Source organism: Acromyrmex echinatior, chromosome 18, assembly GCF_024713525.1.
Source record: "Acromyrmex echinatior isolate Ae372 chromosome 18, ASM2471352v2, whole genome shotgun sequence".
NCBI classification, from domain to species: Eukaryota; Metazoa; Arthropoda; class Insecta; order Hymenoptera; family Formicidae; genus Acromyrmex; species Acromyrmex echinatior.
In genome coordinates, this window is record NC_141869.1 from 3,987,864 (window position 1) to 4,109,146 (window position 121,283).

General features: G+C 36.0%; 1 protein-coding gene across 2 annotated transcripts; it reads right to left on the reverse strand.

The window, feature by feature from the left end:
• Positions 1 to 6,077: 6,077 nt before the first annotated feature.
• On the reverse strand, positions 6,078 to 67,640 carry LOC105144892 (uncharacterized). 2 transcript variants are annotated; one of them, XM_011054127.2, is made up of 6 exons: positions 64,937 to 67,640; positions 38,547 to 38,802; positions 32,618 to 32,891; positions 28,596 to 28,760; positions 10,130 to 10,206; positions 6,078 to 9,736 (listed from the first exon to the last, which is right to left on the reverse strand). In XM_011054127.2, the coding sequence occupies exons 1-6, from the start codon at positions 65,451 to 65,453 to the stop codon at positions 9,157 to 9,159; spliced, it is 1,869 nt and encodes a 622-aa protein (XP_011052429.1). In that variant the 5' UTR covers positions 65,454 to 67,640; the 3' UTR covers positions 6,078 to 9,156. The 2 variants fall into 2 exon arrangements, with proteins under 2 accessions (XP_011052429.1, XP_011052430.1); XM_011054128.2 differs by having other exon boundaries at positions 6,078 to 9,724; positions 64,937 to 67,639.
• Between the last annotated feature and the right edge of the window lie 53,643 nt (positions 67,641 to 121,283).

The following is a 121,283-nucleotide window of genomic DNA, read 5'->3' on the forward strand; positions in this document are numbered from 1 at the left end:
AGTATTTACTGGACGGGAGTTATTTCGTCATCGACGACAGATATCTCAAATCCCGGGGACTCCCCGCGGAGCTTCACGGCATCCAGTTTCGGCAAATTAATTCGATCAATTAATACGTGCTTAAGCGAACGATGCGCATTGGTTAATAACCAGCCGACTGGGTGTTATCTCGCAGAGTGCAGTTCGGGAAACGACGCCCTATTCTGAGGGCTCGCACCTACATGGATTCCGAAACGGCAGTGGCGGCGGTTGTGCACACGCGTGCACGTATACGTACCACGTCCAATCGATACCATGGTGGCGACACCGAACCGCCATTTCATTCAGGACAATCCCTTTCTCTGTTACGTCCTGCATATCCCTAACTAATACTTCAAAAGGACATTATTTTTTCTTGCAAATTCCGGAAACAGAAGTCAAAGCCAAAAATGGAAATTTTATTAAATTTTAGATACTATAAATACTTTCTAGTAACTGTTTGATGATATTATAGTATTATAGTAATATTCTTTGTCTATAAAATACATATTACACGTTTTTTTAACAATAATTTATGTTTATCCTGCAATTAAAGATCTCAATAAATTATATTTGAATTGTTGAAAATATAGAAACTAAATATCGTATAAATCAAACGAACGTCAGAAAGGAATTTCACTTTCGTAGTAACATATAAATTATGCAGAACGTCGCATAATTCAGAGAGATGTGGTGACTATTAATTCTTTGACAGATTGAAAGTTAAATTTTCCATAAACAAACGGAAAGTCTCTTATAATACAAATATATATATTTAATAAGAATATGATGTTAATAATATCAATTTTTAATAAAAGACTATATCATTTCCTTACTTCAAAAGTGACATAACTAAAAAAAAATTCAATTTTTCAGAAAAGGAGAAAAATTATTTTTTCTAAGAAAATTATTGATTAATATCACCAAAAAATACTCTTACAATAAAAAAATGATTAAATGTCATTTTTGTCATTTTGGTTTTACAACCCTTAAAAAAATCAGCCTTTTCGAATTGTGATAATTTCTTACAAAATTATAACAAAAATCCGGAGTTAATTCATTAAAAATAACATAATTTGAAATATCAGCGATTAAGGTTTATATTTACTTTGATCAGCTAAATTAAAAATAAAACAATTTTTTTTCCAAGCTTCGTTCATCAAAATTGTCTTAACTCTAAATATTCTCTATAAGAAATTCTCTTTTTCGTTTACAAAAAAATACAATTCAAAATATGCAACTCTCGTAAAAGATATTATAATCTTTGAAAATCTTTGAAAATCTTAAGAACGACATAAGTGCTATTTGGCATAAAGATTGTAAAAGCAAAGTTAGTTTACTTTTAATGACAAAATAATCTTTTATCTAACTCATTCATGGTAATAAATGAAAAATCACATTTTTTAAATTATATCATTTTTGAAGTAAAAAGGAATAATGTATTCTATTCCTTATTAATTTAACACAGGTTTAATATATTTTCCATCGATGTGTGACTCGAGGAAGTCGATGAAAATCGCGAACCTCGACGAGCCCGAGATGTAGGCGAAAGGGGGGAGGGGGTTGGTTTCCAGTTCGCTTTTGAGACATCAACAGAATCGGAACGGGTAATCAGGATCGATCGAGGTTTGATAATCAGGTTGTTAGCAACCTGCGTAATTAATGCCGATGCTAGATGCTAGGCACCCTTTGCCCTTCTGCCCTTGCCACCTCCATTCCACGTTCTGCTGTCTCTCTTCAAAGCTCGTTAATTCTCGACAGGACATTAGCGAACAAATTAGGCAAATCGACTGTTTTCTCTCTTCCTCTCCCTTCTTTCTTCTCTTCACTTCTCCTCTATCGGCTTACCTTTTTGTGCAGCTTTGACACTTAAAAGGTAAAGTGGCTGAAGTGAATCAGTCAGGAAGTAGGCGTTTTCATCGCAGTACGAATTCCAAGACACATGCAGAGCGAGAGGAAAGAAGGAGAATCGAAGAAAAAAGGCATGATGAAGTAACTTCGTCCTGGTCCCTCTTTTTGCCATTGCGTTTGTTCTCTCCAAGTCCATCTCTCTTCTGTCTGATTTCTTTCCTCCCTCCAGCTGTTCTTTCTCCGACTTTACTTTCTCGCGGGGGTAATTAACGATTTAACAGACACGCTGGATGAGCAGTGCCGTGAGTCGGTTAAGCAAGTTGTTATTAAGACTGACGCAGTTTCTGAGAAGGGTGAGGAGACAGAAAGAGAGAGAGAGGGGGGGGTGAGGAAGGAAGAGAAACGAATGTAAACGTCTAAAAGAAAGAAAAAAGAGAAAAGTAAAGTTTGTTATTCTAGAATATGCAAATCTCCCTCCAGGTATTCTACATACAGAAAATTAGATTGTAAAGTATAAATTAACATAATAAGAAGTAAGGATCAGTGCGTCTCGAGGCGAAGAAGAATGCAATAAATACGAAAAATTGCGAGTAGGAACAAAGTTACGCGTTGTACATCACAGCTGAAGGGGTGTATTACTTTAACGAGTACCGTAAGTTATAAAACTTTGCAAGGTATGTAAAGTAAGATCACAATAACACTGTCTGAAAATTTAATTTTTTTTCTGGAATATTTTTGCATATTATAAACTATGGATTCAGCATCGATAATTTGAGATATCAAAACGTAATCATATAATATTCGATATTTTATATTCTGAAACTTATTATTTCGTAACATATTGAGTTTAAAATATCAATTGATTCAATATAAAGGCTGTATTCCAAAATGTACTTATATAACATAGTCGGATCATGTACTAAATTTAATATTAAATCAAAAAACAATATAAGAATTGATAAAATACAGTATAGCAAAGAGATTATGTTATATTTATTATCTTAAGATTATCGATTTTTATCATTTAAATTTTTAAATGATAAAAATCGATAATCTTAAGATAATAAATATTAAATATTAAGATAATAAATTTTTAAACTATTTCTCCTACAATTCTGTTAAAATTCTATCCTGATAGTTAAATTTGGATAACGTATTCAGCAGGCAGAAATATATCGAAAATGATTTGTACTAAAAAAAAAAAATATTATTGGACATCAAACTAGCAAGTTTAGAAAGATCGATAAAAAATCGTTTTTAAAAAATTGAATCTTTTTAAACTATGCAACGATACAGTCATGTTAATATCGCCGAAAAATCACACAAGTTATAAGATGGATATATTAAGAAATTTACCGAGAGAAATAAGCTAAGTACCTACGTCACGGAAAGATGCAAGTAGGATTGACGAGCAAAGGCAAGACGAGCAAGACGTTAATGTTTTATATATTTAAATAAAGAGTGGTGGCGATGGGCGCACATTCACACGCAAGTCGGACCTGGGACTCGCCCACCGACTAATGGCTTTATAATGCCTTCATTTCGCATTAAAACGTCACCGTTGGCTCTCCAACACCTCGACGATGGTTCTCGCGATGTATCCTGCAAGAGATCGTCCAAACCCGGTACAACAATTCTCTTGTCCGCGATAATGTACCATTCTTGCGCGAAATTATACGCGAATACAAACGCACGTAACTTGCGCTAGAAAAAAACGCGAAATGTCTGAATATTTCTCTCGAGGACGAAATCGGAGAGAATCTTCTAATTTGTGAAAGAGATAATTTTATTGAAATCTCTCCGTAATATTTTAAATTCAAACGCAGGAATACAAAATTTATATACAATATTATAATATGTTGTTAAATATCAAAGAGCAATGATAATCCAATTGATTCCTTGAATTAAATAACATTTTAATATTTTAACTTTCATATGTGTCCTACATGTGTAAATCCATTTCTGTGGTTGAATCGTTTAGTTTTCAAGTAAACAAAGTCCATATTAATGTATGCATTTAATAAATAATAACTGTTGTGTCAAGTTTAATGCATTTCTTGATTTAAATTGTTTAAATCAAGATTCCATTATTATTAGTTAAATTAATGTTATTTAAATAGCATTGACGATTTATAGAAGTGATTAAAAATAATTCAAATTGAATATAATTTGACACTATAAAAGCATTTAACAGTATAATGTGATATATAATTTAATATAACATTATATTATATTATAATATACTTTTATTATAACATTTATTAAAATATAATATATAATATAATATAATATAGCACATCAAATAATACCTAAGTCTCAAAATTGAAGAAAATTCAAAAACCGCGTGAGGGATAGCCTAATGATTAAAATGTCTTTATAGACATCTGGCGTCCGTGATAAATTTTTCGTAAATTATATTCCCATCAGGAGTCGCTTTCGTCTTGCAAAATGTGCTCCACTTTAATGAGCAGAGGCAGATTCATGTGCTTTCGTTCTCGGTCTTTTTACCGAAGGCGCGATCGCAATCGGGTGCTTTACGGCGACAGGACGAGAGAGGGGACCTAATCAAGCGACCGGACATCCTCGATGTTTACGACGACGAGACGTTACGCGCCGCTTTTTCCCTTTTTCGTCGTAACGCTCTCACCGTGTCACTCCTCTCGGCGCCGTTGCTAATACCAGATCCCGTCGCCCTTTCGTGCCGAACGCGACGCGTGATTTACGATCGAAAGATGGATCGGTCGGGACCGACCGGTCGCACGTCTATTCATGTCCTAATGCCCGTCCGATATGGCCATAACGATGGAAATGTATTCATTCTGCCCACTTTACGACATGATGATCGCTCGACGAATTAATAAAGCGAATAGCTACGCGAACGATAAATTTAATCCCAGTTTAGTATACTAATTAATTATTTCAATTGTCGACGTGGTGAAAGTTACAGCTTTCATATATATTCGCGATTTAATAAATAGAAGATGAAATAAATATATATTATGATGTTTACTTATTGAAAAGAATAAAAGTGATATAAAATTAGTTGAAATTTGCTAAGAAAATACTCGACATATAATGGCAGATAAAAGTTTCCGGCCAATATATAATTTTATGATAATTTTTGTATGTGTCAATTGGTTTTTTCCGGTTTTTATTATAAGTTAATAAAATTCCGTTATAATTAACTTCAAAACATGATAGTTTTAGTATTAAAATACTTGTATATTAGATTTATATTTGTCCACTGAAAAAAATTCCTAAATTTAAGTAATATTTTCTTGAATAGTATTAACAATAAGTAAACATTTCTTTAATGCAAATAAATATTAATTAAAAAAAAAGAAAGTAATACTTAAATTAAATAATGTATGTTTACATTTAGTAAATATTTATCTGCAATAAGGAACATGTTTACTTAGTATTACTATTCAAGAAAATATTACTTAGATTTAGGAAATTTTTTTCAGTGTAAAAATTCTTCATCTAAACAATTCGATAAAATTTCTCATTACAAAATTTAAAAATGTATGATTAAAAAGAAAGAATTAATTCTTCATTGCGATAAATGAGTGTCACATACGCTGAAAAAAATGTCCAATGCAAGAACGACAACGTGAGAGCGATCTCGTGACCGCGTTGGTAATCAGTCAGTCTCGCTGGCTTGCATTTCCAACAAATGGTGACTCCTTCATCCCCTAATCGCGCGGCCGGCTTAAGGATCGCGTGATGATGCCTTTAAACGGGGCATCCTGTAGCCAGTTAACCATACAGAACCGACAACATTTGCCTAAGCGTGTACACGCCAGCTCGGACAGGATCAACTGCGAATAATAGTTCCTTACCTCGATCACATCAGGCTTACCCACGCCAAGGATGAGAGAGTAGATACTCGAGCGATTTGTCCGTAGGATAATATCTGCGACCCGGCGATAAATAATCTACAAGAGAGAGAGAAGGAAATGTTTTTGTGTTATTTATGAGTTAATTATATGATAACGATGATGTATATACTTCAGTACCTTCCCGCACAGATCATTCAGGATTAAATTCTTACGAACAGAGATGATAAAAATACGATTAAGTCTGTTATCTTTCCAAAGTTCTTAAGTAATTTAAACAAGACAGTTTTAGGAATGAATGGAACGTAACAGAACGAACATAATGGACGATGGCTAAGGGAGAATATTCGGAACGGCGGCTCGGATATATTCGGTACAAGAAGTTTATTAGGGTTTATTTACAAGGGAGCAGCTTGCACAGCAATAGGTGTACGCGTTTCTCACAACACAAGCATTAACAATGTAACGCTCTACACTAACACTAATCGCCGCGGCGATAATAATCCTTTAGGTGCTCGCAAAGAACGCGCGAAGTGTCGCTCTGAGATCCTTAACGATTCCTCAACTTTTCGCTAGGCTCAACTTAAATGTGAATCGAAAATGTCCAAATCATCGGTTCCTTAATCTACATAACACACTTTATCCACGAGACACTCTGAAAGCGTCCTTAGGAAAATGTCCTATGGATGTCTTTAGAATGTCCTTTAGAGATCGGTGCTGTGTGGAAAAACGATTTATCGAAATACTGTAAATCCTTTCAGTCAAAACGTGTCGCGTTCAAGGCGTTCACTTCGCGCTCACTCCACGTCGAAGTATGGAATCGAAACATAAATAACGATAACAATAGCTTGTGATACGAAATATACAGCTTATATTACAAGAGATAGAGGCGTAGTTATCTTATATCGCAAGTATATATATGTATACCTATATACAAGTAGACTTTAGTCGTCGTACAGCTTAGCGTTGCCCTTAAAGATGTATACGTGTATTATGTACGGCATTGTACGGCATTATGCCGCCTTGGGAACCAGGATGGTTACATATGTACAATCCGTTCGTATTCTTGCGCGTGCGATCCGCTGAAAATCACTATGATCTTTGCAGATCGTTCGCTCGACTTCGAAATGACATGCAACTGTGTTTCTTGTATGCAAAGATACGCAGCAAAGTAACAATTTTGATGAAATATAGAAACGGGAACACACGACAAAAACGTTTTCGCTCGAGAAATCGGATTATCCGATTCGGTGTATCATCGTAGTTTTTTCTTTGACAGTGAGAGTAGTCTAGGCGATCAACCTATAAAACATGCTGCAAAATACACGTCAAGTAATGGAACTTAAACTTCAAGGTATCTTCCGACATCTCTTCTGCAAGAGATTTTTTACGCAACGATATTTTTTTTTATTTTTATTGATTTCAAAGTGTGCGTCTTTAAGTGTATCTTAACTATGGGCGTAACCAGGATACTTTTAGGAAGGCAGCGAAATTAAATTTGAGATTTTTTTTAACCCGGGGGGAGGGGACTGTCAGATTTGTTTTATTTTATACTATATTTAATGAATTACTGATAGATAAATCATAAAATACATATATATTTTATTTATTAATTTACTTTATTTTTTTTTTTAATTGTAAACTGATCCTTCAAATTGGAAAAATTTAAATTTAGAATACTAGCCGTCTTGGATTCTCAGAAAATCTTTTTAGAACTTTCTGTCTTTTTTTCTAAAATTAATTTCTTGTGAATACTCACAAAACATAGTTTGTTTAAGAACCTTAATTACTTCTGTTCTTCTTTAAGAATTGGAGGTACCATGGTCTTCCTTGTCCTTCCTGGCTACGCCCATAATCCCGATTACCAGGATCGCGGTCCTATCGCTTCCGATCGCTGATCAAGGCAAGGATATGTATAGATCGGGCTTCCCTCGGTCCCAGAGTTCAGTTAAGGAGACAACGGAATCGCCGAGTCACGTGAGACGGCTCGAGTCCCCTGTGCTTTGCCACCACGCCAAAGGTCGAGAGTTCAGCCGAGAAAGGCAGTATTCAGACTCTCGGAGAGCGTGCGCTTTACGTTTCTTTCCTCCGGTTCATCTTTGCGGCGCGGCGCGAGAAAAGGACGGAGAGCGACAACTCGCCGTGGCCAACTCGGGAACCTTTGACACTACAATTATCGTCGCTATTCACGCCGGATTCTGCACGTTTCGTCGGTACCCCGGACTCGCGGCAACCTCTTCCGTCGTGTGACACATGACACGCGCGACGAAAATCGATTCCCGTTTTACGTAAACATTCCATATCAATTTATCACGTTACGCATGCATATGAATGTGTGAATGCTTACGTTCATCTTGTATTATTCTAACGGAATGGAGACCGGCTCCTTAATAATTATAAATGACAAAAAACGTAATAATTAATTATATACGATATATTGCACTTTTAATAAGAAAATTCTGTAACTGCTAAAAATTCGGGAACTCTAAAAGAAATGAAATATAAAGATTTATTTTAAGTAAAAATAAAATACTTATTATTTTAAATTAATAATAATTAATAATAATAATAATTATTAATAATATTGTTATATCATTACAAGAGATTATATTATTAATAATAATCATTATTATTAAATCGTACATCAATTTAATTCATAATAAGGTAAGCTTGGGTACTATGATCATGAGCTGTAATTTCTCTAATAATTGCTAAATAAAGCATTTTTGTAGCCATTCTGAAAGCCAACGGCCATCTTTTCTGTATGCCCATTTTATTCGAGTTTACCTTATTACAATTCATGTTTCAATTATGATTGTGTTTTCAAGACCGACAAATAATCAGCACGCAATTTGCTGAACTGAAAAATCTATGTAAAAATTCATGTAGGAAATATTATTAGGCACCTCCGCTTTATAATCGAATAACACTTATTTCTACCAAACAGATTAACTTTAATCTTGATTTAACTTAATTCGGTGAAATGGACATAAGGCTCCTTTTACACATTTATTTTTCAAATAATGCGATGGAAATCGATCAGCGCGCGCAAAAGTTTCATCAGTTTTTCAGTGAAAGAAGACGAATATTGCAAGATGAATTGATTGTTACATTTCGGTTTTAGTCGAGAAAAGTTGACTTTCATCACATCGAGAAGAATAGATTCCTCCATAAAAAACGCAACGCAATTGTACAATCCAATTGTACGCATTTCCTTTTCTATATGAGAAAAAAACTCATGCAGTCTTAATAACATGTTTGAGACATGAAACTCCTTCTGCTTTTTATTTTTGCATGAGACTCTCTTCTTTCCTTTTCGCCAAATATCAAACATATATCTCACTTTAAGTTCCAAAAGTGTACACTAGTTCAACCACAGGAAATTGATCTATCGAGTCTCTCTAAAAGAAAATCGCGATCATTGTTTTCCTAATGAAACCACGAGGGACTACGAGGGTGAAAGGTCTTGGGCCTCCCTGCTGAGACTATCTGTAGGCGACGGCGTGGCCCTTCTGGACGGCGACGGCGACGGCGCAGCCGGCGTTGAGGACTTGGGGACAGTCGTGTGGTAGGGCGAAAATCGGTTGTGACCCAAGGCAAGAGGCGACGGATAGAGTGGTCGAGGGGCCGCGGGCCCTGTTGTATTCTGCTGGGAACTGGACGCGACCAGCTGCTGTTGATGATGTGCCGCTGCAAAGATAGTAGATCCAATCGAAGAGGCCCACCATAAATGACCTAGTTGCTGTTGCTGTTGATGTTGCTGCTGCTGATGACTGGTGCCCGCGGCTGAAGCACCCGGATAAACCAAAGTGGGATTGACCAACTGAGCGTAAGGATTGGTAGCAGCTACGGCCGCCGCTGCTCTCAGCAGCATCTGAGAACGCGCAGCCCACAACGCTTTCTCCTCAAGACTGAGATTGTTCACGGCGCCTGCCTGGAGTTGCTCCATTTCGAAGGGAAGCCGATGCGGAAACCTCAACGTTTGCTGTTCTGCCAGCATTGATTCCATCGTCTCCCTAAAAGGGAAGCTGCTCCATTATGCATACCGTCTTCTAACCGCGAAATTCTTCGAAAGGATATTGAGTCAGACTTTTGTCAGCCATGACAAGTAAAATTCATTAATGAATTGTCCATTTCGTTTCCCAATTTTCGTTTAATTTATCTTCTCTGTCATAGACTTCGACGTTATTATGATTAATGATCTCCTTTAAAGCTGATAGCTATACTTATGATTTTACACGCTAGCGAATAACTTTTACTGTATTATTAAAAAAGAAAGAAAGAAAGTGATAAATCTTTTTCCTACTCAATACAGAATTGAAGCGAAGTTTCAACATTGATTTATGTAGTTCCAAATTCTTTTATCATAGACGATTTTATCGAACTCGGCGCCGTTTAACATCAGTTAGCAAGGAGCTTACCTTTCGAAGTCCGTGAGACGAGAAGAATCCCGAAAGCCCTTGGCGAACGGATTACTGTCGATCTTGAGCTTTGTGATCTGTAACAGGCGGAAAAATGGCCGTCGGTTAGTACATGGCGGACAGGAGATTGGCGATCGGAGAGATCCGGTCGCCCCCGGACTCGCATTAGCATCGGCGATCTCTCGCAAATTCCCCGATCTTATTACCCGGCGCGCGACAGCTCGGCTTCGCTTCGGAAAATTACGTCACCGGACAGCCAACGGCGCGTGGCGGAAAACGGCCGGCTGTTTCGAAACGGTTCGTTCCATCGATCGGGAGTCAACGGCTCGTAAAATTAGAAGAAGGCGGCGAAGCGACCTATCTATACAGGGGAGGAGAGAGAGAAGGAAGCTGGGGAATCAGAGGGATCGGAGAAGAGATAGGAGAACGTCGTTGATACACGTGAATCCTCGCGGGCGTTACGGGAGTGAACCGGAAATGCACTGGTTTCCAGATTTTTCTGGCAAATAGTAGAGTTGCTAGCTGATTCATCATTCAAACTGAAAGATCAGATATTACTTTTAATCGGAATGAAATAAGCGACCGTGATATTATTCAAATGCCACACGACAGTTAACCCTTCGATGTAGTACTTTTGTAGCACAACAAAACGAACAATTCTTCATTTATTGAAAGACATTGTTTCGAGAATGACATGAGAAGAATTATGGAACGTAACGAATTTACTAAAAATAAAAATTTTGCAATTTTGTGTAAATATTATTGTAAATAGTATTGTGTAAATAGTATTGAGTACAGAAGTGTTACAGTATACTATATTAATTGACAAAACGTCGATTTCATATAAAATTTCATTTTGTTAGCATCAAAAAAAGTAAAGCCTGTAGCTAAAGACAGCAACAAAAAATAACGTAAAAGTGTTACGTATAGGAGTAAATATAAAAGCGTTAGAGTTAGTTTACAATGATATTAAACATTAAACTCAATACATATTTCTGATATGCTGGATGTTTCATTTTAATTAATGTATTTCTCGAGAATGAGACGTGAGATTGAAAAAAGTTTCAGACAAAAGTTATGTAACTTCGAGGGAGACATAAGAGTGGTACCATTGATTTGATCTTATCAAGATCAGAATCACTTTGATTTCTTTTTAAATGGAACTCTCCATTTTTCATTCCATATTCTATATGCATATTTTAACAAGATAAATTGCTTAAATTGTACACAAAAGAATTCATTATTAGAAGAAACCTGACGATGAACTGTTCATTAATTTTCTTATGTGATAGCTTTGACCTTCTTTACAGGTATATCCAAAAAATAAATAATGTTCGTTGTCGGTAAACAGTTGTAGAAAATGATCTCCTTTCATTTTAACCATTTTCTTTATAATGGATCTTTCTGTTTTCATTCTAATATTTTCTGGTACGTTACCAAGCAAAGCTACCTCTCACTGCGAAGGCAAAGAATGCTTTGTTCACACTCGGCACTTAAAAAACCGTCGACTAACACGGTGGTCGACAGGAAGAAATCTGAGAAAGTTTGTCTACGTGTTGGTCTACATATCGTCACGTTTGTAGTAGCCTCTTAAGTGGTTGGACTGCATTTCCTCTCTCGCTCGTGTGCGCCACCCCTACGAAAATCTACCCTAAGTCAGATCTACACCCTAGTTTAGCGTTTCGCATTACCTAAAGGCCCACCCACGACGGATGGGACGAATACACAGGTGGCCCCGTTTCCGAGGTCTCCCGACATCGACTATTTAAACGGTGCCTTTCGCTTAGTATCCTCCCTTTTCGGCGAAATCTTTGAGGACAGATTTCATTGCCTGATTCCCAAGGGATAATACCTGCGTTCTGACGATTGCAAAGTTTTCAAACATAAAAAGATGTGTTGAACCGACAAAATTTTCCGCGTGTTTAAGCGCGAAACGTATCAGCTTACATCGCAAGGCGCACGTGACCAGATATGTACTTCAAAGAATAACAATAAGATAATTCATTTTACAAAAGACCGTAAAATCTCTTAATATTTTATCTAATACAACATTTGCATGTATTCTCTTATTATAATACCTGTATCAGCATTAATATAATTAATAATATTAATTAATAATGATAATTAATTATCAATTAATTTAAATTTATATATAATAATTTATCATTTTTTTATAAAAATGTATTCGTTATTATTAGCTATATTCATTACTATTCGTTCTATTAAATTAATATTTATATAGCTTTGATTCTTCGAAACTTGAAGTATCGAAGATTTTAATGTCATAGCTTTTCAAAACTTCGAAATTCAAATGTCAAAGAGAAATTAATCATCAATTCTAATAAAAAGACAAATATATTTTTTTGCAATAAATTATTTGTAATTTTTTTTAAGATGCTTATTAGCATCAAATTATTTACAATTTTTAGGATACTTAATATTGGTGCTTATTAACATTAATATTATTAAATTATACTTGGCTATTTAATTTATGATATTATTACTCCAGATTAAGATTACGTTTAAATTGAAAATGAGCAGTTTTAGTTGTAGAATTGAATACACACATATATATACATATATATACATATATATATATATATATATATATATATTAGGTGTTGGAATTAATTCGTAGCGTTTTACAAATGATGGGAAGTACTTTCATTAATGTATTTTTTAATGCTCATGTGAAATAAATAACATTCTTTCATTTAAAAACGCTACGAATTAATTCCAACACCTAATATATATATATATATATATTGTATATACATTTGCACTGAAATTTATTATTTAAGCATTAAAATCCAATTCAAATTGATAAAGCTTTTTCGTTATTGTATATTCACATTGCGGTCTGACACATTCTTTATAAATGTATTTTTTAATAAATTTTTCAAAAAATCAAATTTTCCAAACATTTTTCAAAACGCCAAAAGTGTTAGTCATACTTAAAACCGAGCTTGGTAATTGGTGATTAGGTGATGTCGTTAATTAACGTCTTCCCACGCGCGCTAGTGCTTGAACGAAAGAAAATATCGGCGGCACCACATAAAAATGTCAAACAAGCGTAGTGATATCCCTCGACACGAACCCATCTAATTTCCGTCCGGCGAGCCAGCAGGCATAAATCAGTCTTGTCTTCCGGGTCGAGTGTCACGGACGAGATGCAGCACGGTACGACACGCTCCTGCTGCTTCGACTGCTTGGGGTACCAACGTCTTTCGGAAGACCCTCCCACCCGCTACCCGAGATGAGGCACAACACGCGTGTATTTATTTGGAAAAGGGAGCCGCTTGTCGCAACTCCAGTTGTCCGTAGGTGGTCCAATTAATCCACACTGTCCCAAAACTAGGAAGCAAACGACATCTTCCACAATAATAAGCCAATTTGAAAAAAAAATTGTTGATATTAACTTAATACATAAAGTATTAACAAATATTTGAGTTAGTAATGTGCCATAAAAAAACATTATATCCACAGATATTCCTTGTGAAAATATTAAGACCCTATTTTTTAAAGAAGTAATATAGAAGGTTTAAAGAACTTGTATATCTTTATAAATATAATAATGTTATAGAAATAAAATTTATAAGTTATATTTTATCATTTAATAATATTGAATAAAACGGATTTTATTCAGAGTTTTAAAACTAATCTAATATTCATAAGATAGCGCTTTTTCAGAGCTAATTCAATGTTCAATATATTCCTTCATTTAAATACATGTCACAGTTTTTAACATTTAATAAGAACTTCTCCGATAAGCGAGTCTCGTAACAATTTACATTTGTAATCTTGAATTGACATATATGAGACAGCTATCATTTTCAATCTCCCATCATACATTTATCCAGCAATCGCAATAACTTTACGAGTCGTGGTAAAGAAACGTTCTCGATAAGCTCATGGACATGTGTTAGCATCTCTTCTCGTGTAACATTATGGACGAGAGCGAACGCCTCGACGACTGTCGGGACTGAAAGTCGTCGCGCAACTTCCAGTTTATCTGCTCGTCGAAAGGTCGCCGCCGTTTTCGCGTCCTCGGCGACGGAGGACAAAAAAAGAAGGAAGAGAAAAGGAGGAAGGGAAGAAGCGAGGGAGCAGAGAGTGGCACTCTTGGTGTGTCGAGTGGGTGGTCCAATTACCCTACGGTTTCGCGCTCACGAGCAGCACGTGCAGGCCCCAGTAATAAGACTCTTTCCTTCAAAGCTGAGGCTAAGCTGGTGCTAAGTCCGGGGCCGCCTCGGTTTTAGTTACGATTCCGCTGACATCATTAGCCAAACATCTGGTCCGCCACGACCACCACCATCACCGTCGTCATCGTCGTCGTTGTCGTTGTCGTCGTCGTCGTCGTCGTCGTCGTCGTCGTCGTCGTCGTCGTCGTCGTCGTCAGTATCGTCGTTCCCTCGACAACATCTCGCCACCTCCGTCTACGTTCTCATCTACATCTCCTTCTCTCTATCTGTATTCGCTTCTCGTCATCGGTCTGCCTGATGATTCGCGTCGTCGTCGTCGTCGTCGTCGTCGTCGTCGTCGTCGTCACTTTATGAGCGGGTCGCCGACGATATTCGTCGCGTGGGTCTTTGAGATCCGCGAAACGGACTATACCGGACGCAAGTTCAGAACAACTTCTGGTCTTTGATATCGGTGCTTTACCGTGTTTTGCCAACCGACATTCTTGTCAAACTCTTTGCGGTAGGTCTGCTACTTCGCAGTGGCGTGGGGTGTAACGTTTGCGAATTTTGTTCAACCCTTTCATCCTTAAAATTGCATCCTTAAATTCTCGATTTTGAATATCTCTTCAAAATTTGAATATGTCCAAAATCGTTAAAGAATAAAATGTATCTTATGTATTAGATATAAAAAATAAAATTTTATTATTCTTTCCAATCTTGATTAGCGAGAAAAAATGTTAGATTATTTAATAATACTACTGTATAAAATTATAATCTTACGAAAGTCGTTTAGAACACGGAAAGAATGGTTTTGCTGAAAGCAAGAACATCTAAGAATTTAGCTAGATGTAGATCCGAAAATAACTTCTGTTGCATCAAAATAATTATAGGACGCTCAAGTTGATTGATTGCTAAAATATCAAAATTTTTGATTGTTCATCATGCTTGAATTTTTTACACAAATATTTTGATGGACTAACAAAATTATTGTCATGTTTACATTTAACTAAATTTTTAGATATTTCAGCAAATTCGTTCTTTCCGTGAATCTTATGTTTCTAAACAAAACTAAAAAATTAAACGGTCATGTCGAGATCAGCGTGAATCCCCGCGACAGGGGTTCTATCGCGTTGATGGATGAAATTTCCAGCAATGTGGCGTTGAAGCCTCGACGCCACTGCGGCGGGCTCTCCGACAAACGCGGTCGACCCGTCGAAGTTATACGATTTCGCTGACACGGCTCGGGCAAACGCTTGGACCACTTCCCAGACCGATTTACGATGTCGGCCGTGTAGCGCGCAGCGAGTGGTACGCCGCGTGATAAATTCGCCTTGCATGCTCGACGTTCTGCATGGCCCGGTAGCCCCCGAGCTCGGTACCCGAGCGCATCGCCCGCCGCGTGTGAATAAATCCTCGGGGGAGATGCATCCCGAGAGATGACGCTCCGCCACGCATGAGAACGTATGTCGTGCCGGGCGCGATACGCAGTTCGCGAACATCGGACGATCTTTCGCGTTAGCCGAGTCATTAGGGAAAACAAGACGATTAGCTATAAGACTATTGAATGTAACCGATGTTTGTAATAGAGAAGTTCCACGCATGGATACGTACGACAAAAAATATAATTATATCAGATGAAGAACACAAATATAATTTATTAATAATAGTTACTATTACTAGTTTTTAAATTTTAAATTAGGAAATATAGATTGCTATATAAATTAATATATCAATGATACATCAAATTTTTTTTAGCAATATTTTTATAATTAATTCCCAAATTACCTAAATCTGTAGTACTTTTAAAATTTTACGACTGTCACAAAAATAAAACACGAGCTTACAAGTTTTATAAATTTTGAGGCAATGTTGTATTTAAAAATCCTTAAAGCCTTCACCTTTTCATTTTGTTGAAGAAAAGTATGAGAATATATTTGTCTAAATCTTCACATTTAAAGCCAATATTCATAGTTGGTTCTTATATTTTAGATCGTCTTAAGTTCAGTCTTAAAATATCATGAACCAATCAGAGAACCATATCAGCATCTTAAGACATTACTTAAGGCAGTCTTAAAATAAGAACTAAGATTTGAATACCTTTATTTAAAATCAAGACACGGAATACGTCTTAGATCTCGGAAGACTGGATGAAAGTTACGGACTCACTTTGTTACTGCTTTGTTACCCACGACATTCACACCATCATCACGGACCTTTTAAATGATCCTTTTTGCACCCTGCGTCCCAAAGGAAGAAGTCATTGTAACGATGGAAAAAAATGACGACGAGACACCCAGTATACTTACAAACGCCGCGACTTTCAAAGCGCGTCACGCGACGAAAACTTCAATACGAAATTCACGCGTTTCCAAGGTCCGAGACATGGCGGAAAGTAATTTTCTGAGAATGCACGCAGGATACCGATGTCAGACCCCGTCATCGACCGGCCGATGGGCTCCCGGCATGGCGAGGACAGATCGGCACGGCCGATCGAAGGACAGGTAGCCAATTACGTCCAGCTGCAGAGCGCCAAGTCCGATGAAAATTGAGAGAGAATTTGCGAACATGGTGGGCGGAGCGGACCCAGACGGGCCCGGATATTCCAACGCCGACGTACTCGCAGTTAGCGTGCGGATCCGATTGGACTCTGGACCAGGAAGTCCTTCGCAAGGGAACAAGAGAAGACGAAAGAAGTCGGCTGGTCGAAAACATCAAAAGCCGAACCCTAAATTAACTGCTTCTCCTCTCACGCAACAAACAAATAAAATTCTAAGAACAATAAAGATCTGAGTTACATTTGGCTTAACAAAAATGAACACTCTAAAGCAGGCCTGTTCAATTTGAGCTCCGGAGTCAAAACGGAGGCAAATGCCATCGGTACAAAAAAATTCAATGTAAGCTTTCAGGGACTGTAAAGTATTGATAAGCGTCGCTCAGATGCGTATCAACACTTTACAGTCCCCGAAATCTTACCCACATTAAATTTTTGCGTCGATGGCTTTGCATTTTGACTCCGGAGCTCAAATTGGACAAGCCTGCTCTATAGTATTCATCAAGTCTGTAAATAATATATGCACTTGGAACTTCTTTTCAAGACGCAATCGAATAGCTAATAGATTTTGTCATTTCACGATATTCTTTTATCTGATACACGATTAACGTACGTATAAGCTGTCACGAAGTTATAAGCTACTTAACGTAAGCGTGAGTTATTAACGTGGACTTTGCCTTAATAAAAGATACGCAGAGAAATGCTTCCCAGGTGAGAATTGTATTTTAAACGACGTGTGCAATATATTTTTCAACACCACTTCAAGTTTATTCCATTTGAGTTACGGCATCTGATCTTCGTGCTCAACGATTAAGATCAACGTAATTGAATAATAAGCCGGCTGATTTCTCCCGGCTCCCGGGATAACTCACGGCGTCGCCGTAGATTTTTGATAGGTGAGGTCGTTAATTGCGCGCGTGTAAGATACATTATTATGAAAATTCCGAGGAGGCGTGCGTGTTCGAGGTCGATTTAAAATTAAAATGCTGGCGGAGCGTGTGCGCAAATGATTAATCTCGTCTAATAACCGCTCGATAACGCCTCGCGTATTGTTCCGGCGCGCGCTCGTAATCAAATTTGCAAGACTAATAGCGCGAGAGGCGACCGGCGACGCGGCGGATAAGCATCGTAAACTTCAGCTTAACGCGGAATAAAATCGGCATTATTTCACGCAACGATAATATTCCGTTTATCGGGGAATGCGCCTGTCGATCGCGTCAAGATGGGTGTTGTGCGAACCTGGCATTGTGCGTTACCATGCACGCGTTTAATAGCAGCGGTGGCCTTACACAACGATAAATCATAACCCATAATGGACAGCCTGGTGGATTTTTAAACGGAAATGATGGAAACGTCATGGAAACCTACTTGCATAAAGTGTAGCATTGTTATCCCATGTAATAATTTACTGATGTATTGTGTAATGATGTTTGCTCACGATGATGATATCGTTCTTTTATACAACTAAAATACATGATTTTTTATTTATCGCCATGAATGAATTAAATAACTATTATGCCATCAATCATTAAAAGTGAACAAACGTAACTTTATAAAAAAATCATTAAAACGTCACAATTAAAAAAAGATAATTCAAAATTTTTACACAATCAAAGAGAATATTTTTTAAGTGTTGCGAAAATGACATTTAATCATGTTAAAAATATATTCTTTTTGTGCTTAAATTATTTGATTAATCAGTATTAAAAAAATTACTTCTTGGAAAACATAATTTTTTTTAGTTGTGTCGCTTTTGAAGTAAGAAAATTATAATCATTTATCTTAATATTTTTAAAGTAAGTTCTCGCATTTGTAAAATATATAAAATAACATGCATAAATTATAATCTCTCTCTATGAGAATCTATTTTAAAATTCTGAATATTTGATATTTTATATACTGGATACTATCTAATGTAGTTTTTCGAATCTTCTAATACTATACTAAGGATCACTATTGTCATGCTTTTGAATTATCAAATGTTGAATCCTCGATTAAACTTTCGAGATCTAAGTCCCACGTAGATCTCCGCCGCTGCCGATTTCGAAGTGCTTGAATCCTCGAATTTTCAAGCCCTGTAATATTTACATCCTCAGATTTTAGACCCTTAACTTCTCGACTTCCTTTAATCCTTGTATCCTCAAATCCTCAGATCCTCCACTCTGAATCGCATTAGATCCCCGGATAATATTCTTGGTTCTCGCGATCCTCGAAACTCCTTCGGGGAGCTTACCCGAAGTTCACGTTCCCCTTTCACGCGGATCCTCGAGACGTACACGCTCGGTGAAGACCGCGCGTAATGAAGCCGTAGGTAATTGAAAGGGATGCTTTCGCACCCGAGGCCCGGGTGTCTAATAATAGATTTAATAGAGACACGCTCATTGAGGAAGAGGGGGCCCCGCGCTCTCTTGCCTTGGCGCGCTATTTAGTCCCGCTTGTGTGCTCGCACCGCTACGCTCGCTCGCCCATCTCACCGCCTTTTTTCGCCCTTTGCTGCCGAAACGCCGCTCTGCCGTTATGGTGACGACTAGCGATAAAATTAAATTATCATACGCCAGCTGATTTATAAATACGTCGCTGCGGACGCAACACCGCGGGCGACGTTTTAATCCAAACGCGACGCCTTCGTCAACAGGGTGGTCCCAAAGTCCGTTCACGTGCAACCCGAGTTTGGACAAATTATAAAGTTTATAAAATATTTTATTATCTTCTTGCTCCATATATCTATTTTATATATATATATATATATATATATATATACTATATACATAATAATAATAATATCATTCCCTTACTCTTAAAAAATGATATGAATTTAAAAACCATTTTTCGATTATTATATCATAAATGAGTTAAGTAAATATTATCCTATTAATCATCAAAAGTGAACTAACTTATAATTTCATTTAAAAAATCGAGAAAATTGTCACAAAAAAGTCTCAAAAAGAATTTTCAAGGGTCATGAAATAAAAATTATGAAAATGTATGATAATATTAAGAATATATTCTTTCTGCAATATTATTTGATTAGTCAATAATTTTCTGTCAAATTGAAAAATAATTTTTCCCTTTTTGGAAAATTTAATTTTTTTTAGTTGTGTAATTTTTGAAATAAGAAAAGATTATAGATTATGATTAATTTATAACAATATATATCGAGATTCTTAAATTTGTTTTTTATATTGAATACTTTCCGTACTTATAAATATCTGAATAATTATACATATTAAACACGAATTTAGAAAAATAAAATATATATGTGTATTTTGAGAATAAGTTATTTTGATTAAATATAATTCCATGAAGTCATTATGCAAAAAGATTTTCATGTTCCATTATAAATCTCTTCATACTTACACTGCAAAAAATAAAATGTTAATTTTAACTTATAATCATACAGTGGACTTTCTGAGACATGCAAAAATGTTAAAATTAACACAAACTTAATTTTAACATTTGTGCATGTCTCAGGAAGTCCACTGTATGATTATAAGTTAAAATTAACACTTTATTTTTCATAGTGTAATATTCAGAGAGAAGAACATTAATATCTATAGACATTGGTCGCAATTGGTCTCATTAAAATTACAATCACAAGGTTCCTGCATATACTAAGAAACGTTTTATCTCTGACAGGAGGTGATGTTTTTGGTATATGCTAGATATCGTGTTATAACACCGAACTCATGAAAATTCACACGGCCACTTGAGCGTTAATTCCCGGCGGCGGCGGCCGGTAACACGCAGCCGCCGCCGCCGCCGCCGGTGTCGAAGTGCCTTGAGAAAAGTGTGATATTAACACGATCATTAACGTCGCGTCGACGTCGACGAGCGAAAGCGCGCGTTTTAATCTCTTCGCTCACGCAACGCGCGTGTTGTCTTGTCTGGAACGGGAATTAATTAATCCTCACACGCGATTTATTTCGCGCTCTAATATAGTCCGTCCGTAGCTTTGAGGGACATTTGAATCGCGAGGTTGTCTTCGTCTGAGACGTCGGACGAGACACTGGACCGCGAGATAAGTCGTCTACAAGGATAAAGGCGTTTGTGAACCGATGTCGACGATGTCGGCGATCACGGCGGTGATCCTCGTGCTACCCGTGTCAGCTTCTTCTTCAGCTTTGCCGAAAGCGTGACGAGAGAAGGCGGAGTGGTATTGCGCATAGGCGGGCATCACGTTCGACGAGGTCGAGACACACAACCGATGATACCGCCGTGTGTGGCTCCGAGAGGAGGCCCAGCCCTTCCTCCTCCTCTTCTATTTCTTCTTCTTCTTCTTCTTCTTCTTCCTTCACCTCCCTGTCTCATTTGAACGCGATTATTTATGTTTTCTTTCGTTCGCGCCCGCGCCGACGCCGACGCCGACGCCGACGCCTGCAGCCACTAAAATCTCCTGCCTCTTCAGCTTCTCTTCTGCCTTCTCTTCTGCTTCCTCCTTCCTTTTCTTAAACGTCGATTTTCGCTTCCTCGACCTCGAGGGGAAACAAAGAGGATGCAAAGAGCCGAGAATTTAAGAAATTTATAACGACTATCAAGATTATTCGACAGCCAAAGGCTAGAATATTAGAGATTGGTATTTCGAATTTAAGGAACATAAATCCAACTTATAATAATCCGAAGACCTAATTACAATAGCTAACAGCTACTAAAAAAATCTGAGAATTGGAAAAGAATCTTCTTTAAATCTTAAAGATTTTTAGAAAATGTCATATACGTATATATATTATACAATAGATCTGAAAACTTTCCTTTTTAAAGTTGCAGAAAATTAAATTTTCCTGCTGTTCTTTGTTACTCTTTGTTGATTCCTCATCTTCACTTTCTTCCTTCTGCTTCCTTTCTATCTTCTACTTGTTCCTGTTTTTATTCTCCTCTCTCGTGTTCCGTTTTCTCTCTTTGGCCGACCAGCTCGGCTCATTTGGTAATGCTCGAACGCGGTGGCAAGTGTCTAAATTATTGCTCGACACATATGGTGATTGTTAAGGGGCATAGTCGCCCATATTTTTGGACATTGCCCTACATAGACTAACGGGTTTATAGCACTGTCGAATGATTATTTCTGGCATGTCGTTACATCGAGCTTTTATGAATTCGATCAAAATGTTTACGATATTTTATTCCAACAAATTCAGCGTGGCAAATATCGTATAATTATTCTTCAGTTAACTTGAAACAATTTACAACCACGTTTATGTGTAACGATATTTATTGGAATATATATCTTTTTAATAACAAGTCTGATGTTTATACATTTTTTTAAATTTGCATTAATGAGAATGCTTGTGGTCGTAAATGTGGGAAGAAAACAAAACGACGTAGAATCATTTTGATGATACTCGATGATGTCCCGCAACCTTGGCTGTAACTTCCGCATCGCGCCGATTGCAAAGCAAACCGCGCTCATTTACTATTAATGCGCACTTACGCACCTAATTTACTGCAATTTTGCAGGCGGGAGACACTCGCACATCCTGCGACGAGGACACGAGCGTGCGCAAACACGTCGTTAAACGTGTGTCGCAATTACGTCACCGGGTATATCGAGTAAGGCGTGCATTGTGCCTGCGAGCACAATTTTGCGCATCCGCAGGACACGGTGTCCTGGGACATACAGAATAATTATCCGTAATCGCGTAATTATCAGGAGTTCTTCTTTATGCCCTGCGTCTCCGTTTTCGCTTTGCGCAATTAGGTACTCGGAACTGAAACGCATGCGGCCATCATTGCATGCGGTTCTTCTTAATTCTGCCGTGAAACAAGAAACACAGTTAAAGGAAGAAGAAAAGAAACATCATTTATTAGGTACTCTCTGGTTTTCTAACATAATTTCATATGATTATGTTAATTAGTTTCATATTAAGTACAGGGTGATCGACCTAGTACTGTATTACCCGCTTTCGTTTGCTTTAGCACAACTTTAGACATGAGCTTCACATAGACACTTCTCCCCGTCAAAGAAATACAATATGTGACTTGCGAACAGTCGGAGAAATTTAAGTTTAATAAAGATAACAATAAAAAAACAAAATAGATGAAAGTAAATCGTCATATCGCATGTAGTCGAGAAATGTCGAGCTCGCTGTGCGACGAGTTGGACTTCCAACACGACGACCAGAAATACTACAAAGCGGAGTGCCACTTTGTTGACAAATAAATTTCTAAAAGTGAGAAGCTAGGCACTTCCTCAGGGCGGCAAGAGTAACGCAAGCAAGTACAAAGTGCGCGGACCGCGAATAATAGACGACCACGAAAACGTTGACTATGCCGTCGATAAATAAATATAAAGCAACAAAAAGCATTGAAATTCGTACTGTAAAGTTAGCATTGTTGTAAATAATAAATGGCAAACAGAAAAATGACTACGATTCATATTGAAAAATTAGTACGAAAAGTCGAAAATTCTCAATGAGATTCACGATGAGCACATAATTCTAATCAATATATTTTAACAATGGATAACTCTTTTCGAGAATGGTAATATGAATAAGAAAATATAAATGCAATTATAAATATTTCTACATCGAGAGAAAAGTATTTGGTATTGACTATAATTACATGATAAGATAATAATGACTACACTATTAGATATTAAAAAAGCATTAATCTTAATCCTTTAAGTTAAAAGAAATAACATTTTGTCATTTTTAACTTCCATATGAATCAAAATATAAATTAATTCATTTTTGTAGTTAATTTCAAAGTAAACAACGTCCATATTGACGTATGTACTTGGTAAATAATAAATTTAATTTGAGTCAAATTTAATACATCTATTAAACTGTTTTACTCCATATTGAATTATGGGAGTAATGCAGAAATGATTAAAAATAACTTAAATCAAATTTAATTTGACATTATAAATTCAACAGTGTAAAAACTATTTTTATAGTTATTATCACTACATAGTTATATAGTATAATAATTATACAATAATTATATTTATAATTCTACCAAAAAATATTGATACCAAAAATGTCTGTAAATTATATAATAGTTAAATTATAATAATAGCAGTCACTTTTTCTCTAAATGTAAGCAAACTAAATTGGAAAATTTAAACTTAGTAATATTCTTCTTTACAAGATTCAATTTTTAATTAACTTAGCGTATAATATAGCATTTGCAATTAAAGATACATTAAAATTAAATTTATTTAAAAAATTATCATCAGCGAGATTTCATAACTCATTTGTGTTTCAGAAAAATCGTAGAAGAAGGAGTGACAAAGTCTTCGACGGAGTCCGACCATGGAAGCGTTAGCTCGCATAATGGATGTCCACAACGACGGGAAGGAGAATGAAGAGAGGAGAGAGAGGGCAAACGACGAAGAGCACGACTACTATGAGAGAGGAGGCGACATCAGGGGGCGATAAGGAGCCGGCAGAACGGATGGAGGAACTCCCCGGCGAGCGGGTGGCCGGAGGGAAGGAAGAGAGGTGGCAGTTAGGATATGAATTATGACGTGGTGCGAGCGAGAAAGACGAATCGAGTCGGTCGCGTAGGTCGTTACGAGGCTCGAGAAGGGAAGCGCGAAGGCCTGCCGGGGAAGTAAAAGGCAAAAAAAAGTGCCGTCCGCAACGATACACGGTATTGCGGGGAGAAAAAAAGGCAGTCCCCGCTAAACGAGCGCACCCCCAACGATGACTGTGACGATGACGACGACGAGTGACGAGGAACGTGCTAACCGCGACGAATGGCTTTCGAGCCGGTATATACTGAACGGGGGGAATTCAGTACCAAAAATCAGTAGGTTGTACATATGGATGTGTACCAGCGCTGATGGGGAGTCCGTATCAAAGTGCTGAGGTCGTTTGCCATCGGCAACCAACCGCGACTTGTCGGTGTTGAGCATGGCAACTTGAGTTTTGCATGAGAACCCCTCAACCTTTTTGTACACTGAGAAAAATGTTCTGGTTAAATCAACAAAAAGACCCAACCAGAATGGTATTGTGAGGCCAAACAGAATTTCTGGTTATGGTAACCAAAATTAATTGTGCCTTTCAATCAATATATATATTAAGTAGGTTTTACAGATGCAGTGTCAGAATCTGTGTTATAGATTTTGACGTCAACCGCAGAGAGTTAATCAAATGTAAATGAAATGGGGAAAAAAAAATTGGCCATTTTGTTGGCGTTGGAATTGCTGGCACCATTCATTCTTTCCACTTGCATACCATTAATGTTATTAATATTCTTGCCTTATCTTATTGCCCACAACTATTTCAGTATATCCCTGCTCGTATATTCCTGCAAGCTCATCAACTATCTCTCCGGTGCGGTCTTTTTAATATATCGCCGATTCCGATCTTGTCAACAACTGTAGCCTCCTTTTTCACCGAATCTCGGGGGGCTTGTCTCACATTCTAAACAAGTCGTATCTACCTATCCATCTACCATGCAACATCCGCCGTCGCGCGCTCGACTGCATTTCTACGTCACTAACGCGCATTCCATGATGCACCTCTGTCCTTCTTCATCTCCTTGCTCTTGTTTGACCGCGGCGCCCACCGTCGACGTTCGCGATGATCGCCCGCTGCTTCCTTTGCTCTCCCTCTACCCCGCTTTGACATTCTACCCCGTCTATTTTCGAACTCGTTGAAAAGCCATGGCGACAGCACTTTCGCACGCGCCGCCATCGCGAACGCTCATCCTGAAAGGATGTCAGGAAAATTCAAGGACTTCTCGCTAATTTGTCCGTATTCTCCTATCTTTTCTCTACAATTTTTTTCTAATACAGATTACTAACCCTAATTGGTATTTGTGGGCCCAGTAGACCCAGAAATCTTCTTCATTACATGTTGAGAAATATTGTTTATAACAAATGTTTTTCACAAGTTTACTTAATTTTAAGTTACATAATTTTATTCTATAAAAATCATTCAATTATATTAATATTTTAAGTAAAAATATTTTAATTTAAAGTCCACATTAAAATGGACTGCGAATATGATCAGTTAAAGAAATTTCGAAGCAAATATCAATTAGTGTTAATTAGTAATCAGTGAAGAATCGAAGAGAACACCAATTGAAGTATAAGGAATTAGAGAAAGCTAACACGAAAGAAAAATTTTATATGAATGTGAAATCCTCCGGCAAATCTGCCAACAGTTATAACAAGTTGCATGAAACTTCTCTCTACAGACCGCTTAGCACGAATTGGCATGAAAGAACGTGCTGGCTATCATCTTGAAGAAACCTCGATGATCGAGATGACGATTGGTCGACGATATTCGACTCTTCAGGAAGAGTCGAAGTAAAGAGAGAAAAGAAACAGCGACACACGGACGGACGGAAGAAGTTCGGAGGCGATGAGGAAACCGTAAAGAACGATAATGACGAGACGAGAGGACACAGAAAGCGAGAGGCACAAAAGAGAGGACGTCATGGAAGAGAAACTGGCCCGAGGTAATTGCCGGGGCGTCTCTTCGCACCTCATCATCATCATCAACAGCCGCGTTGCTCTCGTCGTCGTCGTCGTCGTCGTCGTCGTGGTCGTCGTCGTCGTCGTGGTCGTCATCGTCGTCGTCGTCGTCGTCGTCGTTGTCGTCGTCGTCGTCGTCGTCGTCGTAGCCATCGAGGGTTCCTGGGACCACCCGTTAGAGTCACCGACACCGTCGGTTTTCGTCTGCATCGGCAGACGAAGCGTGCTGTCTTCGTCAAAAACTTCATCAAAAACGACAATCTAGGCGAAGCGTTTCGCAATGGTCGAACAACACGGATAATGATCGAAGGACACCCGATACTTGCACGAAACACTTAATTATATCAAGTCGCGCTAGATTTGGCGGATCGTTGCGCTGTCTCCTATAATTCTAATTAAAGATTGCCGTCATATACATTTTGTGTATGTTAAAATTATCTATCCGAAAAGCATCCAAGGTATTTTTCCTTAATAGGAAATATTTCCTTAATAGGAAAATATAATAAAAAGTATATAATATTTGAAATTCCAAATAAATGTTACACGCATGAAATAATTAATTTAAATAAAAAAACACAAAAGAAATTATTTACGTAAAATAGAAAGGCAATCTTTTTACAGCATATTTTTTTAACATTTTTGTTCTTGAAACAGAAATAAGTATCAGATCGCACCATAAGATTATTCTTCGCAATTATTTGTCACAAATTGTTCTTCAAGAATTAAAGCGAAGAATTTCGCCCGAATCGAACTCAAACTGTGCGTTCTCCCTCTGAAAAAAAGCATGTCATCCCTCAAGAGGATCCATGGACATCGTGTTGCTTCTCGCGGCAAGAAGAAGAGAGATCGATTAAACGGGACTGGGATAAGCATCGGAAACGATGCCAGATAGTTGTCCGTTGTCGCCTCTGAGGATCATAGATCTTACCTACGTCGAGGTCCGAAATTCCAGCCGCCGTTACGGCACGGAGGGGACGACGAAACTGAGCCTGCTCGACGATGCGGCGGCGATGGCGGCAGCGACGGCGGTGGAACGAGACGCGCCGCGACGCTCATGGAATGCGAACGACGCTGACCTGGACCACACATGACGCCGCGGTCGGCTTTAAACGACTATCGTGAAATACGATAATGCCCCGTCGTTCTCGTGCTGAACACGGAATCTGAACTTGGACACGGAAGACGGCTCGCCGAGAGATCGAGACTACCACTGGCGGCGTTTTCCTTACGATCGTTTCGACTGTTGCAAGTGTACTTTTTGGTAGTTGCATGCGCTCTAACAATGACGAGCCTATTTGAGGAGTATCGCGTATATTCCTAGTATACATCTGCTAACTTGTTCTGTGTTCACCTACTACTTAATAAATCTCAAAAAATATCGCTCTCTTACTTTAAAACTGATGTGATGTGTAAAAAAATTGTAAAATTCTTATAAAATTAGAAATACTGTTTTTTAATTTGATAAAAAGTTATTGATTAATCAAATATTATCATCAAAAAGAATATATTCTTAACATAATTAAATATTATTTTTGTTACTTTTTCGTATTCATAACTTTTGAAAAATCATCCTTTTTGAGTTGGAAAATACATTTTCATATAAGTTTTAAAATAGAAAATCATTATCAAAGAGTTAAATCACAACGGAAAAACATTAAATAATATACGCACAGAAAAAAATGATGTTGTATCAACAGTATTATTTTAATTGAAAATAATCTTATTTACAACAGTATTAATAAGACAAATAAAATCGTATTAAAACAAGAGCATGATGTATTTGTATCATTAATAGTGCTATTGAATTAATAAAATTTTTAATTAAAATAATGCTATTGATACAATATTATTTTTTGTTCAGAGCACAGATTATAAAAAAAAGATAACATAAAAACTACAAAATATTTCGTGTAATACTTTCAATACACAAAATAAAAAAGAGACGAATGATTCTCTCAATAAGTAAGTAGCGTATTCACGGCATTCTCGATACGCTAGAGTAGCATATCTACGGCATTCGTTAACGTTGACATATCCGCGAGGTGTTACGCCAGTGTCTTCACACGGTCGCTCGTTCTCGACAGAAACGATTATCGAGGATGAAAGAGAGCCGCGGCAGGCGAAATGGAGGAACCAGTCCCGTGCGGCCGAGACGTGGTGAGACGCGGAGGACCGGAGGCGACCGGACGATCGGACAGACGTTACGGGCCGTGCTAAGGAAAGACGAAGCGTGCAGGGCGCGAGAAAGAAAACAAACGGGCAAAAAGAAAGGCAGGAATGCACAACGGTAGCGAGAAACAAAGTGAAACTTACGAGCTGATTCTGATAGGCGGTGACAGCGGTGAATATGGCCTCCGGGAATATGAAGGTCTTGTGCGGCTCCTTCTCGAGGTCCACGATCGGTTTCGTCGTGCCCGAGTCTGGTCGCTTCACCAGGTGGATCCTCGGTTGATACTTGTGCATGGAGTTCAGCACCAGCTGCAAATTAATCCAAACTGACTGTAGACTCGACGTACAATAAATAGTGTAAAGTCACTCAAGAAAATAAAATGTTGATGTATGAATGATTTTACAATGGAGATTACATTTGCATTTAAAAAGAATATCATTATGTCTAGAGAGAGATACACTGTTAAAGTCACATTGTCAAATTATATCCAATTTAAGTTATTTTTAATCATTTCTACACTGAAAAAAAAGATTGGTTGCTGCAACAATTTAGATAGTAAAATATAGCATAGCATTTTTATATGGCTGCAGCAATCAGATTTTGGTTGTAGCAAGAAATTTTTAGTTGTGTTAGCAATGTCAGTATATGATTTCGATAGGCTAAAAAAATGCTAACTAAAAATTTGTTGCTACAACCAAAATCTGGTTGCTGCAGCCATATAAAAATGCTATGTCATATTTTACTATCTAAATCATTACAGCAACCAATCTTTTCTTTCAGTTGCAACTGCTCAATATATTGTTAATTTAACTAAAACAAAGGAGTTAAATAATTTAACTTTAAAAGGTATTAAATTTATCTCAAATTTATTATATGCATACGTTAATATGATATTATTTACTTTGGAGCAATTTTACCACGGAAATGAATTGATTTACATTTTGACACATAACGGAAATTAAAAATAACAAAATATTATTTAAATAAAGTGATTGGATTACCATATTACTCTTTTGATATCTAACAATGCAGAAAGAATTAACTGAGTCAATTCCTTACATCACTTTAAAATCAACCAAACAAAATGTTTGTAAATAAATGCTTGATTTTCCAAATAAATATTTCCTTGGATAGAACTTTAATAATAGTTACTTGTATAATTTAAAACACTCTTGCATTGTTAAATATTAAAAAATCAAATTCTTTAAGTTAAATAATAAAATTTTGTTTAACTTTCAAGTACATCAAAGTGCATTATTTTAATACGAACGTGTAATTACAAAAACAACTATATCTAATCAACTCATTTCTGTGGTTGTTTAATTTATTTTAGTTGAACTACATATTTTAGTTAAATTAACAACATTCAATAGAAGTAGTGGCGCCTACAGAAATGATTAAAAATAATTCAAATTGGATATAAATTAACATTATAAATTTAACATTGTATATCTAATCTCGTATGTTAAATTCATAATGCCATAAATAAGTCAGCCATTTATGATGTTCTTCAATTTTTGACACGCTACATTTTTTACTATTACTTATAAATTATTGTTTTTGCAACGCAAAATTTAGACGACTATTCCTTCTCGGGTTATAATTCAAAGAGACGAATGAAAATAACATTGTGTAATCGGAAGATCTCTCGACACAAAAATCGCAGGTGTCCGATTTCGTCCAATTAAAGCCGTAACGAACTAACCGAACGATTCGACTCGGACGATGTGAATATCCTCGAACAGTTTCACGCGTTTCTTTATGCTTCGCATTTTCATCCAGCCCTTATTTCGAAGGGTACCATTAGATATTCTCAAATCGCTGACGGCTCATCTTTTCCCGATGACGAAGACGACGAGATTACATCGAGTTTCACGTTGCGTTGACTTTGGTCGTTCCGGGATTTGAATCAGCGACGAAGCCGAGGGTATGCGATAGCATTAACAACAACAGCGAGGATCGGCCGTGCGGGAAGAAAAAGCGTATGAATTAGGAGCATCTCGAGCCGGGCGCGCTCCCCGTTACCGTTCAAAAGAATCACTTTGCTCGCGTCTGGCAGCGTGTAATACTCTGAATACAAAATGAGTACCGTGAAGAAGCGCTGCCCCGATCGGAGTTCCTATTTACGTCAGTCATCCGATGAATTAAGGGCCCCGATGCGCCGGCGAGAAAGAGGAGCTCGGGCTGACAATGAAACGGAGGAAAAGAGTGGGGGTCGGGGGGAACTGAAAGAAGAGCGAGGTGGGCGAAGACGCGGCTGAGATTCTCCGTGTCTTATGACAAACGAGACAACGGACTGTCAAATTATCCCGTGGAGCGACTAAATCGCGCTATGATGAAATTCGTTTTATCAGCGTCATTTTTATTTTTTTTTGTAAACGAGACGTGCGGTGGGTCACGAGGTTGCTTGAATTTGCGGTGATGACATCCTTGATGACTTTTTGATTTTAAAGCAACGTGAGGAATTGACTCAATTAATTCTCTTCCACTCTCTCTTTCTCTCTTTATATAGACACAATAATATTCCTTCTAATTCCCTCTGCGAATGTAATCTTCATATATAACGTTGAAAAATCACCCGTATGTCATCACTTCATTTTCGTATAACTTCACGCCTTTCAAAATTCTCATAAACGCTTGGCAATGTCATCACTGTTGAACTTTACCAGTTGCAAACGCCTTTATGTAAAACCAGTCGTGTCACACTGTATGTAGTTATAGAAAAAGAAAATTATCCGGGGAGAAAAATGTATTTCGAAACGGTGTAAAACGTGAAAGGTAAGATAAACGTGGTGTAAAAGCTTTAAGCGACGAGGCGAAATGCCGCCGTGTTGCGTTCCACTTTGCTGAACTTTGTTGAACCTAACAATCGATGCCGGTCGACTTATTAATGCAACAACCGGAGGACGCGGTAGGCGTGCACTCGCTGTCTTCGACGCCGACAATGTCGTACTTTTAGCCACAGCTGCGCCGAGTAACGTGTAAAAGTTTAATGCGCGAGTTGTCTCGAGACAGCTACGTCTGCCCGTCCCCATCGCGAGAAAAAAATGTGGAAAATTTCTTGTCCGTCAGAAAACGTCGACAGTTCAATAGAGTTCTCACATTATACGACAATTAAAATTAGCTAAACGAGGCAAAAGGTACTATTTTTTAAAATTAAGTTCTTTTTTGTAGAATCTTGTTCCTTGAGCTACAGAGATTTAGAGAATTTTTTAATTACATAGAAGTTGAGCTTAAAAGAAAATTTTTTTTACAACAATTATAAGTTTTAATTATAATCATAATAATTTATCACAACACTTTCATAATTACAAATATTTATATATCAAATATCGTTTCTCACAAATTGAATATAGATAGATATTTACATCGACACTATTTTAAATTTAGAAAAAATATTATAGGAAGATTATAAAAATTATTAAATAAAATATTATAAAATAATTATAATCGCCTTTCTTTTTTCATATAAAAATATAATCAAACTGTTTCTGTCATTTCAATAATAAATTTAACTTTTTAACATTTAAACTTGGAAGTAAGAAAGGAACAAGGTTTTATTTCATTTTACTTGTCACCGGTTCGCAGATCATTCAGAACGGTAATACGGCACTTTACATTCGAGAGATCAATGCACGTTACTACGTAAACGCACAATCAAGTTATTCATCTTGCAGTTGTGAGAACTTAATAATAAAGGTCGATTTTCGCGGTGGTCTGACAAGTGTCACGAGGAATTAACCGGATGCCTCTGTGCGAGAAATAGACGGTTGAACAAGGCTTATTAATTAATTAATCCAATAAGAAACTTAACACATCCGTCGCAACGCGAATTGGAATCTGCACCTCATCTTGCTTTTTATAGCGAGCTGATATAGAAACGCCGGAAGTACAAAGATAATTCATACGAAATGATCAGCGCTGAACTGCTAAGTTTTTATTCACAGCTTCATTGAGTTTGAAAATCTAATTTAATTAGCGACACGAAACTAATACGTTTTCCGTCGTTCTTCCTCTGGTCTTTACTTATTCAACATCTTTCGAAAATTGACAGAAATTATCATAGCAATTCAATTATTGTGCCAATCTGCGCAAACTCGCAGTTCAGCGATTGAGCTTAATGAGACAGGACGGGGGATGGTAAAGTTTTTCTAAAGATACTCACGTGCCCATGCCTGTCCATGTCGTTGTTAGTGAGCTTGACTTTCTCGAAGGAGACGACCTGCTTTCGGAGCTGCTCGCCCGTGAAAGGTGAATCCGGATGGACGTAAAGTCGGGCTGGCGCCGGCGGATCCGCCTTTCCGGCCACCAACCAGCAGCTCCTGTGATATGCGTACCGATACCTTTTATTGTCGACCGGTACAATATCCATCAGGACCGCGTATCGACTGTCCGCCTTCAACCCGTTGAATGAGACACGACACGTCGGAAACATCCGCCTGCGCAAACACAAACGTATATCCTCGGTTAAAGAAGAGGTCTGTAGAATTCGAATTAAATTTAAAACATTCTATTTTTAAACAATTTCCAACTACTAGCGATTGTCATTTAAATTTGATTTCCGCAGTTATAGAAATCGAAGCGATACAGTAAAAAACACATTTTTTAATTGTGTTAAAATCAGTCCTTGTTTAAATTTTTATTTGGGTGTCAATTTAACATAATATGATGGTGTTTTTGAATATTTTGTGTTAAATTGATATTCAACTTTTTAGTGTTAAAATGGCACAATTTATAAATAATTAAACAAATAACATAAAAATAATGTATTTTCAAACATAATATAATTTAAGACATATGAATAAAATATGTTAATTTTTAACATATCATAAATGTTGTAACTTAAAAATATTACAAATATTTGATATATTATAAATGTTAATTTTACTGAAGAAATACACTTCTGCAATTTGCATAGAAATTGTCAACGTTATATCGTTTATATTTTTTACATAATATTGTATTACTTCCTAACATATTCATCTTGTTAAGTTAACATAAAAATTTAGATAGACTATGAAATGTATTAAACTTAACACAAATTTTCCAATTGTGCACAAATCTTTAAATTCTTAATAATTAATTCCTCGATACAGAATCTATAAATTGTTATCCATAACTCTTCTGACAATTCCGTTATAAAGCTGCAGTTCCTAGAATAACTTTTATGACTGTTAGGTAAAATTAACTGAGATTGATTAATTAATTCTTCGTCTTCTGCCAATGACGGAACTAGAAATCTCTTTAGATATTTTTGATAAAAGAGAAGTATCGCGTTTTATCAATCAATGATCCAGGATGATTCGTGATATAATTTTAGGGTTGACCCGTTCATGATCGTCGAAGGGGCAAGAAGAGAATAAGCGAAGAAAGAGGGCCGACAGGGGCGAGAGGGAGGGATGGGCCCGGACTGGGGATTAGTGGTAAGGGGATCGTGGGGGCAGGGAACCTGGCGTGAATGTTTTGCCTCGGAGGCCAAACATTAATACCGTGTCGGGCCCCCCGCTGCTCGACCACTAAAACGCGGGGACACCCGCCGATCTTATCTACGTCTTCTCCTCGGTCCTTGTCGACTCGGTATGCATTCATCCCGCCAGCGCCACGAGTGTGAGTAATGCTTTTATTTATCAAGCCGTCTTTTGTTAATGAATTGAACGAGGGAGAAGGTGGGTCCTTACCCTCGCGCCATATCACCCTCCTGCCCCTTCTTCCTCATTTGTACCTGATTTTCAATCCTCCCCTCTCCCCCTTTCGCGCGACCATTTTTCTGCGACCGCGTGCACTAACTCTGAGGATGCCTGCGACTTTTTTTCCGTCGGATTAGCCACCAAATTCCCGTCCCGCCGCGAAGATTATGGCTTTAAGGATGTGTCTGAAAACTCAGTCTGAATACCAGGTACGCAGAAATTAGTAAAAATAAGGGATACAGACAATCCTATTAATACAGATGTCCTATTAATACATCTACATTTTTTACATTTTCGATATTTTATAGTTTCGCATTTTTGCAACAGAAATTGCATAAAGTTGCCAAGTTAAAAAATTCATGCGTGGAGCGTAAGTAAGAAAATTGAACTCTGCCCTGAAAATCTCTAAAGACAGCGAGAAGCGTAATTTATGGAAGAAAGAGAAGAGATCGCCGGGGGTAGTTCCAGGACTGCCTAGCGGAAAGTCTAAGGGGCGATAAAGGGGCGGTAAGTTGACGGCTGAAGGGAGCGTCGACCAATGTCGCTAAGACGCAGATCTAATTACCGATGCACGAGTAGGCGCGCACCCGGCTGGAGGAACAAATCCCCCGCAGAAGGGAATCTACGACGAATAAAGAGGCAGGGATGTTGCCAGTCGTGGCGGGCAATTAGGCGCGCATCGGCCGCGTCGTCCCTCCCATCTTTTCCGCCTCCTTTCTCTTCCGGAAAGTTCCCCAGTTCCTTGAGAATCTCGTCAGTGTTTTTCTGTGCGACTATCCCTCGCACCCCATCTTGTTAGATCATAGTCCAGGGCTGGCGATCTTAACCCTACTTACGAAGACCCAACATTTTGTTCTATCCACAAAAAAAATATTTGACAAAGGCACAAAAAAGAATTTTGATGATAAACTACACAGTTGGAAAATTTGTATTAAATTTAACACATGTTACGTTTTCAAACTAAATCTAGTCCATTTAAATTTTTATGTTAATTTAACACAAAATGATATAGAAAGAATTATTTAACACATATAATATTTTGACACAATTTGGAAGCATATTTTCTTAATGGAAAATTAACATTCATAATATATTAAATTCTTTTATTAATTTATTTTAAAATTTACGTTTTAAAACTACATTACGTTATTTGTTTACACACTTATAAATTGTCATTGTGTCATTTAACACTAAGGAATGTTGTATCAAATTAACAACCATCAGAGATATGTTAAAAATTAAATACAAAAATTTTATCAAAAACTTTTAATAAGTTTATATTTGTAAAAAAAATATAAATTGTCTATGATGGCATAGAAATAGATTTTAACTTGTAACACAATTTAATAATCAATTAATAAACAGGATTTTAAGTCATAATTCGCTCTACGTTATTTTTACCTTTCTCCTTAAATAATGCCTATCGTAATTATGTCAAAAATTTTCTTCATTTCTTATTCTACGATCAATTCGCCCCGTAGGACGTCACATCAGTACAAAGGACTATTCTACGTCGATAGTTAACTTCGTGTCCAATGTTAGTATTTCCGTCGTTAAGTCGAAGATATATGTTTGAGAAGGTGGTATATCGCGAAGCCTCGAGACAAACCGCGAACATAAAACTTCTCGACTGCCTTCCGCGAATAGGCAGCCCCTGAGAGATCCCTCCCTGGACTTCTCCCCTCACAGTGTGATCCCACTCGAATCCTCACGCCTCTGGTCACCACCGTTCGTCCCAAGGACCCTTATAAACTGGCATAAGCTCGCCCGGTTTCTACACCGGCCCGACTAATTGACTGACGGTCAATATAGCAATTTAACCGGCCAGCTTGCCACCAGCTCGTTCTCCGTTTTTTATTCTTCTACCTCCCCTCCTCTCGATCCCTTCCCCTTCCCGTCCATGGCCCCCTGCGTTCAGGTAGTCTTAACTCTTTCACAGTTTTATATTGCTAGAGTATATTTGTGTGCGACGTTCTTATCCTTTTATTTGTACGATGTGTTGCATTATGTTACTTTCTTGTTATTCGCAATTGAATTTGTTTACTCATAAAGAGGCGAGCAAGCGGAAATATTGCACGTGTACACGTATGTTAAGCTTACATTTCATCTAGCCGATCACTTGCTGCGTTTTTATATGACCGAACCAATTGAGAGTTTCATGTTTAAATTTTTATTATTTTCTTTCCTGCCGTTTCCGAGTTCGTGATCCATACCAGTCTATAGCTTTTTTTATATTCACGATCTCCAGCCACTTGTTAAATAACGTCGGCTTACCGCAAGATAGATAGTTGCATCGATCTCACTAATATTCTCACCAATTTTCTCTTTCTCTTACCTCTCTCTCTCAAACTAATTTTTTTTATAAATAAGAATCGATAAGATAATAGACTGCCGTGTGATAAAAAAAATTTACAATTTTAAAAATTTTATCTTTCGTAAAACAGCGATAAAATCTGTGAGTTCTTCACGTATTATTTATTTCATTTTTATTATTATACAGCAACATATTTTATATTTGTGGTAAAATAGAGATCCCTGTTAAATTTTTATGTTAAATTTTTAACATTTCTGAGTGTTAAGATAAAATAATTTACACAAATGAACAAATAAAAATAATGCATTTTAAAACGCAAATTCTATAATAAATGAATAAAATGTATATTAATTTAATATAAATTAATTTTACTGAAACTGTTAAGGTAATATATAAATTAATTGTGTGATTTATAATATCTATGTAAATTGTACTGAAAAAATATGTTTCCATAATTTGTTTACAAATTGTGTCAGCATTATATTCCTCGTGTTAACCTCGTGTTAATTTTTTACATAATGTTTGTTAATTAATTTCTAACATATTCATATTATGTTAAATTAAAATAAAAATTTAGGTAAATCATTTGGAACATGCAATATGTATTAGTACAAATTTTCCAACTCTGTACTCTTTACTCAGATTTGGGTTTCAAGACAGCATTTATTGCTGATTCGCCTATTATTAATTAATTTCTAATTTTTTTATATTTTTTGCGTCATTCTATAATTTAGAAATGCACATCAATAAAGTTGTTATTATTATTATTATTTACATTTCATTAAAAGTTATAAGTTATAATTTCTATATCACGCGTATTATTATATAAAGGATTAACAAATTTCTCAACAAATTTTTAGATTGCTGATTGTTCCAAGAATAATATCGTTCTTTCCTCCGTTTCTCCCACCTAATTTCCGTAATTAAAGGATCGCAATTTCAATGCGATTAGGACGTTTGCTTATGTTTCGATGTAACGTGTCAGGCGAGTGACAGCTTGCTCAGGGTAACGACACCTCTCGCCCTAACCCTAGTCTGTTTCTATCGCCGGGTTTCCCCTCGGGAATTTTCGTGGGTGTCGCGACGTGACCCGTGGCAGGACGTGATTGAGTTTGCAGCGACATCGCCCCGAGGGCAACGGCGGTTTCGGGACGAGGGCTGAAGGGGTGATCGGCCGCGAGTAATGAGAAAGAGTCAATCGCCTCGACGTTGTCCAGGAGAGAAATTCAGCCTGCGATGCATTAGCGGTACATCGTCCCGAGGGAATTCTTCCCTGGAGCATCTGGTTACCTCGGGAATCGCGTTTATCCCCTCTTCCTCTTGTTCCCCTCGAGAAACGAATCTAGAATTGTTTCTGACTGCGATCCATCGATTAATCGTTGCGAAATACGCACGATACTGGTCTTTTTATCTCAACATCAATGTACAATAAAATAATAATCATATTTCACTCTTTCCAAGTATTGTTATGCGCAATTTTAAATTTATCGTTTGTTATATCAATATGTTGACGCTGGCGAAGATAACTGCAGATTGCGATTTGTACGTATTACGGAATCATGTTACACAATAAAGAATTATGTAATATATACGAATGTTTATCAAACATTAAAAATGAAACAGACTTCAAAATTAAAATCACGATATAATAAAAAAAAATAAACGATTTAGTTATAACAGTTAATAATTGCGCGATGTCGTTGAACTTGATTATATCCGACACCCAGAGAAAAGGTTGCTTCGATTTAAAGAAATTTTTTTTGCTATACGGTTAAAGAAAAAATTTCATTGATTTAAATTATTTTTTAAAATCACATAAAATTTATTTGATTTAAAGAAATTACGTTTAAATCCAAGAAATGAGGTTCAAATAATGATTTCTTGAATTTAAACATAATTTTAAATCGAAGCAATCTTTTCTCTGGATGTGATAATCATCGATCGCGTGATTAAAACTTATCGATGTCCATCTGGAATGCCTGCGGCAGTTATCTTCGATACCGACAAATAAATCAGCGTTATAATCTAGATAGCGATCATCCTTTCAGGCAACGGAAATCGGACATCAATAATTTGAAGTACTTTGACCTTACCTGCCAGTCTTTGTGATGATCATCTCCGTGCCGAGCTCATTGAATTTATCCCAGAGATCCTTGGTTTCGAGGTGACACACCACGTGCCTGAGTTCCTCGCAATTCGAGCGTTCTTGAAGCAGAGGATTCGTCACCGGCGAAACGCCGTTTCCACTTGTGCTTCCGGTATCGTCCGTTTCCGGCTCGTCCTCCGGATTGATCGTCTCCAAGACTGGCGGGGCACCTCGAGCGACCCCAGAACCGCTGGCTTCTCTTTCTGTAAATCATGTTTTCACAATGTTCAGTATAAGTATTAATATCGTGCGCGACATAAAAAAAATTTAATGTATATCTATAAGCTCTGTAATGCTATATAATACCGAATTATCCTCTATAGAACATACTCGTCGCCGCGTCATTACTATGAATTATTATCCACCTCGTGCAGGTTTTTATTCGCCATCAGCACGCCGCTGTACACGGGTACACAACCGGAAACGACCGCGAGAGGGAAACCGCTTCCGGCACGATCCGATATAAAAATCGAGGATCGCTGAAGCGTAGTAAAACCTCATTGCAAGCGAAGGCAGTCGAGCTTAAGGACCGGCATTTATCACTGCCGTATCATTGACGCTCGTTTTTACCCGTTCAGAATTCACTAAAATAGCAAACGGCGAACGGGAGTTACCGTGAATGAACCGCGCTCGATGAATATTTTAAGAGCCGTTCAATTACAGTTATATTTCGCCGTTCATTCCCCGTTTCGCGACGATGTTTTTCTTGCGTACCGGCGATACTTTCGCCGCTTCGCGCGGCGAGCGAAATTAAAAACGAGACTCCATCGATTCGTAATTTACGAGAGGGCCGCCCATTACCGCAAATCGTTATTAATTTTGTCCGAAGGAGCCGACATATTGCGATAACTCGATTCTAAATTACGCATATACAAGCCTCGACACCGATTAATACCTATCTCTGTACGACGCTTTTATGCGGCTGCGCCGCATCCTACTTGCTACTCCGAACCTGCGAAGTTTTTTCGACCCTTCTCGCAAGAAAATTTCCGCATTTACATATATGTGTGGACGTTAATGAAAAATCGCTTTCGTGACACGCAATTATTTATCGTTTATTCGACAACTTTATTAACGGAATAATGAAGAAAGGGAGTGTCTTTGATTAAGATTTTAATCGAAAATTGAAGCTGAAAATGGTAAATCGAAACGAATTGAAACGATGTCCGTCCTGTTTGGATTTCGTATCGCAAGAATTGAATACATAATAACGTGAAGTTATAATATTAAAGAGTTTGAACAAAAACTGCAATAATGATGTGGTATACATAAACGTTTTATCTACTTTAATTAATCCAGTTTAAATTCTTGTTTTCACTATTAAATAAATCTCAAGATATCATCGGACAATTTTTATTGTGCAGCGCGGAAATAAGATCGTATCGCAGTTGTGTCAAAGCACTTGGAAGTATATGGCACGAGAGGCATAAAGTTCTGAGAAAATCACGTTGATTAAAACAGCTCACTTGATTAATACCGCAAATTAACTCGGAAACGCCGCGTCTCATTGAGGCGTTTTATTTCGCGTAGATCGTGCTAATCTCTCGCATTTATACGCATAAATGTTTACGTACACGCCGATTCAACGTAGCGTTGGGCACATATTATGGTTCCACGCCATTCAATCATATCGACGTAAATCTAAGCGTAATCCATTTGGCGGTGGTTATAGGTATCCAGCTATTGATGATAATATATCGTCGGTCTGGCGATAAGCAGATTCCTTCGACGGTTCGGCATTCGCGATCGATTATAAATAACGCTGCGAACGTTCCGCGCGAGAAAAGCCAGCTTTACAATTATATTACGCAGATTGTTTCCAGATTTTAATGACGCAAGGAAAAAGTAATCGGCTGATAAAGCGACGTATTGCCGTCGACGGTGATTAATCGTTGCGCCACGACGCACGAGCGACAGGAAGTCAAGCTCTCTTTTTCAAGATACTTACACGCGAATTTCTACAGGATGTGATTGTACGACGCGAAGATTGAATGCTCGACGCATGTGACTTGCCGACGCAAAGGGTTAATTTTCTTTTAACGATCTTCAACCATTGTTAAGATAAACATAATCGTTAAGGGATAAAACTTGAATTTTTTAAATTAAAATTATAATTGGCAAAATTAATTTCATTCGCACGACGAAACAGAATATAAATTTTCAACATCGTGATTCGTAGTTTACGCAACATAAATCACATCTATGCAAAAGTATGCTGAGACGATTCTTTAATAAATTCACTGGCAATTTTTTTTTTTTTTTCATAGCTTTCCGATAAGGGCCTTCTCTGCTCAAGCAGTTGAGATCAGAGTTATTTATATCTAACGGGAATGCGAGACCAGCATCTGCCATTTTAACAGGTCCCTTCTCCGCGTAATTCGCGGACACGTATTTACCACGTGCGCCTTCGCGTTTCCATGGTAAGAGCAGTCGTTGTACTCGGGGAAACTGTAATAAACTTCGTAATGGGCAGTTACGAAGTACCGACCTGGTTGGTATGTCAGGTGCCGGCTATCAATTTTGCACATTGATGCCGCGCGCGCGAGGAATTAATTGTCCATTCGGCATAAGGCGAAATCCGTCATCGGTATTATAGCCTCGCTTTTCCGGTTTTCTCTCTGCGAAAATCCGTAATTGATCGCCGTGTATAAGCCCGCAGTATATACACTGTGCACGTTTCTCTTTCTTTATCGGAAAATAAGCACGTAAAGAAAGAAGAAAATTTTAACGTCACTAAGATAATACGAATCGATTACAAGTCAAAAGCAGGATGGAGGCACCGCACGAAATAAAGATGTAAATTATTTTATTGGCTGCCAAATACAATTTTGTATTTTTTAAATATAGAAAGAACCGATTTTGCTTTGATCTGAAAGATTTAAATTTCGCAGATCTGAAAATAATTTTATTAAACTAAAATAATTATGTTAGAAACTGAAAAGTGACGAGCATGTTGCAAAAAATTTTGACATTCTAAACTTTAAACCTACAACAAAATTATTTTGATCGTCTAAATAAAATTAATTTCTAATCTATATCTAGCAAAATTTTAGATCTTTCAGTAAAATCATTTTTTCGATCATATATGATAAAAATACACGGAAAGGATGGTCTTATTAAAATATCTAAAAATTTAGCTAGATACAGATCTGAAAATAGTTTTGTTAGATCATCAAAATAATTATGTAGGATACTTATAATAATTATGTAGGACACTTAAATTTTTTTGTTACTAAAATGTCAAAACTTTTTACAGCATTGCTCATCATGTCTGAGATTCCCACATAATTATTTTGACAGTCTAATAAAGTTATTTTGAAATTCTGTATCTGGCTAAATTTTTAAATACTTCAGCAAAATCATTCTTTCGGTATATAATATAAAATATTATAGATATAAATATAATTAAATATAATATATAATAAATATATGACTGAACAAACATCTCAATATATATATATATCACAATTAATAATTAATAATTAATGTCACAACAAGTGTTCAATATTATTTCGATTTTATCAATGTGTATTATGCATGCGGTGAAGCTAAATGTAATCGAAATATTCACGTCACGACTTTTTTCACTTCAAGATAAAAGCTCATATAGAACAAAAACCACACAAATAAGGAAATAACGCGATGGCTAAATAAAATCTCTTGGTTTACCTTAAGTTACTACAGGTTATAATTTCACATACCGCCGCTCTTAGGCGGCATCACGCTAATAACGCTAAACTAAAGCAAGCTTCGTTGTAAGTGGATAATTATCCTTTTTCCAGGCGCTACCGCGCGCTCATTATATTGCTTACCTGCCGTGTATGACCGTCATGCCGTAATCGAGGACATTAGTCATATTACATTTAATAACGCCTAAACCGCGGCGAGACCAGAGGAATGATTCTCGAAAGTTCGGCGATATAATATTGATCGGCCGCAAAATTGATTGACGGTAATACGTGCCATGAATTATCCAGTTCGATATGTAAATTATCGTCACGTTCTCCGTTATTTCGTTCCGTATTTACATCACATGCATTTTGCGGTAAACGCCTTTCGATTTCTGGTTTATAATCACTTTATACATACAAGAGAGACAAAGAAACAAAATTTCGCTTCATAAAGATATAAACTCTGAAGTACTTGAATTAGTACATTTTACACTCTTGCATGCATGAAATATTCTTCTTAGTACAAATTAATATTATATAAATTACCATAGTACTTCTTGTATAAATTATAATGCATAATGATTGTAATTTCTCTATTTTATTTTACGTATTTCGATTCGCGTCGATCAACCTCCTTCTAAAATTTATTTTATATATTTTACATTTTATCAAAAGTTCGTAATTACATCAAATATCGCACACGATGCATAAATTATGTAAATTATCTTTCGATTACAACATCGCCAATTCGCTTCACGAGTGGTATCGTGCATTTATATTTCTTGCCTCTCTATGCGCATCTTTATAACACGTATGATAAATTATATAAAATACGTATACTGAACTTATATCTTCCCCAGCGTAGACATATTTACTAAACCATGCAATATGAAAAGTGTTTAGTATCCGATCCTTGGTTGTTAACCTGCTGATACGGGCATTAATTTGTAGATATGTAATTCCAAATTTTTAAGCACTATTCGCAAAAATCATTCGCGAACGATGAACTTTAATTCTTTTTAATGCATATACAGCGTATTTCAAAATATTTAATTTTTATATGTAGGTTTAGTAATCTTTAGTTTCTTTAAAAAAATTTGGAAAATTTTCAAAAAAATTATTTAGTTTATTAAGCAGTTCCGGAGTTTAATGTGCTTAAAATAATTCTATAAATAAATATTTCATTAACGAAAATAAAATTCCAAGAGCCAATAAAATCTTCTGTCATACATTAAAGGAAAAAATGATGTATTAACAGCATTATTTTAATTCAAAATCATTTTGTCAATTCCACACACTTTTTCTCTCTCTCTCCAATACACACAATATACACACACAATAACTCTATTAATGAAATACGTCAAACTCTTGTTTTAATAAAATTTTATTGCTTTCATTAATACTGTTATTGAATCAACAACATTATTTTTAATTAAGATAGTGCTGTTGATATATCATTTTTTTCAGTAGAAATTACTTGCATTTTTATTATAATTATGTATAATAAGTTATGATAAGTAACGTATGATAAAAAAAAGTTAGTTATTAATAAGTAATTTTAATTTGGCTAAAATGATAAAAGTGAAGGATATTTATTGACTCACCTACGTATATTATATCTTTATTTTACACAGTTATTACATCATCAACATATATTATTTTAATGATACGCGCTTTTTATGATATCTCATTCATTTTTATCATATTTCTCACTCATTTCCAAAGAGTGTTCGCTCATTTAGACAAATGGACCGCTTTAGAAAGGGTTAAAAGCAGTTTGATCCTCTAAACCGGACGACTTGTTTGCGCAATCGTAAACTCCTTGGCGGCCGCTACACATCGCGGAATATTAGGTACGAATTACCACTTGCAATAACAGTAATCTTCATTCGTCGGCCGGCTTTTAGCCGTAAAACGCCGCGGAGAGTCCCTTGCGGTCGCCGGACTCTGTATTTACGTTGTGCTCCAAGCTCTCGCGGCTGCGAACCTTTCAATATAGAAAGATCTTCGTCGGCGGGGATTATCCGCACGCAACTCGTTTCCACCGCAAGAGAGCCGATAACCACAAAGCAATAATTAATTACCGTCGGCACCGATACGCCGATTTATCGACGATTATTACCTTGCGAGAAGGAGCCCTGCATACACCTGCACGAGTCGAGCTACGCGCGCGTTTAACACTCCGCGAAGAAGTTATTTAACAACCGCGAGATCGAGTACATAAATTCTGAAACGACCGATCGATATCGCTTCATTAATACAACTCGATGGGCGTAGCCGGAATTATGGTTACACCTGTGGCGAAGAACGTGAAGATGTTCGCACGATTCTTCGTGCGTGCGCGCGCGCACGTTATAGGAATTGTTCTTCAAAGTTGCATAAAGCATATTGTTTAATCCTTTTTAGCATGTTAAATGTTGTGTAAGCCAACAGAATTTTTCTCTCTTTTTCCAATTTAATTCTCTACTCCTACTTCTATTATATATTTATACTCCTGTTCCTATCTTCTTTGCCAAATGTGTTCATTTACAATATTAACCCTAAAACACATCACTGGATAATTCATATAAATATAGATTTTTGTACAATTTTTAAATTTTTATTTAATGATTTCCCTTTAATAACTTCACAATAGATCATTTTTCAGCAATGATGTCTACTCAGATACATTGCTGAGACTTTGAATTTTCGTTGAAGAAAACTTGTAAAAAATATTGATTGGAACCAAAGTTATGACTTCTCAAAGTTGCATGGATCGCTCAGAATATTTTAGGCAAAGACATAAAGTACGAACTGTGCTATTCGTATATAAAATTGTTTGACAAACATGAGAAATAAGATGGTTTCGATCTCTTTCTATTTAATCAATCACAATATCTTAGAAAGAAAAATTTCTTTCGTCCTCGGGTTTCTCTCATTTTAATGACCACATTTGATACACTATTTAGATACGGATATACTGCAGTTTATACTCTATTGTCCATATTTGTGTCAGACCTTATACTTAAGGCTTCCTTAAATTTATCTTTTTAGGTGTTCAGTAGCCAATCGAATAATTCATAGAGCTTCTGAAGATAAATTTAAGGAAACCTTAAATATAAGACCTAACTATAAATATGGACATGTCTTTAATTTTAGGTTGACACCGGAAGTGATGTGTTTTAAGAATGTATAAGCGTTAATAAATTATTATTAATACCAATAAATTCTCTATTTCACTTCGTAATTCCAACGATTTTCATTTCTTTTCAACATCAACGCACTGAGATTGAAGAAGAACTTATTTGGAATATTGAGAATCGTGAGATTTTTTTCATTTTGTCGCATGCATGCGTGAACCCGACATTCGTCGATTAGAAACGATAATTATTAACGACGACGTGGCATCGCGAGACGCATTATTTCCCAGGAATATCGCGTGGCCTGAATCGAGCGTGTTTCCTCGCTTAATTGCGGAGAGGCAGACGAGAGCGACAAGGGAAAGAGAGAATCGGCGTCCTCGGATATCCGTGATTAAGTTGCCAGCGAGGGTCGCGCGTCTTGATGCGATAAGAGTCTGGCATCAGGCGATACCTGCTGCGTCACGTCGATCGCGGACGTACTGAAGGAAGAACCTGTCGGTTTTTCGAGACGTCACCAACACAAATAAGCAACCGGCAGAAACCAGTAATTTTCACCGGTCGCGCACTGACGTTACGTAAAGCGATGCAATTAGCGACACGGCGCGGCGGTTCGATAAGTCGCGTAAACATCCCCTTTACATCAAACTGGCAGCAGACATTTTAATTATAATTTCTGGCTTTGCATTAGTATGCAATAGCTGAAGGAAAATCCAAAATTATAGAGACTATCGTAAGCTTGGCTTGCAAGTGAGTGAGTAGACAATGAGCATTAAGTTGTGTCTTCAATGTATTGAATTTGATATTGTGCTTATTTTTTCGTTCTGAGTTATTAATTAGATTATTTGTGTTTATATAAAGGTCTAAGTAATAAATATTTTATTATTAAGAGTGTAAAATGTATAAAAATCTTATGCTACATAAATTAAGAATAGCCTACTTCCTTAGATGGAAAATTTACTTATCAGTAGCAATATTGTATTATTCAAACTATGTACAATTTTAACGTTGACGTGCTGTAATCTAGAGTTCTAGATAAACCAGAGTAGCGCAAAGGTCCATCATGTTTGATCCTTATGTTAAAGAATTACTAAGCACTTAATGAATGATATCTTATCAAGTCAAACATGACCAAAAATGGTCGAAATAGCCAAAAGAAAATTTGTCGGTATTCGGTTCAGAAAAAGTTCTGTTTCTAACCTTTATTCTATCTTCTCATTCATTACTTAGAAAAGGAAGCTAAAATAAGACTTATAGGCATACATAACGCCAAAACCAAACAATAGTCTCAATAGTGTCCTTAGATTAAAGAGAACAAAAAATTGCGATATTCAGTACTTTACAATCATTCGTTGCGCACAATTATTTTATCTTCTGGGTCCCTATTTTTGAAAAGAAACGTATACGAATAACTAGGGAAAAAATATTATAGTATACATACCTAACACGTATTGTAATGTTTACCAGGGCGGCGTTCATCACCCAAAGAAAGTTTTCTTCAATCAAAGAAATGTTTCTTTGTTATAAAAAAAATTTTTTGATTTGAATGTCATTTCTTTGATTTAAATTATTTTTTGAAATTAAATAAAAAAATTTATTTAAACATTTCTTTGAGTCGAAAAAACCTTTTTCTGGGTGTAATTGGGGGAAAGTAGGTACGAGCGACTCTTGCAGATCCTCGATGTGTGGTCCATCATCCGTATATTTTTATTCGACACGATCTACGGCCGTGTTAAACGACTGACGAAACGGATGACGAGCCGCCGTGGTGGCCGAGTATCTGCCTCCTGGTGGCCGTGCGTCTCGTTTCTTAGCATATCTCGCAGCTTTACGGCACGCCGAGTGAATTACGATTGCGAATGCGAGCGCGGACGAAGCGGATCAAAGCGCTCGTGGGACAGATTGAAACGGGTCGTGAGCACGAACGACGATCTACGAGTCTTGCACTACGACAACGAACAAACACCATCCTCATCCCGTTTGATCCGATTGCGCGCGAATGAACTCGTTAGAATCGCTAAACATTGCCAAATTGATTTTAAATCAACCGAATGTCTAAGAAATATCACGGAAGACACTAAGATTTAAATAGATATTTAAGTAAGTTAATTAATTAATTTTTGATAAAAAAACACCGAAAACAAACTGGACGCTTCTCAAACAATTTAATTTTTTCATATAAAAAGATAAAGAATAATACAAGTGGAAAATCTATCAATGTGTGAATAACATAAGTAGAAGAAGTGAAGACTTTATTTGACCCATCAATTGGTGCCTAATAATTCTTTCGTTTTTACAATTTCTAGTTTATGCACGTTGATTTATCAATCTTGAGAAACACAGTTCTAAACTGAAATTGTAATACATAATAATACAAATTAAATTGACAAGTAATTTAATAATACTGGTACTAATGAGTATCTTAAAAAAAAGAAAAATTTCTTAAGACAAAGTTTCTACTATTCGAGAAAATATTTATCACTCGGTGCTCTGAGAGTTAACAATGTAATTTAACAGCAGCAATGAGAGTGATATCATAAATATTTTCCAGCGGAAGTCTACGTCTGTTCGAGGAGACAAGTTTACGAGCGAGCATAGAGTGCGCGAATGAATTACGATCGTCACCGAAAATCGAAACATTCGCGACTGACGGGAATTACTTAGGTACACCAAAACAATTTTGTTGAAGTATCTAAAAATTTAGCTAGTTTATTTAAGTGAGCTAGATCTGAAAATAATTTTATTGGACCATCAAAATAATTACGTAGGAGTCTCAAACATGATGAGCGATACGGTAAGAAGTTTTAACATTAGTAAGCAGTTTAAATGTGCAAATAAAATTATTTTAAGATCTGTAGTTATTTAAAAAGGGAATAGATCAAAATTGATTCGAAATGATCCGAACTACATAAATTCACAGATTTTAAGATATTGATCAGATTACTAAGATGAGCGTCAATATTATTAAATTTTTTGTCAATTTAATTTATGATATTACTACCCTAGTCCTGTTAGAATTACGTTTTAAATTTGAAAATTAAATTCGGCGTGCAGTTTGCAGGAATGGATACGGTATATAAATTTACCGAATTATTTAAGCACTTAAAAAGTCAGCTTAATTGTTTAAGATCTTTGTTTCCAATATGTTGTGTGTATGTTATGTGTATCCACACTATGAAAGTATCTTAAAAGATATTTTGTTTAATATTTTAATGGATTTTCATGGGCTTTCATAAATAGCGTTTCATAAATATTTTCCAAATTTGTTCAAGTCAGAGAATTATATTGGTGAGGAAATTTGACCGCAAGAAAGCCAACTTGGATAAAGCTATGTCGCTCCTTTAAAAGTTTCTTTTCACTTTTCCTCGATTTCACTTTAATCTTGTTAACTTCACAGTGCGTTTCTCTCAGTCCTTCGAATGAACTCTGAATCTTTTTGAGTAGCTATATATTTTCTAAACTACTCGAAGGCTCTCATTTATGCTATTGTTCTGTAGCGGAATCTCTAAACGTTTTTTCAATGATTGTCGCTATCGTTAACTAGCGATAGTGGCAGAATTATCCTGGAAGAAAGTATCACTCATTGGCTGTCGCTAGTTAACGATTGCGACAATTGTCGATAAAATGTTTAGAGAATCCCGCAACTGGTCATCTCTACACGAAATCCTTTTACCAGTTCGTGTGATGAGTCCATCAGTAGACGGTTTTTGGTGAAAATTTCATGAAAATTTATTTAGGAAGTGTTACAAAATTTACTGTCAGTACTGAAAACCTACAATGCACGTAACGTAAACGTAAATTTTCAATACTGGCAGAAAATTTTGGAACACAGCTTTAGTTGACCAAGTTTTGGATCAACTTTGGCATACTTCAACAAAACCGTTCTTTTCATACATATTATAAGGTTGCATGATATCGCGACCATTCTTCGAATTGCATTTTAATTTAGCGCCAGCAATAACGGGTCCTTCGTGCTAATAACATGAACAGTGCCGCTCCTCCGCCCTTCTTCTTTCGAGGTCTAAATATCTAATTAAGATAGCGGAAAGCGTATTAAAAACGCTCTGTCAAGCGTCGCCAGAATTACGCCGACTCATCGATCCGTCATTAATGAAAAGTAAATTAGCGATATAAAATCGAGCGTGCGTGCGCGACCGTGTGAAGGAAAGGACTGTCGCGGAAGTCTATGTTTGCCGAGCAACGAGGTAAATTGAGTATTGACGCGCCGTATCTGATCGCGCGATAGGAGGAACATCTTCAGATCGATCAATCAATCTGTCGACAGGTAATTAAAACCGGCACCTTGTTTGTTCGCGAAACGTAAATTAATCTGAGCGTGACGCGGTGCGTTCCTTCCGTTTTCATCGAAGATGACGTACTTTCGCGGTAGCGTCCGACATGTACGCAAAAAATTGATTACGCCATTCGAGGCCATTCGACGTCTCACTTCGCGGCAATGTTCGCGAAACAATTTTTGCAAAAAGAGAACGGGGCCTCGATAAATAATTATGACAGAAGATAAAAAAATATACGAGTTTGGAATTACCGCAGTAACAATCGATATCTATCCGCTAAGAAGATATTAAGAAAAGTGCTCAATAGATAAATTTGTATATGAATAGCTACTAATTCGAAAAAAAAAAATTATACGAATATTTTGTATTGAATCAATTAATACGAGATATTATCTTTCATTTAATTTCTTTTTCTATCTTAAAAAACCTAATTTTCTTTTAATTGTAGAATCTATGTAAATAATTAATATATTGTGTACATTATTTTACATTTTCATAAATAAATTTTATAAATATATATAACGATAGAAATATAAAGCTCAGGTTTCTATGATAAATTAAATTGATTTTGATCGTTTAACTTTTAACTAAAATGATCGGCAAACTTGTAACTAAAATGTACTTGATTCATTACCAATAAAGAATAAAAAAAGTTTATATTTTATTGTGAATACAGCTTGACACGCAATGTGTTAAAAGAAACTGTGATTTAAAAAAAATACGAATATAATTGCATTTTAATATCACCTTATATACTATTGAGATCGAGGTCATTTCATTACATTAGCCGACACAGTCATTACATTAATCATCGAGAATTGTTCACGCCAACATTAATGCCATGTTAGAACTAATCTCTTTTTGCCATATACAAATCTCTGCAAATTATAAAACCAGAAAGGATTTAAAATAAATTTTTCAAAATAATTTGCTCTTTAAAAAAAAAAAAATTCGCCTTCTGAAAGATCACACTTCTGAAAATTTTTCCCGTTTTTTTTTTATCCATAATGCTTCTCGATTTAAAAATATTCGATTACAGTGATATTCCTTTGCATAAATATGAGACTTGACAATGGCTGAGAGATAACATTGTCGCCCAAGTCCGTACAAACCGCCAACACGCGAAAACGCAAAAGGAAACGCGATTGGCAAACTGAACGAGCTAGCCCACTGTGCCTCTCTCGTATTATATGCGTATCTCCTCGATATCACTGCGAAACGAGCGTCAGCGTGGCAGGAAGGCGCTAACAAATGTCGTTCGCGCCTCGTATTTCAAGCACTGTCATTTGTACGTTGCGCCGCGCTCTCGACAGAGGTAACGAAGTGACGATGACTTCGACGATTCCTTCGTTTTCTCTTCCCGCCTCTCGCTATTATGAAATTGAACCGGTCCTCTCCGCGGATTGTCCGTCGTAATCGCCGAGTCATTTAAACGAAATGCCTACGGTTTGCGCATGTCAAAATATATCATACGTCAAATACGAATAATTAAGTGGTTCTCGGTGGTTGCATTGTATGAACCGACACTTATAGTGAATTCGATCACATTACACTAGATTAGTGCATACTAAAAGTGTTATACATGAAATTAGGAAAATTAAACGTAAAAACATATAAATATTTTAAACGATTAAATAATTAGTATATTTTATAATGAAGCATTTATAATGAGTGTATATTTTAAATGATTAAAATAAATTACAATGATTAAATAAAGATATTGTCACGTTACTTATTCGAATATACATGTATTACTCATCCATTGTCAAAGTTAATTATATTATTTAAATATTTTATATAAAGCAGTTTTTAATATGTACTAATAATAATTGTAGTAGGAGTGATTGAATTCACCATTAGATCCATGAAGTCGTAGTCGGTTTAATTTCGTTGTCGGTTTGTAAATCACTCGTTATTACTATTATTGTGTTACAATCAATATTTCGAGAGTTTGCATTAAAATATAATGTATATTCACGTACAGAACATCAGGCCGCGATAATGTAGCGATGACGTTAAAGTAACTGATTGGAAAGTAACTTTCAATAATCATTTTGGAGTCATTTTAATGCCATAATGACTATTTGTTCTGCTTCGTTCAATCTCCGTTATTCTTTTCTAATTATCATCTGCATTTTACCGGCTAGGAACTGGTGATCGATAGTCTAATCGTCGGTAAGATTCCGTGGGCAGGCGGAGAGAGGCAGTCTATGATTTCAGAGCGCACAAACCAATCGGTTTTACCCGAGTAAGAACGCAGCGTGTAATCGCGGCTGAACGAAGCATATCGTCATCGTTCGATGCTCGCCATTGCTTTCCACGAACGGTTTCCATACCCTGGAAAATCGGCCGATCGCCTGTCATTACCGGCAATTTGCAAAACTATCGGAACGGAGGAATGCGAATGTAATCTCGAGCTCTATCCACGCCTCTCTAATAACCGCGCTGTTACGTTGCGTTTCGCCTTTCGAAAACAACGTCGTCGCTCGTCCATCTCCACGCGAACGTTGTTGTAATGAGTGTAATATCAGCCGCGAACTCTTATCTAACGAACTAAATAATATCTGTGTGTGTACCGATGCGAATGGGGTAATAACACGTAGCGTATATGCATTTATCACGTATTCCCAGAGTATGACGACTTGTTTCCGTAACGTAACATAACGCTATATTCCGTAAATTGAAATACAATGATAAAGCAATTGTCTGCAAAATCTTACAAAACGATTTGCAATTCTTAACAGTGATCACTGTGATCAGGTAAAATATCAGGTAATTTAGTGTCTCGCGTGGCTGTCGATAGATTATTTCACGATATTTCACCGCCATTTTCACCATTTCACATAAAAATTTAATTTCGACTATTTCGAGAGTGTTGTTCACATTTCAGGTGTAAGTGGGAAACAAAAATAAATAATCGATAATAATACCAAAATGTTAACTATGAAGTATTAATTAGAATTTCGCACTATCTAAGAATCTTTTGATCAATAGAATTTTCTCTGCTTTCTAAATTATTGGAATAAATTTCATTCCAAAAGAAATCTTACTCTCAAATGAGATTCACTCAAAACAATTTAGAGAGCAGCTTAATTTAAATAGGAAATAATATTTTAAAGGATTTGTTTTAAAATAACAAAAGGTTCTTCTGCAGAAAATGGCAGTGAAATAAAAGTCGATATTTTTAAAAGTAGTCAGTTTTGGACTATTGTAAAAGTAAAAGTTAAAATTCGCCACCGTCTTCATGAAGTCGAAAAACTTTGTTGTTCATTGTGTTCCTTTCATTTTAAAGACAAACGTGAAAAAATACTTTTACAAATTACATCAATAAACCACTTGAGTTCTGAATTCGTATTATTTCGAGTAACAAATCCAAATCCATTTAAACTCTATGGCTTCAAGAAACGGTAGATATGGTATAATATGGAGACAAATACAAATAGCTTAAATGTGGACCATATTGATGGAAAAGCAATTCTTTTTCTCATGTTTGTTTTTGAAATAAAAGAGGAACATAATTTTACATTCTGGCTTCATGGAAGCGGCAACAAACTGATGATTGACTTGAAATTGATGTCCTGAGTCCGGAAATTCCGGAAACCCTTTAAGATTAATGGCAGCTTGAAATTTGGTAGCCCTAATCTTCACGGACCGTCATGCATTTCTTTCATTCTGAGCACGTACAGCGAAATTGTTTAGAGTGATTTCCAATCGGAACTATTCAATTATCTCTTTGATTTCTATTGTATTTTTTATTGTATTTTCTAGGAAAAAAATGAAATTTGATTGAATCTATTCCGTAATACGTGCCTTCATCTTAAAAGATTTCCCGCTATGCTATCCATCCTTTTGACAATCTTACGCACTTTCAAATGGTAATTTGTGGTCCCTGACGATAGCTCGACTGGATCTGCAGTCTTTAAGACAGTCACAATGGCGATCCGAATGACTTCAAGAAATCGGTTTTTGACATTTCTTGATATAAATACTATATTAAATTAGAAATTACTAGCAATGATTAAATAAAACATATTTTTGAATATATACTTCATATTTTTACTTTATAGTCCAAATAAGAAAATAGAAGTGAAACAGTAATTCAGTACATTACTGTTTCACAATGACTATTTTTTATTGTACTATGTGATTTTCAAACAAAGATCGAACGCTGATTTACAACAAGAAGTGTCATGTTTTAGTAAAATATGTAAATTTAATTCTTGTATCATCATAGTTGGCGTTTATTAACGAAACGCGTTGATTCACGATAATGTATTTCGACAAAGAGAAGCGGGTCGTCGGGACCACCTCAGAGTGGAATCGTCGCACTGTGAACGAAAGAATCGTCTTCGAAACCATTGCATTCGAGATGCCCGCTCGTGTCAACGATCGTTTAAGTATCTGGTGTGAACGAAGTGGGTGAACCACGAAGTGGGACAACATGAATACGGGACACGGACTAGATAAATGTTGACTGCATTTTCCATTGCAGTCAACACTTCGTCTAGGTTCGTATCAATCAATTAATAAAGAGAATAAGAGATCATATATATTCGCTTAAGACTCAAATTCAGATTTTATTCCATTATATTATTTTAATTGTAAAATTATAATGTACAATAAAGTGTAAAATTAAAATCATTACAATATTTATATTTTTCTGCAGTTTTAAAAATAGAAAATTAGAAAATAATAAGATAAATCTCTCTAATTAAAACAATTGCTTATTAATAATTTTTTAAAATTATATTAAATAATATATTTTACAAAGAGTTACGCAATGTTCTTACTATTCTTAGATTTATAATTATTTATTAATATACTTATTATTAATACAACGAAATTTAAGTATCATTAATTAATGAATGATGTGTTAACTTTCGACTCAAAAGGCTGAGTTGTTTCTTTTCTTTTTTTTAGCAAACATTTCACTTCACAAAGACTCTTCACACGTCGCCCCACCACCACCTGTCTCCTACTCAAATCAACTGATCCGACCGGTCGGAATCAGCCGGTCATAACTTTGCGCTCTCAGTCGAATAGCTTCCCGCTTAACTAAGTCATTGGCTATTTATTATGGTTGACACTCCGACGAAACCTTATATGTCTTCGTGACACTCTTTTATTTCGCCAAGCTCCGCGACCGGCTCGTGAAAACGAGCTACCGTTTATTCCCGCGTATCCCAGGGATACCTGGGGACCGTTTGGGAATTAACGTGTTCCCCGGACCAGCTTTGTTCGCGTCGTCCGCGAACCCGCTGAGTTTCAATCGAGAATTCGCGAGGTCTCGCACCTGCACGTGCTTGAAGAAATAAAAGGACAGGAGCTTAAAGGCTTGCGATTACTCAAAATGCAGAGGCCTTCGAAGTCCTCGAAGTCCGTTCGAAATCGATTCGAAGAAACTCGTCGGCGAACTGCACGGTTTTAATTCTATTAAAATTCTTCACAACGTGCTCGCTAAATTTATGCCGGCCAAACAAAAAGTTTTATAACATATAATGGTTAACGCTCCAGATGAAATATAGCGTGTCACGTTGCGATTGACAATTCTACCACACAATAATGGTCCCTCGAAAAAGTCTCGTATTATTACCTTCTCACAATTCTAAGTATCACGCACACATTCAATGTAGAATATTTTTAATTCTTTGTTACAGCAGAAAGAGGTACAGAAGGAGAGAGATAAATTAGATTTATTACTAAATATATCAAAGAACTTGTTTTAATCAATTCTGTTTGTGATCGTGTGAGATAAAATCTTTCAAGAAATTTCCTGCTCTTCTGCTTCTTGAGAATTTTATGTATAATATAGATCCATTAATGCTTTGAATAAAAGGTAGAAATCACATTGTAAAAATGTATTATTATTATTATTATTAATACGAAATTTTTTTCGAGGAACCATTTTGTGACAGTATCGTCAATCATAATGTAACAAATGTAAAGATGATTCTACATTTCTAACATTACTCATTTAGTATAGAATATCTTCACTTCTTCGTTATATCAGGAAGAAGAGCAAAGTATAGAAAGAAAAAGATAAATTATATTCACAGCTAAACATACCAAAGTGGTTGTTCTAATCAATTCCGTTCGCGATCGCGCGAGATAAAATATTTGAAATAACTTCCTGCTTTTCTGCTTCTTACGACTTATCGGTTATCATGGCCACCGCATTGCGACTTCCCCAGGGGCGTGTACAACTATAAATTCACTTCTGGAGTATACCATACGGTTCTCTCAACAACGGGAAAAGTATGGCGACGGCCCAGGCCCGAATTCGACCGTGCATCTCTCGCTGTATCGTATTCATCGACCTCGGGCCAGTTCAGGCAAACTCAAACAAACTCTGGCGTTGAGATAACAATGTTAAGCGTTAAACACGGCGCCGATAGCGCGTCGAGCTTAATCCCGCAGTTATGCCCGGTGGATACCGGTTTCCCCGCGGTACGCAACACATCGGATTTAACGTAAATGTTCGACGGTCGATAGTAAAAATAAATCTCGCCTAACGGCCGTCGATTCCATCGGTCGACGACACATGGTACTTTCCTCGTTTTAACATCTCATTTAAATTTCTCGCCCGCGAGGAGAACGAGCGAGCGAGCGAAGGTGCAAGAAAACAAACGTCGGCAAACAACGGCATCAAGCAGCATGAGGACCATCGTGAACAGATTTACATAAGGACGTAGCTATGGCGCATAAGCGTCTCTGCCAAAGAAACGACCAATCTACAATAACTTGCTATATTGTTTTCCAGAACTGATATTGGAAATTTCGATTGTTAAGAATCGAGTCGTATTCTCAAGTGATTCAATAATTTATCGCAAGCGCGATCGTTTGTCCTTCCGATGTAACACAAAGATTTGAGCGTAGACCGTAATCTTAGATTTAGAATAGAAGAATAGAAAATTTATTTGAATCAGTTATAGACTACAAGCAAATTCAATAATCAATATCTCAAAGTGTTTTATTTATTAAAAAATATTCTGGTTGTACTAATAAGAAATATAAACAAAATGAATTTTGAGCGATAAGATAATCAGAATTATGTATCGTAATTGAATTATCTTAACTTAAATTTAAGTATAAATGTCCAATTTATACTTTTTTTACTGAATATACTAAAATTCTAATGCAACGAGACTTTTTTTCAGTATAGGTAAATTTTAATTTTTGCGTTAATTTTCATGATAAAAATCAATTTTAAATGTATATCCATATTGTGTCTTATTCTCTTAAAGAAAGAAAAGAATAAGCATAAAGTTCCTTTCTTTCTCTTGTTCGTTGAAAGGAAATTTTCCCTCTGATTTACACGATGAATATCGATCTCAATGGAAGAAGTTCACCGCGACCAAATTTTACGGCACGACTAAGTTCGCGGATTTACTTCGCACACCCTCTCGACGCGTCCGTACACACGCCCGTGTACGCATTTGCCTGTGTCCGCCGGAGGAGAGCCCGATTCATGCCGCCGTTTGCCGGAGTTTATTTGGGAATGGCGGCCCGTTTCCGTGGGTGAATTGCAGCGAGTCCGACCGTAAATTTCGCGCCGCGTAGGATCTTCGTGGGCGATTATTCGCCGCAGGCGTCCAAGATACGCGATGATGAAACCGAACACCATCGGGTCTCGTTCGGACGTCTGGCTGGGCCGGAGAGCGGCCACGGCCGTTTCCAGAATTCCGATGGGACACCTCACCTGGCCGAGCCAATACGTGGTGTACAACGGATTTTTCTTCGGACCTCACCTCAGTCGGGTCCCTACTCACCACTACGTGTTTCACTACGCACCATCGAAATGTCAATTACGCCCTTCCGGTAGCTGATACCGTAAAACGAGATAAGTATAAAATAATTTGTCAAATCTATCTAAAAAATTGACCACAATATTTATGGATCGATTAAATCCTGTAAAACGAATTGGTAGAAATACTTCTCTCAGAAATACTTCTGTAATGTCGATATGTAAATTTGACAGTGAGAGAAAAAAAAACAGTTGCAATTGGCATTTAAGTATAATTCATGGTCATTTAAATTTTCAGTGCCAACTATACATTTTTTTATATAATTATAAATATAATAATTATTATTAACATTATAGTAGTAGTAACTGTAAAAATAAAATTTCTACCCATAATTATTTTATCATATAATTATAATTACAAATATTAAATACTTTTTTCTTAATGCCTGTTCAAGAATAAAGTGTGACAAAATATTGCAATAAATGCAAGTGTAATTCTCAAATTTGCTGATATGATTTATAAATTGTTATAAATTATATACGAAAAAAAAACAATTATGAAATATTTAAAAATTTAGTTAAAGATTTGAAAATAATTTTGTTTGGGCCATCCAAATTATAAATTTACTAGAATTAAAACTTGTTAAAACTTGTTGCAACATTGTCATCAATGTTTAAACGTTTTTAATAATTATTTTAATGATACAATAAAATTTTACATCTGGTTCAATTTTTAAATACTTCAGCAAAATTCTTCCCGTGTGTGTATGTATAAATTTAGGGATGTCTACTCGAAGCTCAAATGTTGGTACATTCATAATAATCTTGCATTTAAGAACACGAAATATATTATCTCAATGTTTACTTTGAACAGTCACATATATAGATTTTACGGATATATTTATAAATGTGAAATATATATATATATATGTCTTCCCCTCTTCATAACCGCGGTACTTCTACTCGTCACGGAGAGTGAATAGAATCGATTTTCGAAGATCTAGTATCAATAAAGCTAAATTTGAGTATTACTAGTCACGACTCGGATTTCAATGACGTGTAACGAACGTTAAATAATTCATTAGCGCAGTAGCAACAATTTATGCGCGAGAATTGAGTAATTTCGGATCTTATTTCTCCTGCCGTTTCGCTTAATGGACCAGACAGCTCGAAGCTCGACGCCGATCGATTAATCGAAAATTTGTGATTCTAAATAAAATCCACGCTTGACATGAAAGCAACATTTTCAATTAGGCGTGACACATGTTTTTGAATAATGCAGTGTTTCTTATCTCACACGAAAGTAAATTCTGTCTAAGTTACCACAGTCAATACCCGATGAAGTCTATTTCAATAGTGAATCACGGCGGATTGGCGGAATTATCCTTCACCTATCACGATGTAAAACTAACAGACACGCGTGAATATAAATTGTTGAAATAGGAATGTATACCTCGCCCACATATCTGAATTGATTATTTCGACAAGATAACACTTGCTGAAAAGCAAATTTACAAAAAGAGAGAAATGCTTATTTGAAAAGATCTAAATATTTTTTCAAGCTTCTAGCGAAACAGATAGCGAGACAGATTTTAATGATATTTTTTTAATGCTGTATTCTGTTCTGTATTTTATTAAATTCTGTTATTCTATATAAACAAATTTTATATTTGTTAAACACATTGCATTTTCGAATAAATTTATTTATTCGTTTTCATTATCAACCCACTCATAAAATAATCTGGTCAGTTGGTCTCGTTTACTCGCCTAGCATAACTGATTTACATTGAAACAAATTACAATAGGTATTTTGGATACCATTGTCGTGCAAATGAGTTTCTAAAGCGACGAAATGTTGCAGCCACGCTGCTCATCTCACGCATAAAATATTCGCGGCTGATTATTTCGCGAGAACAAATTTCGACGATTTAGATGATCGTATTATTTACCATTCCATTCACGCCGGTGCGCGTTAAATAATTCATTAATGCCGATATAATTTACGGTCGTTATTCGAACCACTAAAACATTGGTGTCGAATTTGCTACAATCTCCATTATCAGATGCATAATCAGATATTCTATGAACGATTTTCGGAAGGAACGTTCCGAAAATATCGCTATGACGCGCCAAATTTCCATTAAGTCAATTGCAGGAAAATCTAAAGTATCAATTTATAAAATACTTTTGTTATAAACATGTATTCCTTTTTGTGCATCGGATAATTAAACATTACAAATTTGATTATTTATATCACATAAAATATTTTAATAAATTTCTAATATGTATGAAATATTTATATTGCCATTAATATTTGAAATCATTAAATATACTCAATGTTATCAATTTTATTAATTGTAAGTAATTAATCAAACAAATTATATATCATAACATTATATAATTCTCGCAATAATAAATAATCATAATAATAAATAATCACAAATTTCCCAAAGTTAAATTAGTGGGACTATATTCTTATAAATTCAATAGTAAAAATTATCATAATTAAATTAAAGAGTTCTTTTTGTTTTGTTTTGTTCAAAAAATAATAAATTTTCTTGATAACAAATTTTGATTATTTTGCTTGAATGAATAATTCAGATCTGTTTATAATGCAAGACAAAATGCAATCGTTAGTTACTTTGAAAAAATGTTCGCACATATACAATAATAATAATAATTCGTATTACTTTGATTATAACTTGAAATAATTTCTTTATCATACAGTACAGTAATTTCCGTACCTATCAAGCGACTCTCTAGTAGCTATTTAGGTCAATTTACCTTCCATTTATGAGATATAGCCATCTAAATGTGCGCGACGGATTATGGAGTGACTTTACCGCGCGAATCCCCGCTCCAGACGCCTTTTTCGGTCGTTAAAAGAAACGAAAGTGACGGGCCATTATCCCGTTTCCCCACAAAAACGATCCGCTTTCGTCCCCAGCTACGAGCCGCGGCCCTCGTCGGTCATTTATCTCGATAATGACAGTTCGGAACAATTTCTATATTAGAGGGCCTCATTAGAACGCCGCGCCAGCTTGTAATTTACCTCGTCGACATTTTTATGTTCGCAAATGCGTGAATTAAAACGCGATGGCAAGCATGTTCCTACACTCGTCGCGCCTTAGTAACACTCAAGTCTTTGCTTAATCGTGTAATATTTTTTTTAAAAAGAGAAGATTCTGAATGTTGGCAGATGTGTCTTTGAACAGATATAAAACAGCGAAACAATTGTCACAGCAGTAGCTTCTGCTATAATTAAAAAAAAAATAATTTTGATGAAGTATATATCTAAAAAATTTAGCAAAAATATAGATCTGCAAATAATTTTGTAAAACGATCAAACTGATTGCTACAATATCAAAACTTTTTGCAGCATTATTCATTATATTTGAATTTCTCACATAATTATTTTGATGGTCCATCAAAAAATCGCTATGAATTATGCGCGGAATTACAAATAAAAATTTATTAAATTTGCAATATTAAAGAAAGACTTATGATGCCAAATCTATATACAAAAATATAATTTCGCTGAGTATTTAAAAATTTAGGTAGATACATTGAGAGAAAAAAGTTTGGTATTTGTGTATAACAAGCTATAATTGCATGTTAAAATAAAATAAAATAATTGATATAGTACCTGTTATAATTTATATTAATGTAATAAAGTTAATTTATACACTGAGAAAAAAATTGTCTAAATAAATTAACTTGATTAAATGCGTTCGTAATGATTATTTAGTTCAAATATTTATATAATATATCTATAAATATTTATAGATCAAAATCTTGTAATTTAAAACGTGTTATTTGAATTAACAAATATTATAATAAATTGAATTAACAAATATTAAGTTGAATTAATAAATATTTGCTTGACAGTCCGTAACCGCTACATTTAGTTGAATCAACTAATATTTTTTTGAAACAGCAACTTTTGTTTCTCAGTGCATTAGTTTATATTAATGTAACAAAGTTTCTTCAATAATAACTAAAACAAGTAAAAATCTAATTAAATTGTACTCAAACGTATCACATCACAATTGTTACATAATTATTTTATCGTCCGTACTCGCAGTAATTATTACGCAGCAGCGCTTCAACAAGATATTATCGGCGTAATATTAGCTGTATTAAAATTTGTGATAACATCGAACGGGATAGGGGCTTTATACAATTCACGTTGACAATTGTCAGCTTACAGGTAATCATAGTCCACGTTTCGACGTGCGTCATCGGCGCTTCCGGAATTAATACTTAAACGCGAGAAGACGTCAAGCGGAAAACTTTCCGCGCAATTCACGTCGAGGAGGTTGTCGCTGTATTTTATTTCTCAGCACTAAAAAACATCTCGTACATTTCTCAAGAGCTTCGCTGACAACTATTATAAGCCTCTGAAAAATTCATTATCGTTATTGATTTCGACAGTACATAAAAAAATATTATATGCTATAATTCCAAAATATATTCTCTTTTCTCAGCTAAATGGAAAAAAGTTTAGAAAAAATCTTTCTTTATTTCAGAACAGATTATTTACATTATTATGAATAATAAATTAATCATTAACATTATAAGTTAATTATTTACATTATTTATGAATAACAAGTTATTTTATGTTACCTAATAATAATGTAAATATTCGTGAATTTTAATGATGTTAAAGTACTTAAACTTTGCACACAGTTTTTGCCGTTTCCTACGTTTCATATATATCTTGCAATTGCATCGTCGTCACTCATTCGCGTGAGGATCGTTCCAAAAGAATTGGAATATCACCAATACGCGATAAATGTTAAAATGATCGAAAATTAATTGGCAAGTTTTTAACGGAGCAATAAAAATAATGAGCCATGACGACGGACAGATAGGTCGGGGATATAACGCAAAAATCGCGCAATAGACTGGCCGCTCCATTTTCGTCGGAAATGGCCGCATTAAACGTTATGGATGGCCGTACCGAAAGGGGTGAGCGATTTTTCTTCGAGTTAATGCACCACAGTAAGAGAGGTGCGCCGCGTGAAGAGAGTTATGACTCGAACAATATCATACCGGAGCAGCGACGATGCGCGATAACAATAAACGTAATAGCGTAAGGAAGCTGGCCGTTAATGAACAACGATCTCGACAATCTTAAATATGTCACAAGAATTCAAGTATTAGTAATAAGTGTTTTAGATCGAAGAGTTCGTAAATCGTCGTGTCAATAAATGACATTCCAATTAAATATAAATTTTATTTATGTTCAATTTAAAAACATCATGTTATATCATGTTATAAAATGTTCTGTTATCATAATATTCTGTTATCATAATGCGTTAAATAAATACATGAAATATCACGGAACAAATTGTAAAATCAGAATAGTGAATAAAAGTGAAATATCGAAAATTAAGATATATTAATCGGTTTTGGTAAATTTACTTTTGAGAAAATCCAGTTTTTACTTTTGTCGAGCGCGCGCGTATTTTTCTTTAAAATATTCTCTAACAATAAATTAATTAAAGTTAAAATTGCGACATTAATTGTACTGACACAGAGGAGTAATCGCGCGTTGATATACTGACGTGAAATGTCAATTACGCGATTGTCTAACGACTCTCCGCGAGCCAAGAAAACGACACGAATTTATATCAAATTTTCCGTGAAATAAATGTGATCGAATTTAGAGTTAATATTACTGAAATATAACCTGCAAGATCATATTTAACACTTAGAATCCTCGGAGCAAATTGCAGTTTTGCAATGGATGAAAAGATTTGATTTATTATTTTAATGGATATCATTGATCAAAATTAAATTAGTAATTTAACTTAAAAATGTAGTATGTAGATGCCAACTGAAATTATAAGATATGTAATTTAGTTGTTTTAAAAATTATTTATGTTTTAATCTTCTTTATTTCTTAATGTTCGTGGCCAATAATTATTATACTTATTCTCACAAAAATAACGATGTTAAAATATCTAAAAATTTAGCTAGATACAGATCTAAAAATAATTTTGGACCATCAAAATAATTACGTGGAAAAGTCAAGCATAATGAACATGTTGCAAAAAGTTTTGATATTCTAGCAACCAATTTAAGCGTGCTACATAATTATTTTGATGGTCCAGCAAAATTATTTTCAGATCTGTATTTAGTTAAATTTTTAAATACTTCAACAATTAAAATCGTTCTGTTCTTATTAAAATCCATTAGATTTCTCATTGTGTAATTAAGAGAAAAAATGTTACTCTTACTGGATTAATACAAAAGTTAACAATGAAATGTGAAATATTCAGCACGTGACATGTAACACACGACTCATCATTTATTTAAACAAAAGGAAGTATTTAATGATTCACGTAACAATAACGATGCAACACACGATACGTTGCATCGAGGCTTTCGAAACTAATTAATTTTTATCGGTAAAGTACGCGTAATTATGACGCTCGTAAAGTTTACACGGATGTTACAAACTATACGATCGATTGCGGAAGGATTTCATGAAGATTTCAGAAAGTAAATCTATAGTAATATGCAACAATGGTTTGCGTTTTTATGAAGAAACTATGCTCACACGATAAATCATAATAATGTTGGTTTAAAATAAAAATGCGTAAAGATATATATTATGTTTTATAAGTTTCATACAGTTTCAACAAAAATCATATAAAAGAATTCTTTAAAAAGTTAAATATATTTATAAAAAATTGTTAGCAAGGTATGCAATTTATTAATTTAATTTAGACTTATCAATCAAAGTAATGTTAATTGGAGAGAGAGAGAGAAACAAAATATATATACGTACATGAAGTACATTAGAAAATACAGATATTACAATAAGAAAATATAATATAAAAAAACCATTCAACGGATGACAATCTATAAAATTGCCACAAATTCCTCGTCCTAAAATTTCATAACTCTTCTCTGATTTCCAAATAAAATGTCATGATTTTCTTTGAATTTGAATTGTTTTGTATTTTCTTGATCTAGAAATCATTAAATATTTTATTGAGAAAATAATTTAATATGACAATGTAAATTACTATTAATTGCTGACACTGCTTGCATTTAATTATTAAGTTGGTAGCATTTCAAAACTACATAGGTGCAATAATTTGCGCATATTAAACTTCTTTAAAACCAAGAAAAATTTTAATTCGCCAAAAAATTCCTTGATTTTTCCCTGATTTTTCCATTATCAATTTCCCTCAATTGATTTTTTACTTTGATAAAGAAAATTTAAGAAAACTATTTAAAATGTTTACTTTAAACGGACGTCTCACTAACAAAGGCAATAGTGTTATTTTAGCTTTAGTTATAATCTTCCTATATTCTATATCTCTCTTAACAATGCGCTTTTTAACGATAAACCACCTTTCAATTCTTCGAGTAATTTTATTTTACTACTGGTGTCTTTCACATTTTTTACAAAACACTTCAATTCGTCACATTAAGAAGGTCCAGTTGAAGTTTAATCCCAAAGACCATTCATTGAATGTGAAAAGACTCACCGTGTTGATGCAACTTTCCGCCTCCGACGGCCTGCTGTTGCGAATGTTTATGATGGTGTGGTTGTTGCGGTTGCTGCTGCGGCTGTTGCTGTTGCTGCTGCTGCTGCTGCTGCTGTTGCTGTTGCTGCTGTTGCTGCTGCTGCTGTTGACGCGAGTCCCGCGCCATGATCGCAGCGATGCTGAAGTCGGTTGCGCATTGACGATTTGAATTACAATTATTATTGAGATTATTCAGGAGACTGCTGTTCGGCGACGGGCTCGAGCTCTCGTCGCCGTCATCGCCGGCGCACCCGGATAGCCCGGTAGATACCGCGGAGGTGGCGGTGCCCTCGCCCTGCATCTTCCTACCCAGGTAGAGGTGATGTCGAGATTCCTCGTCGTCCTCCTCGCTGCCGGCTCCTCCGGCACCACCGCCACCTCCGCCGCCTCCGCCACCACCGCCGCCACCGTCGCCGAACGAGGTCAGTGTCAGTCCGTTTCTCTTCCTACCAGCGAGACCTCGCGACTCCAGCAACATCACCTCGCGCGCTGCTTCCTGAGCCACGTGGGGTCTACCGACAAACTAGTCAGAGAGCGTCTCAGGGCGGATCCGTTTGACGCCGTGACGCTACGGGCGTCGTGCGTCAAAACGATATCGATCTTGATAATTGCTGTCCGGAAGACCGTATGTGCTTCTATCCTCGATACGCGAATACCGCTGAAGCGGCATCAGCATCCTCTCCTACAATCGTGCAAATCAACTCCGAGTCCTCGCTGTCGACATACGCGCGTATATCGCGTGCAAGGAGATGACGGAGCACGTGTGTGTGTGAAGGAACGAAAAACCTACGAATGGAATCGGGCATGGAGTGGTCGGTTACGATCGCTGCGTTCGTTGCATGGTCAGTGGAGTACGGTACAACGTTGTAACTGATCAGAGTCCTTATTGGAGCAGCGATAAAAATCGGAGCACAACACTAGAACTACGCCAAATAGCTAGCCTTGACGTTTAGCGATCGGCGATCGGTAGTGAATGTGATCCAAAAGTAAATGACGCCGGCCAAATGTTGGCCGGAGTAGCACTCCATTAACAGCATGGGGACGCGAGGAAAAGTTACGTCGACGCAAAGACACCAATTCGCTTCTCTTTCGCACGCGCGAAAAAGCGGAGCTGCTTGATGTATCGTTTACACTCCCAGACCGAGCGAGCGAAACGAGCAGGGAACGACAGACCGACCGGTTGCCCGACAGACTGACCCGCGCCACTGCCGGTCGCCTCTTCGTTCCGACCCCCATCCCCGCCAATACGATTGAGCTCGGTCGGACGAGCTAAAGGGACGGTACAACATGAGCGGGAATGAGAGAAGAAAATACCCAGCGGGTGTTCAATGGGCGGTTCCTTGGCACGCTCCTCCTCCACGATCAGCACCCGGCTCCGCCTGCAGGCTCTCTCCCGTGCGAAGCCCACCTCGAGGTTCGCTTAAACGTTATTACCGCGTCGTTCTTCCTCTCGTTTCTACTCGTCCCTCTCTTTCTCTCGCGCCCATGTCAAACTGAAACTGCCAACCGGGAGCCGACGATACAAACACGCACGAGCGTCCACAGGAGGAGTCTCTCTCACTCTCTCTCTCCCCCCACCCCCCTCTCTCTCTCTTTCTCTCTCGATCAGCCGGTGGTGGTCGTCGCCACCGTCGTCCTCGTCCTCGTCGTCGTCTTCGTCATCATCGTAGTCGTCATCATAGTCGTCGCTGCTCACCCAGGTCGTCTCTCCTCGTCCTACGTCGCTTTTTTCCACACTGTCTGTCTCGTCCCACTCTTCCCTTCCTCCCTCACTCTTTCTCTCTTTCTCGCGTCCTTGTCCCTTCTTCCTCATGCTTCTTCCTTTCACCCTCTCCTCTTCCCGCCCCTTCCAAACGTAGCAACCCACCCCACCCGTCGCCCTCTCGCTGCACGCTCGACGTCCACACGTACAGAACGAGGTAGGGTGGCGGTATTATGGTCTCGTACGCGCCATCCAGCCACGGCAGCTGCCATTTTTTCTTACGAGAGGGGGGCAATTGCTGACAGGGACCGCTTTCCTCCGCGCTAGTACGCCGCGACTCTCGCCTCTCTTTCACTCTCATCCTCTTTGCCACCCCCTCTCTTTCCCTCTCTCGCGTTCTACCGCTCTCTCGAGCGCAATTTATTGTTTTACTGGCGGAGCTTTAAACACGACCGAACGACGGTGGCGGCGGCTTCAGCGTCAGCGTCAGCGGCGACCGCGGCTAACGCAGGTGGGTGGTTAGCTCGCTGCTGGCTGGCTGGCTGGCTGGGCGGTGGATAGGTGGGTGGGTGGCAGTTGCTCTGGTGGCTCGTCTCGGCTGGGCTCGTCGAATGGGGGCGTGGGAGTATATCGTCGTATACTTCTCTGGGAAATCCCGTCAACGTCTACTACCGCGACTATGCTACACTTCGACGATTGCGCGCACTTATTATTTCTCATTCTGCTCTCCTGATGAGTATTCTCTATCTTTCGAATCTCGTTCGATTTGATCTGTTTTTCAACATTTGCGGATATCATCACGAAAGTGCGTTACACAATCTCACGATAATTAGAGCGATCGATTTCTATCGATCGCTCTTTGTCTTCTTAAAATAGTATGAATTTTTTAAACACAAGTTAGATTATTCATAATGTATAGTCTCGTGCAGAATATTTTTACATACCTTGCATTTATACCTTCGTCTATTTTTATAATCTTTTATAAGAAAAACTTTACCATTTTTATAATCTTCATCAAAGTATTTATATATTTGTAATATTTTAATGAATTGTAAAAAAAGACGGGATAAAAGTATTGTTAGGAATAATTATATTATAATAAAATTTAAAAAAAAATCTTATTCTTCATTATTAAAAAAAATATGTAAATGTTAATGTTATTAACTGATTTTAGCATAATGCTATCTGTAAATGCGTTAAGCTCGATTTAGGTTGAAAATCCTAAAAATTCGCTCAAGCATTCATTCTTAATTCATCAGAATCTCTTCACTATTTCGCGAATACCGTTATTTTTATTTCTTAATATCCACTTTAAAAAATATGAATATGCATTTAACACCAGTGGTGTTAAATATAATTCTCCTTGTGTTGCTGCAGAACACCAACATGGCATAAATTTAATTATCACGTGTTTCAAATCATAATATTAAAAATTCATATCAGGTATTTCTATTAACACCAACACGGTGAAAATTATATAAACAAATGTTAAATCCATCCCTATATTTTTCAATGTGTCGTTATTCTTCGTTATCTTTTAAGAACTGAAAAGTGAAGTACGAGAAGTATATAAGATCCTGGAATTAAGATCTTCGCTAATCATTAAACCGCATCGATCATAATCCAGTAGGATCATGGAGAGTTTCGCATCTCCGTTTATATCCACGGAGGACCCTCGAAATCTCCTTTTATCCCTTCCCTTCACGATTCGGCGCGCTATTAACGTCGTTATTGCCATTTGTCGAGGAACCGAGAAGTACGCGTGCGCCAGCAGCTGCAATACCGAACTGCTTTTTCCGCTGGGCGATTCTCCGACAGAAGTATTACGGTAGAAATAACGTTATCCTCGGCCGGAACGAGCGCCGAAGATGAATGGGGGTTGGAGCCCGCTTACCCTGCATCGCCGGCACTTTTCCTCTCCCCTTCGCCCTCCCTGCACCATCGGGATATTATTTCGTCGAATATCTCGCGAGTCGTTTCGAACGCAGCATTTCGCTGCAGATAAGTCTTGGCTTTAACCAGTTCGGATACCCGTAAAAAACCTCGAAATCGTTAAATCTCGCGCACGAAGCAACACAGTTATATCTTTCTATTACGATTAAATTGTCAATTATAATTGAATTTCGGAGATAGTAGAGGAACAGATATGTATAATGTATAAAATTTTTGTAAGATGTGTAATGCAACGATAATCTTTTGTAACTAATTTTTTAATAGAACCGTTGGAAAAAATAAAAGTTACCAATAAAAAAAGTTTACTACATTTTTTACTTTAACAAATTCAAGTTTCAAGTTGCAAAATTGCAACGCAAAATAATAATTATTATAAAGAGATCAACATAAAACGAATGATTAGGTCAAAATTTAAAACTAATTTAAACATCAAGGGAGTAAAATTTAAAACTAGTCTTTCGCTAATGTAAAGAGTATGGAACATTTCGACTTCAATCATTTTTTATTTTCGCCATTAAATTATAAATATACGATAGAGAATTAAAAGATTAAAAATATAATGAAATAAGTCAAAAACAAAATAATATAAAAAAGTCGTAATAAATAAAACGTTAAAATAATTCATAATTATAATAAAAAAATCAATTAAAAAATCACATCAAAAGTGAGGACCACTATTATCAAATTAATACATTAAGGAGTGTATTCAAACGTACATTCTTCGTTATGAGTCATTACAAAGGTCCATTGAAGCAAAATTATTTCTTCATTCGATGGCAAAAAAAAGTAAAGTCAAGAGATTAAATATTTTTTTTTACTTTAATTCTCGTACGAAATCTCATGAAGCACGCGTGCCATGTTTTCCCGAACGCTGCAAATCTTCAAATTATTGGTTACAATTAAACGAATTGATGCAGTCGGTAATCTTTCTCGCGGTCAAGCGCGGCGGTGCGAAAACGCAAAATTACCACTGCAACTACGCAAAATAATTAACGTCGCGCTAAGGCGGTACGAGGCGGTTAACGAAGAGAAGCGGCGTGCTCGAAAATAAGAAGGTATTCGGCGCGCAGGCGGAGGCATATTACCCCGGATATTATTATAATAAAGCAGGAAATTACCTCGTGTGATAAATGCGCGGGTAGCGATGCGGCCTCGTAAATTATATCATCAGCGGATTATCGTAATTACACAGCGCGGCGTATCGCAAGTGAAACAACGCGCAATGCCGTTGTGTTGTTGCTGCCGCTGCGGGGGAGAGGGGCAGAAAAAGAGAGAGAAAGAGGTCTGAAAATCTCGCGATTCGCGCGGTGCGTTCTGCTATTATCCCGCGGGTGGTAAACGTAATCGTTCGCGCACAAATTGCGAGCCGTGCGAAACAGTTAATCGAGGCGTGACGCGATTCGGCGGCCCGATACATTTATGCGCGATCGGATATCGATCCTGCTTTTATCTCAGCGACCGGAAGCGGCCGACGCGCCCTCGGTTATCATGTTATCGGTCCCGACTTTCGACGAGACTGCGCTCAATTCGTGTGCGGTGGTTGCGTCTGCGACTCGATCAAGTTAATTCAATTAATCGATCCGCGGCGCACCGTTGAAGCGTCGAGCTCGCTAATTTCGATGCGCAAAAGCACGAAAATAAAGCACCTAAAAATTCCTGCTGATGCGATCAGTCGGCTATAATTTTCTGTTATGTATCTTGACAATTAAGCCACAAATAAAATTTCCATTTCGTGAAAAGATAAAAGTTCATTATAAAACAAGATTTTATTACGTTTATCTACATTCTCGAATTAATTTGATAAATTTTTTAATTCTGAATATTAAATAGTCTTGTTTTTCTTAGAAAGGAAGAATTAATGTGTATGAAAAATGATTTTAATTAGCGCAATAAAAATTTTGTTGAGTTTAATAAGCATCAAGGCCGTATCACTATATCTTGTTTCCTTAATGAAGTCGTCTGATTTAATTATTGCGGCGAAGAATAGTGATTCTCTATTCGAAATTAGCATATTATGCAACACGTGCAAGGCCAAAATCTGCTACCGATTCCGCGATCCGATCTTCGCGAACACCAGTAATTAGACATGTCTACGAAAGGCGACGTGCAACGCACGACTGGTGTCAATTAGCGGTGGTAACGACGTGAGCGGTTAACTAATTATATACGCGGTATACTACACTCTTATGTCCGCGGAACGATCAAGCTGTATGATCGAAACAAAGCTGAGATCGAAACAAAGATCTTAATTAATCATACGTTTTTTCAGCCTTTCGTGACATGACTACTGTATTGTTACATCAGTGCCTTATAATTGAAGTTACTCTTCCCTTTAAGTTTAATAAATTCAAAATCATATAAAAACTTTAGTTAGATACAGATTTGAAAGCAATTTTATTGAATTATCAAAATAATTGTGTATATAATGAAATTCAAACTAATTACTAGAAAATCAAAAATTTTTTTTTTTGGTATTGTTCATCATACTTGAATATCATACATAATTATTTTGATGATCCGAGAAAATTATTTTTAGATCTAGTAGTAGTATAGGAAAATAAAGAAAAGCGGGACATTTAAGAGGATGTTGGCGTCGCGTTTGTTTTACCGATAAAAATATCATTTTTGTTTTATATATTAATTACTTTGTACTGTTTCACAGAATTAAAATTCCTTTTTCGCGATTAAAATATGCGTGCTAATCTATCTGGTTGTGGTGTATTTTGTGTTCCTCCTCAAAGGAGGAAAAAATACAGAAATTACAGATTTCTTTATCTATGTTTACCTCAATACAACCAAATTTATCAACATTTACTTTGTAGAAAGATTATGCAAGTTATATGCTCGAAATAAAGGCAGAGCCAGATGTAAGATAAAAAATAAATATATGTAAATTGTTAAAATTATGTAGAAATTATTTAGAAATCTAAATAAAAATATTTTATAATAAATTAAATATATGTATATGTCCGAATTGATGTAAATATCCAGAGAGCACAAAGTCGTTTAAAAGATGACTAAATTGTTATAAAGATCTTTTAATGAAAGAATATAGTCGGCGAAAAGATGACTAAAAGACAGATGTTAGTTATCGCATAGTTATCTTTGTAGCATCCTTATCCATTATAACTAAAAGATGACCTCTGTAGAAATTTTTTAATTATTTTTAAGACTACTTTTAGTATATTTTGGCACATATATAACGTTTAATAACATATATCAGGTTCCTGAATTTTTACAAAAAACTAAACAAAATTGCAATATACATCCTATATAAGAAGGCTTTTAAAAGCCTTCTTATAGATATCTTTTCGTCTTACCGAAAAAATTACCTAAAAACAATCTCTTTGTCATTGCTTGAACATTTTTTCGTTTTATCGAAAAGACATTTAAAACAAAAACATTTTTTCATTATCTTTTAGCATTTTGTGCTGTCTGGGTAGTACATAGTGATAAGTCGAAGTTTCCTAAATCGTATTGTAAATCATATGCGTATAAGTCGGATTTAATCGGTGATCTTGTCAGTGATCTTGTCAGAGTTTGGTCGTGACGCTGGCATTCCTTAAATATAGATGATCGGAATAATTACAACAGTAATTAGTTAACATCCTAAAATTGAAAATGAAGGCTCTCGAATTCAAATCTCAATAGATTTCATTAATTTTTTTTGTCGGGTTGTACAGTATCTTTTTCAGATACTTAAATCGTTCTGTCCATGTAAGAAAAACATGAAAAATACTTTGCGTGCATATTGTTGCTAATGATAATGATTTTTTAATTGTAAGCTACAGATTTAAATGCAAAATTCAATTACACTTATAAAAATAGTATTGTCTCAATGCAGAAAAGGCATTCGAAAATGACTTGAAAGATTAATGCTAAAGATAATTATTCGAAATTACTCTTCACGAATGCCGTGCGAAATGTTTCGCCCATCATTCTCACGCGAGACCGTCCAACTTTTCAGGAGTTAATTTCATTTACGCCCGTCCGTCAACAACGTTTACACCAGCAAGTCGGGCGGGCGCGTAAACGCAGCATCTTGCGAGCTTCTAAAAAGCTACGCTTTACCGTGTATCAAAGAGAATACCGCCGTGCCGCTTCCGGTCGTTCGGCTCTTCCGCCCACTGCCACGACTTTTTCGTCCCGAATAATCTGCCGCCGCCACACGGCGGCGGTTATTGCCTACATTACGATCAGGTGAACCCGTTTAATACTCGTAGACCAGCGAAAACCACTTCAAAGGACCGCGTCGAAACAGACGCGTTCCGGCGCGACCTTTGTAACTTTATGTATCTTCAGCACGGTGTGGTAAAAAAGATTCTTTCTCGACCCCAGTATGATGCCATGAGGCGGATAAATTTGGCCGATAAATAGATAATGAAAATTAAATTCGATATTTCTACAAGATTGTAAAGAATATTTTAGGAATATCAAAGACACGTTCAAATAAAAACAGGAAAAAAAAATTGGATTTTTTGTATGTTCTTTAAAATATAAATTTAAAAAATTAATTAAAATTTAAATTCTTCAATATTATTAAGCTCCATAAAAAATATGATTTAAAATTAATTAAGCTTTTATTCAAATAAATATCTATTTTAATTAATCCATACTTTAAAATTAATTGATCGTCTATTCTAATAAATATATATGTGTAATTTATAATTATTTATATATATTATTTGTAAAGTAATTAATAAAATTATATGTATATATTATTTATGTTTATCATTAACATTATTGTAACTCTTTTGAGAAGTACCTAAGCATAAATATAGGTTCTGTGTGGGAAAAGTACCTATATAGTTACACTAGTTATACAGATACATTTTTAAAAAATTACCTAGGTATAGATAAAAGTACACTATATAATATACTAAAATTTAGTTATTGTTTAAGTACTTCTTATAAAAAAACAAACTGCGTAAATAAATTTTATTTTACATAAAACTACTACTTACGTAGTACTTATAAAAATGTTTGGATAATTGTCATTTGTCATGTTTTTCTAAAATCAGTAGTTTCAAACATTATATCGGAAAGTCGATTTCTTTTAGGGATTAAAATTAAGTTTATAGTGATAATGACATTTATACCTATAATGACATAATATATAAATAAATCTTGTATCTACACTTAAAAAGTGTTTTATCAAAAAGTATCCAGGTACAGATATCCGTCTATAAAAACCTAGATAATGCACTTAGATAGTAAGTACATGTCTGCTTAGCTAGCTCTCTCTCACTTAAACAAATCTTAATGAATAAATAATATAATAATGCGTTATTTATGAGCTCTCAAAATCCTAAAAAAAATTTTTGGTGGAGAAACTGAGTAGGCCAGTCAACTCTCTACAAAACATTTTTTTTAACTTTTAGGGGGGCCGCAGCTAGGAAGACATCTTAGGTATTGCTAAAGTATCTAGGTATGTTACAACACAGATAATAATTAATTTTATCTTTTTCAGAGAATTATAATTATGTCGTTGCACACATATATTCATAAAAATAAACATACATTTAAAAGTCATTTTCTGAAGGCTATTGCTTAATCAAAAATAAAATGTTAATTCATCATGTTGGAATATGCGTAATAATAATGATAAGAGCAAAACGCATAGCTTATTTATCCTATCTACATGGTATTTATAAATTTATTGGACGACCTAGATCTACCCCGCGCAATCTTTCAACCGAATAAGATCAAAGAAAATAAGTTGTGATTTAATCTCGTTTAAACATCACGTAGACAATAACGTAGGAAAAATTATATACGCATAACTTTATAATCTACGGCACAAGCTACACTTTATACGTATGAATATAATACTCCTGCGCAGATTAATGCTTCGCGATTCTACACGTCGTATCGTTCTAGACGTAGCGCGATTTATATTCGCACGAACATGCCGTGAAACGAGCAATTATTGTTATAGCCATTTTGTGCTGCGCACCGATTAATACCACGTTTCACAAGCGTATCGATCCTGCAAAATTGATTCGCGCTCAGCAATCGTCGTTAGGAAATAACTTTTCGCCATTACGATCTGCTGAGTCCTCACGTGATTTATATGCTCATTTTGTTTTACGTACGCGTGATTTTGAACAACATTTTCAGTGTATATTCAAGATCATTATTTTTATTAGTTCAGATCACATGGAATTAATAATCTTCTTGTGTACCTACTCTCTAAAACTTTTAGAATGAAACTCTCATTCTTTAAGATTAAAAATTATCACTCTTGAGAGTGAGATTCTATTCCAAGGAATTTAGAGAGTATACAGAGTCTTCATACATAGTTTTCAATTTTAAACTAAGAAAAAAGTGTTTTATACTTGTAATTACAATTGCATGATAAAATAATTATAGTTAGGAAAAGAGAGAGAGAGAGAGTTTCATTTTTATAGCTCCATTTTTATTACTGTTATAATATTAGCAATAATAATTATATTTACAGTTCTGTAAATAATATATAGTTAACCTTACAAACGACTATAAATTATGACTATAAATTTTTGAATCCATATGTGCATATATATTTTTATATAATATATAGAATTATAATAAATGTATTATTACTAATATTATAGTGATAATAAAAATGAAATTCCCTAATCATAATTATTTTATCACTAATTATAGTAACAAATACCAAACACACACAAACAACATTTTTTTTCAGTGCATTTTTTGTATATATGTATATATATATATTTTTTTTCTGTTTATGTGTATAAAATATTAATCACATTATTGCTGATTAATCGATGTACCTCGTTCCTGTAATTTTTAACAAAAGTTTCGGTCGGGAAGGCATTAATCGCCTAACAGAAGAACCCTAGTAAAGAGTGTCTCCAATCGGTCAATCACGCGGGATAAGCATTTCTTTTTCTCGACTATATAGGCCGATGGACCTCCCAATGAACTTTCGGAACATGGACAATCGACGGGGTTGCTCCTTCGTTTAGAGGAGCCTGTGTAATCTGCTTAGCCCTGACGCTGATCCGGACAAATCGCTGCGCGGTTACGCGGCACTTATTCCCGTCTTTCGATGCTTCTTCGCTTTTGCCCTGTTACAATCCCATCTTCTTGCCTCGTGCATCATGAACCCACACGAATCCGATCGATGCACACGCGTCGAGTCTCTACCATCGAATTGATGAAAAATGTAACGGGTCGATCTTAACTTCGACGCGCGGATGGCGACAATCATTTACTAGGTATGTTTTATGCGAGTGTAGGTATCTTTACTTCTCTCTCAGCAAACTTCATGAAACTATATTACGTTATTTACCATTTTATACGTATTACGTATACCATTTTATATGTATCGGTGTGCAGAATTTCTTGCTTTTTTTTATTAAATATTATCATATAATACTATATTATCATTAATTAAAATTTTATACAGCAATAAGTAACATTTGATTAATATGTGAATAAAATTGAATACCTATTAGCAAAACACAACGCCAAATGTTTAAATGAAACTTTCTATACGATCAATGCAATATAAATAAATACCCAGACAGCATAAAGTTTCAAAAATATGTTTTTAAATCTTCAAATCTCATTTTTGATCCAAAAATATATTTTTAAGAGCTCCAAAAGAAAAATTTCACTTTTATATTACCAATTCTAATTACCAATTCTTTTTCAAATACAAAAAAAATAATCTTTTTATAGTCTATAAGTTCATTCACAATGAAATGAAATAGGTTTTAAATGGTACCTCAGCAAATGTATAACTCTTAAAAATATTAGATCTTTAAATAAATTTTTACACAAAACGGAACAAAATTGTATTGTCAAAATACATCTCATTTAAACTATACATATATGTTTCAATATACACGTTACGTATTATAGATTTTTAGTACTGGCAGTATATATATTAAAACAACTTTATTTTCATCAAACCTATTTTAGCGATTTGCCTTAAAAAAAAATATTTTACCAAAGTGAATGAAAGACAGCAGAATATAATGCACTTTTTATTCTATCCTGTATGATATTTATGAGAAATTGAACTTTGTCACCTCTATCTCGATGTCACACTGCTCACGAATCTTTTCGAATAAATTACACTTCATAAAGAATGTAAATTACGATATAATTAATTCATAAAAAAATTTTTTTTAATTCATAATAATCATCTATACATATTATTAGGGTATATAATAAATATGTTATTATAAATATGTTATTATATGATTTCAATATCATATTTTTATCTAGTTAATTATCTTATTGATATTTATAAATTTTTTATCTCTTCTTTCTCTTACTCTTTTTTTCCTAAAGAGTATATAACATAATATTAACAATTTATAATAATTGACAAATTGACGATGTGTAAAAAGACTAAGAGATTTAAATTTTTTGCGAATATTTGTAGCGAATATTACAAAATAGAAATAAAACTAAGTAAAATTTGAACCCGCATCGAAATGTCAGCCGTCAAGAAATGGCGTTTGACGCTTATCCAGATATCGCGGAAATATCAGTACGAGAGAAGAAGTACGGTACAAAACAATGCCCGCTCGGTAATAATGGCGATGCTATTAAGTACCGCCCGTGTCATTAAGGTAAGTGCTCTTTACCTTTTCTTTACCGTTTTTATTCCCATCGAGCGTGACGCGCGAGTTAACCACGGTATTTGAGTATCTTCGCAATATTATCTTCCAAGATAACACCATTGGTCCTTATAAGAAATACCCGTTGCTTTTCAACGAAATAATTTATTAGTTGGGGGAGGGCTTCGACGAAATGTATAAGTAACTTTTTATTTCGCCCATGCAGAGAGATATAAATACATTTGTATCACATCTTATAGCTAATTTGATTGGAGGCACTAATGTGTGCTGATACACGTTAATTCCGTCGTACAAATCGAAATGCATGTTTAATATAAATATATAAATTAAACTGCGAAAAATGCACTTTATTTGCTATTTCGTAAATATATTGATCGCTTTATCATTTGAGGTATTTGCATTTTTATTTTTACATTTAAATTAGATCAGTATACAACGACTTTAACATGCATCAGTGCGCACTAGTGCATTCAATCGAATTTGCTATTAGAAAAATATTATTTCCATTTTAAGGTTTTCATCACATCTTAGCAAATTTTGTTTTAAATAATTATTAAGAATCATAAGTTTGAATAAAAATCTAATATATACTAATTTTGCTGCAATAATAGTTAATAACACTGAATCTTGTATTTCCCATACAATTCTCAATAAGATATTACATATTGTACAACACAGTTCACCGATGCGAGTCGCAAATCAATTGAGTTGAAAATGACAGCAATCGATAAAATGGCGCGTTTAGGGGTTGTAAAGCAATTTCGTAAAGACGTGAGGGAAGGCAGCGTGTCGTGACAAAGGACCATTGTCCATATCCTTCGAGCATGATTGACATCTGTTATACAACGGAACTCGGACGACTCCGAAAGTGGTTCGGTTAGGCTTGCGGTTTTAGCGGGCGCAGTCGTACCCGTTTACGTCGGCTTATAATGCCGACCACGTGGCAGTCGTAGCGCGATATTTAATATCGCAAAACGAGAGAACAACGATCGCGTCAGAACAGAGGGCCAAACAAGATCACATGACGGCTCGCAATGGGCCAAACAACCTGGCCTTTGACAGCCGCCGACCGTGTTCGAACAGACAAATATATAACTGATAATGCAAGATATAACTAATGCAATATATAACTGATAACGAAGATTTTCAAAATAATTTTTATATTTTCTCAGATCTCCCAATAGCAGATTTTATGAGCGTAAAATTATATATCTATAATAAAGCAGAGTTACTTAGTCTTGAAGCATAATCATTTTGAAATTAAATGATTTTAACAAAATACATATATCCAAATTTTCGAATTATCTAATAAACGATATCAGTCATAAGTGACAGTAAAATAATGCATTAGACGAAAATTAGAGGAATTATTAAAAATAGAGGAAATCAAGCCTACATTAATAGATTCATATTCAGATAGATGCAAGTTAAAATGAGAGATTAAGGAATCTAAAAAGATTCCTTAAACGATTCAAAAAATCTGGGATGCTAAAATACGAGGAGCCAAATATAAAAACTTCACGGATCAACGACTCAAGAATTTGTAGCTCCAGGGATCTAAAGATAGTTTTTTGTTATTGTCGCGGTGGCGCATGATAGCGGGGAGATCTGTTTCTCTTGTTTGCTCACTATTTCGAGGCTTCGCTGTACCGAAATTCGAATGTAATTCGATTTTCTTTATGCCAGCAGCAGACAAGCGTACGGTTCACCGCATCCCCTCGGTCGCCATAGCGACCATCTCGAAAAGACAGCGGCTTAATTAAAAGCTGATTCGTTCTCCACCTTGCCAATTTTCTTAGCGGATACCGCTTGAAACCACTTAATCGCCCGACCGCAGAAGTGCCACCAATTTGCTGGGTATACAGCGCGTCTGTTCGAAGATCCTCAGGGGATGGAAGACTAGGGAAAGATAGGTGGCAAGAAGGGGAGAGGAAGAAGGAGTCGAAAGGAATGGTACGATCGCAGTTGGCACCCAGAGAACCTTCGAACTAATCCTGGAATCAATCGAGAGGCACGAACGTCTATTAAGTCGTGATTATCCGAAGTCACCTTAGCTGTCGGACTTTCGAAGCTGCTGGCTTTCTGAACTTTTCGCAGGGTTTTTTCATTAACGAGATTTGTCTTGATTAATCGGCTATTAAGTTCAATTAAACCACAAGAAAATCTTATGTCTCTCACTCGCATGTAAATCTTAATTTTTTTCTGTATGCAATTTTTTTCTCTCTTGTATTTTTACTGTCGTACTCGGGCACCGAGTTTATTGTATTTTCTCTCTCTCATTCACGTACTTACTCATTCTCTTATTTACATATATTAATCGGATAATAAATAGATAATAATAGAAGACAAGATTAAAAAGATACTTTAGATTATGTGCAAAGTTTTTTATTTTTTCTAATAATATTTTTATCAATGCTCTGCAAAATTAATAGAGACAGGTTTTTACAAAATGGAAATATATTTTATAATAAAAATAATTTTCTAACATTTTCGTTTCATATGTATTTAAACCTTTCAATAATTACTTTATAGCAGCAATAATTAAGTCTTCTATCAAATGCATAAAAATTCTCCCTTGTTCTCTGGTAATTTTATAAGATTTGTAACTAAACTAACCCGCAATTATGGCTCAATCAAAATTCCATCACGAAAAACGAAGGAAAAGTCCCGCTGTTTTTTCACGACACTAACAGTCACGAGTGAGTTTTTCGCGTCTCATCGCCTCGGCGATTCCGCGCGGCGTTTCGCGCATTATTTCGCCACGAAATTGACCGCTTTTTGCCCCGGTCTTGGCACGACGGAATAGAGAGAACGTTGAAGAACGAAGTATGATGAAAAGAAAGAGAGCGAAGGAGAGAGAGAGAGAGAGAGAGAGAGGACGAAGGTCCAGAGGAGCGGCGTTATCCCCCGGGATGAATATGATGTAAATAAATGACGAGCTGCCCTTAAGGGAGTGGATATTAGAGAGGGGGTAAGAAGTGTTATGAAACATAATTAGCGGCCGCCGCCACTGACTCGCGATGATTACAGGGCGGTGAAGCGAAAGTCGTATGGCGCGCGATGGCGGCGGGGAGGCAGCCAGTGCCGGTGCCGGTGTCGAGATAGATTTCCTGGGCTACGAGAGCTACTACCTTCTTGCCTTCTCTCTTACCACATTCGCGAAGCGAGCGAACGGCCGCCGACACACGCGCGCGACTTCACACCCACGTGAGAGATGGCAGGCGCATGAGCGCGCGCGAACGCGAATGTACACGTACACGCGTGGATTTGCACATAGTACAACTACACACCGGCTGCCTACGTGTCGGCTTAGCCACTGGCGTCGAAATCATTCCCGATTGCCTCCAAGGCAAATTTGTTCTTTTTACAAGTTTAACATGTACGTCATGTACAGATTTCGACGAAAAAAGGCCTTTGGCATAAATTATTTTTTGTGGCACGTGGAGGAATGGTTAAGAATATTTATTGGCTCCGATAATGAGAGGAATTATGAGAACTGAATAAATTAAATTAGTCTTCATTTTTATTTTCGAATAATTATTCGAAAATTTTTCTGAATATGTACGAAACTGAAGTGACAATTTGCTTGATAGAAATCATTATATAAAGCAAATTAAATTTTTCATAGCATAATTCAGATTATTTAAATACGAATAAGTAAAAAATGCCATATTCGGTCAAAGGTACCTAATAATATTTTTTGTAAATTTATACAAAAATCCAATTAAACTGTGCGTTGATTATTATTTAATTATCTTGAAACACAGTCTTAACCTAAAGCTGAGACAATATAATGTGTCACAATTAAATTGATAAGCAATTTAATATTATTGCTAATATTTTTAAAACACTATGAATAGTTTATTGATCAGATTATTTAGCTTCACCAAACTGTTAACCATAGAAATAATCTTTTTACCGAAAGACAATTGTTTTAATTTCAACTATTTCTACTTCTATAATTCGAAATAGCTTGATGATAAAGGATTATATGCCTGAAATAGATGCAAGATTTATTATACATGTTTGCTACTCTAATAATTAATATTCCCCGTCTGGACATTCGATTGGATCTTCTATTGACATATCCTTATTACAATGCCTTGTTACGACCGTCCCGCCTCTCTATGAATATATCATATCAATCTAATCCTGATAAAATTACATACAGACTTTCAAGTATTAGAATTTAACAATAACTCCAATCATTATCGGTCCCGCCGCAATCAATCAAACTCGTCTAGACGTTTAATTATACTTCGGCCATCTTAAAATTATTCACGCTATTATAGAAACCCCGCGCAGAATATGGACCGCGCCCGTTTCCGAATATCGAATGAAAAAGACGACGGAGAAAGTACGCCAATGCGTTAACCGCGTGGTGTGTACGCGAGCTTAATGGTCGCCGGGTATAGTAATTGGTACCGATGCTCCATGAGCCGGTAGGTGGGCGGATCCTTGATCTTTTTACGGATTTAATGATCGACCGTTGAAAACGAACGAGTACGCGGCGAGTCCGTTTCGTCTTCTTCCTGCCGAAGCAAATCAAAACTTGTCATCTAGATGAACGAACTCATCTCGTGACTAAAGTCGTTATAATTTAGTTTCAATTACTACGACATGAAATACATTTTACTGATTGAAAAAGGTAATGTTAATCTTACTCTATCATTCAAAAGTTTTAAGCACTCTAGTAACTTTTAAATAAATTGATTCTTTGTAGATAATATAATATTTTTGAAGCTTCCACGAGTGTTTTCTTTAAGGAACCGTATTCGACGTCGTTGGACGTCCGAAGTATATCCTGTAAAGTCCTATTTATATTGGATGTCCAAAAGTACGTTTCAAAAATGTTGTTTGAATTACAACACTAATTTTAGTAAAGACGTAAAGCAGTGAGATATAAGGGATCGTCTACAATAAAAGGTTTACTACCTCCATTATAGACGGCTCTTAAGTAGTGACAAATCCAAAATATTAATTTGCTTATTGGTTACGTCTTACAACTTAATTTTTTTTTGTATGTCATATAGCCTTTAGTTTCCACGATCTTCAACAACAAAATAGCAGCTCGTCACGAAAATAACAATATTATATACAAAGATTCACATCGGAAAGAAAAAAATTTTACTGTAGCTTTGAAAGCGTTGGTTCTGCAAAATGAAATGTCTTACGAAACAAAAATAGAAACGCGGTTGTATTATATCGATACTGATGAATTTCTAAAAATCTATAATTCAAAATAATCTAAAATATTAAATGATAAATAAAAATTTGTTATAATGACGTACATAATGCAGACTGAAAGAAAATGTCTCACAACACATTTAGGATTGAAGGAAACTAAAATTAAAGCTGGGGGAGATCTAGACCCTCGTTAAGAATTTTATCAGAATCGCTAGCGTTCATTATCGTAGAAGAGAAAAGAAAGCCTGGTGGTTGCGAAAGAATCGATTAAGTTAAGGAGACTCAGAGGGTGACTTCGCGATGTGTACCTAATTTATTAGCAGCCATTCTCCATAACGTTTATGGCGACCGGGAGCGTCCTGCAGGATCGTCCTGTCTTGACGTACCGCCTTTCCGGAAAAGTATCCCCACAAATTTTTACGATGCCTCGCGAAATAACTTCGGGATCGCGGCTTTCCACCAGGGGAGAGTTGTTTAAGGGTGTCTCATTCGGGTGAAGAGGAATAAAAGTGCGTTACGGTTATCGAGACGCGTCGACTTTGATCCAAAATTGCAAGGCTAAGTGACTGCACCTGCAGAATGGTGTATGAAATTTTTATGTAAATTTAGACGCGATGTAGGCCACCAGTATAAATAACGCGGCGCGCTTTTGTAGCCGAAATATCCTCGTGGGAGGAATTTCCAAGGGAGGCCCCGAAGCGATGCGCCGCCGTTTACGATCGCCAAAGGGGCAAAAGGCGTGTAGTAAGAACTGGATGATGATAATGGCCGAGAGAACTCACTGATACGCTCGAAACATTTCGAGAAGAAATGAAGAACGGGAAGCTATGCCCGCAAATGGATTGAAAATTCAAGATGACTCAAAATTGTAATCAATATATTAAAGTCACGAGATTTCGAAAGTTTCACACTTTCGCATTAAAAGACACAAATTCTTAAAGTATTGTAATTCTAAAAGAGGAAAGAATAATTATTTAACATTCAGAAATGTTAAGAGCTCAAGTTTGTAAAGCTTAGTCAATGCAAATTTTTAACATAGAAAAGATAACATTTTTGTATTAAATTATTTTGTATGCTCTCTCTCTCTCTTTGCAGTGAAATCACGAAATCTGACGATTCGTGGATCCGAAAATCCAAACATCATAGAACCAGCAAATTCGAGAGGAACCAAGGATGTATGCTCTATGATGGCACGTGAATCTAGCTGGCGGAACCGGAATAATAAATTGAAAGGACTGTGCGAGGAGCTACTCACAGTCTGTTCCTTCTTAACCCTCGTATCCCTTTTCGCCCGCGTCGCGGAATATCCGGTATATCGTAGGATATTCGGCGACATATGCGGATGTGCACGAAGAGGCAATATGCAGAGAGAAACGAGAACACGAAGCATACCAAAAGGTACATAGAAGAGAATAAAACCCGATTCACACTTGCGATTTAATTACTATAAAAAATTTTAACAAGTGTCTGGTTATTTACTATTTTGTTAATAAATAATTAATAATTTAATTTGATTTAGATGAAACATTGTTTCAAAAAATCACGGTAATTGATTGACATTCATAATGTGACATTATTAATTTATAAATAGAAAAAGCTCATTATATTGCAAATTATTATATAAAATACAAATTATACTATATATATAAAAATATATTTTATCTCGTTGTTTGTATCATTTATTATATGAAAAAATTATATATATTTTTTCTTTAATATAAATAATTTTATGATTCTATAAGGTCTTTTTATAACAATAATCTATATATGAATAACATAAAAATTTTAGTCAGAAGAACTAATGTTAAAAGATATCAAAGCTCACAGAGAGATCGAAAGCGCGTATCAGCCTTAAGACGATAGTATGGCGATGTAGTCCGGCCACAGCTTGCGAGGATACGAGCTCGAGGCGCACCCCACGAATGTTAACGCGCCGCATTAGCTTGGCATTGGTTAGAAACGCAAGGGGGAGGTGAGCAATAATTCTGATAACGCAGCATGTTGTCATGTTGCGTGGCATACGAAATAGTTCGTGCGCGTCTTTATGGTAAAGACGAAGTCACCCTTATCCTTACTTAGAGCTACCCTTAGATGTCAAAAAACGATCGAGTTATACTTCTACTGTACGAACTCTTCTATATATTGTTTTAAGATTAGAGTAACAACGATTTAAAAAATGCGATGTCACTGTCATGCAATCATCATGCGATATTATAATAGTTGATATTTCTGAAGATTAGAGAAAATTTTCATACGAAAATTTCAAGAGCGTAATAATTTTGCATTTATATTGTCATCGATTTGTCAACCGTTATTAATTTTCGTGACTTGTAGTTGATATTGATTTCTATTGTTTAACTAATTATATCCTTTGGTTTCTTATTAATTATATACATCATAAATAATAGATATTGCAGAACTTATTAATAAAATATTTTAAACATTACATGCAAATTTAAATTAATAAAGTTGAGTTATCAATTATAAATGAATATAAGCTACGACAAATTAGAATAAAATTGATGTTATAATAGAATTAGTAATTATAGAATTAGTAATTATAATCATAAAAGAAGTAAAATTAAATTAAAAATTTTTTTTAATTTAAAATTTAAGATTTATTATACTTATGTTATAATCTTACTTCTTTCATCCTCTCTTACTTTTAACAGTTTTAAGTTTGGTTTTAAGTGTTTAAGCAATCAAACAATTAAATTTATTGTAATATATTTGAATTAAAATTTCAGTGACATTATGACATTAAAATTCATATAAATGTTCCAAGATTAAATACCGATTCTAATCTGTTTTAGCCCATCCGTTTTGAAGTAACAGATCTATAATACATCATTTTTCTTTGTAGCAATTTCATATCGTTATTAAATTCATATATATTTTATATTTATCTGATACAATTTTCACATAGATCTGTTACCGCAATATATAAAATAAGAGTAATTTTTCACTCACCGAAGCGATGCACAACAGCGGAATTATATGTTGAAACTACGTTGATCTGTAAAATACAAAGAGAGATTCAAATTATAATAGCGCTCAAAATATGCCAAAAAAGTTATTATTAAACGCATAAAATTTTATAGTCCTTTTAATAAAATTGTTTAATAAAAAAATTATATAGTTTGAAAAAAAAACTATTCTTTTTATAAGCTTTCATAATTTGATATAGAAAAATTCTTTTCTCTAATTTTTGTTGAAATAAATAATTAATAACACTTTTATGCATATATATATATATATATATATATATATATATATAGAATTTATAAATAATAGATTACTTACTCAAAGGTTGCTCCGCTGATTCCTGATGCCTCCCAGGCCTCCTTTTCCTCCTTGTTATAGTTAGATAACATTCACTCGCGAAAATATATTTCAATTACTTGCGACATTTTGTACACTCCCGACACTCCCGATATTAATCACTTATGATATAATATTTAAAAATATTTAAAAAACGATCATACGAACACTTGTGATGTCTCGCAAATCGACGCAACAGACGAATCTGAAACAGAACATTTTAATGAATTATCAATGTGTAAATGTCAAATTTAGACGATATGATCGACAAATATTAAGATAAAAGTTAATTATGTTTGTATTACTTATTAAACGTGTCATAATTCAATTATTTGTCGATCCATTTTGTAACCGCGACATTTCGTTGAGTGACTGAAAAATACCATTTCGCGTTACTATCTGTAAGATGTCAGAAATCTCAAATGTTGAGATACCTCCGAATTCAGTCATTAAGAAAATCGTTAGACTTTTATCCATACCGCAATATACTAATATACTGATGTACTAATTTTTAACTATCCTATTTCTTATCATTTCAATTCATATATTGAATGAATCTGTCGTCTTAAGACATCATGTTATAAAGATATCTTCAAGACATCTGTATGTCGGGTTATATCTCCTTCTTGAACATGCATATAGTCTGAGCAATAAGTTGTGCGATGTATTGTACTTAATGCGATAAGTAACTGTCCGTGTGTCTTTTATAAGCTTACGAATTATAACTTAATTATTCATATTGAGGATATATTTCATAAAGATCGCATTTTCTTCCTGCAGTATGATCGCGATAGAAAATGCGAGGACATGTGGAACGGCACGTGCTGCTGCCAATCAATTTGAGCTTCGCCATGTGAATGATAACACCATGTGACCTTATATACGCGCCATGATATATCGCAAAGAAAACCGTCGCTGATATAAATAATTTAACGTATCTTATGTGATAAATTATGCCAAGTACAGAATATTCTAATTTCTGTATTGCAAATTAATCGTATAATTAAGATAATATATTATACATAAATTATATATAAATTAAATATATCATACATTAAATCTAATGTACGTTTATGTGAAAAATAAAATCTGGTTTACTTTTTAATAAATATTTAAGTAAATTAATTTACTTAATACTTATTATTACTTTTTGCTGAATTGTTATATTCCGAGAGGCATAAAATCGTGATTTAAAAAAATCATGAAAATAAAGTAAAATTACCGCAAGAAATATAATGACTAATTTTAATTTTCAGATTTGTTATGCAATCATAAAAATTTAATAGTAAGAAAAAGATAATAGTAACAATAAATTAATTTCTATTTTACGATCACACGAAACGAAAGAAAACTTTAATCAAGAATTTAAATTTTATATAATTTTATATTTAGCAATTTGTTTTCAAAAGAAATTATTAATCTATCGTTTAAAATTCTATTTAAATAATTGAATAATTTCTTCAAGAGAAAGAATTAGATAACGTAACAATTAAAATTATTATTATTAAGTAAGCTATTAATCAAAATTAAACTACTTGTATAGATAATCGATTAAATAAAAAGAAATAAAAAATAAAAATTAAATGAGCAAAAATCAATATAAAATTTTGAAAAAAATTGATAATAAATCATAGATAGGCACGTATTGAAATACACCTATCAAAATATTTAGCAAATCTAAATATTTTAATACAATATCATTGCCAAACTTATCTAACAAATCATTGTAACACTTCTTTTCATATCATATAACATTTTTGTTTTTAATTAATTTCCAGCAGATATTATTAGTTTCTTTGATTGCAAAATATATTCTCTATATTTACACAAGTAAAATAAGTAATAATTTAGTATAAAAAAGCTATAACATATCATGGTCCAAAAATTCTTTGTTAAAACTATTAAATATCACGAAAATTATACGTTTTATTAAAGTTGAATAAAAAAAAAAATAATTTTGTCTTAAAATAAAAAATAAAATTTTTTCAATTATGTCAATTAAAAATGAAATACAATAGGTGACACAAGTATTCAAGATCGTAAATAAGAGCTTATGGCAGTATATGCAAGATTTCGCGACGCTGTTACAACTCGCAGTGTTCTCGAGCTCTCATATGGTAAATACGGTTTTCCACGGTGGCAATATCGGATCCAATATTGTGGCAATAAATGGCCGAGGTATTATGTATCGGCCTAATAACGATCGTAATAAACTTACGAGTTACTTTATGAGATAACCCAACCGCTTGTAGATGGCTTCGACTGCCGCGCCAGGTGACGCGTGCCGTAAAAATTTCGTCAATTTTATTCCGTACCCTTAAAGTCCTCTACGAAGCCACGAGGCGCTTTTTTATCCGCGAGCAAATCACGTCGACGTATCGAAATTGAACTGCAGGTGAAGAAATGGTCATTTCTTCAATGATCTTGGCGATTGTGCGGCACGGTGCATGGCGCGCTCTGTCAAGCGCGAAGCACGTGATTCAATTTCGCAAAGTTTTATGACAATAAGAATGATCATAAAGAAGATAAATTGATATAGTAAGTAAGGAGTGTTCGAAAGAACAAAATAGGTAAACAGAAATTCATTTATCTATAGATCTGTTTTTTATACAACTAAATTACATTATATACTTTTGAATTTTAAAATAGAATAGACATATATTTGATATTTGGCGAAAGCCCAGAAAGAAAATTCTAGTGTAATTTTTAGTATAGGAATAAAAAAACAAACTTTAGATTTTTTAAACATTTGCCTGATCCAACATTTCTCAACATTTTTCAATTTACGGCACATTAAATAATAAGCCAAATTTGTGGAAGTACATTATTATTAAGTGAGAACACATTTTAGCGATTTTAATAGATCTTTCATCAGATGACAAGTAAAAATAAAAAATTTTAAAATTTTTATTCTTTATTGTATTTTTTGAGAGTGATTTTATTGCAATGATTATGACGATTTTTACTTTAATTAAATGAGAATAAATATAATATGATTTAGATAATTTTAACAATTTTCAAAATATTTGTTACTTCACACTTTATATTCTTTTATTTATTTCTAAATTTTTCCACCTTTTTATATATATTACGTATCTTGTATGAATAACATATTATAAACAAAAAGAATATAAACAATACAATAATTATGACATCAATATTTTGTAAAAAAATGAAACTTAATTAGCTACATGAAGTGACATTAACAATTATTTAGGTATTACCTATATTACCACGTTCTTAGTGAAGGCTCCAAATGTTAATCCGTGAAAAAAAAACACACTTCTACGCACCGAGGGTTCAGAAACTAGCGTGAAAGATTTCTTGTTTTGACGTGGCCGATTTAGACTCGCGGCTGAGATTAAACTGTTTACGGTTAAAACTGCTGCGAATTATACGCGTCCGCTTTAATCCGTGATTTACGGATGCAGAGATCGCAAGAGGGGTGAATTTGGCCCTGATCGCAATCTCCGTGGAGAATTTAACTGTGAACAGAGGGTGGTTCGCGCGCACCCCTTGACTACTATTGACTCATCCTACATCGTTTTATTATGCTCTAAGATCGTATTCCGTCTCGTTAAATGTACCAAGAGTTCTATGTATATATATCTTTTTTTTATGTCGCAGACATCGAAATAATATATGTAACGCTAAGGATCCAACTATCTATAAAAGAGCTAAAAATATTTCAGTCTCGGTAAGAATTCCAAGATTCAAACATTGTAACATTTATACTTAATAAGAACCGCAAGAGTCCAACCTGTAGGTTGAATATTTCCAAAATTTGAAAATCAAATTATAAGAAAGTAAAACTTGTATAAAGCTTGTATCAAGATTCAAAGACTTAAAAATATTTATTAAAAATTCTGGAAATTTAGAATACTGAGATTTCCACGCAAGATGTCTAAGATATGCAAGTATTTAAGAAATGATAGAATAAATGTGAGAGAACAATCGCGCGTAAATGACTTTCGCAACTATCTCCGTGTGCATGCGCAGTCGCGTGCACATTGAGCAGGTATATACCGGGTGAGCGTATCGCAAGTCGGCCGACGCAATAGAAATCCCGATTTAACGGTAGTAAATCTTCCGATCGTGGGATTTATGATTCGATAGGAGCGCGACGAAGAGAGAAAGAGAAAGAGAGAGAGAGAGAGAGAGAGAGGGGAGAGGAGTCGTAACGAATTTAATGAAATCACTCTGGCGATTTTTTTCTCGAGCGCACGACGGCGCTCTAATCCACGGATTAGAGATCGGATCGACGTGCGTGCAGAATCGAAACTTTATGACACTCCATTCGTTCCTAAAGCAAGCTCTATCACGCTCTATCTCATGGTCGTTTCGATTGTAGCACCCCTTAAATGGAATTTACAATGATTCCGAGTCCTTACGTTCGAGAGTTAAGGTTCCACTTACGAACAAGAAATCATTATGAAGTTGTGCTAAAAGATTTAAAAAGTAAATTAGCTTTCAAAAAATGTATCAAAGAGAAGATATATAATTGCAAGTCATTTACACGCGATCATTTTTTTACATTTAATCATTTTTTAAATACTTGTACATCTTTGTGGATCACTCATATTGGAAATCTCAGGATTCTAAATTTTCAGTCTTAAATCTCTTTAAATCTTTGATTTTTAATGCATACACTGAAAGATATATACAGTGAGTACAAAAAGTATTTGTACAGAGAAAATATTTTTTAAAAAAACTTTATTTTTAAAAATTAAATATTATCCAGCGAGAAATGAGTCATCGAATTGATGTCGAATCGATATCGATATGATGATTTCAACACCAATTTGGCGTCGATTCGACGTTTAATTGATCATTTCTTGCTGGGTAATTAACAATTTATTCATAAAATATAAAATAGACTATATGTTTCTTAAAATTATATATACCAAAAATATATTAATTATAGAAAATATATCATCTGAAAAATAAGCAAAAATTAAAAGTTTCATTGTTTGAATGGTCAAAAAGTATTCATATCGAAATTTAACTTATAATATCAGAAATATATGCGAAATTCATTTGTATATGTTAGAACAGAATATATTCATTGTATAAAATTGCTAATTGATGTTTATTTTCTACAAATAAGACTTTTTTTATAATAAATTTCCTTATACGAACACTTTTTACTCTCGCTGTATATAATATCAACAGCATTATTTTAATAGAAAATAATTTTATTAATTCAAAAATATTATTAATGAAACAAATGTATCATGCTCTTATTTTAATAAAATTTTATTTCAATATTTTTGTGTCATTAATAGATAGTGTTATTGAATTAACAAAATTATTTTCAATTAAAATGATCATGTTGATATGATATAATTTTTTTTCAATGTAACTTTACTTTCTTGTAATTAATTCTCAATCCTCAATTATCTATAATATTATATAATAACGTGTTCAATACCATTTATTTATTTGAATATCCAGATGAAACTTTCAAGTTTAAAAAATAATTTTCTTATTATTCATTTAGGCTGGTATTCATAGTCGGTTCTTATATTTAAGACAGTCTTAAGTACAGTCTTAAGATGTCATAAACCAATCATACACAGAGCATTTAAAGTATTAGCATGTAAAGACATCATTTAAAGCAGTCTTAAGATAAGAATAAATATCGACAGGAGTAAATACTATAAATATCGATTTTAATTTACGTGACATTTTTCTTAAAGTATTACTTTTTTGCGCATTCGAATAGTGGCGATTTCCTCGCCTCGCGTATTGTATTTATAGGTCGATTTGCAGCCCGGCCTTTGAAGCGGATCGCAGCACCGCCAGCACGTCCGCGCTAAACGCGAGGCCCGAGTTAAGAAAACGCGCTGAGAGGCCACCTAAAGTAAATTGATTCAAATTAGTTCCCAATAGCATGTAATAACGTGGGTTCCCGCGGCGTCTCTGTGCCCTCCCATTTCGCCTTAGATACGTCATTATATCGGCCGCCGCCTAATACTTAGGCCGATAGGTGATATAACGCCAGAATTATTGCCTGCATACCGGGTGAACCATCACGTACGCGCCGCCACGTAACGTATCAGAAATTGCGCCGCGCCGCGATCAAGGGATAGGAAGACAAACGCCGGATTAAACGCGGCCCGAACCGCAGCTCGCCCTCGATTCAATTTGTGAGTCGAGACTCGCATGGGACACGGAGAAAAGTTGCAACCGATGCGATTGCATTTTAGAGATGTTTACAGAAAACGAAAATATAAAACAAGAATATAGATATATTTATTCCTCTACAAGTTATTGCGCTAAAATTTCATGTCAAAATCAAAATTTGAATGATTCAAATAATTCAAACTTATTTTCTGAAAATCTTTGGTTCTTAAATTGTGTTATTGCAGCAAATAAGCAAATAAATGACATAATAAAATAATAAGTCAATTTAAACGCACGCAGAAAGAAATTGCATGAATCGTGGAATGGTTTTATACAAAGTTCCTTTCAGCTATTCTACTTCTAGAGAAGAGAGAGGTATAATCCCCTATTATTCCCTCTTACTGAATGTAGAAGCGAAGAGATGTTGGCGGGCATGTCGGAACGTTTCGATTATAGGCCTAAGTGGCTATAATAGCTGTCGTCGAGAAGCAAGAAAAAGAAATGAATATTCATGTTACATCGCTGCGCGTCAATTCGTTCGGGACCTAAAATTAGTAAATGACACGCTCCGATCTCGATTCAACCAGTCAGATCGTTCGCCGTCAAATCCGACGCTCCGCTGTCAAGCCTTCCTCAAAAGTCCTGCTTCATATTTATACCCGAAACGAAACTTTTGACTCTCGTTCGATAATTTCCCCGAAGAGATTTGTCGAGCATCGCAAGCGTTTTGTTACAATCTGGCACACACCTACGTTACCGCGTTGGCAACCCTTTTAAAACAACCTCGCTCTCTTCGGGCCCCTGAGGAACTCGTTTTGCTCTTCTCGGGCATCCTCGAGACACAAATCATGCTCGAACGGATCCCTCCTGCTCTCAAGAGCGACGAATTCGACCGTCCTCTTTCATGAGGTTTCAACGGCCACGCTTATGTGCCTCCACTGAGCCGTATTAGTGTTTTCGCTTGGACAATCGCCAGATTCGTTCATTATCATGCACGTCGCACGCTTCATTAAGAAAATATTTACTGCGATAGAGTATACAAAATTATACGAAATTTAAAAATTTTGGCTATATAAACAAAAAACAAATCTTTACGGTGGAAATATGATAGAAATGTAATAAAAAGGAGATCCTTAAATATGTATAAAAAAAAATTGTATATCAAATATATAAAAAGTGATTTAATTTGTATGTTTTCTTTTAAGACAATTATTGTTTCAAAATTTGTAAAATATTAGGAAATTACTATAAAATTGTTATAAAAAGTAAAAAAGATACAAAATATCATTTCTATTTTAATATTTTTAAATCTAAAAGAGAAATTGCAAATAAAAAATATATTTAATAAAAAGTTAATAAATTGTAGCTATTCTTCATATTATTAATTATTGAAATGAATTATAATTCTCTTTGATGCTTCTCACCGTTTTAAGAGGTTGTTTTTTTATTATTCATATAGCCTCTCCATTATTCAAGAAACAGAAAAAAAAGAATACATAAATACACGTCGCATGTGCGTTGAATGAATCAGGAGAGGTTTTTCCGGAATGAGTTTTATCATTTCTCTCGTACGGTGAATTCATTTCTCCTCCGCCTACAACGAGGCTCGCGTGGAAGAACCGAATCGCCTAATCTTATTCAGGATGCTTCCAGGGAGGCGAGCGGCTGGAATTAGTGTTTTCATTGCGCGGCGGCCACTCGAGAAGCCGCTCTTGCTCTCGTGGCTCTAAACGGCAACGTGAGTGTTTCGGATCCACTTGAGTTACCGACGGTCTCCTCTTCAAATATCGAGAACATCCTCGACCTGTGGCCGCGACTGAGCCCCCGGAAAACACATCTCGTGAGAACGACAATGGCCAGCGACGATTATACGGTAGCGCTGAAAACAACATTAACGTCCGCTCGAGGAGGAACGGCCGCTTCTTCGCCAGATCGCTGACAAACGATGACACGACGAATCCTTCTTGTCCAGTTCAAAAAGTAGGCACAGACTCCTCTCTCCGTGAAAGGATGTAATTTTTTTGTTTAAGCCTCTCGAGTCGTACAATAAAACGAACGATCGGTTTGGCTCATCAGAGTTTTATTAATGGTATCGCGTGTCGTCTTATTGTAATTTAAAGTTTAAACTATCTATCTAATTTTTTTACATTAGTAAACGAAAGTTGTATCATATATACTCTATTGCTCAAAAATACTTGTCCACTTTATATTTCTTAATTAAAAGAGGAACAGCAAGTTTCATTCTCCTTTCTTACTTTTTTAGATATTATCTATAAATTTAAACTGCGTTTGATTTGGACGTTTCCTTTCAACGTTTTTAGCGCTTCTATCTTTTTACGTCTAATGAACGATAAAAATAGAATGATGCTTAAACACTTACAGCATGTGAGTGTCTAAAGCAAACACAGTCTTATGTTTGATTAAAATAAAGCTAATAATAATATTTGATGGTTCAAAATTTTGCATTTTATATATACACAGGAAGAATGATTTTGTTGAACTATCAAAATAATTTGGTTGGAAATTCAAACAAGTTGCTAGCATCAAAATTTTTTTGCAGCATTGCTCATCATTTTTTAATTTCCAATGAAGATTTTCTGTATCTAGCAAATCTTTCAACAAAATCGTTCTTTCCGCTTATAAAAGAATAATATAATAGAATTAGACGGAGAGAAAAATTTAGACGTAAAAAATGATATTTACAAAACTCGGAATAAGCAAATACTTTTAAATGGTAGGGTATATTATTTTACCGATTCGATGGTCCATTCTCAATAGTCGGTGACTGATGTCTAAAAGAGTTCGGTTTTACGAAGTAAATTCTTAATCAACCTCTTAATATTCTTATTCTTCATTCGAACAAAGAAAGCATTGATTTCTTTTATTTTCACGGTACAAACACGTTCAGAAGTTTATCATCGTTTTAGTAATTTTGAACATTCCCACTGAAGACATTCCACCGAAACGAAACGAAATATTAAGAACGCAAACGCGATTTTTCCATGAGTCCTGCTGTGCAGACCGGAGAACATCGAAATGTTAGCATTTAATGTATGCGGAGTTCCAGTCCGCCTCGCTCGTCAGCGTCCGGCCGAGAGACCTCCAAAGCGTATTCGATCCCTCGGCACTACGGTGATCCGTGAAACATCTTGTTAGCTCTGTATAAACGGATGAAGGGCAAGCCTCATATAGGGTAGATCACACACATAACTGCCCGCTATCTATTTTATTGTCGCGGGATCCGTGACGCACCCGATGACTCCGGCGTAGCGTGGCCGCTGGTTGGCTCTCTCGCCCAGGGAAAAAAAATCGCCTCACCTCGCAACATATTTTAAGCACGCCGAGAGATTTATGTTCCCGATCTCTCCGTGGATGAGAGACAGAGAGTTGGAGAGTTCGCTACCGTGTTGCAGCACCCGTCTTTTGAATAGCGAGGTAATACTAACGTCGCACCGCACCGGCCGCTATCTGTCCCGCTCCGAATGCGACCTCCATGTATTTAAAATTTAAATCCTCGCGTGACTCTTTAATTTCTCCCTTCCTCTTTTTTTCGTGGTTACGAAATTTATGGAATCTGAATAAGCAGTAATTTATAGCGATAATGGTGATAGTAATACGATTGAGTATAGAATCGTTACGGCGGGGGAACAACTTTACATCACAATAGGTACAGATTTAGTGGCACTCGGTATCAATCAATTTTCGGAGCAGTCTTCTACAACACGGTATACTCAAATCGCTTGTTTGCTACAATAACATCAAGATGAAAAAACTCATAATTTTTAAATAAATTTCAATATTTTGAATTTATCATAAAATTTGGTAATATTAATTTTAGAATATAATTTTGATTTAACAACTGAGTGTAGAAAAATATGTTCTTGTAAAGTATACTTTTCCTTTTTTCTTTTTTCGCAAGTAACTGAAGTAATAAAAAAAAGACAATTTTCTAGTTACATTGTTGTTGCGATAACTGAACGATATTACATTCCTAAGCTATTATTTTATTCCAACTATTATTTTGAAATATGAAATAACTTTTTTATTGATACATCGCGCGCAAAACTAGGTTTCAAAGTATCTATATCGATCGGTATTTTGTCGACGCTTCGGAAGTCGCTATTCCGAGTGGCATAAACGAGCCTCGACTCGTTTTTGCATACAACCGGCGAAGAAACGTCCTGCTGACCGTCCTATCTCATTAGCGATCGCATGTTCGTTCCCATGATCGCTGCTGACGCTGAAACGTGGCATCTTCGTGCCATTAGATAAAATCCTACGCGTACCTAGAGATCATCAACATCATTATCAGCGTAGTCATCGACCGGGTGGCGCTAGTGTGTATAATCTCGGTACGTCGGCTTATCAGAGCGCGTCAGCCTTCTCTGAAAGGAGGGCCTTTTTCTGGCCACGCTATCTGCGCACTGTATCGCGCACTCCGTTTCTCGCCGTTGCAACAGAGAGAGGCAAATTCCGTCCGTGTTCGGTGGGTTCATTGTTTGACGCGAGAATCCGCTAACACCGCCCAAGACGATCGTATTAACAATAGTCCCGCGAAAGAGAGAAAGAGAAAGAGAATTAAATTTATTTCACTCTGAGGACTTAAATTTACAATATTTTTTTAACTTGTGCATTTGAGGTCTTCATAATTATACAAAAGAGTAAGTCATATAACAGTCATATAACATAAGTAATCAAGCAAGAAATGAACGTACTATCATTACATTATCTTAAAGATTTAAGAATAATTAGCAGTCAAAAATTGACGATTAGAAGGTGATCCATGAAGTTTACGCTTAAAAAAATTGAAAGAAGCGACATTGCATGTTTCAGAAGAAATACTATTCCAGAACTCAATAGTATAACATCTAGACAGAAAGAACGAAAGAGAAAGGAATACGTCACCGTTAAAGTAATTGACCGTGAGATCACGTCGACATCCAGGCTCGACTATCGCGATTTATCGAGATCTACCGTAATCTATTTTGATGTAAAAGATATTTTCTCTCCGGTAGCTAAGTTTCAAATGACGATGTAAAGAATATTTTATAGTTAAGTTCCTGTAGACAGACGCTTCTGGATATAGATACGCGTATCATACATTTACATGGAGAGAGAGAGAGAGAGAGAGAGAGAGAGAGAGAGAGAGAGAGAGAGAGAGAGAGAGAGACCCTGCCTTCTGTCTGATACTATATACACGATCGCGAGGAAACTGGGATGCCCCGCGTCGTAACGGATACCGAGGTCCTGATGAAAAGAGCAGTCTCTTCCTCGGTCCTCCCACCTCCTCACACCTTTCAATTTATCAAAGAAAAAGAGAAAAGAGAAAAGGAAGGAATCGGTATCCCCGGGTGTGCCGGCGCGAAAGCTCCGGCCTATTAGAATACGTCAGGCTCTCTTCAAGGTAACGTCCTGTCATTTTTTTTTTCTCCCGTAGCCGCTATCGGATCCGTGGATCAGTGCATTCGGTTCAGCAATTCACCCTCCCTTACCTCTTCGTCCCCAACACAGATCCCTCCTTTCGCCCTCATCGCGCTCGCGAGCCGCTGGTAGCTCCGGCGCGCCGCGGAGATGTGTACACGTGTACACGCACACGCACGCACGAGGGTGGGCTGACGAGTGGCAGGTTGTACCCGGAATACCCACCGCGGTGCCTCGCTCAGTGGGGTCTCTCCTCTCTTATTCTAAGTGCTAGCGAGTCCGAGAGAAGAGAAGAGAAGAGAAGAAAAGAGAAGAGAAGAGGAGATCCGTGAGGCGAGCCGATGTTATCTTCTCCCCCGGTTGGAGAGGGATAAAAGCTTAAAGGCTGCAGCCAACTACGATGATACCACCGGTATACGAGAGTGTCAGGACGCTTGAAGCCTCAAAGAGGTCTGCAACGAATGCACGGTACGAATGAACGCGAAGGGGAAGGGGAAGGGGTCCGGGGCACGCGGTAAAGGTGAGAGGACCAGAAGGAAGAGTGAGAGAGGAAGAGAGAAAAAGGCTTAAAAAAAAGAGCCAGGGGTACGCGCGGGGGGCAGATCGGAATGCGGTGACCAGCAGGCAGTGAAGAAGGCTTCGTATAGAGGAAGGAGGTAAACTGATGAACCAGGATAGACAGAGAAAGAGGGAGAGATTCGATAAGATGGAGAAGAAGTGGACTAACCTTGCGTGGCCAACACCGGGGGACAGTGACGTACCCCCCGCGGAGGAATATACATACTTATGGTTGCGCGGGAGCGGAGCCAGCTCCTCTCGCGAGGACTAGCTTCCTTGGCCCCCCGCTTATATCCATCCAGCGCTCAACGACGCGATCACGCTGACCGGACATCGCGAATCGGCCGGACGTGACGCGATCGTGCGAAACGATGAACGGCGAAGAGAGAAGACCTCACGACCTTCTCTGACAGCGATATCGCTGTCGTTTCTCGTTTAACTTTCTAACCGTGTTCATCCTGTATATATGTTACTAAAATCGAATAAAAAAAATATCCGACAGGAGTAATTTATTATAACAATAAAATAGATATTGAAACAATATAAGTAAATTTAGAATTTCTGTAGAATGTAAATCATGAAACTGACGTCAAAAAGAATTGACACTAGTTGATCATGTACATGAGCGCATTTATTGGATAAGTGATATAGAAGTAAATCGTAGAGACGTTTCAACCCTTATTTTTAGTCTGTACACTGAGAAAAAAATGCTGTTGATTCAATTAAAGTCTATATTATGGGCTGTACGTACTAATATAAGTGATTAATTCATGTATATTTTTATTGACATAAAGGCATAAATTATTATTTCAATAATCAAGACTTTTATGTCAATAAAAATATACATGAATTCATCACTTATGTTAGTGACAGCCTGTAATATAGACTTTAATTGAATCAACATTTTTTTTCTCAGTGTATCAATATTACAAAGTCGCAAAGAATTGCTATGAAACATATAAAATAATAGAACAAAAATTCAGATATTCTTAATCCTCAACTTCATCGGTAAAATCTGGCCAACACAACTACACCCGTGGGGTTGTTCTGTACCCTAATTTAGAGTTTTAACTGAAATACAATTTAAAAAATTGGTGTTTGTTTAGTCTGATATAATAAATAAATATTCTGAAGCTGAAAAATAATTATTTATTACAAACATAATAGAAAATAAAGTTTATAGGACTCCAAATAACAAAAATAAAGATTTTTTTCTAACTTTCGAGATTAACTTAAGAATACTTATCTTTTTTTGACAATAACAGTAATCTTAGATTATAATTCAGTCTTCATTTCAATCAGTCTACTAATGTAGAACTTACTGTAGTAACTTTAATGTAGTAACAAATACTTATTGACAAAATCTATAAAGAAAAGAAATCTCAATCAACTTTAAAAAACTAAAAAATAACCTGCTTTGCCTTTAGTAAGAACATACGTTACCATTTGGTTATAAATTACAGTCTATGTCTATTCATCACAATTGACATATTATTCTGAATCGGTAGTATCTTGAATAACCTGTTTCTTAAATATATTGCGATTCATGATGCAAAACTACTAAAAAAAAAAAAAAAAAAAAAAACTTACGTAACATCACCCACGAGGTACAAACATACTCCAAACAAACAATATTTCTGTTTATAAGCACGTGCCTGTTGCGCGCGTCTTCCTAGCATGAGATACGAACCGACACTAAGAATACACGGAGGCGTAACAATGTCTTGTGCCACGCGAGAAATAATAGCGAAAATTGTGCATGCGTTTGTACCCCATCAGTATAATTAAAGGTTAAAGAGTTAATTATTTATTCCGAGGTTATTCAGTTACATCAGAACAAAATATAAGATTATATATTTAATTCTCTCTCTCCTTAAATATCACAAACTTAAATCAAATTATTTAAACATAAATTACAAACGATTCTTTAACGCTCGTATAACTTTCAAACAAATTAATAAATAGTAGATCAACAATTAAACGAGCTATAATAAGATGTGTGTGACAAAGCAAAATTTTTCACGATATAATTTTCCACCGATACGTTTCGACTACTTAATCCTCATCAGTCGCAGAAATATAATTACCCCCATATAACAAAAATTAAATTAACATATTTAAAGGATCATCTTAACTTCAATTTTCAATAGTCAGTATAAATGCAACTATATTATATTTAGTTAATTTGTCGGACAATAAAAAAATAGTAATAATGAATCATAATCCAACTAATTCATCAGTTTTAATTTTTGTTATATGGAGTAATTATATTTCTGCGACTGATGAGGAAATATAGTCGAAACGTATCGGTAGAAAATTATATTGTGAAATAATAAATTTTGTTTTATATTCAATTATAGCTCGTTTAACTATTGATCTGGGTACTATTTATTAATTTGTTTAACTCAAATTGAACAAAATATTGGGTCATTTAAAAAGTATCCGCGGTTTTTTCATTCAAAAATTGAACAAAAAACCGCGGATACTTTTTAAATGACCTAATAATACAAAAAATTATTTTTCATTAATGCGTACTTTAACTCACTTAGATTGACTTTCGTACAAACAATATTTTATATTGTTATTTATTATTTTATATTGTGAAAAATTTATTCTATTTTATTATTGTTATAACAATGACAGTAGTAGATTCAATTTTTCCTTTAAATTTAAATACATAGCTTCAATACCGAATCAAAATATAATAATTCTTTTATTTGCGTTGTCGACAAACTTCGTTTGTCAGACATTAAAATAAATTTATTGCTACGAGAGAACTGCAGATGATGGGATACGTTGATGTCATTAAAACCGCGTCAAGTAATTTAACTGTCTCGTTGACATAAATTAAGGCTATGTTGCATATATATATTATATATATATATATATATACATATATATATATATATTATATATATTATGATGAAGTAACCGAAACTTCTCGTACGCGTGTCACCGTTTAATGTCATAATCATATATTTTCCATTCTTCTAATCGACTCCTTATCGCATAAATTTTCTTTTTTATATTTTAGTAAAATTTTAAGTTATGATGTTTAAGATTGTGCCATATATTGTGTTATAATAGATAATATCTTGTATTATAATATAATATTTATTTACATTATTTATAAGATAATATCTACTATAATAGATATTATTTTGCGAATAAATATTATAAAATTAAATCATAAAATTAAAATATGTAAACTAATATATATAAAAGATCAAAGATACACGAGGATAAAAAGGACAACAGCGAGATGTTAAACGATCGAAAAGCTGAAAATTACGAAATGAGACCAATATTCATTGAGCTAATTAACGTCGTTGGCCGATCGATCTCCATTCCGAGAGATATATCGAGGCGCCGTCCTAACTTATTAAGTTCACCTGACCCCGCGTACATTCGCTCGATCGATCGATCGATCGATCGATCCTTCGTTCCGCAGGCCGATCAACGAGCTGTGAAATGATGACGATAATACAAATAGCTGGTGGTAAGAATTGTCGGCGGGGGCGGTAGATAACGAGGATGATGACAGCAACGATGATTTAGTGCCGCGCGCAAGTTAATGGCCCGAGAGGCCCGAGGAGCCTCGGACGTTATTCTTCGGGGCCATTCACAACACTCGCCGGGGCCCTACGCTCATCATGCGGGCCCCCCGCGGATTCCGCACGGAGCTTAACCCCAACGTGCCAATTCATTTCACCTCGCGCCGGCGTTAGGCCTGGTTTATGGTAGCATTTACAATTATAATCGACCCGTTCGGTCGCGATGAATGAGAAATAAAAGGCCGGATGGAAAAGAGACGCACGATGCGAAAATAGAAGTGAACGGCGTGGAATCTTTGGTAAAGGAGAAGAACCTTCCTCTCGGACTTCACCTCCGTTTCATCGCGAAAGCCGGAGAGGAAAGTTATCGTCACCGTTTTCGTGCTGCGGCAATAACTATTACTTATTCCGCGCGAGGAGAGCCGATAGCGGTCGCACTTAAGTATCAACAATTTCGGAGAGATGAGTAGCACGATAAATGGAAAAAAAAGCACATGTCGGTGCGAGGGGAATTTCGCGACGAACATCCAAGGAGCTACAGGGCAATCGCGTCATCGAATCCGTTATGAAGACGAAAATTATCGTCCGATTGCCGCGTCGAGGCAATAACGATCATTCATGTAAGAAAGAGTCGGCGATCGCGTGTTTCTAAGGAGGACATTGTCAGCCCTTTGCACTCGGAGCCCATATCTATTCGAGTAAAGTGATGTGAAATAAGAATATCCTCCAGAGGTTCTCTCTGTGAATGGAGAACGTTCTGAAAGCATTCTTGGAATATTTTGGAAATATAAATATTTCTTAAGAACAAGAATATTTAGACAGCATTCTCTGAAGCTGAAGATATTCTAAGAATATTTCTAAAAAGTGTGATATTTTATTAGGATATTTTTTTTTGTCTAATGAGAAATTTTTTGTCTTGATGAGAAATTATTTTAGGAATATGCAAAACCAATGTTGCAAAAAAGTATGGTCTGATATGAGATCTATAATTCTCGGCGTTACAATTAATTTCTCAACATTCTAAAAAATATAGGTAAGGATTTAGCACCGAGTGACATAATTCTCACCGTACAAGTGATGACATAAACACCAATCGGTGAATTTTTAACACCATAGATGTGGATTTAACACCGTGATTTAAAATTCATGGTGTTAAATTCATACCTATATTTTTTAGAGTGAATATGGTACTTGGTATAATTTGACGTTGATCCAATTTTTAAACATGCGCTTATAATGTATTTACAAAATAATCGATTTTAGTAAATATGTAACTTCCTATAATAAATAGCGTTAATTCAAGAAGTGGAGATACTTAAAGGTGAGATGTACATTTCATTTGAATGCATATAAGTAGTATAATGCCGGATTAAGGACACATCCACACGATTATCCCTTCTGGGAAAAAGATGATTGTCTCGGCGACGGAATTTATGATAGAAAATATATTGCCCGTCGCGGGCCATCCATTTCACCAATCAATTCTTCGATTGCGTTTCGACTGCGCCCGATTACGATCTACCTTCGTGGACGTGGCGTGACACCTCCGACGGATCCCGGAGAAAAAAAAAAGACCGCGGATCAAAAGGGGGGAATGGCGGGAGAAAGAGGAGATTCTCCTCGGGAATCATCGGGCCCCGGGGTCAGGGACAGTGTGTGAAAAGGTTTCAGGCAGCAGGTGTCTTCGGGCGCGGAGAGATGAAAATCTCGCGTTGGTATTTATCACCCGAAAAATCCCGGCCACGCCCATACTTCGCTGGCCACAAATCAATCAATGAAGAGAGGACGCGACCTCTCTACCGAAGAAGATGGGTTGAGCGGTTTTTATTGGATATAGTCTATCGATTTATTACTACGTAACCTAAGTAGTAGATGGACACTAAAAATACATTGACGAGATACCGTCTAATTCTTTTGATATAAATCTTAACAGCCAGTAATTTTTATCTTATCGACTAAAGGTCTTAATTCTTTTCTGCTATTTCTTGAAATTTCTGATTCTATACTTCTAATTCTATTTGACGAAATAATCAATTTATAAAATAAGCTTAATTGAAAGAAAATACAGATTGTCGGATCAATCTATTATTCTAATAAGACACATTTAAATTTAATTACTGTAATAAATTAATGGAGATAATAAATTTTTAAAAAACGATACTTATGTATGTAAAGGTCCGTCTAGCAATACTGTCTTCTTCGAAACACATAAAATACAAATTAATTAAAAGTTATGGCTGATGGAGAAATTAATTATGCTCACAAAGAAGCCACTGTGCATCCACGAGAATAAATATTTTTATATCCTTTTAGCATGTGGCAGTAAAAAATGATAAAAGACTTACACGAAGACCTGTTGAGGATTGTTAATAACCGGTGCGAGAGGAAAAGAGGAAAATATTGCTCGAATTCGAGACCGAATCGGGGCAAATTTAATCCAACGATCGAGAAACAAGCGAAACGAATCGTCGTATCCAACTTTTGTATACAACCTACAGGTTGACTCATTTGTCGTGTTAATAATTATAAGAAGGTGTGACCCCTCACTCGCTACACCTCCGGACAGCCATATTTATGAATCTCAAACCGTGAGCCTTAGGTTCAGGTATTCCCAACTTGCGAGACGTCACTCATATTTTTATGCTTTAACATTATCATTAATTTTATTTGCCTTCTTCCCAATTTCTTTTAATCGTATTATCGTTATAATTTATATGCCACAATCTTTAAAGTATTCATTTTTACATTCATAAACAAGTACAATATTTTTCAACTAAATTTGCTTTTTTTTTTAATTAATTTCTTTTAATAATTAGAGATATATTTTTAATGAAATTATTAATAGTAAATATATGCACACACATAGAATTTGAGCCAAAATAAATGTTGAACCAAGTTGGGAATCTCTGCCTTCGAAGTATATACCGGACCTCCGGGAACCACGGGGGGCAACGTAAACTAACCGCACCGGTTAATTATTGTCCTCGCTCGGCGGGTCCAGGGTTCCCCTCCACAAGTGATCTGCTCCCCCCTCTTCCTCTTCGACAGGGCCTCACACGGGTACGGTGGCACCGGTGGCTGCACCGCGACGGTGGAGGCGGGATATGACCGAAACGGTGAAAGAAAAGAGAGAGAAGAGGACCAGAAGCGAGGAAGGGGGGGGGGGGGAGAGGACAGTCGTCAGAGAACTCGAGGACTCCCGAAGGCCCGCTAAAAACCAAAACTACCGTGGTAGCATTCAATTAGCCTCACGGCATGTGAAATATTATTGTCCGCCTCGCTTCATACACTCGATTTTTAAAAGGGGAGAAAGAAAGGCATTACGGCGACCTCCTAACATATTTCACCACTGAATCATCCCTCCCCTCCGGCCTTCCTCTCTCGTCTCCCGCCTTTCCACTGCTCGGCCATCGTTGCTCGACCACCGAGAAGCTCTTCGCGAGCAATCGTCCTGCGATTTTTGCCACCCGGTTTTGCGTGTTTTTGTTCTTTTCGAGTTCCGCGTGGAAATCCGAGAGGAGCGAGCATTCAACCAACTGCAGTTTCTTGCATTTCGTGGTTGACTGGCTGACTGGCTCATTTTATGTCATAAAATAAAATGTGATTGAGAATAATCAAAGATGCAGGCATGATTTATTTACACAATCTAATAAACTTTAGAGCACAATAAATTCATTCGATTTTTTTAAACTCAATAAGTAATGGATTTATTGTATGAATTGATAATGTATTATAAAATAGAAAAATACAAAAAATTTCTCAAAGATCATGTAATGATGTAATTCAAAAGTACGTACAAAATTAATTGTAAGTTTAAACAATTTTTAACATTTAGAGTTTTATAAAATTATACATATTACACATCAAACAGAGATTAAAATATTATACAAAATAATTATACGTCTCTATTGAGTTCCAACATGGATCTCTTTTAATTATATATATAAAGATAGTAAATATTATCGAAATAATAATGATCTCTCTGCTTGGAATCGGACGTAACTAACCTAGTCTGATAGAAAGACACAGAATTTCAAAGTTCTTAATCGTGGGAAACGACAATTTCCTCGATCTCATTGTTTCAACTCACAATGAGAGGGAACGCGGCGGATAATACCGCAATACGATTCGTAACGCGATGCGCGTGTCGCAATCACTCTGCCGTGAAAGTCTCCCGAACTGAAAAGGCCAAATTTGATTGGTTTCGATCTTACACCAAGCGATCGATATAACGTCCGAACAATTGAAACTTTCACGTATTCGATCGTGGAATCCTTGTACTCAAAATATTGTGGTATTTTAAGATTAATTCTAATGTGATATTTTAAGACTAATTCTAATGTGACATTTTAAAATTAATACTAATCTTATAATTTATTGATGTTTAATTGTTTGGGCATAATTGAATAAAATACAGAATTTTCGAATTCACAAGATTTTTGATTTTTTGATCGTTAAGGCAAATAAGAATATGTTTTAGAGACACACTCTCTCTCCCTCCCCCCTCCCCCTCTCTCTCTCTTTTTCTCTCTCTCTCTCTGTGTGTGTCTGTTTGTGTGTGTATTTATATAATGTAATATATATGTAAAATATTTATATAAATATTTTTAGAAACACAATTTAAAAAACATTACACTACTTATTTTACGATAATTTAAAACTTGCTAACAATGCTAATTATTTAATTATTTAATAAGAACTCAATTCAATACAAATATGTGGCGATATGTAAAGTGATATTCGATGAAATTCTGCACTGTACGAGCCGTAACAATTACGCTAATGCAGCCGCTGTAATTGAAACGATCAATTCCCAGCAGTCCTTTCCAAATGCGAGCTAAGCGCGCCAGTCACGAACGAGATAATAGCAAACCGCAAATTTTCTTAATGACAGACTTCTTATTCAACATAAGGTAGCCGGCAATTAACTGTGTATGATAAATAGACGCGAATAAACCCTGCTCAAAATCATTCAATAAAAGAAATACGTACGTGAGGTAATTTAGAATTGCTCTCGGCAATTATGGGGTCAAATGAAATAATTATGACGGTGAAATAAATGTGACATAACAATTTTGCAAAATTAGAGAATGACAATGTTATCTTAATAATTTTCGTTAACTATTATAATATATTAATTCTCTTTTGAAAAATTTCTTGAAAGAAAAGTTATTAATAATTTCTCTTTGTAATTTAGATTTAATAATATCTCTCTTTCTGTCTCTCTCCCCCTCCTCCCCTCTTTCTTTCTCTTTTTCTATTAATTTTATCTCGTTTTTCATTTTTCTTCGTCATTTTGTATGATCAATTTTCAGTATCGTCGATAAATCAAAAAATAAAAATTATGTACAAATCAGTGTAAATTAATTAATTTATGTATTAATCAATTTATGAACTTAATATTGAATTTAGTGATTAAATTGTACAATTATATTATATGTGCCTCGATAAATCTTTTTTAAAAAAATGTATTCTTAAAATCCATTTTGAAAACAAGAAATTTAAATTTAATTTTCTTAACAATGCCTTAATTTGTTACAAAACCATGTGCAAGAAAAATGCACGATATATTTCAAAATTAAAAATCGGACATCTGTCTTTGTTAAATTACGCCTGTGAATTTATAAAACAGTACATATTAAGTATTTCAGATATAAGTCGTCTGTATTTCCGTTGACTTCCGGTGGAATCAGAAACGCGAGATGGTGGATGATGGACTAACCGACTAACTGGGAGTAATTAATAAGCTCCCTGGTAGGCATCCATAATCCAAATGGCGGTTCCCTAACTTCGTATGAGTTAAAGACGAACTCGGTTGAATTAATTAGCGCGCACATCGTGAATCCCGAAGTAGAGATAATTAATTTTTAAGCCTAACTACGCTAAGTGATCGGAATTGCGATCCGCACACTCGCAAACCTTTCGATCGTCCTTTAATATGCATGCGGCAGAATTGAATCGCGAGATCATCAATAAAGATAATACACAGTATTTTATGTTATTTAAAAAATTAAATTACAATTATTTATAAAATATATAATACTATAGAAGTTTGCTCAGCCAATTGTTTCATCATTAAATTAAAGTAAATATTCGCTAAAATTAAAATATCAATTATTATTGAAAGGACCAGAGAAAAGAGACACAAATTGAGTATCTCAGTTCTAATATATCAAAATTCTAATCTTCTACCAAAATTTCATTTAACGATTTAACAAAGCTCAATATCAAATAATACTTTTTTTCATCTGCCCGTATAACGACTCGTAACTCTTCTTGGAAAAGAAGTAAAACCAACATATGGGTTTGACAGGTCCGGGGCCGTTTGTTCCATGGTTAAACAGCTTGACATAAAAAAAACGACGATTCACGCAGCTCGTCGACAGAGTCAGACCTGCCTATCGCTCCATCAAAAGATACGAACGCCCAGGATGATACTCCAACATCCTGTCGCCGTTAAAGTGCGCGTGGAAGGATAACGATAAGGGTGCTGCCATCTGCCAGGTCTCAGCCATCCCGGAGGAATTGAGAGCAGGCGCAAAGTGTGCAGCTTGCACGAGGAGGATCCAGGATCGCAGAATCGGCGACGAGAATCAGCCGAGATGGCAAGATGTCATTACAATGGCGATGGCGGAGAAAGCAGAGAAACCAGGAGGTAAGAGGAGGAAAAGGAGGTGGAGAGGTAAACGGTGAAGAGCAAGAGAAGGGGGAGGATGAGGCGTGTAATAGGTGCCTCTCCTTGCCGTCGACTTGTTCGCCAGATCGATTCGTTGGCGGAAACGTCGGTCTTGAGAATTTCACGGGGATTACCACACTCGAACGATTCTGCAATTCTCTCTCGCCCTCTCGCCGCGCAATAACGTTTTCGAGTCGAGAATTTCACGTTGCCTTCGAGCGCGAAGAAAAGTGGGATGGATGGATGGAAAATGTGATTATACTGATGAATATATGGAAGACAAACGCATTTTCATCTATAATTTTATCATTAACAAATTATCGAAATCCTTTCTAATCGCTCGGTATTTATTCTCGACAAAAAAGAAGTCCATCGATGAAGATCATTAATTAACTGCATTATCCCAAGTAATTATATTTTTATATATACACTTCATATTTTATTAAAGTACCTAAACATTTATATAACTGAAAATAATTTTGTTGGGTCAAAATTATGTAGGATACTCAAACTACTAGAATATCCAAACTTTTTCACATATTTCAGCGTCCCACATTTTGATGATTCAATACAATTATTTTCCAGTTTGTATCTATATATAGAAAAAACAGTTTTGCAAAAGTATTTAAAAATTTAGCTTGATACAAATATGAAAACAAATTTGTTTGAACGTCGAAATAATTTTTAGATACTTAAACTAAAATGTTAAAACTCTTTGCAGCGCTGCTTATCACTTATCATAATTTGAGTTTCTTACGCAATTATTTTGATGGACCAACAAAATTACTTTCAGATTTATATTTAACAAAATTCTTGATTAGGTATCTTCTGCAAGATCATTTTTTTCATGCAACTAAATTATACCCAGAGAAAGATTTCTTCGATTTAAAGAAATGTTTCTTTGCTATATTTAAACATTATTTTCTTAAATCAAATAAAAAAATTTATTTAAAGAAATTATGTTCAAATCAAAGAAATGACATTTAAATCAAAGAATTTTTTTTTCTTTGATTATATACCAAAAAAATGTTTCTTTAAATCGAAGAAATCTTTCTCTGGATGAAGATGCTGCGAAATCATTCTTTCCGTAATGCGCAAAACCGTTACACAAACAAAAGGACAATGGAGATATTTACAGTTCTGATAATAGCTTTCTTTTCCTTCCTTACTTCTTTACATATCTTTTCCAACGTCATTTCCTCTGCAAGTTGTACAAACGTGCACTTGCAAGTCAGAAATGTGATCATCTCCGGTGGATTTCTTCAAATGTCATCGTCGGCGCGATCATGCTGATAGTGACTAGTATTCTCCGCCGTCGCATTCGCTCACTCATGCCGAAGAGATTAAATCCTTAAGAACCAGAGGCAGATGGTTTCTACATTACGTATTAACCGTGTTACGTATCGCATCTACAATTTATTCTACAACGTAACGCGCAGCGTCATGAAAACATTCAGATAGCATAACGAGTGTAAGTCGCGTTAACTCGATATCGCCATCATCTTTTCTATGTCAGTACTTAGGCGCTAAAGACGTGATCGTCGATGATCGATTCTCGAGAGGGAGATGATCCGCAGGGAACCGAGAGATGGAGGGATACAAAAAGTACGCGATACGGGCTTCTATTCCGAGTCGCGTGTATCAGTAGACCCATCTAAATCGTCGTGGAACGCGGTCCAGTTAAGCCACGCTGGATTGGCGACGGTGCGGGGTTGCGAGCGCAGGGGAGGAAGGAAGAGAAGGATGAGCAGCGGAAAGAGCCGAGTAGAAGGCGAAGAGGGTGAGGCGAGGTCCTCGGGTTACGCGACGGGGTTCGGCGGGAAGGGTTGCCCCGGAGATTGGTGGAAGCACCTAGCACGAGGAGCTCGCGACAGGAGCAGCGTTGCCATCGGGTTGTCTGGCTGATTTCCCGCTTCGAGTCGAGTGGAGTCGTCCTTTTAGTGATCCCCAGAGGAACCCGGAGAGACGGGAAGGAGAGAGAAACAGAAAGAGAGACAGAAAGGGGGGAAGGGGAGGGAGAACCCGTGCGGGCTTGCCGGAAAAGCGGTGGGGTGCGCACGCGAGGGTGCGCGATGCGGGGGCGGGAGTGCCGATGGCGGTCGGTCGGGGAAACGTTCCGGGTTGACGGGGGTTGGTTGAGAACGAGCGCCGGAGCGTGTAATTGAGTCCCTTGCGCGATCGCTACTTTATCGACCCCCTTATGCCGACCCCTTCCCGCGCACGCTGCCCCCGTACCTCGATCCACCACCCCCGCGACCGATGGAAGCCGGTATTTCACCCCTGTGTGTGAACCCCGTCGCGTCCTCGCCCACTCCGCGTCGTTCTTTCCATCCCGTTGTCCCTCTCTCCGACTCTTCTCCTGTCGTCCTTGCTCGCTCGCGTGTTTGAGGGCGTATAGCGTCTCTCTGTATATGTACTTTAGCGTCGACTGCTCGGAAGACGACAACGACGACGACAGCGACGACGACGACGAGGTCGAGACGGGCGCCGTCGAGTACCGGGGACACGCCAGTCAAGTGTGTGTCAGCGTGCTCGAAATTGATGGAAACGATCTGCCAGCCCTCCGCACATATTTCTAAGAAATATCAGTATCACGACGGACATGCACCAGATCAACTTGAATATTCTTAACATAATGCACCACGATCAAATAAATTCTGCTTCTAAAATAATCATTATACTTGTAGACAATTTATTATGTACAAACATAATAAATGTTTGCAGAATATTTTCGAGATAACTTCTTGAAATTTCCCATTGGGAAAAATTCGCTATTATTTACTAGAACCGTCGGAATTAGGCGAACTCAAAGTGATACGCATTTCAACCATCTTAATCGAAAGAGAGCAACATAAAAAATTTTTGTACTGAAATGCAACGTTGTTTTATTACTTTGCATATCGAGCCACAATCTTTATCGTTTTAGAAATCGCGTTGCCGTTTGAATCTTGTTGTTGTAGAAAATAACGCGATATCACATGGTGATTTTAATATGATTCCAACCACAATTCGCACCAAAGTTGAAACTACTTTCGCAGGCACCACCGAGTATATGCGTGGCAGTCAATTGTGTAAAATTCGTATATACTGCTATTATATAAACGGGCATATATCAATCCGCGTACATATGTCAGTGAGTTCGCAAGAGACTCGAAGTGTGCAGTTATGCACCGTTACCATCAGGTCGCTCGTTTGTCAAATTTTCAGATCTCTTTGACGCTACTCTACTTCCCTTCTCGCAATATCCTACTCGATTTGTCGAGCTTATCTCGATTCTTGATAAATTGCTGATGCGAGTAGTAATATCAATCAAAAATCTCCGAGCCGTGTTGTATGTATATTGAACATTAATGTGACTAACGTAAGTCACGCGATAAGAATATTTTCTAATCACTAATAAATATCATTAAATTATATTTACACATAGATATATATTTTTTCCATAGTTATATTTCTGTCGAAAATTAAGATCAAAGAGGAGATGAATATATTTTTCTTATTATTAATTGCACATGGAAAAAATGGTTTTGTTGAAGAGAGAGAGAGAGAGAGAGAGAGAGAGAGAGAGAGAGAGAGAGTATCTAAAAATTTAAGTAAACCAAGTCTAAAATTATTTTTAGATTTATATGTCTAGCTTTTAAATATTTCAGCAAAATCATTCTTTTCGTTCATAGATACTTTTTATCCTTTATATTTATAAATTGAACAAAATAATTATGACATAATTTTATATAAAATTTTCTATGTTTCTCTCTATCTCGTGGCTATACCCGAGTATAGACATCGTATACGATAGATGTTGAAATAATTTACATAATACCGGCACATTACGGAGCAATATGCCAAGACTTATTCACGGAAATGTTCTCCAATTTCAATGTAAATACACAACTTGAGCGATGATGCAAACCGATGGAGAATCAATGATACATCGGGCGCTCTCGCGAATAATTAGCATACTTTTACGTAATGAATGCTTACTCGTGTTCTGAGGCATTTCTCATTTCCTGTCCCGCAATTACAGTGAAACTATGATGGCGCATTTCGGCGCTTTCTCTTGGGAAACGATCGATCCTCTGAACGGTCATTAACTGATTGGAAAACGTACGTGTTCGTTACGTAGCGATCGAGCAACGAAAGGGTTGCGGTAATTTGCAACGAAATTAAATTGATTCAGTACGTAAGGGAGATGATATAGAGGCTTGACACGAAACATCACGGCTCTACTGCTTCTGTTCTTTTCCCGGCGGAATTGAGGAGCCATGATTTATTTTGGGTCGCTGGTAAGCTTAACCCTTTCATTTTCAACTTATTCCATTCTCAAATATTTTTAACATTACAGTTCCATTAATCTTTTTCTTTTAAGAACATAATTTAAGAAACAATTTCATAATCATTTATTAATAAATATTTTTGTTAAACAAGAGCTCGAAACAAAATAACAAAGTACTGTAACCTCATAAATTTGGAAAGTGTATTATCTCACTAAATTTTAAATATAATTTTTTTTAATACTTCTACATTCGAAATGTACTGTGTGCGTATATGTGAGAGAGAGGAGGGGGGGGGGGGGGAAGAAGAGAAAGCAAAGTGGCAGTCCAGCCACGAAACGTCACGGCTCATTTCTTTCCCGCGTGACAATGGAGGCTCGGAAAAGAGTATTAAAGGTCGGTCGCGGGATGTTAAAACAGAGAGCGGAAAAAACGCGAATCGATTACACGGAAAGAGTAGGAAAGAGAGATTAAACCCTTCAGTCCCGCGAGATCCTTTAAGACGAGAGCGGCCGATGCGCATAATAGAGAAATGATTTGATTAAAATGTAAAGGAGGCACAGACCTTCTGTTTGCGCATTTCACGGTTCGCCTGTAAAAAGCACGACGCCACCCGTTAGACAGATGGCAGTCGCCGCACTCAATGGCCTGAGAAATTGGATCGCGTTTTAACTCCCTTACGTTTTCAGGTTCGAAGTGCAGATACCGACATTGCCTTGCAGCGAGCGGCAACGTGCAGACGAGGGAAATCCCAATTTCGAAGAAACGACGTTTCCTCCCTTCGTATTCGCCCTCTTGCCGTCTTACACGTTTCTCTAAATCGCAACTCGTCGTCCTTATCGAACGTCGTATATTCCACACTCCCCATAAAGAACGCATTGGAAAACGTCGAGAGAACACACACTTGAATCAATTTGGTATTAAAGTCATTTTATGATTCAAAAGGAATCGAAATCATTTATTGTATTAATTACATGCAAGATACATTATCACTCAAAAATATTTGCTCATTCAAATTTTTTATATTTGTAAATTTCGTTTTAATTTTACACAAAAAGAATGATTCTTTGAAGTATCTGAAAATTCAGTTAGATGCAAATTTAAAAATAATGTTATTGGGTCATCAAAATAATTACATAGGAAACTCAAACATAATAAGCCATCCTGAAAAAAGCTTTCACATTTTAGCAACCAGTTTAAGCCTCCAATATAATTATTTTGATGGTCCAATAAAATTATTTTCATATCATATAATAATATTTTCTTTATATACGTTTAAAATGCAAAATTTTGAACATCATCAAACATTATTCCAAGTAATATATGTATACATATCTAGAAGATTAGAAAAAAGAAGATTGAAATTTTTTCTTTCTTCTTTATTTAATTAAAAAAGAGAGATTGGTAAATATCTTTGAGTGTAAATTACAAGTCAATATTTCATCTGAATGCATAAGATGTCTTAATTATTTTTATCTTAAAATGACGATGTAATAATATGCGACAACATATATATTAATATTCAAATAAAACAGCAGATTATTATAGTGTCGAGAATGATACATGCAGAATGAAGCAAGTTTAATTGTACCATAACGCGCCGTTAAATGTAATCATCTAGAAACCATACGTATACCTATATAGCTGTATAAATAAATTCGAGAACGCAATTTACAAATGAACGTCATCTGGATAATACAGCGCGGATGGTAAAAAGCTGGAAGAACAGTCGTGTGGCAAATTGTAGCGGGCACGCATGCTTTAAGCTAATCACAGACCACGCGACTAGGAGCAATTTTCGTTATGACGAGCAATTAAAGGGTGGAGTGGGTGGTAATTTCCTATAAATTGTGTCCTATGGCGGCGCTCACGTAACAGACGTGAATAGAGTAACAGCGACCATATAACCGTGACCGACGATCGACTGCGTCAGATCGACGCGAAAGATCCTCGTGGGAACGGCGACTAAAGCATCAGCATGACAGTCACGGAGATAGTTATAGTGACGGCGATGCTTGTAACGATAATATTAACGAGCCTGAATGTGGAATAGACAATGATATCGACGATACTAAATGGATTGACATATAAACAAGATCGCTAGCAAGCCTAACTGCGACTATGTTGTCAGTGATAATGAAGTAGTCGTATTGCAATTGATGATAATAGTAATGATAACTAACAATACTAGTGTTAATAGTGATGGTGATAGAACGATGATAGAAATAGAGACATGTATGATACTATATTTCTTTATCCTTGCAATGATTTTTAGAGAAATTGGGTGAAGATTTGGGCTATAATGTAAAATTTTTTTCTTCTAATTCATCAATCAAACGCTTCGAAGCATTTGTAACATTAAGTTAAGATTACTGCACCCTTCGATATACTTTCTGACTATATTCTATTTTTTTTTGTTTTAGTGAATAATTCTAATGATAGACAATCATTTCTGATGATACATAATCTCGATGATATCAGATAGGTTTATTAATTTAAGAGTTCCAAGAGCGATAGTGGTAAATAGTAATGACATCGTCGGTGGTAGTAGCGACAGCGATATCGCGTAGCAGTAGTGCGGTCGTGCAAGCCACACCGTGTCGTTACGCCACGTCGCATTTAGTGGCTGGGATCACGGTAGTGCGCGGATGCTGGGAAGTAGCGGCTCCTCGTATTGTAATCTAATCGAATGGAATGGATCGCCCGTTGCTCTCTCGCGCACCGCCAGCAAGGAAGGGAAGAAAATTCGAGAGAACGAGAGGAGAACGAAGGAGCAAGGACAGAAACGGAAGAGGGAGAACCTCGAGCCGTCCGTGTGGGTGGACGATCCGGGTTCTCGGGAGCAGAAGGTGATACGGAGGCATGGTCCAGCGGTTACCAGCAGCTCCGGTGGTAGGAGGCAGGACCGTAGCCTGGTGGGAGAAAAGGCAAACCCGAAGAGGGGGTATAGAGAACACGGTGGGGATACCGATGAACCATCGGTGAAATGGACGGACGAGGAGGGTGGATGGGGGGGACAAGCCTGGTGGCAGCAATCACCGTGAGTGGGCGACACGCGCTTCTCGTGGGTTATCAGCCTGATGAGGCACTCCGACCTTCCCTCGCCACCCTCTTTCTCTCTTTCTTCTCTTCGCTCCCTTCCTCGTACCCCTAAGCCCTTCTCTCTCTTTCTTTCTTTCGCCCTCTTTTGAAATCTCCTCGTCTCACGCCGTTGCAAGCCGAGGAACGAGAGTTTATCGACGGAACTTTATACCTACACGCGCGCGTCTCTCTACGCTCGCCCGAGCTGACGGGCTCCTGGAAAAATCTAGGGCGAACGCTTCTGGCTTCGCGAACTACTCTCTATATCTCGCGGTACTGACCCGCACTTCCTACATGTTTTTGACACTGCGTCGACACGGATTAGAACATCTATAAATCTACCTTTTTTTTTTTAAAGAAATAACCTGTCACTCAAATGATCATTCAAAAGGTATATCAAGAATTCAAAACTAAACTTTGTATAGACATTAAGAAATATATTCGAAAAGTCTAATAATCATTCTGGGACTAACAACTTTTTTTTTACAAAAATACAAAATTAAATAATCGTTATTATTGGAATAAAGTCTAAAAAAAGTCGTATATCGTATAATCGAAAATATCAGATACTACCTCAAGATGGAGAAATTCTTAGGAGGTTGAAAAAGAATAACAACTGGAAATAAAAGCAACTCAATAAAAAGCTAAAATACTGTAGAAAATTACAAAGCTAATATCGTATCTAATCGTAAAATGCTTTTCTTCGAACTCAAAGTGGTCCTTTGTTTCGCATCGTATGATCGTCGTAGGAAACAGTAATCGATTGGAGGTTCGACTTTGCTGGGCTGGACCGCAACCCCTGTCGCGAGGTGAAACACCGCTATCCACGCTAAACGCCCGCTTCGGAGTTTCGCCATATGACGCTAGCGATCGAGTGAGCTCACTCGCGGAGGGGCTGGTAATGACGACAAGGGTCGCGGCGACGTTGCCCCTGCGACATGTGGCAGTGTCGTATAGCTCGAGCCAAAACAATTTGTATTAAAATGAGCGTTGCTTCGCGGCCACCGGCGATTTCGTTAGAAATTGCGAGCAGGAGCTGCGAGACACGCTCGCGACATACACACAATCGCGTACACGCACGTTTCCCCGAACACATACGGAACGTTCCAATAAAGACTTATGTAAATTTTAGTACAGCTACCGTCCTAACCGAAACTGTGACACGTTCAGTATCAGCTAAATTAAGAATATTCATCTTCAAAAATTTAAATTGCAACGTAGATTGCTACCATAAATTATAAAAGTGAGACGTGTTGCAGTCTGCTACTATGAAATGCTATAAAATAAATAATCAACTTCCGTTCAAGTCTTTCTTTTATATACGTATCTACTTTTTAGTATTTTATATCATTTTATTCAAATAATTAAATTTCAATAATTTTTCGTCCATTAAGAATTATTACTTTGAAAAAGCGAACTGCCAAACAAAAATCAATTCATTTCAATCTTTCTTTACTAAAAAATGTACTTTAAGCTTCCAGAAATATCTATGTAAATATGTACTCTCTCATAAATAATTAAATTAATATGAAACGGCGCATTTCCAGTGGCTTTGTGCGTAATGGAATCGAGATGCGTCGACTTAACGCGTGCGTGCTCCAATCTGTACATGGCTTTACGCGGAAACCGCGCGAAGTCGTGAAGCTTTCTTCACGCATGCCTGAGTCGATCGATGCAGCCGTCGCGTTCGATTGCTATCACCTTATTCTTAGTATGCTTTTCCTGACAGTTTCAGTAAAAATTCTCATGGACTAAACAGCATCAAGCAACGCGAGAAAATTATATTTATCGCAAGTTTTAAAAAAATTCTGTAATTCAATATTTTGATAACGAGACATATGATGTCTCTTGATTCAAAATTCGATAACATAACTAGATGTAATCATTAATCTAATCAATATTCAGAGCAACCATTCGATAGGAAATTATGAAAGAATAAAAAGAAGTTTAAAAGTCCTCCTAAGAAATTATTTATGTAAAGCCAAAACGTGAAGAATCTTTTTCCAATTAGATTGTAGGAATAATCAATGTATTCAGTAAATATCGAATTGCATGTAACGTGCCTGTTTTAGTTGTAATTTCACACACAATATAATATATTACAGTTATGTTGTTAAGTGGAAAATTACAACAGACAAATCATTATATATAACTTGATACTTACTGAGAGTAATAATAATAATAATTAAACAAAGTGTTAACCAAAATTTTGTAGAAAAATTCTCTGAGAAAATCCTCGAATTTTCCAAGTATTTTTCTCTCTAAAAAAAACATTTATTATTATTAAGTTCTTTCCTTTCAATAAAAGTGTATATTTTTATTTAGAAAGTGAGGCAATTTGATCAATGTCAGTTGATACTACAGATTTCGACAAAGTCTAAAGCCTAGTTCCTCGAGCACAAACTTATTAGAGCGACGTGACAGACACGAGCGATAACGTCTGTGCAATGGCGGGCAAAGTCATCGTCTGATCTCTTTAAAGGCCTGTCGGCTGTTTAAAGAAGACTGTAAAAGATTGATATTATACGGAAGGAGTCGAGCTGCGATTACGACGTGCACACGAGCGTGCGATCGTGCCGCCGAAAACTGTCCCGACGTGGTCGAGTGGCTGACTGGCTGGTTTCTGCTACCAGAAGCTTGGGCTATCACGTTCCAACTGATAACGCCGCAGACAAGTGGCACGTGTCGCCGGCGCTTCCTCCAAAATGGCAGACAATGATGCACTTAGCGGAATCGACGTTCAAGATATAGACTAAACCAGACCCGGTTTCTGATAATTCATTTTTAGAGTGCACGCGCCACCGCTTTTCCATCCAGCCATATGACAGCTTTTGTGTATAAAAATGCAATAATAATTTGACATTATAGATGTCGTTATAATCTTACAAGGAATGTTTAAACCTATTATGCGCAATTTCTTCATTTCACCTTTAGATAACTTTATCCAAGAGATATCTCCCTAAATACAATGGAGATATCTCCTGAATAATCCACAACTTATTTGGAAGTGAAGAAATTGGGCATAATAGTGGAAAAATATATTAATGATTCAAGAGGTTCTTCGAATATTGTTTCGTCTATAATAGGAATGCAAAAGAATTTTTAATGCGCGATTTGAGAAGAAATGACATTCAATGCATTCGCATGTAATAAATTTTTACAATATTTCCTTTTTAATTTATACTGTGTAGTAATAAAAAACAAATCTATGCTAGCAAATATTTTATGCTAGCAATAATCTTACATTATATTCTCGATTATAAGTAATCAGTAAGTATTATATCCATATGTCTTTTTAATACTAAACTTGGACGTTAATTAATCTTATTTAAGGGTGGCTGCTTTTTTTCTGTACAAGCAAATAATATGTGTAATAAACCATTTTGCATCTGTATTCTTCTTATAATTAGTTATTATATAAATAACCAAAACTATATATTTTTTTAGTACTAAACATAGATTTCTATTCACCGAATTTTGTACCGATTACTTTATTCAAATAGATTATTAAGACGATCATGTCACGATTTGATTGCTCAATCGGATATATCACCCATCATGATATATCCGGGTCATGTCTACATCGCAGCGAGATTCTGACTGACAACGAAAGGTAATATCGCTGTCTTTCGCAAAAATCGTGGCTGATTCTGGAATATTTGAGAAGGGCACATTCGTTCCCGGTTTTTATGATGTCCATTCTTTTAGTACTCGAGTGGCCGTAGCCCTTAAAATCCTCCCCGACGACCGAGGATCCTTCTGATACCCGGCGAGGGTCCCCCGTGGGAACATTTTCCACATATTTATACCCTCTTATCTAAACTTTAGATTTTTGGATTGGCCGCGGCGATTTATGATTATCGTGTACCCAGTACGCGCTGCGATTTCCTAATCTTCGCTCTTTTCAAGGGTTCTTTTAAACCTTGCCCTTTTTGCGCCGTATTTCGCTCATATACTTTTGTTAATTTTTCTAATTTCATAAAAGTTTATCAAATATGATTGTAACTCGGTGTTTTTATATCTCTTTCAAAATAATGTTATTTCATAAAAATATTTTATCATTGAAACTACAATTAGAAGATTCATAAATATTATTGAAACTTTATAAATCTAAGTCAAAAAACCATTAACTTTTCAATGGAAAAAATTTGTAAAAAAATCTTGCAATTTTATAATTTCAATTTATTGCAATTACATAAATAAAATGATCGATAAATCGTTTACTATAATGGTTAAAGGAAATAGAACACCATGTGTGTAAATAAAATATTATTTTATGTTAATCTTATTGTAAATACAATTTAAGAAAGTTTCAGTAATGATTCTAATAACACTGTATAATTTAATCATATATATGATAAAGTCATAAATAAATATCATACAATTTTATATTATATAAGTATAATTATATAAAAAGTTATCATCGTATATAACTACAACTTTTTTTAAGCTGTTTATAAGAGTTAAATTCGCGACTGCAGAATCGGAATTTGCTTGGAACGCAGGTCCTTCTATCGTTAGACGTTTGCGCGTACACGAAGCTATCTTATAGATATCTTAGGCAGATCGCGAAGGCTACATCATCTATCGAAACTGCAATCCTGAATTACCCTGAAGGGGAGGGGGGGGGAGATTACGAACGACGGAGCGTTCAGACTTCGACATAGGGCTCGAGAGACAACGTGGGTGGCAACAATAGCTCTCTCTCAGGCGACCAGATTCTGGTGGCGCGACACGCATTGTACGACCGCGGTTTGAAGGTGATTGATCACCGTTGCCGATCGCACGCACACGCGTGTGTCCCGGTCGAATGCTTCCACGCACACGGGCGTGCGTAAGAGCGAGCGCGGCTGACAACGAATCGTTCGTCGTCGTCGTCCAGATCTGGATTTTCGATGGGAGAAAACCGCGGGGGGTCCACACCACTTGAAGGCCCCGATCCTGACTGATCGAGAAATAAAAGCGCAGCGACCAACTGGGCCCTCGAATGGCGGACGCGGGATTCACCGGGACTAATGGAGATTAAATTTCGCCACAATTTGTTCAGTTCAATTTAGAACAGTTTTCGATTCTTATCTAGGTAACTTTCTCACTCTTTCTTAAAAAATAAAACAATTCTACCGCAATTATTTTGAAAAAATATTTGAGACATAAAAGTGAATTTTAGAAAAATATATGAGATATAAGAATGACTGAAATTTCGAGATTATACAAATAAGATAAATATTTTAAACAGTTTTAATTTTTTTGTAAAAGTATTATAAATATAAATTTGCTTAGATAAAAATTGATCTTCATAATGACAATACTCGTGAATTTAAATGAATTTTTAACTTTTTATACTTCATTTCATTTAGTAGATATGTATGGCGAAAACTTGTTTAGACTTTAACTTTTGCTTTCTTTATGATTCAAATTTAATTTCCATATTGAATTTTTTATTCAAATATATTTACTGTTATATTAGTTTTGTTAGACAATATATGATCTAATAAATTTAAATCATACAATTTACAAACATTTTTGAAAACTTCAGAGACTATTTTTCTTCATGATTTTATCTATACAAAATACATATGATATAACTTTCAAGATGTTTCAATCCGAGGGAAAAATATATTTAGAACGTGTGTTGGAAGAAAAGTCGTTTGACGAAAAGCAGGATGCTTTAAGAGGCGGCTTTCGTAGTCCTGTATCGTTCGTGCATCACGCGGCATGCGGTTCACCAATGTAATATCACGTGTCCATTCTGAAGCCGGGTGTCTGTCATGTCGCACGATTTGTCTCAAAACGAGCAAACGTTGCAAATAGCGGACACAATGTCCGCTTCCAAAAAATGCATACATGCGAAAATTATT

What these genes read in the sequence shown, in the direction of transcription:
- LOC105144892 (XM_011054127.2), bottom strand. Translation starts at nt 65,453, where the DNA reads ATGTTGCTGGAGTCGCGAGGTCTCGCTGGTAGGAAGAGAAACGGACTG. An exon ending in CGGAAAGTTGCATCAACACG is followed by an intron (nt 38,803 to 64,936) that starts GTGAGTCTTTTC and finishes CATGATTTACAG; the next exon opens with AAAGAGAAGCCAGCGGTTCT. An exon ending in CGTCTCACGGACTTCGAAAG is followed by an intron (nt 9,737 to 10,129) that starts GTAAGCTCCTTG and finishes ATAATGGAGCAG; the next exon opens with CTTCCCTTTTAGGGAGACGA.